The sequence below is a fragment of the Pisolithus orientalis genome, assembly GCF_024613125.1.
Source record: "Pisolithus orientalis strain OTSU chromosome Unknown F5J12scaffold_9, whole genome shotgun sequence".
Lineage (NCBI taxonomy): Eukaryota > Fungi > Basidiomycota > Agaricomycetes > Boletales > Pisolithaceae > Pisolithus > Pisolithus orientalis.
Window position 1 is genome coordinate 680,626 of NW_026260790.1, and position 121,896 is coordinate 802,521.

General features: G+C 48.5%; 28 protein-coding genes across 28 annotated transcripts in view; 13 read left to right on the forward strand and 15 right to left on the reverse strand.

Annotated features, from left to right (window-relative positions):
* Window positions 1-952, forward strand: part of F5J12DRAFT_781790 (uncharacterized protein) — a gene marked incomplete at both ends in the record, with an annotated part of 2,619 nt that extends 1,667 nt beyond the window's left edge. Inside the window, 4 exons of the mRNA XM_051742618.1 lie at window positions 34-199; window positions 254-334; window positions 563-691; window positions 885-952. Of these exons, the coding sequence (XP_051601405.1) occupies window positions 34-199; window positions 254-334; window positions 563-691; window positions 885-952 (444 nt within the window). The remainder of the gene's footprint in view (window positions 1-33; window positions 200-253; window positions 335-562; window positions 692-884) is intronic.
* Window positions 953-29,316: 28,364 nt separating this feature from the next.
* F5J12DRAFT_781791 (uncharacterized protein) lies at window positions 29,317-29,953 on the forward strand (the record flags this gene model as incomplete). The annotated part of the gene is made up of 3 exons (XM_051742619.1): window positions 29,317-29,476; window positions 29,525-29,716; window positions 29,769-29,953. 3 exons carry the CDS (start codon window positions 29,317-29,319, stop codon window positions 29,951-29,953), a joined length of 537 nt encoding a protein of 178 aa, XP_051601406.1.
* A 6,459-nt stretch (window positions 29,954-36,412) lies between these two features.
* On the reverse strand, window positions 36,413-37,511 carry F5J12DRAFT_781792 (uncharacterized protein; the record flags this gene model as incomplete). The annotated part of the gene is made up of 4 exons (XM_051742620.1): window positions 36,413-36,736; window positions 36,792-37,229; window positions 37,285-37,417; window positions 37,462-37,511. The coding sequence occupies 4 exons, from the start codon at window positions 37,509-37,511 to the stop codon at window positions 36,413-36,415; spliced, it is 945 nt and encodes a 314-aa protein (XP_051601407.1).
* A 3,173-nt stretch (window positions 37,512-40,684) lies between these two features.
* On the forward strand, window positions 40,685-42,700 carry F5J12DRAFT_781793 (uncharacterized protein; the record flags this gene model as incomplete). Its single annotated transcript, XM_051742621.1, has 10 exons — window positions 40,685-40,803; window positions 40,859-40,910; window positions 40,950-41,061; window positions 41,125-41,165; window positions 41,232-41,292; window positions 41,337-41,478; window positions 41,615-41,795; window positions 42,111-42,315; window positions 42,433-42,445; window positions 42,505-42,700. The coding sequence occupies 10 exons, from the start codon at window positions 40,685-40,687 to the stop codon at window positions 42,698-42,700; spliced, it is 1,122 nt and encodes a 373-aa protein (XP_051601408.1).
* A 2,545-nt stretch (window positions 42,701-45,245) lies between these two features.
* Window positions 45,246-47,789, reverse strand: F5J12DRAFT_821757 (uncharacterized protein; the record flags this gene model as incomplete). The annotated part of the gene is made up of 8 exons (XM_051745325.1): window positions 45,246-46,113; window positions 46,146-46,348; window positions 46,399-46,488; window positions 46,566-46,638; window positions 46,808-46,945; window positions 47,024-47,307; window positions 47,530-47,626; window positions 47,712-47,789. Coding segments are annotated over 8 exons (1,707 nt in total), but the record flags the coding sequence as incomplete, so codon positions are not given.
* A 232-nt stretch (window positions 47,790-48,021) lies between these two features.
* F5J12DRAFT_566288 (uncharacterized protein) lies at window positions 48,022-52,142 on the forward strand. The gene is made up of 2 exons (XM_051740082.1): window positions 48,022-48,089; window positions 48,138-52,142. The coding sequence occupies exon 2, from the start codon at window positions 48,294-48,296 to the stop codon at window positions 52,125-52,127; it is 3,834 nt and encodes a 1,277-aa protein (XP_051601410.1). The 5' UTR covers window positions 48,022-48,089; window positions 48,138-48,293; the 3' UTR covers window positions 52,128-52,142.
* A 148-nt stretch (window positions 52,143-52,290) lies between these two features.
* On the forward strand, window positions 52,291-54,200 carry F5J12DRAFT_566298 (heterokaryon incompatibility protein-domain-containing protein). Its single transcript, XM_051740083.1, has 5 exons — window positions 52,291-52,393; window positions 52,442-53,742; window positions 53,794-53,849; window positions 53,908-53,941; window positions 53,996-54,200. Exon 2 carries the CDS (start codon window positions 52,447-52,449, stop codon window positions 53,698-53,700), a length of 1,254 nt encoding a protein of 417 aa, XP_051601411.1. The 5' UTR covers window positions 52,291-52,393; window positions 52,442-52,446; the 3' UTR covers window positions 53,701-53,742; window positions 53,794-53,849; window positions 53,908-53,941; window positions 53,996-54,200.
* Window positions 54,201-60,520: 6,320 nt separating this feature from the next.
* On the forward strand, window positions 60,521-63,736 carry F5J12DRAFT_821775 (uncharacterized protein; the record flags this gene model as incomplete). The annotated part of the gene is made up of 16 exons (XM_051745326.1): window positions 60,521-61,267; window positions 61,301-62,068; window positions 62,096-62,267; window positions 62,289-62,319; window positions 62,377-62,412; window positions 62,449-62,481; window positions 62,515-62,540; window positions 62,562-62,631; window positions 62,659-62,995; window positions 63,026-63,177; window positions 63,202-63,214; window positions 63,236-63,276; window positions 63,298-63,412; window positions 63,446-63,541; window positions 63,572-63,624; window positions 63,658-63,736. 16 exons carry the CDS (start codon window positions 60,521-60,523, stop codon window positions 63,734-63,736), a joined length of 2,769 nt encoding a protein of 922 aa, XP_051601412.1.
* Window positions 63,737-64,007: 271 nt separating this feature from the next.
* On the reverse strand, window positions 64,008-64,397 carry F5J12DRAFT_821776 (uncharacterized protein; the record flags this gene model as incomplete). The annotated part of the gene is made up of 1 exon (XM_051745327.1): window positions 64,008-64,397. A coding segment is annotated over one exon (270 nt), but the record flags the coding sequence as incomplete, so codon positions are not given.
* A 5,114-nt stretch (window positions 64,398-69,511) lies between these two features.
* F5J12DRAFT_766926 (uncharacterized protein) lies at window positions 69,512-70,883 on the reverse strand. Its single transcript, XM_051742200.1, has 2 exons — window positions 70,621-70,883; window positions 69,512-70,571 (listed from the first exon to the last, which is right to left on the reverse strand). The coding sequence occupies exon 2, from the start codon at window positions 70,536-70,538 to the stop codon at window positions 69,963-69,965; it is 576 nt and encodes a 191-aa protein (XP_051601414.1). The 5' UTR covers window positions 70,539-70,571; window positions 70,621-70,883; the 3' UTR covers window positions 69,512-69,962.
* A 1,041-nt stretch (window positions 70,884-71,924) lies between these two features.
* F5J12DRAFT_821784 (uncharacterized protein) lies at window positions 71,925-74,946 on the reverse strand. The gene is made up of 9 exons (XM_051745328.1): window positions 74,832-74,946; window positions 74,684-74,771; window positions 74,454-74,628; window positions 74,272-74,392; window positions 73,744-74,207; window positions 73,520-73,675; window positions 73,318-73,390; window positions 73,151-73,240; window positions 71,925-73,100 (listed from the first exon to the last, which is right to left on the reverse strand). Exons 1-9 carry the CDS (start codon window positions 74,872-74,874, stop codon window positions 72,121-72,123), a joined length of 2,190 nt encoding a protein of 729 aa, XP_051601415.1. The 5' UTR covers window positions 74,875-74,946; the 3' UTR covers window positions 71,925-72,120.
* Window positions 74,947-75,082: 136 nt separating this feature from the next.
* Window positions 75,083-75,675, forward strand: F5J12DRAFT_891321 (UBC-like protein; the record flags this gene model as incomplete). The annotated part of the gene is made up of 4 exons (XM_051747475.1): window positions 75,083-75,092; window positions 75,146-75,285; window positions 75,353-75,558; window positions 75,615-75,675. 4 exons carry the CDS (start codon window positions 75,083-75,085, stop codon window positions 75,673-75,675), a joined length of 417 nt encoding a protein of 138 aa, XP_051601416.1.
* Window positions 75,676-76,058: 383 nt separating this feature from the next.
* Window positions 76,059-77,130, reverse strand: F5J12DRAFT_891322 (uncharacterized protein; the record flags this gene model as incomplete). The annotated part of the gene is made up of 5 exons (XM_051747476.1): window positions 76,059-76,565; window positions 76,632-76,743; window positions 76,784-76,953; window positions 77,019-77,050; window positions 77,109-77,130. The coding sequence occupies 5 exons, from the start codon at window positions 77,128-77,130 to the stop codon at window positions 76,059-76,061; spliced, it is 843 nt and encodes a 280-aa protein (XP_051601417.1).
* A 376-nt stretch (window positions 77,131-77,506) lies between these two features.
* Window positions 77,507-78,695, reverse strand: F5J12DRAFT_566429 (uncharacterized protein). The gene is made up of 7 exons (XM_051740085.1): window positions 78,484-78,695; window positions 78,407-78,423; window positions 78,320-78,357; window positions 78,249-78,264; window positions 78,170-78,195; window positions 77,798-78,113; window positions 77,507-77,743 (listed from the first exon to the last, which is right to left on the reverse strand). Exons 1-6 carry the CDS (start codon window positions 78,572-78,574, stop codon window positions 77,834-77,836), a joined length of 468 nt encoding a protein of 155 aa, XP_051601418.1. The 5' UTR covers window positions 78,575-78,695; the 3' UTR covers window positions 77,507-77,743; window positions 77,798-77,833.
* Window positions 78,696-79,820, reverse strand: F5J12DRAFT_566428 (uncharacterized protein). Its single transcript, XM_051740084.1, has 6 exons — window positions 79,685-79,820; window positions 79,434-79,632; window positions 79,312-79,375; window positions 79,128-79,256; window positions 79,011-79,074; window positions 78,696-78,962 (listed from the first exon to the last, which is right to left on the reverse strand). Exons 2-6 carry the CDS (start codon window positions 79,487-79,489, stop codon window positions 78,817-78,819), a joined length of 459 nt encoding a protein of 152 aa, XP_051601419.1. The 5' UTR covers window positions 79,490-79,632; window positions 79,685-79,820; the 3' UTR covers window positions 78,696-78,816.
* Window positions 79,821-82,407: 2,587 nt separating this feature from the next.
* Window positions 82,408-83,588, reverse strand: F5J12DRAFT_821812 (uncharacterized protein). Its single transcript, XM_051745329.1, has 7 exons — window positions 83,301-83,588; window positions 83,180-83,243; window positions 82,996-83,124; window positions 82,702-82,946; window positions 82,603-82,644; window positions 82,529-82,536; window positions 82,408-82,475 (listed from the first exon to the last, which is right to left on the reverse strand). The coding sequence occupies exons 1-4, from the start codon at window positions 83,354-83,356 to the stop codon at window positions 82,863-82,865; spliced, it is 333 nt and encodes a 110-aa protein (XP_051601420.1). The 5' UTR covers window positions 83,357-83,588; the 3' UTR covers window positions 82,408-82,475; window positions 82,529-82,536; window positions 82,603-82,644; window positions 82,702-82,862.
* Window positions 83,589-84,063: 475 nt separating this feature from the next.
* Window positions 84,064-85,481, reverse strand: F5J12DRAFT_821815 (uncharacterized protein; the record flags this gene model as incomplete). Its single annotated transcript, XM_051745330.1, has 2 exons — window positions 84,064-84,999; window positions 85,040-85,481. The coding sequence occupies 2 exons, from the start codon at window positions 85,476-85,478 to the stop codon at window positions 84,305-84,307; spliced, it is 1,134 nt and encodes a 377-aa protein (XP_051601421.1). The 3' UTR covers window positions 84,064-84,304.
* Window positions 85,482-86,419: 938 nt separating this feature from the next.
* F5J12DRAFT_566590 (uncharacterized protein) lies at window positions 86,420-88,618 on the reverse strand. The gene is made up of 14 exons (XM_051740089.1): window positions 88,568-88,618; window positions 88,296-88,516; window positions 88,175-88,238; window positions 87,996-88,124; window positions 87,881-87,944; window positions 87,701-87,832; window positions 87,604-87,645; window positions 87,537-87,544; window positions 87,354-87,483; window positions 87,279-87,295; window positions 87,193-87,230; window positions 87,120-87,135; window positions 87,041-87,066; window positions 86,420-86,989 (listed from the first exon to the last, which is right to left on the reverse strand). Exons 2-14 carry the CDS (start codon window positions 88,349-88,351, stop codon window positions 86,680-86,682), a joined length of 1,032 nt encoding a protein of 343 aa, XP_051601422.1. The 5' UTR covers window positions 88,352-88,516; window positions 88,568-88,618; the 3' UTR covers window positions 86,420-86,679.
* Window positions 88,619-89,035: 417 nt separating this feature from the next.
* Window positions 89,036-91,249, reverse strand: F5J12DRAFT_821827 (uncharacterized protein). The gene is made up of 6 exons (XM_051745331.1): window positions 90,880-91,249; window positions 90,770-90,825; window positions 90,588-90,704; window positions 90,311-90,459; window positions 90,107-90,258; window positions 89,036-90,060 (listed from the first exon to the last, which is right to left on the reverse strand). Exons 1-6 carry the CDS (start codon window positions 90,999-91,001, stop codon window positions 89,298-89,300), a joined length of 1,359 nt encoding a protein of 452 aa, XP_051601423.1. The 5' UTR covers window positions 91,002-91,249; the 3' UTR covers window positions 89,036-89,297.
* Window positions 91,250-92,184: 935 nt separating this feature from the next.
* Window positions 92,185-95,148, forward strand: F5J12DRAFT_566582 (uncharacterized protein). Its single transcript, XM_051740088.1, has one exon. It carries the CDS (start codon window positions 92,231-92,233, stop codon window positions 94,847-94,849), a length of 2,619 nt encoding a protein of 872 aa, XP_051601424.1. The 5' UTR covers window positions 92,185-92,230; the 3' UTR covers window positions 94,850-95,148.
* A 32-nt stretch (window positions 95,149-95,180) lies between these two features.
* F5J12DRAFT_821833 (uncharacterized protein) lies at window positions 95,181-97,203 on the forward strand. Its single transcript, XM_051745332.1, has 3 exons — window positions 95,181-96,251; window positions 96,334-97,107; window positions 97,164-97,203. The coding sequence occupies exons 1-2, from the start codon at window positions 95,323-95,325 to the stop codon at window positions 96,857-96,859; spliced, it is 1,455 nt and encodes a 484-aa protein (XP_051601425.1). The 5' UTR covers window positions 95,181-95,322; the 3' UTR covers window positions 96,860-97,107; window positions 97,164-97,203.
* A 159-nt stretch (window positions 97,204-97,362) lies between these two features.
* On the reverse strand, window positions 97,363-99,373 carry F5J12DRAFT_566614 (uncharacterized protein). Its single transcript, XM_051740090.1, has 5 exons — window positions 99,306-99,373; window positions 98,547-99,252; window positions 98,394-98,424; window positions 98,269-98,340; window positions 97,363-98,219 (listed from the first exon to the last, which is right to left on the reverse strand). Exons 2-5 carry the CDS (start codon window positions 98,938-98,940, stop codon window positions 97,424-97,426), a joined length of 1,293 nt encoding a protein of 430 aa, XP_051601426.1. The 5' UTR covers window positions 98,941-99,252; window positions 99,306-99,373; the 3' UTR covers window positions 97,363-97,423.
* A 4,771-nt stretch (window positions 99,374-104,144) lies between these two features.
* Window positions 104,145-106,589, reverse strand: F5J12DRAFT_781807 (uncharacterized protein; the record flags this gene model as incomplete). The annotated part of the gene is made up of 9 exons (XM_051742622.1): window positions 104,145-104,204; window positions 104,353-104,537; window positions 104,800-105,099; window positions 105,137-105,226; window positions 105,275-105,481; window positions 105,713-105,911; window positions 106,004-106,107; window positions 106,338-106,431; window positions 106,518-106,589. 9 exons carry the CDS (start codon window positions 106,587-106,589, stop codon window positions 104,145-104,147), a joined length of 1,311 nt encoding a protein of 436 aa, XP_051601427.1.
* A 747-nt stretch (window positions 106,590-107,336) lies between these two features.
* Window positions 107,337-108,106, forward strand: F5J12DRAFT_718630 (S-adenosyl-L-methionine-dependent methyltransferase; the record flags this gene model as incomplete). Its single annotated transcript, XM_051741121.1, has 3 exons — window positions 107,337-107,511; window positions 107,576-107,769; window positions 107,822-108,106. 3 exons carry the CDS (start codon window positions 107,337-107,339, stop codon window positions 108,104-108,106), a joined length of 654 nt encoding a protein of 217 aa, XP_051601428.1.
* Window positions 108,107-108,289: 183 nt separating this feature from the next.
* Window positions 108,290-108,784, forward strand: F5J12DRAFT_821873 (uncharacterized protein). The gene is made up of 2 exons (XM_051745333.1): window positions 108,290-108,655; window positions 108,711-108,784. Exon 1 carries the CDS (start codon window positions 108,365-108,367, stop codon window positions 108,653-108,655), a length of 291 nt encoding a protein of 96 aa, XP_051601429.1. The 5' UTR covers window positions 108,290-108,364; the 3' UTR covers window positions 108,711-108,784.
* Window positions 108,785-109,450: 666 nt separating this feature from the next.
* On the forward strand, window positions 109,451-110,461 carry F5J12DRAFT_821886 (uncharacterized protein). The gene is made up of 5 exons (XM_051745334.1): window positions 109,451-109,632; window positions 109,697-109,854; window positions 109,883-109,987; window positions 110,050-110,139; window positions 110,320-110,461. The coding sequence occupies exons 2-4, from the start codon at window positions 109,775-109,777 to the stop codon at window positions 110,075-110,077; spliced, it is 213 nt and encodes a 70-aa protein (XP_051601430.1). The 5' UTR covers window positions 109,451-109,632; window positions 109,697-109,774; the 3' UTR covers window positions 110,078-110,139; window positions 110,320-110,461.
* A 1,701-nt stretch (window positions 110,462-112,162) lies between these two features.
* Window positions 112,163-114,120, forward strand: F5J12DRAFT_566961 (uncharacterized protein). The gene is made up of 9 exons (XM_051740092.1): window positions 112,163-112,473; window positions 112,526-112,601; window positions 112,653-112,713; window positions 112,773-112,954; window positions 113,016-113,086; window positions 113,143-113,151; window positions 113,209-113,425; window positions 113,481-113,504; window positions 113,560-114,120. The coding sequence occupies exons 1-9, from the start codon at window positions 112,270-112,272 to the stop codon at window positions 113,757-113,759; spliced, it is 1,044 nt and encodes a 347-aa protein (XP_051601431.1). The 5' UTR covers window positions 112,163-112,269; the 3' UTR covers window positions 113,760-114,120.
* A 5,892-nt stretch (window positions 114,121-120,012) lies between these two features.
* On the reverse strand, window positions 120,013-121,151 carry F5J12DRAFT_718797 (uncharacterized protein; the record flags this gene model as incomplete). The annotated part of the gene is made up of 2 exons (XM_051741128.1): window positions 120,013-120,468; window positions 120,528-121,151. The coding sequence occupies 2 exons, from the start codon at window positions 121,149-121,151 to the stop codon at window positions 120,013-120,015; spliced, it is 1,080 nt and encodes a 359-aa protein (XP_051601432.1).
* Window positions 121,152-121,896: the final 745 nt, after the last annotated feature.

Below are 121,896 nucleotides of genomic sequence, written 5' to 3' on the forward strand. Positions count from 1 at the left end.
ATAAAGAATTTGGGCATTATATATATTGTACAGAATACCTTGCTGCAGCAGGGCACAAAAAACCCCTCCATCTACTACAGGGACAGCATTGAGGGCACCCATGCTGTCATCAACATGGCTATTGCAGCCAGTGTCCACAGGCACATCCACATGAGTTCTGCAAGCATTGCATTTGATGGCATTGACATCATGGACATCAGTGAGTGAGTTCCTTTTCTGGAGAAGTCATTCAATGTGTATAATGATGCCCAAGGGATGTTTGGACCTGGAGACAGCCAAGTGATTGGTGACAACAATATTCTGTTCAATTATACCTACATTGGAAACATTGCATGTGTGTGCCTACTTGCAGGGGATGGGCTCGTCCCCTGTCCCTCTTACTCTTCCACCATGTCAAGCAAACCTCTACACCATACTCTCTCTCCCATATGTGCCACAACCAAATATCACTGTGGGTTATGCAGCCCCATGCAGCCACTCAGTCCCTATGTCACACCCACACCCAATGTTGAATCCATCCTATCTGCATTCAGCACCCCATTCAACCCATGTGAACCTACAGGCTTCATTGTCCATTTTCAAGTCAATGAGCAGGTGTTCTTCATCACAAATGGAGAGCCATTATATATCTTAGAAGTTACAGGACTATTTGACGAGTGTGAGCAATGGCTGTTGAGCCCAAAGATACAAGGTACATATGCATGACTGTGGAAGGTGATAGGAGTATGAATGATGGTATCATGGGTTGTGGTTGAGCAATGGTCATTTGAAGCAACAGCAGATATTTGATGGAGGAGAACCATAGGAGATTCATGCACTGAGCTCAATAGCTCCTTTGTTCTCTTTTATTTTGTGCTGTTTCACTTACTACTGTGTTATTGTAGGACAACTCGGTATATACAAAGGAGTACAAGAACTGTCCAAGCAGCTAGGGTTCAAGAATGGGAAGTGACATACAGGAAGGGACAACAGACTATTGATGTGAAGCGACACAATGTGGCACAATGATGCTACTATGAATGGGGGGAATGGGTACAGTATGTGAGAGAAAGAATGCCAACATTACAGTGCAGTATCAAAGAAAAAGAGATGTTCAACAATGAAGGCCAGGAGGTGGCACAGTGGATATTAGCAATGATGACAGGACTGGATGTGGATTGACAGCCATGTGAAATAGGAAGAGTCATTTGATGGAGACAAGGCACAACAAGTGTGGGTACTGAGCTCGATGGCTCAAGGATTTACTTTGGTTTTAGGAAGTGTTACTTACATTTTCACCACTCTAGGGAAGGTAGATGTTTTTGACAATCTGTGAATGTGATACACATGACTATGATGACCTATGAAGGGAAGCAGCAGACTGTAAAGGATCATTTGGGACAACTACAATGGTCCCTGTTAGAACTATGACACTGACTGTCAAGGATATGAGAGATCATGCAACCTGTGAGAGACATTGGAGTTACACTAGACAAGCTGGATAGCTTGACATTTCATTTTTGTTCAAGAAATTCCTGTTATTTTGCATTGTTTTACTTACAACTACATTATTCTAGAGTATGCAAAGACTACAGTCAAGGATGGACATGCTCAAGAGCATGAAGGCAATGCTCAAGTTAATATGTCAGGAAGGGGAATTATGAGATCAAGGTGCCCCTTTCAGTTTTGATTTGAGTGCTATATACTGCAAAGTACAGGTACCTTAGCATGAAAGGAAAGATGGTTGATGGGGATGGATGGCTCAAAGCCATTCATCAGTACTTGGTATCAAGACTCCATCCACCTGACTGTGAGGTGGAAGGCCGAAGTTTGGGATCAAAAGAAGTTAGCACCTGTACCTGCCAGGGTTGAAGACCTATCTTTGGAGAGGGCTTGAGGATATACAGATCCAAGGTGACATGCTTTATTATGATTTGAACATATACCATGCCAGTATCCTTTGTGTTTAGGGTCAAAAGAGTAGCAAACAAAGGTGGGCAACTTGAGGTCATTCAGTGACACTTAGTGCAAGGGCCTTGGCCACCAGACAAGGTACTGATTGAAGTACGAGAAGTCAAGTGTGTGTGCATGCAGAGAGTTGATGGTATGAGAATGAGAAGGACAGTATAGAGAGGGACCCAGTGAGAGTATTGATATATAGTCTTCCTTACCAGGATGTTTTGCTTCATGCGATGTTGCTCAACCAAGTTGTACTAGCCTTTGGGGTGATTCTACTCACTCTGATGTGTAGTTTTAAGTTTTCTGCATTTTTCCTTGTGCTAAGTCATCTTAAGGATGAACAATGATCGAGAGCACATGCATATAAGGATAGTAAATACACAACTGATTGAGATTTGTTTTAGGTACACATATACATCTTTGAGCTGCCTTGTAGTGGGCCAATCTCTGCTGTACCAGCCACAGTGCTGCACTACACTGCATTACCATTTCGCACCAAGACTGTGCCTCAAAGAGCAGTCCTGCTCTACTCTGCACTTGATTTATCACTCACTTGTTCATTTGCCTGGAGTTCATCTCCATTGTGGTTTGGTTTGAAGTTTGGGTGGTGGGGGGAGTGCTCGAGGCCAGGTGGCAATTGTGGGCAAAGAAAGTCACATCCAAGGGCAAGAAGTGTTGAGGGCAGAGAGGGTTGTTCTGCGAGGCTGGGAGCAAGTCTCGGGAAAGAAGGGAGTCATGTTCAAGTAGTGAGAAGGTTAGTGGTGAAGAGTTGTGGTTGAAGGGGATGAGGATAGAGAGTGAGGGAGGCATGGTGAATTTGAGGGAGTTTGAGGTGAGGATGTGTGGTGAGGTCAAGGGGAGCAAGTGCAAAGACAAGGGTGTCTGTGCAAGGAGGAGGACAACTGAGGATGGTCAAATTTTAAACCACCTCTCAGATGTAGGGAATGAGTTTGAGTTCCCTAGGAGAATTCATCTTGGTCAGGAGTTTAGGGGTTGAGGGACTTGTTTTATCTCTTGCTTTTTTTTTCATGTTTGTACCACTGGACTTAGTGGCGAGCAGCCACATTGCTGACTAAGCACATGTGCTGTGTTCATGCAAGTTCAGTTTACCATAAAAGAAATCCATGTCAGAGGCCCTCAGCAGTAGGGTGATTTAGTCTCACATTTTGGTGAGTTTTTGAGGTCAGAATTATTACTTTGGGGAGTACCCAAAGTGCCAGGAGGACTGGCAGAAGGTATTGGACAGACAGAGCTAAGTATACTTTTTAGTTCGCATTTTTCACAGTTTTACTACACTTTTTCTCTCCAGCAAGAACCTCCCTCTTGGGTCAAGCACTATACTCACCCACCACTGACTAATTACTAATTCTAGGTACATCTGATTTCCTATTCCTACACTGGCCTTGACTCTAGTCAACCAGACTTAGCCCCTGACACCTGGTCTTGAAGCCCAGTCACCCAAGGGTAAACCTGTACTTCACATCACCCCTGCAGGGGACTTTGAATGCTGACTGTCCCCAGTCAGTGCAGAAGGTGGAATGAAGGTAGCAGGAGAAGCCATGGAAGGGGATAGGGGTATCATGGGAGAAGAGGTTATGGAGGCAAGTAGGAAGGAAAGAAGGGGAGGGCACAATGGACAGGCTGTGGGTGCTGGAAAGGGTGGATAGTCAGCTGTCCAAGGCAAAAGCCTTGACCTCATCATCAGTGGGATCATCCTCAGCTTCCTCAAGAAGGCAGTCTAGTGCTTCATTGTCCAACCCAGGAATGTGAGTCATGGTTGCATGGGTTTGCAACTGTGGGTGGTATGGGAGCAGGCAGAACAGTGAAGCAGGATCTCCATCTCAAGTTGGATTGTCTTGCCATCTTGGACTCCAGTATGACATCAAATTATCTTGTCCAACATGTACATGCTCTCCCTATTTAATTTGCATGTACATAAGTAGAATTGTTTGAGGGGTATTCCAAACATATAAAATACTTTTCTAAGTGGCAACTTCCTCTCTTCTGCACAATAATCCAATCATACATCATGTCTTACCATCTGCCAAGTATCCTCTAGCAGCCAATTTATGGCCAGAGAATGTTGCAACTACAGTGGCTCACAAAATTGTCCCAATGTTTGCATGTTTTTCATTAAATATGGTGTAGACAGTGAACTATCATCATCTAGTCCAAGGTGTTGGTGGATGGATCAAAGCAGCTGGTAATGCTCTCTCATAAGCATATTACATAATATTTGCATAACAACTGATAACAGAATACCCATATGAAAATGACAGCTCATTGGGACAATTTTGGGGCTTTATGGTATACTAGGGATGCAGTCCTTCAGGACACATATAAAATGATATAAGGTGAACACAGATGCTTACATAATGTATCACATAGTCTACTGAATGACCTGTCAACAAACAAATAATGCCAAACAGTGATTTTGCACCACTAGGCCTCCTTGTCATGACACAATAGAATATACTCTCATCACCATTGGTCTCCTCAGAAACCTTCTGGCAGTCATCCCCTGCACTGTTTCCCCATGAATACCCTGTGTGTCATGGAACTAATCAGTACTGTGAGAGCTGAAAATGATGTGGAGGTCCAATCTAGCATTGAGTCTATCATAAACAAACCAATCACCCATTAACTAGTGCATTTATGTGAAGGTTAAACTGGTATAGAGGTCAGGGTGAAGCAAAATCCTCATTAGACTCTAGGTACCATGGGAGGGATATGACATGAAGCTTCCAGGGTGTGAATTCCTGCCTTGTTATCTGGTGCTGGATATTTTCTTTGGTCTTATATGATGAAATAACCCTTTCCCAGTGATCCACAGTTCAGCTCAGAGTACAGTCTAGTCAGTCTCCTCATGATACTGGATTTGCACCCAAGAGTTGTGCTTCATCTGAGCCTTCAAACAAGCTTTTCTTTGGCTGTGATGCACTAGCAAATAGGTGACTGGTGTGTTCATGATAGGCTGAATGCCAGATTGTACCTCCATACCATTTTCAGCTTGCCCAGTACTGTTTAATTTCAGGACATGTAGGGCATTGGCCAGGAAACAATGCAGGGGAGGACTGCTAGCAGGTATCCAAAGGGACTTGTGTTTCTGAGAGAATATTCTATTCATTATACTAGAGAGTACACCAGTATTTGCTGAGATTGCCTTGCAAGAACTTCCCTGATGAGCCAGAATGATGATTTCTTGAGTTGTGTCACAGAAAAGAGGCTTAGTGGTGCAAAATCATAGTTTGGCTTTGTTTGATTGCTGACAAATCATTTAGTAGACCATATGATACATTATGTAAGCATTGATGAGCATCTTATATCATTTTATATGTGTCCCCAAGGACTGCATCCCTAGTATACCATAAAGTTCCAAAATTATCCCAATGAGCTGTCATTTTCATATGGGTATTCTGTCACCAGTTGTTATCCAAATAATATGTAATATGGCCCATGAAAGAGCCATCACCAGCTGTTTTGATCCATCCACTAACCCCTTGGACTGGATGATGATAGTTTACTGACTACACCATGATTAATGAAAAGCATGCAATCATTTCAGAGGCTAAGGCAGAGATGATGTTGGAGTGCAAGCACTCAACATCAAAGACCATGGTGGTGTGGAACACAGGTGCCATGAGGGTAGTGGTACAGAGGGATGACATGAGTTGCTCCTGTGTAAACATAGGGTGGAGAATGTGAGGATTTACCTGTGCATAGTCCCTATCCCCCCTGGGTAGATGTCCCAATGTCACATAAGTGTGTCAGGTTTGGCTCCTAGGCAGCCAGGTCAGAAGTGGATGGAAAGGTTGAACTGTGAAAGGTACTCTGATCAGCAGGCCTGTTGATGAGTGAGAACCTTAGAGGTGGAAAAGTACTCAAGGTTTTTGTGGTCTGTCACCACATCAACAGGTAGGGTGGAACCTTCTAGGTAATGCCACCAATGGCAGAAGGCCTTGAAGATAGCCAACAGCTCCTTGTCATGGGTATCATAGTTGAGTTCTGGCACAGTCATGGTGCAGGAGTAGAAAGTGACTGGGCAGAGTTCACCATCAGAGCAGGTGATCAACAAAATACTAGCAATGGCACAGTCAGAGGTGTTGGTTTCAACTGTAAGCAGAGTGTCAGGAACCCAGTGAGTGAAAACAGGGGAAGAGCTGAAGGCATCCTTCAGGCAGAGGAAAGCAGAGCAGCACTCCTTGGAAAAGTTCCAAGGAGCAACCTTTTGTGTGAGGTGAGTGAGTGGAATGACAATGTTGGAGTAGTTATTAATGAATTGTCTGTAGAAATTTATGATGCCAAGGAAGGACTGGATGTCTCACACCTTCTGCAGCTCAGGCCAGTTGCAGACTGCCTGAACCTTCTCAGTGGACATGGTGAGACCAGAGGGAGAAAGAACATAACTGAGGTACTCAACAGAGTCAGAGTGGAACTCACACTTCTCTGGCTTGGCATAAAGACCATGCTTTCAAAGGTGGCAGAGTACCCCTTTTACATGTTTGCAGTGTGACTCCATGTCCTGCCAATAGATTAGGATGTCATTGAGGTATACCATGATGCAGACATCAAGCATGTCTGCAAAGATGCTATTAACAAATTGCTGGAAAGCTGCAGGCATGTTAGTCAGACTGAATGGCATTACCCACCACTCATAAGAACCATAATGAGTTTGGAAAGCCATTTTCCACTCATCTCTGTCTGCAATGCAGACCAGATGAGAGGCATGGTGGAGGTTGATCTTGGTGTAGACTTTAGCACAGCTTGGAGAGTTGAGTAGGTCAGAGATGAGTGGCAGCAGATAGCAATCTTTTTTTGTGATTTTGTTGAGTCCTTGATAGTCTACACCTCAAGGTCAATCTTGAGATTGAATGAGTGGTGTGGCAGAAGTTCAGTAGCCTTGTCTTTACTAAAGACATTGGCAAACTCATGATACTCAGGAGGGACTGAGGAGAGGTCAGGAGGTGGAGAAGAAGTGGAGGATGCATGAAGCTTCACATCATCAGCAGAGAGCTGCAAGCAGAACTGTCTAGAGCCAGGGAGAGCACAGGCTCTGACATATGCAGCAGCATTGATGAGTGAGACAAGTGCAGTGCAGCGCAGTGAGTCTGTTGGAGCTGCAGTTGGAGCTGCAGATGGAGTGGAGGGTGTCAGATCTGGAGCAGAGGTCACAGTGGAAGGTGATGAAGGTGCCTGGAGCATTGGCATTCCCTGTAATGGTGGTTTGAATGATATACTGCCCAGTACCCAGTCAATTGACAGATTGAAGCAGGTGAGCCAGTTGTGTCCTAATACCAGCAAACATGAAGAATCCAATGGATTAACATAAAATGAAATGGAGTTGACATCGCCAGAAGGAAAGCAGAGGGAAAGATATACTTCTTGGGAAATGACAGCATTTGTGCTACCATCAAACAAGTGGAGCAGAACTGGTGGAGAAACAGAGGAAACAGGAATAGCATATTTTTTGATTATAGATGGGTCTACAAAACAATGAGAAGAGCCAGAATTGATCAACACAGAAACTGTATCAACAGCATACTCAAGGAGAGTTACAGACAGAAGTAAAGAGTTCAGACTAGAGAGAGCAGATGCATTGAGTCAGATGTCCTGTTGCACACAGCTGGGATCAATGCTTCCTCCAGGCTGTGTGAGCTCCCTGGAGGAGCATACTGATTTTTTGGCTCTGCCTTCTCTGCAGGTGGAGGAGGCAGAGTTCCAGCTGTAGCTGCATGGGCTTTGGCTGCACAAGAGGTAGACTTGGGGCAGTCCTTGGCAGAGTGGCCAGCCTTGCCACAGAAGAGGCAGAGGTTGTTCTTCATCCTGTGCTGGCATTCAGTGGAGGTGAGTTTGCCATCCTTACCCAGGAGGTGGGCAATATCAGACTTGAATGCATTGGACTTGGGTGGATCTTTCTGTTTGCCCTTGCCCTTGGTGTTGGACTTTGCAGTGAAGGCAGAGGATGATGATTTAGCTTTGCTGTCAGAGTTGGAAGACTGTGACTTGTCAGTGGTGGACTTGGTAGTGCATGAAATTTCTGCTTTATGTTCCCAGTAGCATGCATTGATAGTCTGGGCAAGTTTGTGGAGTTGCACCAGAGTAGAAGGCTTTCCAACTCGAGTGATCTTGTCTTTGATGCAGTCTGGAAGTCCACTATAGGAGCAGTGGCAGAGTGCACCAACACCATAGTCCTTGACTTGTGAAGCCCAGCAATTGAACTCCACAATGTATTTGGTAATTTGAGAGCCATCCTTCATAGTAAGGTTCTCAAGTTGTTGGACAGCATCTGCTATGGCATCATGTGGACCACAATTGGTTGTGAGCTTGTGTAAGAACTTGTGATAGTTGTCCATCCAGAGCAGGTGGTCATAATTTTCAGGATTTAGTAGGTCTGGCTCAGACCAAGCCAGAGCCATACCCTTCAAGTAGGACTGAGTGAAGGTTACCTTGGCTCTGTCAGAGCAGAATGTGTGGGGGCAATCTTGGAAGTTCAACTCACACTGCACAAGGAACTTGCAGAGCCTCTTAGGGTTGGAGCCATTGAAGGTGTCAGGCTCATGGACTTTGGTTTTTGGAGTGGAGTCCCCAGTGTGCAAACTAGACCATGCAAGCACATGGACAGCTCTAGCAAGAGCTACATGGGGATCCTCTGGCAGCTCAGCTGGGTCTTTGGGGATATCCCCATCACTGCTGCCCCCACCATCATGATCACCATCAGGATAATCAGGGTCAGGATCAGGTTCATCATCTTGGTTATGAGGAGAAAGAGTATGGAAGGCTGTTGGGTGGAGGTCAGAGTGACCAGCTTGTGAAGTGCTTTCACCTTCAGTGTGAGAGCAGCATCGAGCAGAGAAGGATTGGAACTGTTTGATGACAGAAGGGAGTCAATGTGGATTAGCTAGTGCTGCAGTGAGGTTCTCAGCAACCTCTTTCTGGGATTGAGCTCAAGTTCTCATAATGGTGTAAGTTTTTTGAAGGACAGAAAATGAGATCATACAAGTGTGAGTATAAATATACTGTCAAGTCTGGGCCTACTCCAACCAACTCTGACACTAGACAAGGTCTGGAGAGGGGTCCAGAAGCAATTCCAACACAAAGGAACAGAACTCTGACTGGTGGAGTGTTGGCAGGAACAAAGTCCACTGAGACAAAGGCAGTGTGGAGTGAGGGTGTTGGGTTTAGCTTGTGCACTACCCCCTTGCATGATCTCAGCCCTTGTATTTCAGAGGGAGAGTACAGACAGAAAGTTGGAGGTAACTTTGACAGGCAGAGGACAGAGGCATAGGGAGTAGGAACTAAGTTGATATTTGTACTGAAGAACAGTGGAGTATGATACATGCCTTTATACTGCTACAGAGGTACAGTAACCAGAATTGGAACTGACATATGGAGACTTGTAAAATTTCAAGTAAAACTTCCTAGACAATGAATGAAGGGAAGGTGGAGGACATACAAGCAGGTAACATAGAACATCCCAAAAAAGGAAACAGTCCAGGCACTGGACCATGTGGTGCATGAGCTGTGGAGTACCTGACTGTGTGCTGCCAGGGAGAAGTCTGAAGGGTAATCACATGACTCCTCAGAGAATGGCCTGTGCAGTCTGGTAGGGGAGCAACATAAGTCCAACAGCAGTCAGAGCAGAGATGGTTCATAAATGACAGAGGATGGGTGGAGTTGGTGCAGAGTGAGCACTTCAGGTAACCATTTTTCATAAGCATTTAGGCTGAATAGTTTCTCCAAACCATCCAGCCTAATAGCCTCCCAGACCAGGGTCTGCCCAGGGGCATCTGGTCATGTCCCAGGGCTATGCAGATTTTCAGGCCCTGGGACAGAAGGGATTTCCCACATAGCCATCCATTCTTGACCAGAAATACTTGGCTTTTACATAGACATTGTTGACCACTTTGAAGTCTGGGGCTGGCATGCACTTAGCATCTGCCAGTCCTTGGTAGCATTGCTGGGTGAGAGCCATCTCTTCACAAAGGTATTGGTGCAGTGAGTCTAAGTCAACTGCATAATCATGAGCCCAGTTGGATGTGAGGTTGCACTCAGGGAAGACTGAGATATTAGGGTGGTAACCCTTGTCAGTGAAGAAGGATGATACCCCAGTCATAGCACTGGGTGCATTGTTGTAAGCAAATTCAGCTAATGGTAGTAGCTTGGCCCAGTTATCCTGTTGGTAGTTACAGTAGACCTGGAGATATTGTTTGAGGGTCTGATTGGTGCACTCTGTCTGACCATCCCCCTCTGGGTGATACCTGGAGGTGAAGTGTAGACACATGCCTAGAGCCTTACCAAGAGACCAGAAGAAGTGGGATACGAATTCTGATCCCCAGTCTGAGGTTACATGGGCTGGTACACTGTGCTTGGAGAATGCATGCATCAAGAAGAGCTTGGCAAGCTCAGGGGCTGTGATGGTGTCATGAGTAGGTATGAAAATGGCTTGCTTTGAAAGCCAGTCAACCACAATGAGGATGGTGGTAAAGCCAGTTGAGGCTGGGAGTTGCTCTATGAAATCCATCAAAATGGAGTTCCATGGCCTCTCTGGTACAGGGAGCTGCTTGAGTAGGCTGTAAGGCCAGTGGCTGGGTACCTTGGCCTGGGCACAGGTAGTACAAGACTGGACATAGTCTTTGACAAATGTCCTTAGGCCAGGCCATGTGTTCTAAGGTTCTATTTTGGCCAAAGTGGCCAGACAAGGGATGATCATGTTTGAACCTCAAGACATGAAGGCAAAGGTCATTAGAGTCCAGTACATAGATTCTTCCATCTAGGCAGAGGAAGCCAGTGTCATCAACTGACCACTGGGAATCTGGTGTATCTGAGAACTGGACTTGGGCAACTGGGTTGGAGGGTAGAGCTGAGAGGATATCATTGTGTAACTTCTACACATCCATCAGTGCAACAGCATGTAGGACCAGGTACTGGAGGTAAGTGGTGTGCAGGGAGGTGGCTAGTTGTTCCTGTGTGAAGACCAGTCTGATGTTCTGTGGGTTGACCCAGGCATAGTTGCTATCCCCCTCTTTGGGGTAGACTTCCCATCATCTAGTCAGGGCATTGGGCTTAGCACTGAGTTTACCGGGTCTGAACTGGATAATCATATTGAACTGTGATAGAAACTCAGACTAGTGTGCCTGGTGCCAGGTCAATACCTTCAAAGTGGAGAAGTACTCCAGGTTCTTATGATCAGTGACAACATCAACCAGTACTGCAGAGCCTTCCAAATAATGCCACCATGTCTGGAATGCCTTGAAGATTGCAAGTAATTGCTTATCATGGGTGACATAATTTAACTCTGGGGCTGTTAGGGTGTGAGAGTAGAATGCAACTGGCCAGATTTGACCACCACCACCAGTGATGGACAATATACTGGCAATTGCATAGTCCAAAGCATCAGTCTTGACAGTAATAGGAGTGTCCAGGGAAAAATGAGTTAGGACTGGGGCAGAGGTGAAGCCCTGCTTGAGTTTATTGAAAGACTGGCAGCACTCCTCAGAGAAATTCCAGGGAGCACCTTTGCATGTCAACCAGGTTAAAAGTACCACTATGTCTGAATAGTTGAAAATGAACCAGTGATAGAAGTTGGCAAAGCCCAGGAAGGACTGAATATCCTTTACCTTCCAGGGCTCAGGCCAGTCACAGATAGCTTTGACTTTCTTTGAAGACATGGTAAGGCTGGTCAGGGACAAGTGGTAGCCCAAATATTCTACAGAGTCCAAGTGAAATTTGCACTTCTCCAGTTTAGCATATAGGCCATGCAACCAGAGCTGGTGAAGAACCTCCCAGACATGCTGCTTGTGAGAAGACTCATCTCTGGAGTAGATCAGGATGTCGTTGAGGTAGACAACAACACAGACATCTAGCATATTTGCAAAGATTGAATTGATGAACTGCTGGAAGGTGGCTGGGGCATTGGTAAGACTGAAAGGCATCACCAACCACTCATAAGACCCATAGCATGTTCTGAAGGCCGTTTTCCACTCATCTGTCATAACCATGTCTCAACCCCAACCAGACTCAGCCTCACACTCATCCAGTCCAGCCTTGGTCTTGTCAAACACCTACCCCCAAATGGTCTAGCATGGTTAACACTGCTTTGCAGTGTGTGTCACTTCAGTTAAGCTCTGCCCAGTCTTGTCCCCAGTCTACCCTGTTCCTGGTCTCTGCTACCTTAGTCATACCTTACTAATACTAATCTTACCAATCATCTTAGCAATCTTTGTGACACTGGCATTACTGGTCTCTGTACTATAGCTACATCTAGTATATAAACTCTTAGATACTCAGCCTGTACTCTCCAGTCTGAAATCAAATAAGTTCTATCTGTAACTCTCAGCCTTGGACTTGGACTGCAACCCATGCAAGGGAATAGTGCTGCACCATCAGTCACTAAGTCCAATCAGTCCACTCCCTGTATCTCTGCCCCTTCCCTCTGATCCTGACCCCTCGGCCTCACACCCATTTTGGTCTCTGGTCCAGCCTCAACCTGCACAACATGAACTTGACAGTATTTCAGACTTGCCACTTGTGTGGGTCTAATAGATCATGGCTACTAAAACTTGTGTCCAACCTCCCTGTGGCTGCTCCACCACCAACCCTGAATCAGCTTCAGCCAGTGGGACTCACCACAAGGCAGCACTAGCTGCCTTGGGTACCACTAGGTGCTCTCCCAACCTTGTTAGTCCTTTCAGGGGCTTTTCAGCCTGAACCTCCAATACCCCCACCCCAAGTTGTCCCATTGCCCCCATTCCTGATGATGATCCCAGGGATGATGGGCCATGACAATGACAACAACAATCCTGACAATGATGACCCCAGAAATGGTCCTATTGATGATGGGCCCAGTAATGATTATCTGGATGAGAATGATCCAGAGGATGAACTGGACTTCCCAGACCCGGACACTGAACCTGTGATTGCAGTCTTTGACAGTCTTGCAAAGGCCATCAAGCTACTGGCCTGCAACACCCACACTAGCCCTGAGTCCTCAAGCAGGACCAAGTTGTGTGAGCCTGATACCTTTGATGGTACCAACCCCAAGAAGCTTTGCACCTTCTTCATCCAGTGCAAGCTTAATTTTCAAGACTGACCCCAGGCTTTTAGGACTGACTGTGCAAAGGTCATCTTTGCACAGTCCTACCTCAAAGGCATGGCATTAGAATGATTTGAGTTGGACTTGCTCGGAGTTGAGGACCCCAATGACTGGCCTCTCTGGATGGACTCCTGGAGGGAGTTCGTCCTAGAATGAAAAACCACCTTCAGCCCCCATGACCCAGTTGCTGACACTGAGCCAACTTGACCATCTACACATGAAAGATAGCCAGTGCATCAATAAATACATAGTGGACTTCAATTGGCTTGCTTCACAAGTCCAGGGCTATGGAGATGGTGTGCTGCACCATCACTTCTACTCTGGCCTCCCAGACCAGATCAAAGATGAGGTCTGTCAGGTTGGCAAGCCCCAGACTCTTCATGAGCTCTGCCACCTTGCCCAGGAAATGGATGCACACTATTGGGAGCACAAGGAGGAAATCCAACAGGCAAGTAAGTATCAAGGCTCATCTGCCTCCAACAACAATAAGTCTGGAGGCTCCAGTAACAATGATCAGCCCAAGACTGGTCAAGAGAAAGCCAAGACTGGCAGTAACAACAATACCAGTTCTACCCAGCCCAAGCCAGCTTCATCAAAGCCAGGGAATAATGACAGCAACTCATCTAAGCCCAAGCCTAGCAAGCTCAGTAAGGATGGGAAGCTCACCCCAGAAGAATGCAAGCATTGCATAGACAGAAACCTCTGCATATTCTGTGTAAGGTCCAGTCATTTTGCTGACAAATGCCTGAAGAAAGCCAGAAAGGCCAAGGCTCATGCTGTGGTCACCACTGAGACTGCACCAGCCTCAGGCTCAGGTTCTACCCCCAAGACAAAAAAATAGGTAGCAGCTCCTGGGACTCTGCACAAACTGGGAGCTGTGTTGACTCCAGTTGTGCAAACTTGGAGGCTCATCTCAATGCATCTGCTCTTTCCAGCCCAAATTCATTAACTCAATACATCACTATAGAAAATCATGATTTACCTCAGCTTCATACTTCGGTGGACTCCAGTTCCACTCATTGTTTTATAGATAACCAATTTGTTAATCAACACTCATTTACCCCATACTTGGTCTCCCCAATCTGACTCTGACTCTTTGATGGAACATCCACCTTTACCATAACTCAAGCAGTAGATGTCAATATTCACTTTGCATCCAGTGATGTTACCCTGGTAACCCTGTACCTTGCCCCATTGGATTCCAAGTGTAAAGTAGCTCTCAGGCATAACTGGCTCACCCAATACAATCCATTGATTGACTGAGTATTGAGCAGTATTACTTCCAGACTCATACACAAGGAATGCCAACCCTGTTGACACCCCCTGTAAGCCCAGTATCCACCAGTCTTCCTGACCCCAGTCCTAGTGACCAACCTGGCCTTGTGCCATCTGTACTGGTCTCTGACTCCCCATTTCACACCCCCCTGAAGGCCCCTCTTGTTTCCCTAATCAATGCAGCTGCCTTCATGCACACCTGCAGACTTGAAGGGTCTGTCCGATTCTAACTTCAGCTCCACCCCTCAGACTCAGTTCAAGCCCAATTGGCCTCAGCCTCCCCTCCTCTGGCCTTACCCAATGTCCCAGAAGAGTACCATGAGTTTGCTGATGTATTCAGCAAGGCCAAGGCCTCAGCACTCCTGCCACACTGGGAGTATGACCTGAAAATAGAGCTTGAAGAAGGAACAACCCCACCATTAGGCACCATCTACTTGCTGTCCCTGGTTGAGCTGCAAGCTCTCTGGACTTTCATCGATGAGAATCTCACTACCAGTTTCATTTGCACAACCTCTTCCCACTATGCTGCACCAGTCCTCTTCATCAAAAAGAAGGACAGCTCCCTTTGGCTTTGTGTAGACTTTTGCAGCATGAACAAAATCACTAAGAAAGACCAATACCCACTACTGCTCATCTCTGACCTCTTAGACTCACTAAGCCAAGCCAAGATCTATACAAAGATTGATCTTTGGCATGGCTACCATCTCATCCAGATTGCTCCAGGTGATGAATAGAAGACCACATTTCAGACTTGGTATGGGTCTTACAAGTGGTTAGTAATGCCTTTTGGCCTCACCAATGCCCTGGCCACCTTCCAATGCTTTGTGAATACCATCTTCATGGACATGTTGGATGTTTGCATAGTTGTCTACCTAGATGACATTCTAATCTACTCCAGAGACAAGGAGTCTCATAAACAGCATGTCCAACAGGTACTCTGCCAGCTTTGGCTTCACAGCCTGTATGCAAAGCTGGAGAAATGTGAGTTCCACTCAGACTTGGTTGAATACCTCAGTTTCCATCTTTCCCCTACTGGCCTCACTATGTTGAAGGAAAAAGTCCAGACCATCTGTGACTGGCCTGAGCCTCACAAGGTCAAAGACATACAATCTTTCCTTGGCTTCACTAATTTCTACTGCTGGTTTATTTTCAACTACTTGGACATTGTCATACCACTGACCTGGCTCACCCACAAGGGTGCTCCCTGGAACTTCTCCAAGGAATACTGCCAGTCATTCAATAACTTCAAGGCCACCTTCACTACCACACCAGTCTTAACTCATTTCATCCCCAGGGTTCCTATTACCATTTAGACCAATGTCACACACCAAAGGTGTTTGGTGAGGTGGACATGGATACAGCTGATGAATGGAGATGAAGACCATAGCCCTCATGTGAAGGAGGACAGCCAGAAATGTCAGCAGTCATCCCTCACACAAGAATGAGTCATCAGTGCCAAAGAAAAAGAAAGGGAGCAAGTTAAGCACTGGTTAAAATTCTTAAGCACCCATGTATGGCATTCCGGTTTTCGACATATCTCCACTGTTTCTGCAGATACAGAGACCATTCCCACACTTGCTTGTAGTGCTCAGCCACACAATCCTACCTTCCAAAATTGGAAAGGATTCACACACTCCACACATTTCTACAGCACTCCCTCCAAAAGATGCTCATTTCACTAATTCTTCTGATATGGCCGCCTCCACATCAATCATTTCACTTGTCCCCATTGCTAGGGACCATGGCTACATATATCTACCAGGAGTTCCTACCAGCTTCCATCCTGAAGCATCCTGGTACATCCCACCCTTGTCTGTGCCCTCTCAGCCCATCCAGCTTGGACAGTGTGTTCTTTTTGTCAGTATGACCTCTAGGAGGACATTCTTTGGTTGCCTCAGGTCTGTCATTTGCTTGGAAAGGTCTTATGTGGTTGTTTCAGTCTCTCCAGTCCAAGAAGCATATGGATCCTTCCTCCCTGCTCCCTGCAATGTCTTCATACCAGTCTCATCTGTCATTCTTCCAAGATTGCAACAGCTACAGTATAATCTACTGTTCTGCACTCTCCCTGATCACATCCATGACAAGTATGATGCACATCTTGCCTCCTTGTTGCAAGATACAGCAGAAGACACTCCCCATTCATCCTCTCTTCCAACAGAGCCTCATTCTTGAAGTTTTTATTTGCTTCACTGAGAGGATGGTTAGGGGGGGGAAAGTTGCAATGCCCTATGCTCCTGTCACCCCACAGACCCCCAAAGCTTGACCCCTGTTGACATCTGACTCACCCTGTCCACTTTTGGATGTACTATATCAGCATCAGATCAGTGCTGCCTCTCTGTCATCCCACTATGGCCTAGAAGCAATCTCTTCAAGATGTGACATGCACAGCCTCCCCCTAATGTGATTCCAGTGTGCTTTCCCAGTTCCTGGCATTACTTGACTCATACTTTGATGTTTTGACTGTCTTTGACTCACCTATTGCAAATACTTACCAATGCTTACCAATGCTTTCCAAGATGATTACCCATCACTTACATTCCTTACTCATCAGTTACCAATCACTTACCAAGTGTTTGCACCTTGTTTTCCAAGGGCAACACCCCTGTACTGTATATAAATCACTGTACTTAGATAGCAAAAAGGGAGAAGATGTCAGAGAGCCCCTCTTGCTCACATTTTATCATCACTCAGTAATTCATTCAGCAGCTTTGATAGTTGAGACTTTATTAAGGGTCTAACTATCGTCTACTTTGCTCATCCTTGTCTATCATCAATATACTTTGCTCTAAGCCCTCCCTGAGCTCAGTGCAGCTTAGGACATTGAATTAAGTTGCCATCCATCCTTCTGTAGGCTGACAGCAGTCTACCCTATCGCTTTCTCTTGCATTCCTGCTTCTTCTTTGTCAGGAGCACCCCCATCCCTCAGCACTCATCTTTGAGTGTTGTAGCTCACAAAAACCCACCCAAATCAAAGGTTCTACCATCTAGGTACCACATAGGCACACCACCACTTGCTCTTTTTGTCTTATGTGTTGGTTTTGGTTGGTTTTCACCACTGAACCACACTTTGACTCACACCAATGCATCAGACTATGCCATTGCTGGCATTCTATCTATCACCTGCAGCAATGGCCAGATACATCCAGTTGCCTTCTACTCCCAGACTCTGATTGCCTCAGAGATGAATTATGATACCCACAATAAGGAATTGCTTGCTATTTTTGAAGCATTCCAGACCTGGCACCACTACCTCAAGGGTTGGCCTCATCAGTCAACATTGTTACCAACCATAAGAACCTCAAGTACTTCTCTACCTCTAATGTACTCACCCACCACCAAGCTCACTGGTCAGAATTCCTGTCTCAATTCAATATGGTCATTAGATTCAGACCTGGCAAGCTTGGGGCTAAGCCTGATGCCCTAACTAGATGATGGGACATCTACCCCAAAGAGGGAGATAGCAGCTATGCCTGAGTGAACCCACAAAACCTGAGACTGGTTTTCACCCAGGAGCAGCTAGCAGTCTCCCTTTGTGCTACATACCTTGAGTACCTGGTCTTATGAGCGGTCACACTAATGGATATAGAAAAACTCCATAATGATATCCTGACCACACTGCCAGATGACCTGGTCTCACAAATCTGCCTGTCTGACATGTCTGATCCCTGTTGGTCAGTAGATGACACCAGTTTCCTTCAGCTTGATGGAAGGATCCATGTGCCAGACTCAAATGACCTTCACCTTAGAGTCTTGTGCCTCAAGCATGACCACCCCCTGTCCAGCCACTTCAGCCAAAACTGAACCCTAGAATTCATATGGCATGAGTACACCTGGCCTGGCCTCAGGACATTCATCAAGGACTATGTCCAGTCCTGCACAGCCTGTGCTTGTGCTAAGGTTCCCTGCCACCAGCCTTACAGCCTTCTCAAACAACTCCTGGTGCTGGAGAAGCCATGGAATTCCATATCTATGGATTTCATCAAGCAACTTCCAGCCTCATCCAGCTTCATGGCCATCCTCATAGTAGTTGACTGGCTTTCCAAGCAGGCCATCTTCACCCCCACCCATGACACCATCACAGCCCCAGAACTTGCCAAACTCTTCCTACTCCATGTCTTTTCAAAGCATGGAGTACCAGCCCATGTAACCTCAGACTGAGGCTCAGAGTTTGTGTCTCACTTCTTCTGGTCACTCAGTAAGGCCTTGGATATGTGCTTACACTTCACCTCAGGCTACCACCCCAAGGGCAATGGCCAGACTGAGAGGACTAACCAGACACTGGAACAGTACCTCCAAGTCTACTGTAACTATCAACAGGACAACTGGGCCAACCTACTACCTCTGGCCTAGTTTGCTTACAACAATGCCCCTAGTGCTACTACCAGTGTTTCACCCTTCTTTGCTAATAAGGGCTACCACCCTAACATCTTGGTACACCCAGAATGTGACCTCACCTCCACTTGGGCTTGTGATTATGCAGTTGACCTGGACTCACTGCACCAGTACCTATGTGAGGAGATGACCCTTGCCCAACAACGATACCAAGGCCCAGCCGATGCTAAATGCATGCTGGCTCTGGACTTCAAGGTTGGTGACCAGGTGTATGTTAAAGCCAAATACTTCTGGTCAACCTGGCCTTCCAAGAAGCTCTTGGAGAAGAACCTCAGACCATATCCAGTCATAGCTCAGGCCAGTACCCACTTGTTCACACTGCACCTGCTGGACTCAATGTGCACAGTACACCCAGTCTTTCACATTTCCCAGCTTGAGCCAGCCATCCCTAATACCATCCTGAACCAGACTCAACCACCACCCCCACCAGTCAAAGTCAACAGTGAACTAGAGTTTGAGGTAGCAGAAATCCTTGACTCCAAGGTTGACTGACATTGCCAGTGTTGGCTTCAGTACCTAGTCCAGTGGACTGGCTATGAAGAGACCAACAAAGAAACCACTTGGGTACTCACTACAGAGCTGAACAACACATCTGAACTCATACAAGAATTTCATTCCAGCTATCCTAGTAAACCTGGCCCATTCCAATGAGGACTGGCTTCAACCAACCTCAGTTCTCTTTTCAGTTCTCTCCCAGTATCTAGTTTCCTTTGTCCTCTTACTTACCTTGTTTTTTCTTCTTCATTTCCCTTACAGTACTGTATGTGACCAGACACTGGACATGACATTTGCAGAAGAAGGGAAAAAAAGGGTCTACACTAAGGCCTACTTGGCCTCAGCCATGGGCTCATCTTCCCCCTCAGCTTCCTCTCCTTCACCCTCAGCCTGCAGCCACTCTGCTTCCTTGCACAGCTCCTCAGCATCAAGTTTGGATGAGCCTGAGTCCAAAGGGGTGACTGCCACCCTGAAGCTGTAGGACTTGTCAAGCATAGCCTTGAGCACATTGGTGATCTGGCCCAAGTTCTTGACCATGGCCTCTTGAAGCTTAAAGAGGCCTGCCAGGTTGTTGGCAATAAGCCCCACAACATCAATGAGTCACTTGAGCTTATCTTCTAAACCTGAGAACCCCCCTGCACTGGTCTTCCTCACTCCACTCCCACTGGCTTCAGGCTCATTGACCTCCAGAACCTTGACTGATTTGGACTTCACCCACTTATTCTTGCTGGGCCCAGCATTGGGCATCCCTTCATCAGCCTTCCTCTTCTTTCCCTTGTCAACCCTCCTGACAGTTTTGGACCTGGCCTTGGTGTCCTTCCCATCCCCAGGCCACCAGCATTTCCCCTTGGACAGGTTGCAGCAGATGCAGGCAACCCATTTCTTGTTGCCATCTACAAGGAACTTGCAGATGACCTTTGCCCACATGCAATGAGTACAGCTAGAGGTCTTCAGATGAAAGAGGTGAAGGGAGTAAGAAAAAACTCACCCAGGGTCCATCACTACCTTCCTAACTTCACCCCTGGCCATGCTACTAGTGGCCCCAGTGCTGGCCTTGTCACCCTTCCTGGCCTCAGCCTTGCATTTACACTTGGCCTCTCACCTCTCCTCCTCTTTGTGCACCCTCTCCTCTTCAGCCTCCCACACTGCCTTCTTGGCTTTGGCTCTCTCCCTCTCCACTCTCTCAGCCTCAAGCTGAGCCTGCTCCTCCTGCTGGGCTTGTTCAGCCACCTTTTGTCTCTTCCTTTCCTTCACCTTCACCCTCATCACCTCCTCTTCATTGTCAGTGTCATATCTAATGTCATCATCAGGGACTTGGGCCCAGTGGATGATGACTTGGCCTTCATTGTTGTTATCAGCTGTGGTGGTCAGTCTTGAGTCAGACATGATGGATAAGATGTGAAAGAAAGATGCAAAGGGCTTAGTGAGCCACAAGTACCAGTTTTTGAAACTCAGCCTATCACTCTCACAGGGGTCTCATGGGTTTGACCCCTAAGAGGGGGATACTGTCATAACTGTGTCTTGACCCTGGCTGGACTCAGCCTTGCACTCATCCAGTCCGTCCTTGGTCTCATCAAACACCTACCCCCAAATGGTCTAGCATGGTTAACACTGATTTGCAGTGCATGTCACTTTGGTTAAGCTCTGCCTGGTCTTGTCCCCAGTCCACCCTGTTCCCAGTCTCCACTACCTTAGTCATACCTTACTAATACTAATCTTACCAATCATCTTAGCAATCTTTGTGACACTGGCATTACTGGTCTCCATACTATAGCTACTTCTAGTATATAAACTCTTAGATACTCAGCCTGTACTCTCCAGTCTGAAATCAAATAAGTTCTATCTGTAACTCTCAGCCTTGGACTTGGACTGCAACCCATGCAAGGGAATAGTGCTGCACCATCAGTCACTAAGTCCAATCAGTCCACTCCCTGTATCTCTGCCCCTTCCCTCTGATCCTGACCCCTCAGCCTCATGCCCACTTCAGTCTCTGGTCTGGCCTCAACCCAGACAACATGAACTTGACATCATCATTGGGTGCAATCTGGACAAGGTGGTACATGTGCCTCAAGTCAATTTTAGTGTAGATTTTGGCATGACTAGAGGAGTTGAGTAGATCAGATATTAGTGGTAGGGGGTACCAATCTTTCTTGGTGAGCTTGTTAAGGCCCTGGAAGTCAACACATAACCAGAGTGAGCCATTCTTCTTCTTTATGAAGAGGACCAGTGCAGTGTAGGGGGAAGAGGTGGGTCAGATGAAACCAGTAGTCAGGTTTTTGTCAATGAAGGCCCAGAGAACTTGCAGCTCAACCAGGGATAGTGAGTAGATAGTTCCAACAGGTGGTGTAGTACCCTCTTCCAGTTCGATCTTAAGATTGTACTCCTGCTGTGGGGGGAGGGTACATGCCTTGGCTTTGCTGAAGATGTCAGCAAAGTCATGGTAGTCCTTTGGTACACTGGCCAAGTCCAGTGTAGGGCTGGTAGAGGCAGACCAGGCCAGGACTGGGTCCAGTGGGTGTAGATAAAGCTGGAATTGGGTGGATCCCTCTAGCTTGCAAGCACATATGTATGCAGCTGCATTGATCAGGGCAACAGGGGGAGCCTTCAGAGGGGTGCAAACCAGTGAGTTGACAGACAGTACAGATGGTGCAGGGCCAGGGTTGGGTTGGTCAGGTAGACCAGGATTGGCAAGACTGGTTAAGACTGGTGTGGCAGGGGTTGTCAACAGGGTTGGCATTCCTCCTGTAGATGTCCAGAAAGTTAGACTGCTCAGTACCCAATCAATTGACAGATTGTAGCAGGTGAGCCAGTCATGTCCAAGGACTATCTTACATTCAGAATCCAATGGGGCTAAAAACAGGGTTACTGGGGTGACATTGCCAGTTGCAAATTGAACTGAAAGATCTACTGCTTGAGTGATAATGAAACTTGACAACCCATCAAAGAGCTGGAGTTGGATAGGGGACATGGAGTAAGGATTAAATGAGTGTTGATTAGCAAATTCTTTATGTATAAAACTATGTGTGGAACCAGAGTCCACTACAGTATGAAACTGGGGCAAACTGTGACTGACAATAGAAACATGGGGAGTGAATGAATTTGGATTGGAAAAAGTGGACACATTGAGATGAGCCTCTGTGAGTGCACAGCTGGAGTCAATGCAGCTCTCAGTCTGTGTGGAGTCCTGAGAGCTGCTACCTATTTTTTTGCCTTGGGGGCAGAGCCTGAGGTTGAGGCTGGTGCTGCCTCAGAGGTTGCCACAGCATGAGCCTTGGCTCTCCTGGCTTTCTTTGGACACTTATCTGTGAAATGTCTGGTTCCCCCACAGAACATACAGAGGTTGTTATCTTTATGGCATTTGCACTCCTCCGGTGTCAGCTTGCCATCTTTGCCCAACTTGCTTGAGTCCAGCTTGGGTGTGTTAGAGCCAGTCTGACCAGTTGAGGTGGATTTAGCTGAAGACTAGTTACTGGAGTTGCCATTTCCAGAGCTATTGCCAGTCTTGGATTTCTCTTGACCAGGCTTAGACTGGTTGTTGTGACCAGGGTTGGGAGTTGACTTGCTACCAGAGGATGACCCCTGGTGCTTACTGGACCACTGAATCTCCTCTTTGTGTTCCCAGTAGCACATGTCAATCTCCTGAGCCAAGTGGCAAAGTTCATGCAAGGTTCTTGGTTTGCCAACCTGGCAGACCTCATCTTTGATACAGTCAGGGAGGCCAGTGTAGAAGAAGTGGTGCAGAGCACCATCACTGTATCCCCTAACTTGTGAGGCAAGCTGGTTGAACTCGAACATGTACTTGTTGACCCAGTGATTGTCTTTCATCTGAAGGTGGTCTAGTTGGCTTTAAGCATCAACCACCAGGTCATGGGGTCCAAAAGTGGTCTGGAGCTCTATGACAAATTCCTTCCAAGAGTCCATCCAGTAGGGCCAGTCTTCTGGGTCTTTAGTCCCAAGTAGGTCTGGTTTGAACCACTCAAGAGCCATCCCTTTCAGGAATGACTGCACAAAAGTGACCTTGACTTGGTCACTTTGAAAGGCCTGGGGCTGGTCCCAGAAGTTGAGTTTGCATTGGATAAGAAAAGCATCCAACTTCTTTGGGTCTGTTCCATTGAAGGTGTCCAGTTTGCACAACTTGGTTCTAGAAGAGGACTCAGAGCTGGTGTGAGCATTGCATGTGAGAAGCTTGATGGCTGTGGTGAGGTTGTCAAGCATGGTTACACCAGGCTTGACATCATCTTCTGGGAGGGGATCTTTGTTGTCATTATCTGGGTCATCTCCCAGCCCATCATTGCCAGGACCATCATCACCAGGGTCATCACCACTGGGGTTGAAGTCATCTGGTTCATCATCCAGACCATTAGTGGGTGCAGGAGGTTGATCAGGGATGGGTGTAGTGGATTTGTGGGCTGAAAAGCCCCTGAAGTTGTGGGCTTTAGTGAGGTTATCAAGCATGGTTGCCCTGGGCTTGACATCATCTTCTGGGAGGGGATCTTCTTTGTCATTATCTGGGTCATCTCCCAGCCCATTGTCACCAGGACCATCATCACCAGGGTCATTACCACTGGGATTGAAGTCATCTGGTTCATGCAGGTCTGGTTCATCATCTGGATCATTAGTGGGTGCAGGTGGTTGATTAGAAGTGGGTGTAGTGGATTTGTGAGCTGAAAAGCCCCTGAAGTTGTTGACTTCACCAGGTGACCTTCTGGCTGTCCCTAAGGACACCAGGGCAGCAGCATGGTGCAAGTTGACAGCTGAGGCAGATTCAGGATTGGTGGTAGCACATACCTATGCTGCTTGGGTTCTAGTTTGGGTAGGCATGCTGAGAAAGTATTGCTGAGGCTTGGACAAAAGGGTAGTGACCCACACAAGTGTGAGTCTGAAATACTGTTAAGTCTGGTTCATCACCAGTCCAAAGCCAGTCTGGAGTCTGGTCGGGGGTCAGAGGATAATACAAGATACTAGGTTGTTAGGACTATTGGACTTAGCAACTGAAGGTGCAGTGCTATTCCCTTGTGTGGGCCATACATAGTCCAGTTGAAAGACAGAAGACAGAGAACAGAGGGGACTGGGTTAAGACAAGACTAAGTTGATTTCAGACTGAGGCTAAACAGATTATCCTATGGCTTAAATACTAGAGGTAACCTAAGTGTAACATAGCACCAGAGACCAGTCTGTGCCAGTACAGTGATGGTTGGTAAACTGATTGGTAGAACACTTCTTGACTCCACTCCATGTGGCACCCTGACAAGGACCCCAAAAGAAATTTTTCTTTGACCTTCTTGCCCCAGCCAGGATCAGCTGAGCCCATTGCAGGTTATAGTGATGTATAGCAGCATTCTTACAGAGTTATACTCACAAGAACAGATGCAAAAACAATACCCACACCCCCATCCCCCTGTTTTATGACCTTGACAGGACAAATGTCTGTGAGGTCACATTCCCATGCCATGCCAGGCCCCCTGCCAGGACCCTGAATGTCACACCCCACCCAACTTGGTAAAACTACTAGAAGCAGTGGTTTATCACTTGATGAAATTATCAATGACCTGGAAGCTGAAATCAAAGATGTGGTAACAGCCAGGACCTTCCTGGATCAGCTCTACACAATACAGGGAGAACCAACCATGCTGGAACACATCTTGCATGCTCTCTTTTACATCTTGCAGACCAAGGGGGTGAACAACACCCTGCATTCAGCAATTTGCACCATGGCATATTTGGTCAGAGATCTCGCCACATCAGAACTTACTGAATCCATCATTGCAGCAGTCTCAAGCAAGATAGAGAACTCAGTCATAGCTGCCATCTCCCCACAAGTTGACAACATCCTCTCAGCTGCCAAAAACCTAGAGAAAACCAACAAAAACATGAGGACTGCCAGTGGCAACACCATCAGGATGATCAAATCGATCACAAACTCCTCTGGCCATGCAGACACCACCCAACTGGAGACCCATGTTAAAAATCTGATCAGGGAAATGGAAGTGATGAAATGGCACTAGCAGACATGAAGAACCATCTCAAGACCCAACCCCCCACTCTCCCCACTCCATACAGGGACACACTAGCATCAGCACCACCAAACCCAAACCATATCCCACTAGGAAATGATTTGCACCAGAATACACTAAGGCCCATGCAGCTATTAAGGATTGGCAGCTACTGATTGACCCCAATAGCAACCACCCCCTTCTGAACAATGCTGCAACAAGGGAGGCCATGACCTCGTCAAACAAGCCCTAGAAACTATAGACTGGGTTGATGGCCCTGATTTGCAACTAAGATCAATCACACAACTATGCAACAATGGAATTCTTCTCAAATTCAACAACCAAGAAGCAGTAGATTGGATGAAAGAACAGGCCAACAAGACAGCTTTCCTTGAGAGACTGGGTGGAGAAGTTGTGATCAAGGACAGACACTTTAACATAGTAATCCCCTTCCTTCCAATAATGACTGAGACTGACAAACCAGAAACCCTACACAAAATGGAAAACAAGAATAACATCCCACAAGGCTCAATCACCAAGATCAAATGGATCAAAGACCCAGCTAAATGCACTCCTAACCAGCACATAGCACATGCCCTTGCCTCCATCACATCCCCTGAGATCACTAACCAGCTCCTCAGAGATGGCCTATACTGGGGCCTGGACAGACTCTGCCTGCACAAAGACAAGAGAGAACTGGTCAGGTGCCTCAGATGCCAATGCATTGGTCATCTTGCAAGGGACTGCAAACAAACATCAGACACATGTGGCATATGTGCTCAATCACACTGCACACAAGACTGCAATGCCCCCTCCCCCATCCCCTTCTGCATCAACTGCCAACACAACACCCACACCAGCAAAGACAGAAATTGTCCTGACCTTATTGGAAGATGCAACACTATGGATGACTGTACCCCCAAAAAATCAATGGCCCACTCAGACAAATAACACTAGGAGAAGCAATGAACCTATGATCCAGCCTGCCAAGATGCAGACAACCCAACAGAATCCAAGGCAGAAGAGGTGGCCTGCCCATACAACACAACATTCTTCACAATGCCTCACCTGCCCCCACACCCACTTCCCTCCCAACACCCCACCCCCCACCAATGACAGAAAATCAATCAGAGGACCCAAACCCAACCCCTTCACCAACTAATGCCTGAAGACCCACTGCAAGCCAATGCACTAACCAAACTCTGTATGTGGCAACAAAATCTCAATACATCTCACATAGCTCTACATTTACTAATAAACAGTCAACTAGTGCATGAATGGGACATCATCATGCTACAAGAACCTCCAATAGATCAAATTGGTAACACACAAGCTAATGCACACTGGAGAGTAGTCTACCCCATGAAGAGAATGACACAGAACAAGCCATGAGCAGTAACTCTTGTAAACTGCAGAATCAGCACTAACACTTGGGAATAGGTCAAGTTCCCCTCCACAGACATAGTTGTAACCCAACTAAGGACCACTAAGGGCACATACACCCTGTTCAACATATACAATGATTGTACACATGATCACACAATGGAAGACCTGAGCACTTTTCTAGCCACCAACATAAGGGACATATGGTGATTGATGAGTGACCAGATGCTATGGCTGGGCAACTTCAACAGACATCACCCCTTGTGGGACAAAACACACAATCACCACCTCTTCACCACAACAGCACTCACATTGGCACAAAAGTTACTCAAGCTGGTAGCTGACTACGGAATGACCCAAATGCTGCCCAAAGGGATACCCACCCTACAGTTGTTGTCCACAGGTAACTGGACATGACCAGATAATGCCTTCTGCATGGAATCCATGCTTGAAGACCTGATCAGCTGTGACACAAGCCCTGAAAACCATGGACCTAATACTGACCATGTACCAATCCTTACATGTTTAGAGACCTCCCTTATGCTGTCTCCTTGCATCTCCTACTTGGAAGGTTTCCTTGAGCTTGGTGACAAACTCATCCCAGCCATTGAAGATCCTGAGGTCCCCAAGAGCAGTCATGTTTTCATTGACATAGGCTTCTGCAAAGGCACAAGCTGAGCCACTCCCCATGTAAGAGAGGGCAAACATGATCTTGGATTGGTCCTCATAGTAGATGTGTTTGTTTGTGGTGAGGTAAAGCTTGATGCTGCTTAGCCAGGTGGGAAAGTCCTGGTGAGCTCCAGTATATGAGAAAGGTTTGTTCAGGCCAATTTCTTTCAGTCCCCCTCCCTTAGAGTCATGTTCCTTTCCTTTCCCCTCAGAACCTCAGGAGGGGCCTTTAGGCCTTACCACATCTCTGCTGAAGATGGATTTGTAGAATTCAGCAGCAATTTTGGGGGTTACCCTAGTCTGGCTGGCAAAGGGGTCTTGGGTGTTAAGACCAGGTGTTGCCTGAGTGAGTTCTTCTGCCATCAGGTTGGTAGAAGTTGGAAGGTATATATTTGTCAAAGTTGATGATGAGGGGTCTGCTGGTTTGGCTGTTCCTTGTGGTTGGGTTTCAATGTCCGAGCTGATAGGCTTTGGGTTGCAATAAGTAATAAAGTCGATTGGTGAGGTTGATTCTGCTGCTTGCCCAAGTTGGGGCCTTACAGGCAGGTCTTCAAGATTTATATGAGGGTGTGGAGTTTGCACTGAAGGGTGATGAATAAGTGGCCTTGCTTGGAGGACTTCTTTTCCTTTACAAGAAGGCATGGGGGGTTTGAATGAAGAGGCTGCTGATGGAGGCCTCTTACTTCCTTCTTCTTGGTGCAAAGACATGTTGACAAAGAGGAAGGTTAATGCTGAAAGTTAGGGGCTAGCTCACTGGTGATTAACACTAGTGGTTCCTGTAGTGGTGGTGGGAGGTGCTTGTTTTGCAGGCTATTTTGCCTAGCAAGGATTCCAGAGCACAGGTATCCAAAGAGTAGTCTGGTCTTTGATGTGGCTGGGTGATTCAAAATCTTCTGTTATGCTGATGACTTGTATCACATCAAAAATTGAGTACAATGAGGTACAAGCATGTGACTACATGAGAAGTGATGTGTAATTTAACTTCACTAGTGGCAGGACACTAGTCTTTGCCAACCAAAGTCATACTGTCAAGTCCTCTCAGGTACAATGAGCAGAGCTAAGGGTGGTTGCAAAGTAGATTTTGAATGAGTGAGCAGTATGATACATGTGAGTTTATATACATATTGTAAAGTACTGCAATCCAAACACTTTGAAACATTTGAACATACACCCAAGTCCTGAACAGGTATCATCTAGTCACCTTTACATGGGTGCAAGGGTGAGTGAGTCTGTGCAGCAGAAGGGACTGGGAGTGAACATGCAGTGAGGCAAGGGTAATTGTGTATATGACATATGGGCATAAATGAGTACTGGGGGTACATGTGTCACGTGACTGCATGGATCAGGGCCACCAGCAGATCACAGAAGGGAGGGTGGACAGACGTAGTAGTCTGGCTATAGTACAACACAGGGTAAACAGGGGTAGGATATAAAAGGAAACATACAGAATGCGAGTTCACCATGTAGGCAGTGGCTCGCAGGTGGCAGAACATCATTGCTCGAAAGCACAATGAGTGCAAACATATCATGGAGTGTCTATAAAAGGAAATAATGTGAGTGCAGCATAACAGTTTATATACATCTATGGAGTACTGCATAACAAACATTTGAAAATGTTTAAACATACACCTGAGTTCCTACTAAGGCATCACCGAGTCATAGTGAGTCACCATGCAGCAGGACCACATGTATAACTGAGTCTGCACAGCAGAAGGAACCAGGGGTAAATGTATGACGAAGGAAGGGTAACTGCTTACATGACATACAGGGGTACACATGTCATGTGACTGCATGGATCAGGGCCACCAGCAGATCACAGAGGGAAGGGTAAACAGACATGGTCCAGCTATGGTACAACACAGGGTAGACAGGGGTAAGGCACAAAAGGAAACATACAGAGAATGCTGGCCTGACTGCATAGGCAGTGGCCTGTGGGTGAGAACATTGTCACTCGAGAGCATGACAAGCCCAAATGATATGGTACAAAGTCTAAAAAGGAAACACATGTGAGCACAGCATAACATGTGGCATGTACATGGTCACAAACATGAATGCTATGCCTGACATGCACCCTTATTCATGCAAGGTGCTGGGTGGGTAGATGGAGAAATCATCAAGACCTTGTGGTCACTACTCAACATTGCATCCACTTCAGCCTGGGGCATGAGTTCCCCACACCACCAGGAGCTGTTGGATTTTCAGATCAGCGATTGCAACTTCATGAAGATGATTTGCATGGGTATGAGCTTCTATTCATGTGCTAACCTTCCTGACTGTTTGTGTTTAGTCAATAGTCTGATATGGAAACTGACAACTGTGAGGGTAGTGGTGGAGATGGCAAAATGGGCATTCAAGACATTGGATGAAGCAGTGTCTGCAATGCAATGTGATATGTGGACCTACCAAGAGCAAGTGGCCTTCAGAGACCAAATGGTTGACCCCTCCACCATGGATATCTTTGAAGTGCAAATGAAGAAGGGTAAGGTTCACACCTGCTCCTCCTTTTGCAATACATCTGAAATGTTCATTAGCCCCAACAGTGCATACCATTGAACTGGAGTTTTTGAACAATATGACATCAAGCAGAGCACAGCATGGGATGGGAAGTTGGCTTGCTCGCAGTCTCAGGTTGGAAGAAGTGGCAATCACATTGCACATCAATCATCACAATGTTGGTGTACATGCACCAGAGCTGAAAAGATTGGTAATTGCATGACACAAGGAGTGCTTATTATCATAGCAGTCAGGGTTTATTGCAGATGCTGCCATATACATCTGTCTACAGCAAGATGTGAATGTGGGAGGTGATTGGAATCCAATCAATGAGGAAGGAAATGAACTTTGGGATGGCTGGTGCATGTCCAATGGATATCTATTGGATGCTGAAGACCCAAATGGAAGCTCTGATGAAACACTCACAGCTGATACGACTGACCTTGGAGGGATAGCTATGTGTCTGCTTCCATTGAATGTTGGAATGGCTGCTTTCCATTCCTGCAATTCAGACTGTCTCCATGATATGGAGCTGAGGCTCTGGATCGGTGTCACACACCAAAGGTGTTTGGTGAGGTGGACATGGATGTAGCTGATGAATGGAGGGGAAGACCATAGCCCTCATGCGAAGAAGGACAGCCAGAAATGTCGGCAGTCATCCCTTGCACAAGAACAAGTTGTCAGTGCCAAAGAAAAAGGAGGAGGTGAGTTAAGTGCCAATAAAATTCTTAAGCGCCCATGTACGGCATTCCGGTTTTCGACATATCTCCACCAATTCTGCAGACACTGAAACCATTCCCACACTCGCTTGTAGTGCTCAGCCATGTGATCCTACCTTCCAAGATTGGAAAGGATTTGCGCACTCCACACATTTCTACAGCACTCCCTCCAAAAGACACTCATTTCACTAATTCTTCTGATATGGCTGCCTCCACATCAGTCATTTCGCTTGTCCCCTTTGCTAGGGACCGTGGCTACATATATCTACCAGGAGTTCCTACCAGCTTCCATCCTGAAGCGTCCTGGTACATCCCACCCTCATCTGCCCCCTCTCAGCCCATCCAGCTTGGACAGTGTGTTCTTTTTGTCAGTATGACCTCCAGGAGGATGTTCTTTGGTCGCCTCAGGTCTGTCATTCACTTGGAAAGGTCTTATGTGGTTGTTTCAGTCTCTCTGGTCCAAGAAGCATATGGATCCTTCCTCCCTGCCCCCTGCAACATCTTCATACCAGTCTCATCCATCATTCTTCCAAAATTGCAACAGCTACAGTATAATCTACTGTTCTCCACTCTCCCTGATCACATCCATGATGAGTATGATGCACATCTTGCCTCCTTGTTGCAAGATACAGCAGAAGACGCTCCCCCTTCATCCTCTCTTCCAACAGAGCCTCATTCATGAAGTTTTTATTTGCTTCACTGAGAGGATGGTTTGGGGGGGAAAGTTGCAATCCCCTATGCTCCTGTCACCCCACAGACCCCCAAAGCTTGACACCTGTTGACATCTGACTCACCCTGTCCACTTTTGGGTGTACTATATCAGCATCAGATCAGTGCTGCCTCTCTGTCATCCCACTTTGGCCTAGAAGCAATCTCTTCAACATGTGACATGCACAGCCTCCCCCTAATGCGATTCCAGTGCACTTTCCCAGTTCCTGACATTGCTTGACTCATACTTTGACATTCTGACTGTCTTTGACTCACCTGTTGCCAATACTTACCAATCTTTTGACTTTGCTTACTGATTCTTTGCTTTTTGGCTTACTTATCCTTACCAATGCTTACCAATGCTTTCCAAGACGATTACCCATCGCTTACATTCCTTACTCATCAGTTACCAATCACTTACCAGGTGTTTGCACCTTGTTTTCCATAGGCAATGCCCCTGTACTGTATATAAGTCACTGTACTTAGGTAGCAAAAAAATAAAAAGACATCAGAGAGCCCCTCTTGCTCGCAATTTATCATCTCTCAGTAAATCATTCATCAGCTTCAATAGTTGAGACTTTATTAAGGGTCTAGCTATCATCTACTTCACTTATCATCATCTATCATCCATATACTTTGCTCCAAGCCCTCCCTGAGCTCAGTACAGCTTAGGACATCGAATTAAGTCACCATCCATCCTTCTGTAGGCTGACAGCAGTCTACTCTATTGCTTTCTATCACAGTCTTGCTCCCTCTTTGTCAGGAGCACCCCCAACCCTCAGCACTCATCTTTGAGTGTTGTAGCTCGCAGAAACCCTCCAAAAAAAACAGGTTCTACCATCTAGGTACCACATAGGCACACCACCACTCGCTTTTGTTGTCTTTTGTGTTAGTTTTGGTTGGTTTTCACCACTGAACCACCCTTTGACTCACATTGGTCAAGCAAATGATGCACTAAACAGGCTTTGGCTTGCCTTGGTAGACAAGGCTGTGGTCTTCTGGAATGTGGTGCGACATGCCAAAAGCTATAGTATGAAAACACACACATGGGATGCAATCCATACAATTAACAGAGCAGTTTGGAAGCAAGCTGCAATATACAAGCAATGCCAAAAGGCAATGGTCACTCTGGGTGCAAGTGCCAAGACCCTTACCTGTTACCAGCAATTGCAGACATTGGGTCTCACCATGACCACAGCCACCATAACTCAGAATGCACATGTGCACTGGGTCAGCAATTTGCCTTGGTTTTGGCCTGTTGATGTTCTGATGGATATGGAATCCATCACTTGGATGTCAGAATGTATGCCTTTCATCTATGTATGTATAGATCAATGTTGACTTTACACATAGTTTACTGCACTCGTTGGCTTTGAGCCAAAGCAGTGTGGGACTATTGGTTGGAAGAGGAACAGTTGCTGACAGCTGAATTTCAATGGACAATCAATTACTTCAATTATCGAGCTGTCCAATGGTGCACCTGCCACTCGGAATGCGATGCACTCAGTGCCAGCTGTTATGCTGCGAGGCAGATAGCAGTGTATGAGAGGCTTTTGGAGCATGCTAAGTTGAAACAACAGAGCATGAGCTTGAAGTATATCCCAGCTTTGATGGATATTGATGCTAGCAATGTGTAGCCATAGTCGGACGAGTGTCTATCATGCAATGTAACCATTCAGGTCAAGTTCATTGATAGAAATTAAATTGCAGTTGCAGAAGTCCATATCAGCCTTAAGCAATCTTCCATTTTCTGCAATCTGAGCGTATCTTCTGAACAGTACTCAAATAGAAGCAGTATGGTATTGTCAGGATATGACAATACAGAAGGTGGGTATCATAACAGCAAACCTATCTCTCTACTGTGAGGGGGGGAACTCTGTATTGCTGAATACACCTTGGACATATCTACCCATTGCACCTACATCCTTGCTCTGGCACTCCCACTCCAACCCCACTGGGTGATCTGCCAGGTCAGCCCTTCCATGATATGAGTATACCATGCCCTCACCTGGCTGAAGTCCTCTGTCAGTCTGGCCAGCAACATTCAACTTGGATTGGCACTCCTCAGGTGGAGGATTGCAGCAAATATTTGGCATTGTTGAGGCTGCTGTTGTGACTCACATTGCACCTGGTCACAGTTCCCCATCTCCAGGGTGCCCTCAATTGAATTGGCCCTCTTGCATCAACATGGACTCAATGGCTGGGTCACCTTCCAATCCACTCATCTCAGCATCGACAGGATGTCCTGAACCCACCACCACATCATTCCCATCATCACTGGGGGGAGGTGGTGTGACAAGTCCAGAGGTTGGATCATCAGGAGGAGGTAGTCAACCCACAGCCAATGCAACAACTTCCAACTGCTGTCACACACCAAAGGTGTTTGGTGAGGTGGACATGGATACAGCTGATGAATGGAGATGAAGACCATAGCCCTCATGTGAAGAAGGACAGCCAGAAATGTCAGCAGTCATCCCTCACACAAGAACAAGTCGTCAATGCCAAAGAAAAATGAAGGAAGCAAGTTAAGCACTGATGAAAATTCTTAAGTGCCTGTGTATGGCATTCTGGTTTTCAACATATCTCCACCAATTCTGCAGGTACTGACACCATTGCCACACTCGCTTATAGTGCTCAGCCATGCGATCCTACCTTCCAAAATCGGAAAGGATTTGTGCACTCCACATGTTTCTACAGCACTCCCTCCAAAAGATGCTCATTTCACTAATTCTTCTGATATGGCCACCTCCATGTCAATCATTTTACTTGTCCCCATTGCTAGGGACCATGGCTATGTATATCTACCAGGAGTTCCTACCAGCTTCTGTCCTGAAGCATCCTGGTACATCCCATCCTCATCTGCCCCCTCTCAGCCTGTCCAGCTTGGACAACACATTCTTTTTGTCAGTATGACCTTTAGGAGGATGTTCTTTGGTCGCCTCAGGTCTGTCATTTGCTTGGAAAGGTCTTATGTGGTCATTTCAGTCTCTCCAGTCCAAGAAGCATATGGATCCTTCCTCCCTGCTCCCTGCAATGTCTTCATACCAGTCTCATCCATCATTCTTCCAGAATTGCAACAGCTACAGTATAATCTACTGTTCTCCACTCTCCCTGATCACATCCATGATGAGTATGATGCACATCTTGCCTCCTTGTTGCAAGATACAGCAGAAGACGCTCCCCCTTCATCCTCTCTTCCAACAGAGCCTCATTCATGAAGTTTTTATTTGCTTCACTGAGAGGATGGTTTGGGGGGGAAAGTTGCAATCCCCTATGCTCCTGTCACCCCACAGACCCCCAAAGCTTGACATCTGACTCATCCTGTCTGCTTTTGGATGTACTATATTGGCATCAGATCAGCACTGCCTCTCTGTCATCCCACTTTGGCCCAGAAGTGATCTCTTCAACATGTGACATGCACAGCCTCCCCCTAATGTGATTCCAGTGTGCTTTCCCAGTTTCTGACATTACTTGACTCATACTTTGACATTCTGGCTGTCTTTGACTCACCTATTGCCAATACTTACCAATCTTTGACTTTGCTTACTGATTCTTTGCTTTTTGGCTTACTTATCCTTACCAATGCTCACCAATGCTTTCTAAGACAATTACCCATCACTTACATTCCTTACTCATCAGTTACCAATCACTTACCAAGTGTTTGCACCTTGTTTTCCATAGGCAACACCCCTGTACTGTATATAAATCACTGTACTTAGATAGCTGAATAAGAAGATGTCAGAGAGCCCCTCTTGCTTGCAGTTTATCATCTCTCAGTAAATCATTCATCAGCTTTGGTAGTTGAGACTTTATTAAGGGTCTAACTATTGTCTACTTCACTTATTATCATCTATCACCAATCTACTTCACTCCAAGTCCTCCCTGAGCTCAGTGCAGCTCAGAGCATCAAATCAAGTCATCATCCATCCTTCTGTAGGCTGACAGTAGTTTACCCTATCGCATTCTTTCACATTCCTGCTCCTTCTTCATCAGGAGCACCCCCAACCCTCAACACTCATCTTTGAGTGTTGCAGCTTGCAAAAACCCTCCAAAATCAAAGGTTCTACCATCTAGGCACTGCATAGGCACACCACCACTCACTTTCATTGTCTTTTGTGTTGGTTTTGGTTGGCTTTCACCACTGAACCACACTTTGACTCACAGTGGGCTGGACAGTGAATATGTCAAAAGCAGGTGACATTGGGGAATATGTTGGTAATGTAACCCCTTTACTGCTGTCACATTGAATGGTGAGTTTGCACCACTATACAGCTGTAAGGCAGGTGGCTGAGTATGCATTGGGAGAACTCAATGCCAAGTAGTGGTAGTTTGCACATGAACTGTTGAAACAGCATCACATATAATATGTTTGGGGCCATCATTGAGGTGGACTGAAACAGTTCTAATATTGGCAAAATGAATGTGAGAGCCAAAAGTTGTTTACCAATGTAATGTGAACATCTTCCTCTTTGACAATAGGTGAGTGTATGTGCTCCATTGCAGGGTGCCCCAGCTAATACAATGTAAGCATGGTTTTGGCTGACATTGAAAGCTGAAATTGATTTACCAAATGGCAAATGATGCAAGTGCAAACAACAATAGGGTATGGATGTGTTCCACCAAGGAGTACCCCAGCTAAGACAATGTGGGCATGATTCTTGGTTGTAAAGAGTTGAAAATTAGTGACCAAATGGTGGGTGACACAAATACAAACAAAACTTCATCTTTGATGATAAAGGATGTAGGTACTCCATCAAGGAGTACCCTGGCTAAGATGGTGTGGACACAGTTTTTGGCTGGTCTTCAATGATAGGGCATATACATGCTCCATTGGGAGCTAAGACAATGTGGACATAGTTTTGGCCAGCATGGAGAGCTGAAAGTTGTTTACCAAGTGGCAGGTGATGTGAACACAAACATCTTTGTCTTCGACAATATGGGATACAATGTTCCACTGAGGAGTATCCTGGCTAAGACAGTACAGATATCATGAGACAAGGAAGCTGAATGGTCTCACAGTGTATGCATTCCTTCTACACTCTGCTGCCTGAAAAATTGAACACTCATCCATAGGATGTTGTCTTCCTCCAAGCACTCTTGCATACATCATATGTTAACCATATCAACCAGATTGTAGTCACAAGCAAGGTTGAAGCCATCTCTACCCATGGGTTGTAAGGGATGGATTGAAAAGTGCACATAATGTGCCACTCATGAGCTGATATGATGCTACAAAAAGTGTGTAGTAAGCCTGACTAGCCCTCATTCATGGGATCATCAATTCCAGCCTTGAGACACAATGTATCCTTGACCTCCACATTCTCATCTGCCAACTCCACACAAGACAATGGGGAAGATGGACAGACAGAGCCTGACACCAAGTCAGGCCTCAAGTATTCCAACATGACTGCCACAATCTCCATGTCATAGAATGGATCACCATCACTCCTCTTGCCTGATGTTGCAAGGGGTTGGATTGGAACAAAGAGCTTGTGTGTGGATGAGGACAGTGACTTGTTGAAATAGCCTGTGACTTGAAGATCACATTGCAGTCTCTCACCATCAAGATTGCCTGGCAGCTGGGTATGGTGGATGATGGGGCAGGGTGGATGTGTTTATAATCACAGAACTTACCTGTATAAGTGCATGTGCAGCCACACCAGCATGAGCATCTGCCAATCTGGACTGAATGACATCTGGTGGCCAGTTAAGGTGCTGCAAACAAAATTCTGCCAAGGATGTGAGATCAGCCTGGTGAGATGTCACAATGGCAATGGGAGGATGTCCATTGTCCAACCACGAGGTAAGAGGTAACAGATACATCACCAGGATGGCAGGGTCAGGGAACTCAATATGCTCCTCCACAATGATGCAGGCAAGTTTGTAGTGTCTACATCCAAGGAGATGTCGAGGATCTGTTCTTAGCACCTCACAGACACTGTCACACCACTTGGAAATGAAGTTCATGAAATCAACAAACTGGAGTGTGGCAGTGGCTTGCAAGAGACTCCTTCCAAAGCCATAATTTGCCAGCCAACAGGCAACGTCCATGCTGCACCACCAATTACCTGTCTATGAACTGAATGAGACTGGGTGGCACCTTCAGCATGCTGGGGATGGCACATACCTCATTGTCCACACTGCTCATCAAAAAAATCAGAATGAGGTCCCCCAATTTGAGATCAGTGCAGTTTGCTATGTCTTTGGAGGAGTAAACTAGAATGTCTTCATACCAGGTAGAGTAAGGGGTGTCACTATTTCTAGAGTTGGTTGGTTGCACCAGATATTTGAATGAATGACTCACCTGCATATAATGTAGGTCATGCCAAACAGTAGCATGTCATTGTACCACATGGTGTAGTCATGCTTAGTCACAACATATGGGTAGCCCACATGCCAAATTAACATTACTCATATAAAGCCCAGTGTGGGCCCATCAAATTAATTAAGCTGTGACACATAAACAGGCCTGAGGACCCAGAGTGACAGCAACATAAGAGTGGGCCCATGACAGAGCTGTCATAACTATGTGCAGGCCCTTCTGACATTTGGGGGATGCAGTGTCACAACAAATTGATGGGCCCATCACAAATGATGCAGGAACAAATAGATGGGCCCATTGATGGTTTGATTAGCCAGATCACAACATATATACTGGCCTGTCCAGCATATTGCAGATGGTGTTACATCAAATGGATGGGCCTGTGCATGATATCACTGATGATGCTGCATCAGACGGATGGCCTGTCAGACATATTATGGATTATGGTGCATGATATGGATGGGCCTGTCACCATGATGTAGATAATGCAGAATCAAAGAACAAATCATATGTTGTGCTCCCTCTATTCATGACAAGCTTGAAATATCTGACATGTAATCAACATATGGCAACTGATTCCACTCCCATCCCATCAGTCCCCAACCCACCATCTGCTCCAACACCTCAGCAACAACCATCATCACTATTTGAAGTTGACATCTGTGACAAGCTCAACCAGCTCTCTCAATTCCATGACATGATATCAGCACAAATGCTGGAAGTGAAAACAAGGCTGAATGTCTTTGATGGTCGTTGACAAGCTGCTACACCTGGCCTGTTTGAAGAACAGATGTGAACCATGGCTGATGATGTTGCAGAGGTGATGTCCCATCAGAAGTCATCTGAGAAGAAGGTACACACAGTGGTGAGGCAGATCACTGATGAATATGCAGCATTGTCATTGCATCAGATGGTGTTGGACCAAAGGTTGGATAGTGCAATTTGGGCCATCAAGGCTTTGTGGTGTGAGTCAAAGTGTGGTTCAGTGGTGAAAACCAACCAAAACCAACACAAAAGACAAAAAGAGCGAGTGGTGGTGTGCCTATGCAGTACCTAGATGGTAGAACCTGTTCTTTGGGAGGGTTTTTGAAAGTATAACACTCAAAGATGAGTGCTGAGGGTTGGGGGTGCTCCTGATGAAGAAGGAGCAGGAATGCAAAAGAATGCAATAGGGTAGACTACTGTCAGCCTACAGAAGGATGGATGACAACTTAATTTGATGCTCTGAGCTGCACTGAGCTCAGGGAGGGCTTGGAGTGATGTATATTGATGATAGACAAGGATAAGCAAAGTAGACAATAGTTAGACCCTTAATAAAGTCTCAACTATCAAAGCTGCTGAATGAATTACTGAGTGATGATAAAATGTGAGCAAGTGGGGCTCTCTGATGTCTTCTTCCTTTTTCAGCTATCTAAGTACAGTGATTTATATACAGTACAGGGGTGTTGCCTATGGAAAACAAGGTGCAAACACTTGGTAAGTGATTGTTAACTGATGAGTAAGGAATGTAAGCAATGGGTAATCATCTTGGAAAGCATTGGTAAGCATTGCTAAGGATTAGCAAGCCAAAAAGTGAAGAATCAGTAAGCAAAGTCAAGAGATTGGTAAGTATTTGCAATAGGTGAGTCAAAGACAGTCAGAATGTCAAAGTATGAGTCAAGTAATGTCAGGAACTGGGAAAGCACACTGGAATTGCATTAGGGGGAGGCTGTGCATGTCACATATCAATGAGATCACTTCTAGGCCAAGGTGGGATGACAGAGAGGCAGTGCTGATCTGATGCTGATATAGTACATCCAAAAGCAGACAGGATGAGTCAGATGTCAACAGGGGTCAAGCTTTGGGGGTCTGTGGGGTGACAGGAGCATAGGGGATCACAACTTTCCCCCCCAAACCATCCTCTCAGTGAAGCAAATAAAAACTTCATGAATGAGGCTCTGTTGGAAGAGAGGATGAAGGGGGAGTGTCTTCTGCTGTATCTTACAACGAAGCAAGATGTGCATCATACTTGTCATGGATGTGATCAGGGAGAGTGGAGAACAGTAGATTATACTGTAGCTGTCACAATATTGGAAGAATGATGGACAAGACTGGTATGAAGACATTGCAGGGAGCAGGGAGGAAGGATCCATATGCTTCTTGGACTGGAGAGACTGAAACAACCACATAAGACCTTTCCAAGCAAATGACAGACCTGAGGCAACCAAAGAACATCCTCCTAGAGGTCATACTGACAAAAAGAACATGCTGTCCAAGCTGGATGGGCTGAGAGGGCACAGACAAGGGTGGGATGTACCAGGATGCTTCAGGACAGAAACTGGTAGGAACTCCTGGTAGATATATGTAGCCATGGTCCCTAGAAAAGGGGACAAGTGAAATGATTGATGTGGAGGCAGCCATATCAGAAGAATTAGTGAAATGAGTTTCTTTTGGAGGGAGTGCTGTAGAAATGTGTGGAGTGTGCAAATCCTTTCCAATTTTGGAAGGTAGGATCATGTGGCTGAGCACTACAAGGGAGTGTGGGAATGGTCTCAGTATCTGCAGAAACAGCAGAGATATGTCGAAAACTGGAATGCCATACATGGGTGCTTAAGAATTTTAACCAGTGCTTAACTCACTCCCTTTCTTTTTCTTTGGCACTGATGACTCATTCTTGTGTGAGGGATGACTGCTAACATTTCTGGCTGTCCTTCTTCACATGAGGGCTATGGTCTTCATCTCCATTCATCAGCTGTATCCATGTCCACCTCACCAAACACCTTTGGTGTGTGACAGCATGTGCCAAATAGGTCCTCAGATAAAGCATTAGCTCTTTACCTTTCTTGGAGAGGCTTCCAGGAGAATAGCAGCCAAAGTACTATTGATGGGGTTCTCAAGCAGGATTCAAGATGTTGTGGGATGAAGCATGCATGGCATGATTGCTCAGTTTTCCTTGATGCTCATAGACTAATACCTTTGGAATAGTGACAGTGTGACATTCCATTGGAAATGGCATCACAATGATGCCCATCATTGATGGGAGGGCAACCCAGTTTTGTCAGCAGAAGTTGATGATGTCATGGCATCTATCAGACACAAGGTTAGTTCCAAAGGCACTGAACAGAGGCACTCGGGTGCCATGAAGAAGAAATACATGGATAAGATACTTGCCTGGTTGGAATCACTTTGTCCACTTGACACCCTGCTCCAATACATTCATCTCACAATGATAGGCTACAAAGCGCTGCCATTGGGCAAGTCCTTGAACAGGAAAGTGAAGCTAACAGTCACACAGCACTTCAAACACCTTGCTTTTAGCACAATTGCATTTACACTTTGGACAAGGTAAGTACTGGCAGGTGGTTTGACCAACAATGTTTTCAATTGTGGATTATGACAGGAACTATGAGCTCCTGAAGTTGAAATGCAGGGATGTCAAGCTTGACATGACTGTCATAGATGGCATGTTCATGAAATATCTCTGAGGCAAGGAACTCTCTCTCACCATTAATGAGCACAACACTTACTTCAAGATCCACCTGAAAAACCATAAGGGATGGCAGAGAAAGTTGGATAAGGGGATGAGGGAAGCTGACCTACAAAGTCTGTCTTTATATCCATCTTTGCATATCATTCTATCTGATCTCTTGCATTGGTACTTACTAGGCAATCACTACAAGATTTATCCATGCCCAGATATGGGCAAGGTATGTGATGCCCTCCTGCACCTCATGTCCTGGATGAAATGGGTCAAACTCATCCATCTTGGCCAGCCAATGACTGAAGAGGATTTCCTTTTCCACACAATTGGAACAAATGACATGCTGCAGCCAGGTGAGCCACTTTCCCATGACACAATCCAAAAATGGATCGACAAGGCAGTGGTGGGGTCCAGAATTCCCAGAATGTTCACAATGCATTGCTACCATTGTGGTGGAGTGCAGTACCGCTTCATGTTCACACCAGTGGGGCAGCAATGGACCCTTGCACAGGTCTGGTGGTGAGGCAGGTGGTCAGAAGGTGAGCATGTGAGTCTTCCTATCTGGGTGTGTAGCAAACAACTGACTCCTTGCCTTTTGCTTCACACCACTACACAGCATGACACACTTATGTGTTACCTTCTTGATGAGCTGAATTGTTATGAAAATGGCCACAGCAACACACTGCAACCAGTCCCTCATGAAGGTGATCATTCACTTGCAGGCAAAGCTGTGCTCATCCAACCAGCATCCACCAAGGTGCTCAGCATGGCTCATGCATCAATAACAGCTGATGTGGCATCACTGCACATGACTGTGAGGGAAGTGAAAGAAGCCTCGTGCTCACTATCAACAGATGTAAGGGAGATCTGCCAACAGCTCAATGACATGAGCAACCTAGTTGCAAGGCTCTCCTTACCTCAACCTCCACACATCCAGTCCCAGTGTCATGCCAGGGAACCACTGGTGTTGACACTTGAGCAATGCCAGCAATAGGTGAGCCTTGCTCATTCAGTCACTTCCACCATGCCAACTGACCAGCTGCATGTATCAGCCCACCAATGATCACCTGTGCAGACCATGACTTTGTTCCCCCCAGTGATCCAGCCCACTTCCACCTCAGCAGCCCAACCATACCTATCCACTTCTGATCTACAACCAACTCAAACACAGTTCAGGATGCCACAGGCTGTCCAGCCATCAGATGTCTTGTTCTTGATGTCCCTCCCTTCATGTATCAGACCCCAGAGGATCAAGACCCACATGTCTACTTCCCTTCTGGGAGTTGTCATCCTGGACATGCCGGTCTTGCATCCCAATGGGACACAGACCCCAAAATCAGACTCTCGGAGGGACATAGTGCACCACTGGACAGAGGGTGAGCCACAGCTTGGCCTGCACATTTTGCTCAAGGATTGGCCTTATCACTACTACAATGGGAAGAGTGGCTGTCAATTCAACACAAAGTACTCTCAGTGACACGTCATTGCAACAGAATTCCTCAATGAGTAAGTTGACTTGTCACACTTCCTACCACTTGCCCAAGTCTCTCTGACATGGTCCCCAGATTCCATGGGGATGATGAGACCTCCCTCAAGATTTATGGAAGTGCTGTCAGTCAAGGACACATGAAGCTCCTCAAAGTGATCTTGGCTGCCTGCAAATGGTATTGTGGAGCTGGGGATCGTTGTCATCGCCTCACAAGTGAAGAAGTCTGCAATGATTCTTCTTCAGTGCTCCAAGGCATCAGCAAGCAGCAATGATGAGGCATATCACACTTGCCATCCTGTTCTTTTTCTTTTTTTCTTTTTTGGTTTTTTTCTCTTAATACATCTATCACCCACTTGTCAATACTATCACCCCAGCATCACCCCAGCTTGTGATGTACTACACCACTAGTCGCCATACTCGTACATGTGCAGCAGCCTACTTGTCATACATACACAATGCACAACACAAATGTCATGAATCACAAGCATCATTCATCCACCCATCATCACAGATCCTGAGTGTGTGCATGTGCATGCAATACCATCATGTATTGTTCTACCTAACACAGTCCTACCATAGTACATAACTGCTTCAATCCTGCAGAAGCTTCAGGAGTCCTCAATCACAAGATGTGATCACTGTGACATTTACATACACTGGACCTAAATGTGGGGCAAGGTGCCCAAACAACAGCATGCAAGGCCATGCTGACCCTGGCTGGCAATGGTGCTGAGGTGGCTGAGGCCCATGACATCATGGATTCCCAGCCTCTCAGGTCACATGTGTGCACCTACTGCAGTTGGCAAGGCTGCTTCACTGCCACTGCCAATTTTTCAAACTAAGTATTGGCAATAAATGAGTCAAGGACAGTCAAAATATCACAGTATGAGTCAAAGAATGTCAGAACCTGAGTAAGTGCACTGATATCACATTAGGGGGTGGCAATGCATATCAGATCTTGGCAGTGACATCACTGGACCAACAGATTGGATGACAGATGGATGGTGTTTCCAGATGGGGAAGTATTAACTACAGAAAAGGATGGCATGAGTCAGGTGTCAAAGGGCTAGGGCATTGGGGGTCTGTAGGGTAATGGGAGCATAGGCAATCACATCTCCCACCCATTCATCCTCTCAGTGAAGTCAATAAATGCTTCATGAATGGGACTCTGATGGAGGAGAGGGAGAAGGGGGGACATCTTCTGCTGGGTCTTGCAGTAAAAAGGCAAGATGCACATCATACTCATCATGGATGTGATTAGGGAGGCTGGAGAACAGTAGATTATACTGCAGCTGTTGCAATGTGGGGAGAGTGATGGATGAGATTGGAATAAAGACAGTGCAGGGAGCAGGAAGGATCCATACACTTCATCAAGTGGAGAGACCAAAACAACCACATAAAACCTTTGTAACTGAGTGACAGACCTGAGGCAACCAAAGAACATCCTTCTGGAAGTCATGCTGACAAGGAGAACATGCTGACCAAGCTGCATGTGATGGGATGGGGCTGACAATGATGAGATGAACCAGGGGGCTTCAGGATGGAAGTTGGTGGGAACACCTGGTAGATATACATAGCCACTGTCTCTGGCAAACAGGACAAGTGAGATGATCAATGAAGAGGCAGCCATATCTGATGGACTTAGTGAAATGAGTGTCTGATGGATGGAGTGCTGTAGAAATGCATAGGGTGCAAGGATCCTTTCCAAAATCAGAAGGCAGGATGGTGTGGCTGAGCACTTTAGGCAAGTGTGTGAACAAATTCAATATCTTTGGAAATGATGGAGATACAACAAAAACCAGAATGCCATACATGGGCACTAAAAACTTTTGATGTGCACTTAACTCACTTCCTCTTTTCTCTTCAGCACTGATGACTCATTCTTGTGTGAAGGATGACTGCTCATGTCCAGCAGTCTTTCTACACATGAGGGCTTTAGTCTTCATATGCATGGCATGGCACACAACTTGTTGACAAGTTATGCAAAGTCAGCTGTAACCATGTCCACAACACCTTTGGTGTGTGACAATGTTATCAGTGATGGGCCTTTCAATTGGGGTGGAGTATTGACTTCCTATTGGAGTCAGTTTTGGGAGCAGAGACTTGTCAATGATATCAGTACCAGGCTGAGTCATTGATGGGCTAGGAGGTAATGATGATGCTCAAGCCTTTGTAGCTCAGTGGGCAGTTGCATGGGTATTAACCATTTCTTTTTATCAAGTATATGATACTTACTCTTGTCTTCACAGCAGATCAGTTCTGTGAATGGTCAAGAAGGTATCTGGTGTGTTCATTATTGAATTTGAGGTAAGACCTTGTTTTTCAGGAAAAAAATATGTAACACTGATAAGAAGTGTAGTACTTTTAATGGTGGCACAATGAGAAGGATTCTTCACTCTACTCAGGCTTCCAGACAATAGTGTCTTATTTCAAGGTAGGAAAGAAGTCCCCATACAGTACATTACATGGCCTATTTTATAGGATAGAGGTTAGGCATGAAATATGTCAGAGTATCAGTATTGGTTAAGTAGGATCAAACAAATAATTGAGAGACCAATAGATCTGTCATAAGGAAAACAACATCTAACCATATGGTCAACAGTGTTGGACCAAATCCTTACACATCAATCAGTCATATCCCATATCAGTTGCCAGTGCCTTATCGACCATCACTTGATTTAGCTGGTTATCCAGTTCCCTAATTGCATGGCAAGTCACACTCAAAGGCTCTTTCTATTTTTCCCGCAATGAGCTTATTGGCCACCAAGTGAGTCACTGATCAGGTATGTGTTGAATAAATCACCAACCTGGACAAAAGTAGGATCTTGTTTCTCCTGAGTAGGCCAAAGAAAGATATATTTAATGAAGTAACAGTGAAGTAAACTAGAGTCTGTACACCTTTTATTCAGGTCACCTACTACACAACATACGTCGACCTAGCTCATCCTTCAGTAGACGCCGCATGTGTCTGATGTGCTACCCTACTAACACCCATATCAGCAAACTGATGCTGCAGCGCCCCTACTCCATAATCATATCCACCCCCATAGCCGCCACCCGGCAGAGGCGACTGATGGCCACCTGTACCATTCATAGGTGGCGCATGCCCACTTGCACTACTGGGCGAGGAACCATAACCGCTTATCCTTGCAGGTGGTGCATACTGTTGCGAAGACTGCGGTTGCGTCTGTGGAGGAACGTAGCCATAGGGTGACTGCTGTGGCGGTTGCCAGCCGTGGTGGGCGCTCTGCGGCGACAACGGACCGCCTGTAGAACCAGTAGGCTGTTGAGATCCCAACGTCATTGAGACCCCGGCCGTTGGTCCATACTGCTCTGGAGCACTCCATTGTTCCTGTCCTTGCACGGCTTGTACTTGCTCTGTTGCTGGCGCCGGTCCTTCTGCGGTGTCTGTCACCCCGGGCACAGAGACGAAGTATACAGCACCGGCGGGGTCTTTACCACCCTGTGCATAGTACTGTGCCCACGCCTGGACATTGGGATCGGCGTATGTGGCATTCGGATTGTAGACGTATGGAGGGCCATCCTGAGATTGCGGAGAACTTCCAGTCTGCGTCTGAGACTCCGCCCCTGATTGGGACTGCGCTTGCGTTGGCTGGGGCTGAGCCTGCGCTTGTGGCAGTGTCTCATGCGATTGTAAAGGTTCTTGGGCGGGGAGCTGCTGAGTCTGCACTTGCCTTGGTTATATAGAGTCTGCACCGGGGTGTAGGGCATCTGCTGTTGTGGGTACGGCGACTGCGCAGGAGCGGGGTAGCCGCTGTAGGGTTGGGCGAAGGCCGATAGCTCATGCGGAGTAGAAAATGGCACCTCAGGATGGCTAAGTCCGTACCCGTGTCCGTATAGCTGCGGCCCGTACTCATGCCGCACGGGGGCAGGATAACCATACCCAGGACTTTCGTATGCTACAATGAAAGATTGGTGAGCTTGGTTAGTGGGACGTCGGGGTACTCGCCTGCTGCATGTCGAGCCAAACTTTCCTCCATCATCCGATCAAACACGGTCCTGGCCTTAACGAAGGCTTCGTTCATTGCAACTAAATCAGCTGCAGAACGCCCAACATCGTTGTTAGCATTATGTCCACTGAAATCACGTCTAGTATAAAGAAACAAAAGTATTTACCCCGCTTTTGGCTGTACTTGTCGATCAACTTCACAATCTTAGGTCGTAACGACATACATGACTGGTACAATCCCTATCAAGAAATATTCCATTCACCACGGACATCGCCACCCATTATCGTCAACCGTCGACGGCATGAACGAAAAGTAACGCAATTACCATGCCGACATGCACCGTTGCGGTAAAATCAGATGATAAAACTGGTCAGCACACGAAAGAATGGAAGACATACTAAATAGTACCTGGATCTCCTTGTCTGCCAGTCGCTCACCTGAGGAATCGAGATCGCGCAACAACATGAGTAGCCGATCGACATTTGCAGCTTGTGCAAATATCGCGGCTTCTTGTTCGGCTTCTCGAGCTAGTTCGGCCGCAGTAAGCTCGGGGAGAGGTCCTATACGGTAATTGAATGTCAGAAACCATGCAGCAAGTAGAGGCATAAAGGGAAATCTACATACCACATAATTCACCGGGAAGATACCGGTTCGTCCGCGCAGCTGTCCACGCCACCAGTCTTTGTAAGCGCGGTCAGCCACACGGATGACGTCGCCCCGTTCGAAATCAAGTTCCCCAGGTTCTGTTGCCTCGAAAGTATGTGGTGCGCGGACGCGTGTCACAACCGGTGTTGAGGCAGCAGGAGCTGCAGATGGTGCAAGTGAAGTCTGTGCAGGGAGAGAAGAATTGGAAGACACTGCTGCGGGAGGTGACTTTGCTGGGACGTATCCTGACGGGTACGTCCGGCCTGCACTAGACACAACACCAGAACCAGTGTAACCATTGCGACCACCCCGATCATTCAATTACATTTCCAGAGCACGTTGGAGTTCCTCTTCCTCTCGCAGACGAACCTCATCGTCAACAGCGGGGGGAGAGGTTCATTCGGTGTTTCAAATTTGTAGTCTGAACAACGAAAAGGAGCGCGATTAGGGTAGAACGTATGCATGCCGACAAACAATAAACGCACTGTTAGCTTCTAATCTGGCATAGCACTTCTCCATAATACCTAATGAAGGATCATTCTCAAACTCTGCAGTCCACATGGCGAGAGGGCCAAGTGCACGCTTGTGCACTTTGTCATGCGCGGTCATGGGTAAGAAACATCGGTGTCAGATCGCCGCAGTGCGCCAAGACAATCGCATTACTCACCCAGTCAGTAACGATTCGTTCGAGTCCCTGTGTGAACACGCGCAATGCGAGCTCGCGGTGCAGGACTATGCTGCAGTTCTCGGAAAGCACCGCAGCAAGCGGAAGTGCGTAAAAAGCGGTGTGCAAGACGTTTCAGTAAGGCTGCGATCGTATTTTGTGCACTGTGGGAGTAAACTGTCAGGACGAGGGACCGAACAGGACGAGAATTCAGTGTTACAACCCTTGTTCGCCGTCATCCTGCACTTGGGTCGCACAAGTTTGGAGCTCTGAGTCTTGAGCATGAGTAACAGCCGTGGGAATGTGTCCATCGCCTGCCCAAAGCTTGGGATATCATACGAGGCTGACATCTATATGCATTTTGCCACTGTCATTCCATATGTGAGTTGAGGTTTTTATTGCAAGCTTCTGGTGGTAACTTGGACCCAGTTTTCCATTCCGTGCGATTTCGACACTTATCGGTCCGTCGACTGCCAAGAGAGATCCCCAAGGATTGCGACTTTCGAGTGAACTACGGGTCTTGGTGAGTAGTTCAAACTTTCGTGAATTGATTAAGTGGAAAATATTCGTCGTTAGGTACAGGGAATGGAAGCATTCGACGACGAGATCGCCCGACTGCGGGCTGCAGTGAATCTTCATCCTCCAGGAGATCCTAACCGGTCAACGTTCCTCCATGACCTCTCCAGTATCCGACGGAATAAGTTCGCTGAATACGGTGCAGAGGTGGACTTGGATGAATCTATCACCCTTAGCCGAGCAGCGTTGGAGCTCCGTCCACCAGGGCACCCCCAACGGCCCAACTCACTCATCCTTCTTGCGGGTTGCCTTAATGACCGGTTCAAAAAAGGAGGTGTACTTCATGATTCTGAAGAGGCCATCTCACTTAGCAGAGCTGCACTGGCACTCCGACCATCAGGAGACGCCGGTCGGGATTTCGCCCTTCATAATCTCGCTGAGCTGCTCATGACACGATACTCACGAGAGGGTCAGACGATACTTTTGGACGAAGCGATCACACTTGGACAAGCAGGGTTGGATCTGCGCTCACCTGGGCATCCTCATCGGGCCTCTTCACTTCTCAACCAGTCGAGGTACCTTCAGGCACGGTTTAGGTTAGAGGGTAGAATGTCGGATTTGGAGGATGCGATTGCGTTCTGTAAAGCTGCCTTGAAACTTTATCCGCCCGGCCATCCAGACTGTCCCCACACACACTCTGGTATCGCATCGATTCTTGACGATCGGTTCGAGAAGGAAGGTAACATATCAGATTTGGAAGAAGCCGTTACCGTTTCACGGACTGGATTGGAGGTTACTTCCCCGTACCATCCGTCGCGGGCCTTCCATCTCTACACTCTTGCAGTCTGCCTTTATGACAGGTTTACAAAGCTGGGTGAAGTGGCTGACTTGCATGAAGCCATCTGCCTAGCACGAGCTGCTTTGGCTTTGACTTTGCAGCAGAGTGCTATCTATCCCCATTGCCTTAGCGTGCTTTCTCGCTGTCTTAGTGCAGTGTCCAGGATACCCGGAGAGGCAACCGCTTCGGACGGAGTGGAAGCTATTTCTCTCAGTAATATGGCTTTGGAGCTGAGCCAGCCGGGGCATCCTGATCGTCCCCTATTCCTCTGCACTGCCGCAGAAGCGCTTGCCCACAACTCTCAAGAGCAAGGTTCCATGGCTGATTCCGCGAAAGCCACGGAGCTTTCTCGAACTGCGCTGCAGCTCAGTTCACCGAAACGCCCCCTCCACCCCGTGTATCTTGGCGTTCTGGCACAATGTCTCCACAAAAGGTTTAGAGAGCAAGGTGCTGTCGCTGACTTAAGCGAGGCCTCGGCACTTGCACGGACCGCGTTGGAACTCAGCTCTCCAGGTCATCCCTATCGGCCATCCTATCTCGACATCCTTGCCAGTTGCTGTTGGCACAATTTTCAGCTACACTCTGCTTTTGCAGACTTGGAGGAAGCAATCACACATGGTCAAGAAGTTGTGAAACTCCGCCCAGCTGGGCACCCAGCCTCTGTTATCTCGCGGAATAACCTCGCAACATACGTCCAGGATTGGTTTCGGAAGCAGGATACGAGCACCGAGCTGGACAAGGCGGTCACACTTGGACGCATTTTGCTGGGCCTGTCTCCACCGGGACATCCAGATCGCATTGCAGCTGTCATGAATCTATCACCCTGTCTTAGGAAGAGGTTCCGCAAACAAGGCTCAAGCAGTGACCTTGACGAAGGCATTGTATTGTGTCAAGAACTTGAGCATCTCTGCCCTTCAGACCATCCTGAACGCTCCTCGCTACTTCATGAATTGGCGCTTTGTTTGACTGAAAGGTCCCAAAAATCCCTAGCAAACGCTGATCTGGAGGAGGCAATTGCTGCGGAGAAAGTTGCACTGGAGCTCCGTCCGCCTGGGCACCCTGGCCGTGGCGAATCTCTTCAACTGCTCGCGCTTTGCTTCAAGAATAAGTCAAAGAACGAGTGCGAAGATGCGGCTGGAGTTTTAGGCGAGGCAATCGCGCTTGGGCGTCATGCATTGGAGCTTTGTCCACCGGGACATCCTACTCGGTCTTCGTGCCTCCATACCCTTGCGCTTTGCTTGTGCGATAGGTACGAGAGGCAGAATATGGTCGATGACATCGAAGAGGCTATCATCTTGTTTCGAGAAGGTTTGAAGATTCGTCCCTCAGGGCACCCAGATCGACCTTCTACGCTTCATGGACTCGCGCTTTGCCTTAGCTATAGGTTTCAAAAGCAAGGCTTGATGGCCGACTTAGACGAGGCCATCTCTCTTGAACAATCTGCACTGGAACTCATAAACCCAGGAAGTGCCGAGCACGCTGCGTCTCGCTCCAGCCTCACAAACTTTCTCCAAGCAAAAATTAAGAAAACAAATCCCACTACGCATGCAGAAGCGCCACCGCTTTCGCGTTCTTCCCACTTATGGCAATTAATCAGGAAAGCTGTTCTTGAATTTCTTGAAACTATTCCCTTCCGACTCCTGAACGTGCGCACTGGTGTCCTCTGTGACCGAGACCAGCAGTTATCACTTTTCGAAAGCAGTCTTCAGTATAAAGAATTGTTGTCGTCCCTGGAGGGGTATGACACCCCTGAGCAGATTTCCCAAATCTATTCCGTGATCTCCTCCTACTTCCAGTACGTCACCCTATCACACAAGTGGGGTCCAGGAGAGCCGTTATTGCGCGACATCGAAGGTCGTCTGATCTATAATTTGACCGGAGGAGGCGGTCTTGCGAAGCTTCAGGCATTTTGTGTCACCGCCCTTGAACACGGTTACCTGTGGGCATGGAGCGACACGTGTTGTATTGACAAGGCAATCAGTACGGAAATGCAGGCGACAATTGGGTCGGTGTTTTTATGGTACCGAAAATCAGCTTTGACGATCGTGTATCTTTCCGATGTTGCCAAATCTGGTTCACTCTCTTACAGCATTTGGCCGACGAGAGGTTGGACTCTTGTAGAGTTATTGGCGGCCCGCACTATATTGTTCTACACGGAAGACTGGTCGCCTTACATGGGTCGCACGTCGTCTAATCATAAAACCGATCCAGCTATCCTCGATGAACTAGAGAAGGCGACGGGGATAGCATCGCAATATCTCACCGATTTCTCTCCTGGTATGGCTGTCGCCCGACTACAGCTGCAGTGGGCATCAGGGCGTCGCACGACCCGACCGGAGGACGTTGCGTATTCATTATTCGGAGTTTTTGGGGTCCATTTACCTGTACTCTATGGCGAATCTGAGGAGAACGCCCTTGGGCGTCTCCTAGCAGAGATAATTTCGCAGTCAGGAGACATTTCTATCCTAGATTGGGTTGGAGAGGCATCATCATTCCACAGCTGTTTCCCTGCAAGTATCACTTCGTATGCCATGTTGCCGCCCGCCCACCCACCTCCGAGCCAAGTGGAGTCACAAACTCTGGTGCCGAGGATGTGGTCGCGCGTGACCCATGCGCGTAGTCGCTCGATGTATCGTGCTCTTTCCAACTTACCTCTCCCGCGGTTCTTCACTCGCAGGCTTATCTTACCGTGCCTCATTCACCGTGTGAAGCTGGTCCAACTGAAGCAGGTGGATCCTGTTACTGCGTACTACCTGTACCAAATTCAGGCGGTCGGACTCACACCGCTGGAAATTACATCGTCAGCGAAACTCCAGGAGGGGTCGGAGCGATTGGAGACAAAACTGCCGTATATTCTGATCCGCCCTTGGTGTTCAAGCTTGCTTGGGTCTGGAACCAGTAATGAATGGCTCTCTCAGTTACAACGGCCATTCAATGCGCTATTGCTGGCAGAACGATCCCACAACGAGTATACGAGAATCGCATCATCTTGTCACATCATTGCTTGCCCCATGGGGTCCACGGCCGTTTTGAAAAGCGAGGTTAGAGTATTGGCTGTAGTGTAGCTAGTAGTGACTGTCGTGTTTGCTATGTGGTTACAGGGTGTAAACGTCTTTCGATTTCTGTATTTCGTATTGCGAAAACTGCCTCTCAGGCAACCCAAAGTACATACCCCTGCCAGCATCTACGTGATAGATATCAAAATATCTATATCAGGCCTTCAGGCCTCAGGTTTCTAGCGTCACACCGTCCTCCATCTGTCACCGCGAGTGGCTCTGATTACACTTTTTACTGGATAGACCGTCCAATCTCTCGTCTATTTTCTTGCCTCGTACGTTGATCAGTTCGTTGTGCGACATATTTATTCATGTGCCGTTAGATACTATGCGTCTCATCGACGTCAATTCTTTCATCAACTTTGACGCAAGGAAAGCTGGCCCGGAGACAAAGCTTCTCGTGGACATAAGTGGCACCAGGCTTGAAGAGACAGAGTATGCCATATTATCCCATTGCTGGGAAGAACCTGCGGAAGAGGTACAATATACGGAGATGGCGGGACTCACGAGCATGCCTGCTGCCGCCCTAGACGAAATACGGGAGCGCCTCGGGTACAAGAAAATATTAGAGAGTTCCCGGCAGGCCCTTCATGATGACCTGGAATGGCTTTGGGTGGACACCTGCTGCATTGACAAGCAAAGTAGTGCTGAATTGTCGGAGGCCCTCAATTCTATGTACGCGTGGCATGCAAATGCAGATCGCTGCTATGCACTTCTCCACGACATAGATGCTCCTTCACTTCCTGCTCAACCCGATGACAAAAAATTTTCCGAGTCCAATGGTTGGCCCAAGTGGTTCTCGCGTGGGTGGACGCTCCAGGAACTGATAGCTCCGGAAAACGTCCATTTTTTCAACCGGAACTGGGTGTTCATTGCCGACAAACAAAGTTGTGCAGCTGCTCTGAATACCATCACGCGAATTTCGGTTGATGTCTTGGAGAAAGGTTTGGGCGGGACCAGTCCCAGTGTAGCGCAAGTTATGTCGTGGGCTGCGGACCGGAAGACGACCCGAGAGGAGGATCGGGCATATTCATTAATGGGGTTGTTTGGCGTGCATATGCCAATGTTGTATGGGGAGGGAAAAAATGCATTTCTCCGTCTGCAGTTAGAAGTTATTCGGCTGACCAATGACCAAAGCATATTTGCCTGGGGCTGGACAAGGGATACTGGGTGGGCCAGCAGTTTCCTGGCAGACGACCCTACCTGCTTTCGGGATTGCTCGAATATAATCCAGATGGTTCACAGTGACTTCATAGGTGCTCTTAAAAAATGCTTACCAAAGAAGGAGCTACGCAAGTTGATGTCTGCAGAAGGGCATTTCCAGACATTCACTGTCACTAACCATGGCATTCAAATATGGTTACCCAGGCAAGCCCTGAAACATGATTCCAGCTCCAGTGCTTCAGAGCTCTTCTCTGTGATGCTGGCATGCTGTGAAGTTGGGAAAGCCTCAGGCCCTATAACCGTTACCATGGAGCGGTTTGGTCCCAACTATTCCAGATTCTTTTACTGCTGCCCAGCAGTAAGCTGGAACCAGAAGTCACCGGCAGTCGAGTTTCAACAAATCTTTCTGCCTTGCTGAGATAAGATTAACCTTAACATCAGGGGCCCATTGTCCAGACAGGTGTGTTCTGATTAATTGTGAAATGCTACATATCTACTAATGCTTACATAGAGCAGACTGTCACAGATATCAGTCAATGATCTCATGGCCAATGATGCAGTAATTGTGTATGTACCATCTTCTGGTCTTTTATACATCCACTATACTAATATTACTTTTCATCAGTGTCCTGGGTGCCTCAGGTTCAGGAAAGAGCAATGTGAGTTGATAACAAAGTGCTGACATTAGACAATCACTCATGAATCAAGTTCAGATCATCAACAAACTTATTGGAATACCACCACAATCAAGTGTAGATGCAGTTGCCTGCAAGGGAACTGTCAGTGCCTTTGCTTGCATCCAAAAGGGAAAGCACTCTGTCTTTATAGACACACCAGGGTTTGAACCCCTCAGGTATAAAGACATATTAATTCAGTTAGGTTTCATGTGAGTCAGCTCATCTATAGCAACCTGAGGCTGAACTTGTGCCTGAACAGATATCAGAAGTCTGTGAGGCTTACAGGTGTGATCTACACCCCTTATATAATGGCCAGGAGGACTGCCACTGAAGAAGGCAACCTCAGAGTGTTAGCCAATATGTGTGGGAGGGAGGCAATTGATCAAGTGCAGCTTGTCATGGTCATGCATTCATCCTAAGTCCTCACTCACTCCACACCCCTTTCTGCTGGTCATTCACTCACTAACACACCAACTCCACCCAACTTCTGTCAGTTGCAAGCCATTGTCACATGCCAAAGGTGTTTGGTGAGGTGGACATGGATACAGCTGATGAATGGAGATGAAGACCATAGCCCTCATGCAAAGAAGGACAGCCAGGAGTGTTGGCAGTCATCCCTCACACAAGAACAAGTCATCAGTGCCAGAGAAAAAGAAAGGGAGTGAGTTAAGCACTGGCTAAAATTCTTAAGCACCCATGTACAGCATTCCAGTTTTTGACATATCTCCACCATTTCTGCAGATACTAAGACCATTCCCACACTTGCTTGTAGTGCTCAGCCACACAATCTTACCTTCCAAAATTGGAAAGGATTTGCACACTCCACATGTTTCTAGCACTCCCTCCAAAAGATGCTCATTTCACTAAAATTCTTCTGATATGGCTGCCTCTACATCAATCATTTCACTTGTCCCCTTTGCTAGGGACCATGGCTACATATATCTACCAGGAGTTCCTACCAGCTTCTGTCCTGAAGCATCCTGGTACATCCCACCCTCATCTGTGCCCTCTCAGCCCATCCAGCTTGGACAGTGTGTTCTTTTTGTCAGTATGACCTCTAGGAGGACATTCTTTGGTCACCTCAGGTCTGTCATTCACTTGGAAAGGTCTTATGTGGTTGTTTCAGTCTCTCCAGTCCAAGAAGCATATGGATCCTTCCTCCCTGCTCCCTGCAATGTCTTCATACCAGTCTCATCCATCATTCTTCCAAGATTGTGACAGCTACAGTATAATCTACTGTTCCCCACTCTCCCTGATCACATCCATGACAAGTATGATGCACATCTTGCCTCCTTGTTGCAAGATACAGCAGAAGACACTCCCCCTTCATCCTCTCTTCCAACAGAGCCTCATTCATGAAGTTTTTATTTGCTTCACTGAGAGGATGGTTTGGGGGGGAAAGTTGTGATCCCCTATGCTCCTGTCACCCCACAGACCCCCAAAGCTTGACCCCTGTTGACATCTGACTCATCCTGTCCACTTTTGGATGTACTATATTGGCATCAGATCAGCACTGCCTCTCTGTCATCCCACCTTGGCCTAGAAGTGATCTCTTCAAGATGTGACATGCACAGCCTCCCCCTAATGCAATTCCAGTGCACTTTCCCAGTTCCTGACATTACTTGACTCATACTTTGATGTTCTGACTGTCTTTGACTCACCTATTGCCAATACTTACCAATCTTTTGACTTTGCTTACTGATTCTTTGCTTTTTGGCTTGCTAATCCTTACCAATGCTTACCAATGCTTTCCAAGACGATTACCCATCGCTTACATTCCTTACTCATCAGTTACCAATCGCTTACCAAGTGTTTGCACCTTGTTTTCCATAGGCAACACCCCTGTACTGTATATAAATCACTGTACTTAGATAGCAAAAAAAAAAAAAAGACATCAGAGAGCCCCTCTTGCTCACATTTTATCATCACTCAGTAATTCATTCAGCAGCTTTGATAGTTGAGACTTTATTAAGGGTCTCACTATCATCTACTTTGCTTATCCTTGTCTATCATCAATATACTTTGCTCCAAGCCCTCCCTGAGCTCAGTGCAGCTTAGGACATTGAATTAAGTTGTCATCCATCCTTCTGTAGGCTGACAGCAGTCTACCCTATTGCATTCTCTCACATTCCTGCTCCTTCTTCATCAGGAGCACCCCCAACCCTCAGCACTTGTCTTTGAGTGTTGTAGCTTGCAAAAACCCTCCCAAAGAACAGGTTCTACCATCTAGGTACTGCATAGGCACACCACCACTTGCTCTTTTTGTCTTTTGTGTTGGTTTTGGTTGGTTTTCTCCACTGAACCACCCTTTGACTCACACTGTCTCTGCTCCAGCTGCTGTCAGAATTGCACTGCTCCCCTACTGGACTGAATGGACCATTCTCTGAGGAGTCATGTGACTACCTTCAGACTCCTCCCTGACAGCTCACAGTCAGGTACTCCACAGCATGTGCACCACATGGTCCAGTGCCTGGACTGTTTCCTTTTCTGGATGTTCTATGTTACCCATTCATATGCCCTCCATCTACCCTTCATTTGTTGTCTAGGAAGTTTTACTTGAAAATTGCTGGGTCTCCATATGTCAGTTCCGATTCCAGTTACTGTACCTCCATGGTAGTATAAAAGCATGTATCATACTCCATTGTTCCTCAGTACAAATATCAACATAGTTCCTACTCCCTCTGTCTCCATCTTCTGCCTGTTGGAGTTACCTCTGACTGTCTGTCTGTACTCCCCCTCTGAAATGCAAGGGCTGAGATCATGCAAGGGGGCAGCACACAAGCTAAACCCAACACCCTCACTTCACTCTGCCCTTACCTCAGTGGATTTCATTCCTGCCAACACTCCACCAGTCAGAGTTCTACTCTTTCCATCAGACTTGCTCCTGAACCTCTTCCCAGACCTCAACAAGTGTCGGAGTTGGTCAGAGTAGGCCTGGACTTGACAGTATATTCATACTCACACTTGTATGATCTCATTTTCTGTCTTCCGAAAAACTTACACCATTATGAGAACTTGAGCTCAGTCCCAAAGAGAGGTTGCTGAGAACCTTGCTGTTGCTCTAGCTAATCCACATCAATTCCCTTCTGTCATTGAACAGTTCCAGTCATTCTCCGCTTGACACTGTTCTCGTGCCAAAGGTGAAAGCACTTTGCAGGCTGGTCACTCTGACCTCCATCCAACCACTTTCCATACTCCATCTCCTCAAAACCAAGATGATGGACCTGACCCTGATGACCCTGATGGTGATCCTGACAGTGGGGGCAGTGGTGACAGGGATATCCCTGAAGACCTGGCTGAGCCGCTGGAGGATCCCCTTGTGGCTCTTGCTAGAGCTGTCCATGCGCTTGTGAGGTCTAGTTCATGCACTGGGGACTCTGCTCTGAAAACCCAAGTCCATGAGCCTGACACTTTCAACAGCTCTGACCCTAAGAAACTCTGCAAGTTCCTCATACAATGTGAGCTGAGCTTCCAGGACTGCCCCTGCACATTCTGCTCTGACAGAGCGAAGGTTACCTTCACTCAGTCTTATCTTAAGGGTATGGCCCTGGCTTGGTTCAAGCCAGACCTACTAAACCCCAACAATTATGACCACCTGCTCTGGATGGATGACTATCACAAGTTCTTACAAGAGCTCACAACTAATTTCAGTCCACATGATGCCATAGTGGATGCAGTCCAACAACTCAAGATCCTTACTATGAAGGATGGCTCTTGAATTACCAAATATGTCATGGAATTCAATCACTGGGCTTCACAGGTCAAGGACTACAGTGTCAGTGCACTCTGCCACCACTTTTATAGCAGACTTCCAGACTGCATCAAGGATGAAATCACTTGTGTAGGAAAACCTTCTACCCTCGCACAACTCTGCAAACTTGCTCAGACCATCAATGCGCACTACTGGGAGTGTAAAGCAGAGATCTCATGCACCACCAAGTCCACCACCAACAGGTTGCAGCCTTCCAGCTCCAACAACAAGTCTAAATCGTTGTTCTCTGCCTCTGCTCCAAAGTCCAATGCCAAGGGCAAGGGCAAGCAAAAGGATCTGCCCAAGTCTGACACATCCAAGTCTGATAATGCCCATCTTCTGGGCAAGGATGGCAAACTCACCTCTGCTGAATGCCAGTGTAGGATGAAGAACAACCTCTGCCTCTTCTGTGGAGAGGCTGGCCACTCCACTAAGGACTGTCCCAGGTCTACCTCTGACACAGCCAAAGCCCATGCAGCTACAGCTGGGACTCCACCTCCTCCACCTGTGGAGAAGGCAGAGCCAAAAAATTAGTCTGCTCCTCCAGGGAGCTCACACAGCCTGGAGGAAGCATTGATCCCAACTGTGTGCAACCAGACATCCAACTCAATGCATCCACTCTCTCTAGTCCCGGTTCCTTACTTCCATCTGTAACTCTTCTTGGTTACTCTGTTGATGCTGTTTCTGCATTGATTGACTCTGGCTCTTCTCATTGTTTTGTAGACCTGTCCATAATCAAAAAATATGCTATCCCTGTTTCCTCCATTTCCCCACCAGTTCTGCTCCACTTGTTTGATGGTAGTACAAATGCTGTCATTTCCCAAAAGGTAGATCTATCCCTCCACTGTCACACACCAAAGGTGTTTGGTGAGGTGGACATGGATGTAGCTGATGAATGGAGGTGAAGACCATAGCCCTCATGCAAAGAAGGACAGCCAGCAATGTCGGCAGTCATCCCTCGCACAAGAACAAGTTGTCGATGCCAAAGAAAAAGGAGGAGGCAGGTTAAGTGCCAATAAAATTCTTAAGCGCCCATGTACGGCATTCCGGTTTTTGACATATCTCCACCAGTTCTGCAGACACCGAAACCATTCCCACACTCGCTTGTAGTGCTCAGCCACGCAATCCTACCTTCCAAGATTGGAAAGGATTTGCACACTCCACACATTTCTACAGCACTCCCTCCAAAAGATGCTCATTTCACTAATTCTTCTGATATGGCTGCCTCCACATCAGTCATTTCGCTTGTCCCCTTTGCTAGGGACCATGGCTACATATATCTACCAGGAGTTCCTACCAGCTTCTGTCCTGAAGCATCCTGGTACATCCCACCCTCATCTGTGCCCTCTCAGCCCATCCAGCTTGGACAGTGTGTTCTTTTTGTCAGTATGACCTCCAGGAGGATGTTCTTTGGTCACCTCAGGTCTGTCATTCGCTTGGAAAGGTCTTATGTGGTTGTTTCAGTCTCTCCGGTCCAAGAAGCATATGGATCCTTCCTCCCTGCCCCCTGCAATGTCTTCATACCAGTCTTGTCCGTCATTCTTCCAAAATTGTGACAGCTACAGTATGATCTACTGTTCTCCACTCTCCCTGATCGCATCCATGATGAGTATGATGCACATCTTGCCTCCTTGTTGCAAGATACAGCAGAAGACACTCCCCCTTCATCCTCTCTTCCAACAGAGCCTCATTCATGAAGTTTTTATTTGCTTCACTGAGAGGATGGTTTGGGGGGGAAAGTTGTGATCCCCTATGCTCCTGTCACCCCACAGACCCCCAAAGCTTGACCCCTGTTGACATCTGACTCACCCTGTCCACTTTTGGATGTACTATATTGGCATCAGATCAGCACTGCCTCTCTGTCATCCCACTTTGGCCTAGAAGCGATCTCTTCGAGATGTGACATGCACAGCCTCCCCCTGATGTGATTCCAGTGCACTTTCCCAGTACCTGACATTGCTTGACTCATACTGTGACATTCTGACTGTCTTTGACTCACCTATTGCAAATACTTACCAATCTTTTGACTTTGCTTACTGATTCTTTGCTTTTTGGCTTACTTATCCTTACCAATGCTTACCAATGCTTTCCAAGATGATTACCCATCGCTTACATTCCTTACTCATCAGTTACCAATCACTTACCAGGTGTTTGCACCTTGTTTTCCATAGGCAATGCCCCTGTACTGTATATAAGTCACTGTACTTAGGTAGCAAAAAAAAAAGACATCAGAGAGCCCCTCTTGCTCGCAATTTATCATCTCTCAGTAAATCATTCATCAGCTTCAATAGTTGAGACCTTATTAAGGGTCTAGCTATCATCTACTTCGCTTATCATCATCTATCATCCATATACTTTGCTCCAAGCCCTCCCTGAGCTCAGTACAGCTTAGGACATTGAATTAAGTCACCATCCATCCTTCTGTAGGCTGACAGCAGTCTACCCTATCACTTTCTATCACATTCTTGCTCCCTCTTCATCAGGAGCACCCCCAACCCTCAGCACTCATCTTTGAGTGTTGTAGCTTGCAAAAACCCTCCCAAAGAACAGGTTCTACCATCTAGGTACCACATAGGCACACCACCACTCGCTTTCATTGTCTTTTGTGTTGGTTTTGGTTGGTTTTCACCACTGAACCACACTTTGACTCACACTGCTTTCCTTCCGGCGATGTCAACTCTGTTTCATTTTATGTCACTCTGTTGGATTCTTCTTGTTTGCTGGTATTAGGACACAACTGGCTCACCTGCTTCAATCTGTCGATTGACTGGGTACTGGGCAGTATATCATTCAAACCATTGTTACAGGGAATGCCGACACCCCAGGCACCTTTGTCACCTGGCCATTTCTGCCACCCTTCCACTCTCTGCAATTTCACATTGATCCTTGATGGTCAGTTTATGAGTTTGGGCAAAATATCAGACTCAGATGCAGCTATTACCCTCTCATGCACTGGATTGGAAATGACTCTGCTACAGCATTGGTTGCATGCATTTAACCTTCATATCCTTGCAAGCTGTCTTTATAGCAGGTTTAAGAAGCTGGGTGAAATCACTGATCTGCATAATGCTAGCAGCAAAGCCCGAGCAGCGTTGGCCTTGACCTTGGAGCAAAGCCCTGACCAGCTGCATGTTCTCTGTATGCTGTCACACTGTCTCAGCGAATCATACAGGGTCCAGGGAGAAGTGGCTGATGCAGAAGGAGAGGAAGCTGTTGCTCTTGGGGAAGCTGCTCTGCAACTCACTCTACTGGACTGTCCAGAGAGACCACTAGTTCTTTGCACCCTTGCAAAAGTGGTTTGGTATAGATCCAAACAGCGAAGTTCAATGGTTGATTTGGAAAGGGCCATAAAGCTTGTACAAGATGCACTGGAGCTCAGTTCACCGAAGTGTCCTCTGCACCCAGTATACCTTGGTCTGCTCGCAAATTGCTTCTATGACAAATTCCGACAAGAAGGCATTCTAGCCAAATTAGATGAGGCCATGACGCTTTCAAGAACTGCGCCAGAGCTCACCTTGCCAGGTCATCTCTATCGGCCATTCTGTCTCAACACTCTTGTGAGCTGTCATTGGCAGAGTTTCCAATGACAGTCAGTTCTCTCCGACTTGAAGGAGGCAGTTATGCTGCGACAAGCAGTAGTGGAACTCTGCCCAGTGGGACACCCTGACTCTGTTGCACTGTGGAACAGCCTCACATTGAGCATCCAAGATTGGTTTCAGAAACATGACACAAGCACTGAATTGGATAATGTGATCACACATGGACACCTCATCCTGGATCTGTGCCCATGGGGATATCCAGATCATACTGTAGCTGTTGAGAGTCTGTCGACTTGTCTTAGGAAGAGGTTCCGCAAGCAAGGCACAATCAGTGATCTTGATGAGGGCATTGCACTGTGTAAGGAGGCTGCAGAACTGTGCCCATCAGATTGCCCCACACGTTCCTCCTTACTCCATGAATTGGCGCTCTGCCTCAGTGAAAGGTCCAAAAGACCAAATGCTGTGTTGGAGGAAGCAATCGCTGTTGAGAAGGCTGCACTTGTACTTCATCCACCCAGGCACCTCAGACGTGCTGAGTCACTCCAGACTCTGACACTTTTTCTGAGGAACTGGTGCAGGGATACAAACGGTGATTTAGAAGAGGCAACACTGCATGGCCGAGTGGCATTGGGACTCTGTTCACCAGACCATCCTACTCGGCCTTCCTGCCTTCATACCCTTGCACTTTGCCTTTGTGACAGGTACCAGAAGCAGAATATGAGTGCCAATATCAATGAGGCTGTTACATTGCTTCGAGTGGCTTTGGAGTTACGTCCCCAAGGACATCCAGATCAACCTTCTATGTTGCATGGACTTGCGGTGTGTCTTAACTGCAGGTTCACAAAGCAGGGTACTGTGGCCAACTTAGACGATGCCATTGCACTTGAACAATCAGCACTGGATCTTTGCCTTCCAGGATCTCCTGACTATGTGATTTCTCTCTCTTGCCTGGCACGCTTCATCCAAGCAAAGACGAGGAAGCAATGGGTGGGGATGTGTCCATATTTAGGTCCTCAGGGTGGGTGAACAATCATGGAAGTCACATTTGAATGTCTCAAAATGATTCTGAAGTGACTCCTGAATGTATGCACTGGCATGCTCTGTGACTGGGATGCACAACTATCAAGCTTCAAGAGCAGCTGTCAATATGAAGAACTATTGTTGTCTGCTGCAAGATATGGTTCTTATCAGCAAATTAGCTGCATTCGTTCAGCGATCCATGCCCACTTCCAGTGTGTTATGCTTTCACACATATGGGGTAAAAGCAAGTCATCATTGCATGACATCGAAGGTCACTCTGTTTACAACCTAGCTGGGGGAGATGGTCTGTCAAAGCTCCAAGCATTTTGCACTGTCATTTTGCAGCAAGGCTACTTGTGGGTGTGGAGCGACACATGTTGTATTGACAGGGACAACATCATGGAACTACAGGAGATGATCAAGTTGATGTTTTCATGGTACTGGTGGTCTGCTTTGACATTGGTCTATCTATCAGATGTTGCTGAACCTGGTTCACTCTGTCACAGTACTTGGCTAAGGAGAAGTTGGACACTCTTAGAGTTACTGGCACCCTGCACCATACTGTTCTACATGAAAGATTGGTCGCCTTATGTGGGCCACAAGTCATCTAACCATAAAACGGATTTGACTTTCCTCTATGAACTGGAGAAGGCGACAGGGATAGCATTGTGCTACCTCACTGATTTTCATCCAGGCATCGACGAGGCCCAATTATGGCTGCAGTGGGTGTTGGCATGTTGCACAACCCTACCTGAGGACATGGCATACACACTGTTTGGAATTTTTGGGCTCCATTTGCCTATACATTATGGAGAATCTGCTGAGATAGCCCTTGGATGTCTCCTGGCAGAAATAATCTTGCAGTCCTGGGACATCTCCATCTTGGATTGGGTTGGAAAGCCTTCATCGTTCCATAGCTGTCTCCCAGCAAGCATCACCTCATATGTGGCGTCCTTCCTGCCACAGCCATTTCTGGAAAAGCCTACATCATGGCCATTGTTGAAGGTGTGGAAATGCATGACCAAAAGAGCTGCATGCAAGAAGTATCGTTCTCTGTCCAACTTGACCTTGCCACAATTCTACAATCAGACACTCAAATTACCGTGTGTTGTTCGTCGCATAAAACTGGTGAAATTGATGCAAGTGGATTCTCACACTGCACATTATTCCTACCAGATTCAATTGGCCAGGTTGAAGCCTCTGGAACTTACATTATTGGAAATGCTCAAGGATGGATCTGAGTGGTTGAGGGTAAAGCTCCCATATATTTTAGTTCATCCTTGGCATTCAAGCTTGTTGGAGGAAAACGATGCAGGCTATGAGCAGTGGCTGGAACAGCCATTCATTGCACTGCTGTTGATGGAACTACCACATAATCAATACAAGAGGATTGCATCTTTTTGCCACATTGTTGCTTACCTGGTAGATTTCTTGGCAGGCGAGGTCACTACTTTGACTGTAGTGTAAGTAGCAGCAGTGGTGAGATAATTGTGCCATTGAGCTGCAGACAAACAGGCTTAACAAGTCTAGCAGTTTTTCCCAGCTTACATGACTGTCAGATAGTCTTCTAAATTCTGTACTTATGATAGGCTGAATACACTCAGAATTAGGCATCTGCTTGAGCCATTAATTCTCCATAGAAGTTGATTCAGTCCTCTCCATGCCCAACTCTATTCATTTGTGCCCTCAAAAATTAGCTGGGTGTTATCAGCCACATAATAGGGCCCCTCATGCAGCAGTCCAAACAATTTTTTCAGCTCTTGAGCACTCATGTAAAACTTCTGTAAAATCAAGAATTCTTGGCAAAAGTGCAGATGTCTAGGTGGTGTGTAGCAATAGTCTCTTTGCAAGTACTGTGTTACATTTTGGGCAGATGAGCAACTTCTTTGAATGCAGATGTTTTCAATAGGTCAATTCCCATGTCCACCATTTCCCTTTGGAACAATAGCCCCTTTTTTTGAACCCCTAGACTCTCCACAATTGCCCATGCTGATTCTGGGGTGTTGTCAAACCTTCCACAACAAGCTCCAGCCTCAAGAAGTGACTTCCAGAATCCTTCTTTTAGTTCATTTTCTGGCCAGAGGGCACTTGAGAAATAGGCTTTATCCCACATAGTTGTCACCAGCTGTGTCAAGTCTGGGCCTACTCCAACCAACTCCAATGCTTGCTGAGGTCTGGGGAGAGGTTTGGGAGCAAGTCCAATGGAAAGAGTAGAACTCCGACTGGTGGAGTGTTGGCAGGAACAAAATCTGCTGAGGTAAGGGCAGAGCAAAGTGAGGGCATCAGGTTTAGCTCGTGCACTACCCCCTTGCATGATCTCAGCCCTTGTATTTCAGAGGGGGAGTACAGACAGACAGTCAGAGGTAACTCCAACAGGCAGAAGATGGAGACAGAGGGAGTAGGAACTATGTTGATATTTGTACTGAGGAACAATGGAGTATGATACATGCTTTTATACTACCACAGAGGTACAGTAACTGGAATCAGAACTGACATACAGAGACCCAGCAGTTTTCAAGTAAAACTTCCTAGATGACAAATGAAGGGTAGATGGAGGGCATATGAACAGGTAACATAGAACATCCAGAAAAGGAAACAGTCCAGGTGCTGGACCATGCAGTGCGTGTGCTGTGGAGTACCTGACTGTGAGCTGTCAGGGAGGAGTCTGAAGGTAGTCACATGACTCCTCAGAGAATGGTCTGTTCAGTCCAGTAGGGGAGCAGTGCAATTCTGACAGCAGCTGGAGTGGAGACAGCTCACAACTGACAGAAGTTGGGCAGAGTTGGTGTGTTAGTGAGTGAATGACCAGTGGAAAGGGGTGTGGAGTGAGTGAGGACTTAGGATGAATGCATGACCATGACAGTGCCCCCCTCCTAGGGCCTGAACCCCTGAAGGCTGCATGTATGAGACAAGATCAACACAAGTTGATCATTTGAAACCACCTTGACACCTTGAGGATAATGGCTTTAGCCACAGTGGAGCTCTGTCAGAGTCTGAAGAACTGCTTAAAAACATGTGTTAGGGTACTGAACCTTCGTCCTTTCTCCACATCATCATGTCCTCCCAGCACCAGAGCAAAACCCCCCAGCCAACCCCCAGTCATGTCTGTGACTACTCCCAAGTCACAGACAATGGACTGGTCATCCTTACCAATGACTCCACTGACACTGAACAGGAGAAGTCCATGGAGAAGGTGTGCTGATGAGAGGAGACCGAGCAGAGGGAGAGAGAGCATGAGGCAGAGTGCAAGGCCAAGTGTGAGGAGGCCAAAAGGTGGAAGGCAGAGGAGGAGAGGTTGGAGGTGGAGTGGAGGAAGAGAGCAGAGGAGGAAGAGGAGGCCCAAAGGAAGAAGGAGGCAGAGAAGGAGGCAGAAAAGCAGAGGCAGAGGGCCTCTGAGGAGAGGGCCCAGGCCAGATGGGACAAGGCCACACAAAGGTGAGTGGTGGAGCACTATGAGTCAGGCAGAGCTGACTTGCAGTTCTACCTTCATTAGACTATGCAGTGCAGTGTATGATGTCAACACCACCCAGAGGGTCCCTGGGACCTCTGTGGTGGTCACCATGACCAGTCAGCCCCCCTGTTCTTGCTGTGTAGCAAGTCTGACAGCAGGGCAGTGTGAGCTGGGACAAGGCAAGACCAGGGCCTGTGTACCCTGCCAAAACAAGAAAAAGGTGTGTAGTTGGATGAAAGAGGACATGGTGGCAGGGCCCTCGTGGAAGAGGGTGGGGACAGGAAGTTCCTGAGGGGAGAAGAAGAAAAGGTTGTGAGGGAAGGGGAAGGAGAGAGCGACAGAGACAGAGACAGAGGAAGCAGACAACGAGCAGGAGGTAGGTGGTGTGGACAAGGAGGAGCCAGAGACACTGCACGAGGGACCCTCAGGAGCAGGGGCCCCTTCCTGGTGGGTGGAGTGGGAGTGGGAGCAGGAGCTGCAGGCTGCAGAGAGGTATGTGGAGGTGCACAAGAAGGCCACAACAGCCTTCGAGAGGATGGCAAGAGCAGCAGAGCAGATGGCAGAGGCTGTGGAGCAGACAGCCAATGAGTGGGGGCTGTACTGCAAGTGGGTGGAATGGGTGGAGATGAGGAGGAGGGAGGACACATGTGAGGCCAGGATGGCTGAGCTTGAGTGTGCAGGAGGAGGATGGAAGTGGCCTCAGTCAGAGGTGCTGGAGGACAGGGACAAAGGTGCAGAGGGGGACAATGAGGAAGAGGAAGAAGTTGGAAGAGAGCTGGAAGGTGGAGAATGACAGGAGGGTGGTGGAGAGCAAGTGATGGAAGAGTAGAGTAGACTTTTTTTTTTTCTTTTTTGTTTGTATACTTTGTACTACTATGAAATAGACCTGTGACCTTGTTTGTGACTCTGAGAAGTGAAACAGATAAGCAGAGAAAATTCTAAAGTACTTAAGGTAGTCCGATAAGGGGCAGAGCTGACCCACAGAGGAGGGTTATGTGGGCAGAGTACTATGGTGGAGGTTGACACAGGCCAGGTTTGTGCAGATAGCATTCATGGAAAGCAGAGACTATGTCAGAAGTGTGGTCCAGCTCAGTTGCAAGCAACCAAGAGGTTTCCCCATCAGTGTTCTTGTAACCAGCCCAGCAGACTAGATACAAGAGTTGACAGTGGCAGTGATGGTGGTCCACCTTGGAGTCAAGTATCTCTGACACCTCGTACTCAAGGTCACCATCGATGTCTACCAGCAGAGGTGGAGGTTGTTGTCAGTTTGGGAAAGGGTTAACCACTGTGGCTTCCAGTTGTGAGACATGGAAGACTGGATGTACCAAGTGCATAGAATCAGGGAGCATAAGGGTGATGGAGTGCATACCCAGCCTGGCCAAGATGGTGAATGGACCTAAGTACTTTTCAGAGAGTTTTTCTGAAGGACGAGTGGAGCAGAAGTACTTGGCTTTGATGTAGGCCTGTTCTCCAACCTTAAACCCAGGCAGAGGTATGCATCTGGCATCTGCTGGACCCTGGTAGTGCTGCTGAGTGGCGGACATTTCAAAGTGGAGGAAGTCATGAAGGGTGGAGAGCTCAACAACATAGTCATGAGCCCTTGGAGAGGTGAAGTCTTGGTCAGGGACCACAGACAGGTTTGGGTGGTATCCCTTGTTAGCGAAGAAGGGAGAGACTCCAGTAGTCACACTTGGTGTGTTGTTGAAAGCAAACTCCACTAGAGGTAACAGCTCAGCCCAGTTTTCTTGTTGGTAGTTGCAGTAGACACAAAGGTACTGCTCAAGGGTCTGGTTTGTTTGCTTGGTCTGGCCATCACCTTCTGGGTGGTAACCCAAAGTGAAGTGAAGACGCATATCAAGGGCCTTTCCTAGAGAGTGGAAGAAGTGTGAGACAAACTCAGGACCTCTGTCAGAGGTGACATTAGCTGGCACTCCATGCTTGGAGAAGACATGGGTAAGGAAGAGCTTAGCAAGTTTGGCAGAGGTGATGGAGTTGTGGGTGGGGACAAACACTGCTTGCTTTGAGAGGCAGTCCACTACCATGAGTATGGCAGAGTAGCCATCGGAGTTGGGGAGGTGTTTGATGAAGTCCATGGAGATGGAGTTCCAAGGTCTCTCTGGGACAGGGAGTTGCTTTAGTAGGCCATAAGGGCAGTGACATGGAGTTTTACTCCATCCACAGGTGGTGCAGGACCTGACAAATTCTTTCATGTTGGAGCAGAGGTTAGGCCACATGTAGTCCCTGCAGATGAGTGCCAGGGTGTGGTTTTGCCTGAAATGGCCTGCTAGAGGATGGTCATGCTTGAACCGAAGCACTTGAAGGCAGAGGTCATCAATGTCAGGGAAAAAGATGTGACCATCAAGGCAGAGTAGACCATCAGAGTCCAGGGACCACTGAGGCTTAGTCAGGGTTGGAAGATGGCTGGCAGAGACAGGGTTGGATGGTAGGGCAAAGATGATGTCAGAGTGCAAGCACTCAACATCAAAGACCATGGCAGTGTGGAGCACAGGTGCCATGAGGGTAGTGGTACAGAGGGACAACATGAGTTGCTCCTGTGTAAACACAGGGCAGAGATTGTGAGGATTTACCTGCATGTAGTCCCTATCCCCCCCTTTTGGGTAGACATCCCAATGTTGTGTAAGTGCATCAGGTTTGGCTCCCAGGCAGTGAAGTTGGAAGTGGATGGAAAGGTTAAACTGTGAAAGGTACTCTGACCAGTGGGCCTGTCAATGAGTGAGGACCTTAGAGGTGGAGAAATACTCAAGGTTTTTGTGGTCTGTCACCATGTCAACAGGTAAGGCAGAACCTTCCAGGTAATGCCACCAATGGCAGAAAGCCTCGAAGATAGCCAACAGCTCCTTGTCATGGGTATTGTAGTTGAGTTCTGGTGTGGCCATGGTGTGGGAGTAGAAAGTGACTGGGTGGAGTTCACCATCAGAGCAGGTGATCAACAAAATGCTGGCAATGGCATAGTTGGAGGTGTTGGTTTCAACTGTGAGTGGAGCATCAGGAACCCAGTGTGTGAGGACAGGAGTGGAGCTGAAGCCATCCTTCAGGCAGAGGAAGGCAGAGTGACACTCCTTGGAAAAGTTCCAAGGAACCCCCTTTTGCATGAGGCAAGTGAGCAGAACAATGATGTTGGAGTAGTTGTTAATGAATCATCTGTAGAAGTTTGCAAAGCCAAGGAAAGACTGGATGTCTCGCACCTTCCGCAGCTCAGGCCAGTTGCAGACTGCCTGAACCTTCTCAGTGGACATGGTGAGACTGGAGGGAGAAAGAACATAACCAAGGTACTTGATGGAGTCAGAGTGAAACTTGCACTTCTCCAGCTTGACATAAAGACCATGCTTTCGAAGGCAGCAGAGTACCTCTTTTACATGTTTGTGGTGCAACTCCACATCCTGTGAATAAACTAGGATGTCATTGAGGTATACCATGACACAGACATCAAGCATGTCTGCAAAGATGCTATTAATGAATCACTGGAAAGCCACAGGTGCATTAGTCAGACCGAATGGCATTACCCACCACTCATAAGAACCATAGCAAGTGCAGAAAGCCATTTTCCATTCATCTCTGTCTGTGATGCAGACCAGATGATAGGCATGGCAGAGATCGATCTTGGTATAGACTTTAGCATGGCTTGGGGAGTTGAGTAGGTCAGAGATGAGCAGCAGCAGATAGCAATCTTTTTTCATGATTTTATTGAGTCCTCAATAGTCTATGCAGAGGTGGAGTGAACCATCCTTCTTCTTTACAAAGAGGACAGGGGCACCATGAGCAGAGGTGGACTGCTTGATGAAACCATAGCCAAGGTGCTCATCAATGAAGGTGCAGAGAGCTTCAAGCTCTGGTGGAGACAGAGAGTAGATCATGCCAATGGGTGGAGAAGCTCCTTCCTCAAGGTCAATCTTGAGATTGAACAAACAGTGTGGTGGCCTCGTCTTTACTAAAGACATCAGCAAACTCATGATACTCAGGAGGGACCAAGGAGAGGTCAGGAGGCAGAGAGGAAGCAGAGGACACATGAAGCTTCACATCATCAGTGGAGAGCTGTAAGCAGAACTGTCTAGAGCTAGGGAGAGCACAGGCTCTGACATATGCAGCAGCATTGATGAGTGAGACAAGCAGAGCAGAGAATGGTGAGTCTGTCAGAGGTGCAGACAGAACTGCAGACAGAGTTGGTGGCATCAGATCTGGAGCAGAGGTTGCAGCAGAAGGTGGGCAAAGATCCAAAGCAGCTCAACTGAGTGCAACCGCTTCCTCTAAGTCTGACATCCTGCCCTCTACCCTAAACCATGTATGAAGGTAAGTCAACTGACTTAGAAGAGAGAAGGCCCGGAAAGGATGCCCAGGTGGGTGCAGCTCTAGTCCCGAGCATCCGAGCGTGATTGCCTCCTCCAAATAATCCATTCCACCCCCTCTCGAATACCGTGTCGAAAGAAACGTAGCAAGGTTGTGAAGAGAAAAGGGTCGGTCACTATTCCCTGGCGGTCGAAGTTCCAAGGCAGCTCGTCCAGATGAAATGGCTTCTTCTAAATCACCAACGATACCTTCTCTCTGGAACCGGTTATGGAGGCGAACTGCGAGATTATCCAGTGAGTTGGACCGCTCTGGATGTCCCAACGGTTGCAATTCCAGCGCCACACGGCCGAGGACAATTGACTCCTCTAAGTCTGCCGCTGCACCGTATTGAGCATATCTGTCCCCCAAGACACCAGAAAGGTTTCGAATAACCGTAGACCGATGATGATCTCCCGGACGACGAAGATTCAATGCTGCCCGCAACCGAGTGACCTCCCTGTCATATTCTGACATTGCTTGGTTGCAACCGCTGGAGGAGATGCACGGCTATTTCTACATAATGAGTTCGCCAGGCGGTGCACACGTAAACACTCACCGGGACCCGTAGCAAATTCCAAGCACGAAACCGCTGAGTGAGATCTTCGCCTGCGAAGAAATAACGTAGAAATGGTACAGAAAGGGAGGCTGCAACCAGGTTTCCGCAAGAATTTAGCAGTAAAGCTCAGGCTCAGTGGTAGCGCAAGGGAAGCAACCTCACTTCAATGAGCGCCCACCCACGCATTCCAAGTCGACTACTCAAAACAGGCAACTGCACTATAGACAAAAATAAAATCGTACCTCCACATCTGCATGATTTAGATGTAAGGCAGAGCCGGCTTATCTCAGCGGACTAGCTTTTCCCTGTCTCAAATGCGTAAATATCCAAAAGTGACTGATGCGTTCACATTGAATTTCCTATGCCAGGCAACAACCCTGTCCTTGAACAATTAGTCCTCAAATATTTTCGCCACGGCACTCACGCTCCAGGGGAGATGGATCACTGGCAACTCGAACCACAGTCCATTCACTTAGCATTGCTGAGATCGCTCACATTCGACGTCAGCAATCCAAACATGCTGTTGAATGCAATCCTAGTTCTTACTTTGATTTTGATTTCAGTTTCAGTTCCAATTTTCGCAAATCGACCCTAGCCTTCGGTGAGATTCCTTTCCGGCATTCAACAAGATTCATTGTCTCCACTCTTCGACTGAGGACGCCGTCGTCACGGTGTGCGGAGTGTTCCCCAACGTACAACAATTTGAAATCGAGGTATCTTTAACTGGGCTTTCCATGATCCACAGGTGAAGAGTGGCCTCTGGGGTGACCTTGAACGTGTAACTTTTCGTTCTCACCCTGTAAATGTACCTTCGAGGTGGATCAGTTCCCGCTCACAGAGCGAACGAGGGTGACTTTTTTTTGGTTCAAGCACCTCCATACATGGTACGCAAATTCATTCCTTTAGTCACCACTCTGATGTTCTTATCTCCCAAACTTCACGATGCAGGATCTCCTGGATGCTCTATCCTGCGTTATCAATATGCATTTGGAGCATGATATTGCTTGGTGCAAATCAGCAGATGATGAAGAATCTAGTGAAAGCGAAGTCAACTACAGTAAAGATTCTAATGTCGATTATGATGGTTTTTGAAAAGCAGATTCATTTGGCTTACTGCCAAATGCAGAACAAATGTTGTAGCAATGCTCTTAACACCGAGTGAAGTGGTCACATCGATCGGTCGTATCTCGTATCAGCTGCCAGCGCCTCATCGACCATCATTTAAACCCTTAATTTAGCTGGTTATCCAGTTCCCTGATTGCATGGCAAGTCACACGCAAAGGCTCTTTCTATTATTCCCGGCAATGGGTTTGTCGGCCGCCAAGTGAGTCGCTGATAAGGTATTTGTTGAATAAATTGCCTGCCTGGAAAAAATAGTAGCATCCTGTTTCTCCTGAGTAGGCCAAAGAGAGATACATTTAGTGAAGTAACAGTGAAGTAAACTAGAGTCTGTACACCTTTTATTCAGGTCACCTACTACACAACATACGTTGACCTAGCTCATCCTTCAGTAGACGCCGCATGTGTCTGATGTGCTACCCTACTAACACCCATATCAGCAAACTGATGCTGAAGCGCTCCTACTCCATAGTCATATCCACCCCCATAGCCGCCACCCGGCAGAGGCGACTGATGGCCACCTGTACCATTCATAGGTGGCGCATGCCCACTTGCACTACTGGGCGAGGAACCATAACCGCTTATACCTGCAGATGGTGCATACTGTTGCGGAGACTGCGGTTGCGTCTGTGGAGGAACGTAGCCATAGGGTGACTGCTGTGGCGGTTGCCAGCCGTGGTGGGCGCTCTGCGGCGACAACGGACCGCCTGTGGGACCAGTAGGCTGTTGAGACCCCAACGTCATTGAGACCCCAGCCGTTGGTCCATATTGCTCTGGAGCACCCCATTGTTCCTGTCCTTGCACGGCTTGTACTTGCTCTGTTGCTGGCGCCGGTCCTTCCGTGGTGTCCGTCACCCCGGGCACAGAGACGAAGTATACAGCACCAGCGAGGTCTTTACCACCTTGTGCATAGTACTGTGCCCACGCCTGGACATTGGGATCGGCGTATGTGGCATTCGGATTGTAGACATATGGAGGGCCATCCTGAGATTGCGGAGAACTTCCAGTCTGCGTCTGAGACTCCGCCCCTGATTGGGACTGCGCTTGCGTTGGCTGGGGCTGAGCCTGCGCTTGTGGCAGTGTCTCATGCGATTGTAAAGGTTCTTGGGCGGGGAGCTGCTGAGTCGGCACTTGACCTTGGTTATATAGAGTCTGTACCGGGGTGTAGGGCATCTGCTGTTGTGGGTATGGCGACTGCGCAGGAGCGGGGTAGCCACTGTAGGGTTGGGCGAAGGCCGATAGCTCATGCGGAGTAGAAAATGGCACCTCAGGATGGCTAGGTCCGTACCCGTGTCCGTATGGCTGCGGCCCGTACTCGTGCCGCACGGGGGCAGGATAACCATACCCAGGACTTTCGTATGCTACAATAAAAGATTGGTGAGCTTGGTTAGTGGGACGTCGGGGTACTCGCCTGCTGCATGTCGAGCCAAACTTTCCTCCATCATCCGATCAAACACGGTCCTGGCCTTGACGAAGGCTTCGTTCATTGCAACTAGATCAGCTGTGGAACGTCCATCATCGTTGTTAGCACTATGTCCACTGAAATCACGTCTACTATAAAGAAACAAAAGTACTTACCCCGCTTTTGGCTGTACTTGTCGATCAACTTCACAATCTTGGGTCGCAACGACATACATGACCGATACAATTCCTATCAAGAAGCATTCCATTCACATCAACCGTTGTAACGCAATTACCATGCCGACATGCACCGTTACAGTCAAATCACATGATAAAACTGGTCAGCACACGAAAGGATGGAAGAAATAGTAGATAGTACCTGTATCTCCTCGTTGTCTGCCAGTCGCTCACCTGAAGAATCGAGATCGCGCAACAACATGAGTAGCCGATCGACATTTGCAGCTTGTGCAAATATCGCGGCTTCTTGTTCGGCTTCTCGAGCTAGTTCGGCCGCAGTAGGCTCGGGGAGAGGTTCCTATACGGTAATTGAATGTCAGCAATCATGCAGCAGCAGGTAGAGGGCGTAAAGGGAAATCTACATACCACATAATTCACTGGGAAGATACCGGTTCGTCCGCGCAGCTGCCCACGCCACCAGTCCCTGTAAGCGCGGTCAACCACACGGATGACGTCGCCCCGTTCGAAAGCAAGCTCCCCAGGTTCCGTTGCCTCAAAAGTATGTAGTGCGCGGACGCGCGTCACAACCGGTGTTGATGCAGCAGGAGCTGCAGATGGTGCAGGTGAAGTCTGTGCAGGGAGAGAAGAATTGGACGATGCTGCTGCGGGAGGTGACTTTGCTGGGACATAACCTGACGGGTGCGTCCGGCCTGTACTAGTGCTTGGCCCGGCTACACTAGATACGACACCAGAACCAGTGTAACCACTGCGACCACCCCGATCATTCAATGACATTTCCAGAGCACGTTGGAGTTCTTCTTCCTCTCGCCGACGAACCTCATCGTCAACAGCGGGGGGAGGGGGTTCATTCGGTGTTTCAAATTTGTAATCTGGACAACGGAAAGGAGCGCGATTAGGGTAGAACACATGCATGACGACAAACAATAAACGCACTCTTAGCTTCTAAACTGGCATAGCACTCCTCCATAATACCCAATGACGGATCATTCTCGAACTCTGCAGTCCACATAGCGATAAGGCCAAGTGCACGCTGGCGCACTTTGTCATGTGTGGTCTTGGGTATGAAACATCGGTGTCAGATCGTCGCAGTGCGCCCAGACAACCGCACTACTCACCCGGTCAGTAACGAGTCGTTCGAGTCCCTGTGTGAATACACGCGAGGCGAGCTCGCGGTGCAGGACTACGCCACAGTTCTTGGAAAGCGCCTCGGCAAGCGAAAGTGCATAAAGTTGCACGTTGGGAGAGCGGTGTGCGAGACGTTTCAGCAAGGCTGCGATTGCATTTTGTGCACTGTGGGAGTGGACTGTCAGGACGAGGGACCGAACAGGACGAGAACTCAGTGTACCCTTGTTCGCCATCATCTTGCACTTTGTCGCACAAGTTGAGAATGGTTTCCCAGTCCTCTCCCGTGAGGTTTTCGTCCGTAGCTTTAGCTGTGCAAGCCACAGTTTGAGATGCCAACCGACGCAGTTGGATCAAGAGTAGATACTTACTGACGAGATCGTCAAGTGGATTTGGCTGGCCACCTCTGAACATTATGCAGGGGTGTCACTAGGCGTCGTCGTGCTAGTGTCGATGCCGACGATGTGATCGACGACAAGATGGACTGCGGAGGCGGTGTCGTCGATATATCTGGGCATGTCAGCCTGAGCACCCAATTGGGTTTGCCACAGCGGCTGTCGTTGCAAGCACTTGGGGTACCCTTTCATTTCATTTTGCCCTTTCTTTCCCTTCCATTCATACCATGGCCAAGAGTACGATTCGCTCCTTTCTTCGCTGCGGCCTTGCTGACAGCGTCAACGTCTAGTTCCACGCAATTTCAGACTCCTTGAGGAGCTTGAGAAGGGCGAAAAGGGTATCGGCGATGGATCATGTTCTTACGGCTTAGAAGATGGAGACGACATCATGATGAGCAACTGGAACGGCACTATCATCGGTCCTGGACATGTGAGCGATTGTCCTCTTCCATCTTATTGGACCCCCACGACACGATTGCATGTTGATCCTACGATAGACAGTGCACGAGAACCGCATCTACAGTCTCAAGATCCACTGTGGCATATCTTATCCAGACGAGCCTCCCACTGTGCAGTTCATCTCACGAGTGAACCTTCCGTTCGTCAGTCAAGCAGACGGCAAAGTAGAACAGTCGAAATTAACCGTCCTCGCCAAATGGAACCGAGACAACAGCATCGAGACCGTTCTGGTCAGCATTCGACGGTGCGTACAACACATACCCTCGTTATGATCTTGGCCTTTGATGGGCACACCTGCAGAGAAATGGCTTCGTTCAACAATCGAAAGCTTCCCCAACCGCCAGAGGGTAGCGTGTTTTAGATGCCTGTTACTCGTTCTCATGTGGGCTAGCCGCATACAACATTTTTGGGAGAGGAATATCATGATTATAATACTCCGCTTCCCTCATCAGCAAATATCCAATGTCCAGTGTGTTTCTAGCATCCCTCGTGTGTTTGTAGTAACCCATTTAGCACAAGTGTTCGAACGCCGTCCATTGATGTAAAAGCGCTTGTGGTCATCACCGCTTCCTAATTATAACAGGAGTAATCAAGGTAGGTGGATAGCCACTTGGATTCGAACAGATACGCGAAAAAGGCCGAGTGCAAACTCTCGTGAGTACTGTGAGACGCAACATACGACAAGCAATATCAACCGATCCTGGCAACCTTTTTACCCAGACTATACACCACCCGCATCTGCTTTTACACCCGCAGGAATTTGCGCAAACGACGTCCAAGCGTGGGCCGACGTCGCAATGACCGGCCGTCCGTCTCAATTCCTGATGGCCCAACAGTGGGAGTGTAGGCAGTTACACTTGGTGAAGCACCTTGGGGTTCTGTGGGCACAGTAGTCCCGCGTTCCATGGATCCATACTCGAGCTCAGTCACTGAGGGATGACCGGTCGTGGTGGCGGGGATCCCCGCTAGCGCAGTATCGCGCGGAACAGCGGGTTCACCCGGCTCTGTGGTCGATGAGGGCGCTACCACGTAGACTGGTACTCCTTCTGCCTCTTTTCTTCTTGGAGCAGCAGGGCGTGTGACAGGTGGACAGGCCGGTCGACATGCCCTCGCCGGTTCCCGATCTCCGAGTCTAATCCTCGTTTCCCTACATCTTCGGGTCATAGATTCTTCCCTGAACGTGGCACGAAGTACGACTCTCCATCTTCTGCAACGTTGCTTGTACAACCTCAGTGCTTCGTAGTCCATGGCCTGATGGCACACGCCTCATCTCAAACGTTTGTCTCTCAGAAGTGAAGAAAGAATGCGCTACCTCACCCTTCTTCGTCTCTCTTCGGCTGCTGTATCCGCAAGTGCAAGCTCAAACTTGAACGGCGTATGCGGCCAACATATTCTGCGCGTGCGTGTCGGAGGAACACGTGCCACTAAACTGGAGAACACGAGGACCGTGAGGAAACATCTGCACTCACTCGTAGCAAGGGTCGACTTCTTCCTGAACGTATACCCGCCTGAAATACCACGCAACGGGGAAATGAGTAGCAAAGATAGGTGCGGCGTTTTCGATTGCCACGACAGACAAATAGGTGCCAGTCCCGACGTTGCGAATGGTATAACCATGCCCCAATGGTTCAATCTCCCACTGTACGGTGCCACAATGGTGGGTCAAACAAAACTCGATAACATGTAGTGGTGCAAAGAGCTGACTTCTTGGGTACGCGATCCAGTAGGCCAATTCGCTGAATCGTTAGTCAGTCGACGAGCAGACAGCATACAGTCTATGGTACCCAAACTCACCTACAGGGTTGATACCGGACATGTCCATTACCATTCCATTTTCTAAATTGATAAACATGTAGATTCCGTGCCTCATCCGTCGCCACACAGGATGCTATGGGTGGGTTACTGGTCAGTCGTAGGAGGGGAGTACGAGGGACTAGCGGGCGGCCGTTATGGCCGTTTTTGCGCAGTAATTGCCGTGTGAACAGACACACGATTGAGCATCGAATGAGAACCAGTTATATATCAAGAACGACCCCAAATTTGCGAGTGCGTCCTCGTGTGAACGTCCGCATTCTTGTGACGTCACCGACGAATAGGGGTGTCGGTCACCGCCAGCCCGAATACCTGTTGTTCAATCGAACTTTTTAGATTGCATTCACAACTACAATAACTAAAGAATACATAGACAGTTACTCCATGACAGTGCCCATAGTAACATCGAATTTCAACAGATTCCTTCCCGCATACATGAGGGTGAGTGACGTTCGATGCGAAGCGCATGACGATCTGCATGTAACGTTGGCTCATCCCAAGAATGACGGAGGTACACTTGCGCCATAACGAAATCACCTAGAGTTTTATCACGGGAAACACCGATATATCGATAAGCTGTTGAGCAGCCGTTTGAACCGACGCTAATACGCCCAAATCTGTTGCATGAGCTGGCTAACTAGGGTGTTGCACAGTCGTCACAAAGGACTTACCGGTTCCTATCCAGCGAAATTCAAGGCAAAGTGCCTTCACGAGAACCATGCACCATCGTCTGGCCGGGGTTCACCACTATCTTCTATTGCGATGCCAATTTCATCGACACGCGAACCTCTTTTTCTTTCCACCTCTGAACTGCCTTCCAGAATCATGGATACTCCCCCAACAGAAACCTTATACCGGGATGGGAACGCCCCGAGTTGCTGGTTGATCACCTGGCTCAGATCTCGAGTAGAGCACGACATTGGTGGCGTCCGACGTAAATCATGCACCACTCTTTGGCCGCAGATCGCTAGAAGCGGCATCAAAATTCTGTCATATGGATTAACACTAAAAGCAAAGCAAGTGTATAAAAAAGCACGCCATACGCTGAGAAGGCAGATGCTACCGGGCTCTAAAATATGTGGTGAGATCCTAAAAGACCCTTTCGATCAGATGGCCACATACATTCTGGTATTTCGTCCTTCATATCCAGATTTACTCAGGTGAGTATCCTTATATATAGCACGCAGACTTACCAACTGACTATACCCAGGACGTCATAGAGAACGTTAACCTGCTATCCAATGAGAAAAATCCGTGTTTCAAGTTCCAGTTTGGCTCACAACATAGAATGCAGTCGCTGACAGGATGTTTTAGTTCACAGCAAGGAACATTGTTTGAATAAGGTTGAAAAACTTACCGCCTCTCACAAGTACTTGGATTAACTCGGCAGAACTATCGTTTAATGCTTTGTAGTACGACCACAGACCCGACATGGTCATGCAGAACATTACCGAGTCCACTACCAAGTTGGCAAAATAGAAAAGCCACTGGCGAACCACATCAGTCTCACGGTAGGTGCAGCAGACATGGTACAGCTCACAGCACGGTCTGCAATAACAGACAAGAGTAAGCACAATCACAGACGTCCTATATGATGTTTACCTGGTACGGGTTGGTAACACACAGTCGTGACAGAGGGGTCAACTGTGCAACAGCGTGCCTCGGTTGCCGATCTACAAACAACGGCCGATTACTTACAGTTTGAGAAATCGAAATGTTCCTTTTGGGCAACCGCTGCGACGATGGATGCGAGAGCCACAATATATGCCATTACGACGGACTGCAAGACACGCCGATCCCCTTCCCAGATAGCCCTCGCGCGTAAAACAACTAGGACTGCAGGCCATCAACAGAAACCTTTCCTGGCAACTGCAGCGGACATACCGTGCACAGTCTCGAGAGCGAGCATATTATATATCGTAAGGAATATTGCGTAACCATCGCAGCCCTGCGAAGAAAACTTAGAGAAGCCAGACGCATTGCGTCGGAATTGGGACGTACGCCAGCGACAGCTGCCATGATGCCAGTTGCCTGGATGCAAATAACGGTTTGCCCCAAGAGTACAATATAGCGGTTCGCCAAATAAACGAACTTGACTGGTGTCCAGGGTGCATGCCATATGCATTCAACCTACGCCAATAGGAGACTGTAGCACAGTACTCGTCCGGTCTAGCGCTAGGCTTACCTCGTCACTAAGGGTCAGGAAGTAGTCATACACCAGCAGCGTATACCCGGCTGCTGTGGCTGCCCTGGTGGATAATACCGTCCGTTTTCTGCGGTTGGAGGCAGGGATTGTCAACTACTCACCGTTGCAAAGATACATCATAAATGAACTCGGGGGTAATCTCGAAAACACCAGACATATCATGGATGGATGTACTCGAGGTTTTCAATAAATACCAACGTTCTGTGACGTACGAAGCCCCGCCAAGGGGTCCAACCTTAACGGTATTACAAATAGTCTGGTACGGGTAGGCTCAGTGTTCTTGGCAATGGCAACAAAGTTCTGTAGTAGTTGTCAAGATTTTTATAGATCTCGAACTGAAAGGAATCCTCACAGGGTGCAACGCTTGCTCACCTAGGCTCTCAGTATTTACTACACCACTGGCGAGATTTTTGCCGCAGGTCACTTGAGATATGTGGATATGGCTTCCCGTGTGTATCATTCCAACTCCAAGGTCACTAACTGTAAAGGAATAGTGGCGGCATAACCTCCGCCGTGTCTCGACTTGTGACACGGCAGCAGCCTCTAGTACAATCGACCCTTAGGCACCTCGACATCCGAACTTCGCGTCATTCGCGGTACAGCTATGTACATGTGAACCAATGGGGCACGGGATCAAGACATGACATAGTATTGAAAAATGAGGGGTGTTCGACTGGCAGCGTACGTTGGACACGAGTTGGGAAATAAGGGGCAGATATGTATGATAATAGACTTGGTATTTCCAGATCATTGCCCCTCAACTTTACATTCGTATCAATCAAGGGGTTCCGTCAGGTTCCAACTCAATGGTCCATTATCTGACAATTCTATCCCCAGTGTTCAAACTCGACAAAGATACATTTTGATGGGAATGAGAATAGAACAAACACCGATACTTGGCGAGTTGAGATCTGCCACGTAACGTGGGCGACTTGCGAGAAATCGAATTTCCGAGACGTGTTCATATGGGTCATGCGGTCCAGTCCTCTATCTGCAGTGCTGACTCGTTGGGTGGTCCCTGACGATCCTTCGACGGGGACCATAGCGTCATCATCGCGTTTGTCTTCATTTTCTTCATGACATCAAACAAATCAGGAAAACCGAACCCGCAGCGCACCTGGATTTACATGTTGAAATGCCAGCGGAGATTCCGGTTTCCAGAATGAAAACGATAGTGTACCAGCAGTGTCGTAACGGTTCGTGAAATAAACTCTCTCAGGGAGCGTCGACGGCCGCCGATCTGAGAAACAACTAGGCGATACGATTGTCAATACTGTAGCTCCCCGCACCTGAGCGAGCCCTCTCACTGGCCAACAATTGTCTTCGCGAGCGTGAATAGAACCTTACGACAAGTCGCTTCCAAACGGAGGTTGCTGCGGACTGGTAGTTTTGCAGATTGTGATGGTACCTTCAACAAATATACACCCGATGTATAGTATAATCAAACCTTGCTAGAATTAAACACAGGCCAACTCACCCGGTCACTGAAAGTTCAAAAGAATAGCAGGGCATCTCCGGTCGCGCGGGCTACCCTTCTGCTTCCCTGATCAGAAACAAAGTTCACGGAGACTTACCGTTTGAGCAATAGATCGTACCTGAAGGCAGGTGTAATTCCGAGTGCGTCTACATGACTCAGTCGAGCTCTGTCCCGGTAACCTATCACACCATTGTAAAACTGATCATTCAAATGCCAATTGCATTGTGACCGCACTCCGGTGACAGACAGGATTCCTCTACCGTCCAGGAGGGCATGCACGTTTGATGTTGAGCTCTGCATCTCATATTCAGCTGTAAGTCACAAGGTTGAACACGCATTCATGCCAGGAACAACCTTGGGTTCTTCAAGCAATTATGCACCGGCGCGGAACGCGCACCTAGTACGCGCCTTTTGTGTGTGATTGACTTGAGAACTCGAGTGAGAATACTTCGGGAATCGCTTGTCTATGTGGGCTGCATTATGTAAACGGCTATTATTATTCATTTAATGATTACTGGTAGTACAAATACATAACTTTATACGGTACTCATTGTGACACAAATATTGCAATCTGTTTCAAGGGCGAGTCACACTCTGTGAAGCGCAGGTGAATGATCCATCACAGTGCAGGCGACGAATTCACTCCAAGAGCAATAAAGGCCCGCTTGCAATATCAGTGTAGCCACTTGGTGCTTCATCAGAAGAAACGGGTGAGCCGATAAGCTGGCCAGCGACGTAGTGCACGAAGTAAATACGGCTTAGTCATCCATTTGAACTGGCACTGATTTGCCTACACTCATTGGTGGAGCTGGTTAATTATGACCCCACGAAGTCATCGCAAGGAACTCACCAATTTCCAGCCTGTGAATATGACCTAGATTCCAAGGAAGGTATCTTCGCCGCGAGCCTGGCATCTTCTAAACGGAGCTCATTATCATTATCTGTTCTGAGGGCGGCGTCGGTATTTGAATTGACTTCTCCTTCCTGGTCAGAACTACCTGCCGGAATCACAGACGCTCTCCCATCGGCACCTCTCAGAATGTAATGCGAACGCCTTGACCTGTCGACTGACCACCTGGCTTAGATCTTGAGTGGAGCACGACGCCCTGTGACATCTGACGTAAGTCATGCACCACTCTTTGGCTACAGATGGCTAGGATCGGGATCATAATCCTGTCAAATTCATCAGCATTGGAAGGAACGCGGGTGTGTAACAAAGAACACCATACGCTGGGGCGACAAGTGCTACGGGACTCTAAAATATGCGGTGAGGTCTTAGACTCTTTTGATCGGCCGGCCACATACATTCTGGTATCTAGTCCTTCATATCCAAATTTTCTTAGGTGATTATTATATACAGTTTGCGCACACTTACCAGCTGACTATACCCAAGACATCATAACAAACGTTGACCTATGTTGCAATGAGGATAATTTATGTTTCAATTGCAACCCTGTCTCACAACATAGAATGCAGTTGCTAACAGATGTTTTGATTCTTAGCAAGGAGTATTGTTTGAGTGATTTGGAAGCTCACCACATCGTATGAGCGCTTGGATTAACCCGAGAGAACCATTTTTGAACGTTCTGCGGTATGACCACAGACGCGACATGGTCATGCAGTAGATTAACGAGTCCACTACCAAACTGGCGAAATAGAAAAGCCACTGGCAAACTACATCAGGGTCGCGATAAAAATAACAGAAATAGCATAGCTCACAGCACGATCTGTAAGAAGAGATATACACAAGAGTGAGCACTGTCGCGGACATTGATACCCTCTACGACGTTTACCTGGTACCGGTCTCTGACACACAGAGGCCACAGTGGGCTCAACTGTGTAGCAGCGCGTGTCTCAGTTTTCGATCCACAAACTGCGGCTGAGTGACTTACAATTTGAGAAATCTTCGCCTTGTGAAACCGTTGCAACGATGGATACGAGACCTAGAACATACACCGCAACCACAGACCGCAAGATGCGCTGATTGCCTCCCCAGATAGCCCACGCACGCAAGACAACCAGGACTGCGATCTATCAATGGGAACCCTTTCCATCAACTGCGGCTGACATTACCGTGTGCAGTTTCCAGGGAAATCAATATATATACGCCAAGGAATACTGAATAAAACTCGCAACCCTAAGAAAAGAGCTCAGACCACCGAGAGTGCGCTGAGAATGGGACGTACACCAGTGACAGCTGCAACGATACCAGTTATCTGGATGCAAAGAATGGTTTGTCCCAAGAGTACAATATAGCGGTTTGCCAAATAAATGAACTTGACCAGTGTTCGGGGCGTATGCCAAATGTATTCGACCTATGTTAGTAGGAGACTCTAGCACGATACTTGTCCGATCTAACGCTGGGCTTACCTCGTCACTGAGGGTTAGAAAGTAGTCATACAACAGTAGCGAATACCCAGCTACTACGGCTGCCCTGGTGGATAATACCGTCCATTTTCTGTGGTTGATGGCAGGGTCCTCGGCTACTCACCGCTGCAGTGCTACATCATAAATGAATGCGAGAGCACTCTCGAAAGCGCCAGACATGATATGGAAGCCAGGAGATGCCCTCAAGGAAGGGGAGCGCCGTCGATTGGGTTGGTACCCGGGCTTTTCAACAAATCTGGCGGTTCTGTGACGTAAGCCCTCGTAAGCCCGGTCGTCGCTGTGTCGAGAAACTTCCCCCTCATGGAGAGTATGTCGTTGTCGGAGGTTTTACATATCCCTATCTGAGAGATTTCAAAGAACCCTCAAGGGGTTGCTCACCTAGATTCTTGCTATTTCCTGAGTCAGCTGCAAATGTATTGCATAGTGTTCATGATGCATTCCATTGCTGGCGAGACTTTCGCCACCGCCACCCGAGACCGACAAGTAGTGATGAACGTCGCTTCAAACTGCCTCCGATTATCGGTGCGGTATAGCGCCTGCCACCCAAGCATTAAGTTTATCGTAGAGTACTGCCTCGTCTAGTGACAGACTTGGGGAACGACCCTTCGACATCAATTCGACATTGCAAATTCTGAGCTTCGCATCATTCACGGTCAAACTAAACCGATGGGCCATAAGATCAATTTGTCAGGACGTGTTCGACCGGCGGCGCATCACGCGCCGTACAGACCGGGGAAAAAGAGGAAGATACCCACGGCCCACGTAAGCTGCCGCGGGATACGTCGGACAATGCACCTCCCTCGGCATCTTCCGCAACCGTGGGTAAGATCGGTCGCACTGCAATTTGTGTAGATCTTGGCTGATGGGTTAGCGTCCTCAAGCCCTCGCGTGCGGGTGAAACTCGAAGTAAGTACATGTTTTCGGACTTAGCACTCGCTGTAAATTTTCCGAGATAAGTACATGTTTTTTCTGGTAAATACATTCCAAATAAATTCTGATCATGCTACAGTAAGGAGAGATTCAAGAATCATATTATATTATTAATGGTCATAAGCAAGAGAACACACACTGCTCGTCACGCGGCCTGTGGAAGATATTTAGTATCCCCTAACTCCACATGGGGGTAGATCTCACCTCTTCACCAAGCACGGCGATCCTCTTTGATTGAGACCCCAATCTCGCACAGTTTTCCCTCTCACGAAATTCTTCTGCGATGGCCTTCTTTGCTTCGTACGCCTCCTGCACTCTGAGCATCGCGTTAACGTACTCTAGGTCTGCACGGAGCAGGGCCAAAGAGCAGACTTCGTCAGAAGATGTGGCGTAGGTATCGTTACCATCTCCTGGAGAAGCGGGTCTAGAAGGAATACTTCTCGGCTGGAACGAACCCAACTGAGCACCGCCTCCCACCGCGCCCAGCGAGAGACGGGCTACGAGGGTCTCAACTTCGCTGGCAGAGACGCTCTCGGTCTCATAATCCAACGGAGAGGGTGAAGGAGGCGGAGGTGGAGGTGGAGACAGTTTTGCGAACCGCAACTGCTCCCAAAACTTGTTGGCATTATTCATGTGGGGAGCAATATTGTCGCCGAAATTCATCCTAGCGCTGTGCGCCATGGCAAAAGTGCAAGGGGGATCAGTCGTAGGCGCACTGAATGGATCTGGGAAGTCCCATTGAAACTCTTCAGCTTGGGGGATGAAATACTCCGATCCGGGAAAAGGGCAGGCCAGGCTGGCTTCAGAAGCCACCGACCTGCGGAACGAAGGTATGAAGCTGAATCGCGTCGGTGAGGGATTGAAGGATTGCCCTGTGACCGAAATGACGTGAAAATGAGACGGATGTATCACCCGGGACTGGTGGCGCAATGGGGAAATGCGCCCGATTACCAGCTAATGTGTCGTTCTCGATTGCATAACTGACGGGGGGGAGGGGGAGTGGTGCAGGGGCCGTAGGGACATCCGTACTGGTTCGTCCCCGCTCGGTTAGATCTTGTTCGTCTATGTCTGAGTCGTCCTCGTAATCATAACCATAGTGTTCCTCACTAGTTGCAGTGGAGGGATACTGGTGCTCCAGACTACCTATGGAACCGGCGCCCGAGCAGAGAACGGCGGGTTGATGGTATGAGTGTATGTCGTCGGTGCATCCTTGTTTCTTCCCTCCATAACCATAGGTTGCCATTATCCTGTCGAGTCCCATCATAGTGACACCAACGTCTTTGAGTGTGCGAACAGGTATGTCGTTGCTTGGTTGGTGGCTCCGCGTGCGCTTGACGCCGATTGCCGCCATGAGGCAGTCCAAAGGTCGTCTAGGTCGGCAAGGGTCTGAGACACTGTGTTGATTAAGGGTTATGTACGGTGTGCGAAAAGGGGTCTTACCAAAAGCACTCACATCCATGTTCGGCCCGTTAGATTTGCGTGTGATTGTGCATTACGCTAAGGTCAGAAAGTTAGAAGTGAACTAGCGTTCGTGTCGTGTCTACCGGTGCTGGAGTAAACGGCATACATGTAAAATTTTAGATTAATAAGTGATGAGGCTAGCTCGAGGAGGAAATTGTTTTTGAGTTTCATGTCGATGCTGTGCGCCATCGGCTGGACCGGAGGAGAAAACGTGGCTTCGTCAAGAAGTTGCTGTCGTATTGCCCAGGAGTCAAAGACCTAACCGTGGACGGACTATTGGGGCCGCTGCATCAGTAAAGCTAAGCGTTCAAAAACCTGGGTTTGATCTCGTGTTCCACAGGCTCGACCAGCGGCGGCCAGGTACAAGAGGGCTTGCACGTCTGGGTTAATTATTCAATGACATGTTCTGCATCTCATATTCAGCCGGAGGTGACAATGCCGGACACACATCCATCCACACGCTTGCGAGTCGCGGGAAACGTTCACGTATTGGTGTGCACAAGGTAATTCTTGTGACGCCACCGATAAGTAGGAGCGTTCGTCCCCGCATGAAATTCTCCATCTCTTTCATCGTACTGTACTACTAGTATGCAGTAGAACCTGTGCAGCCAAATGATTGCAACCTCCCGCCATATTAACAGTTACAGTAATTATTGAATATACAGATAGCTATACGCTAGTACTAGTACTTATAATCGCATCATAGTATTCTGGTCCAACGGTGAGTGACATTGGATGTGAAGCACACGTCAGTGCAGGCAACGACACATTCCGAGGAAGACGGAAGAACACTTGCGCCACCGTGCAGGGACTTGGCGTCTCGTCATGGGTGACATCCAATAAGCCACCACGTCCACTAGGATACGTGGATATGGCTTTAAAGCCGAACCCGGGCAAAGTCGGTGGAAAATTAAGGAATATCAAGCTACCCCACTAGTAGTGATGGCTGCACAGCGACGTGGGGAAAGAAACAAAGATGATTCAGTCACCCAGCTGAACCGAGTTTGTGTGCCAGGACTCACTTGATGCAAGCTGATTGATTGCAGTGTCGTGCAGTCGTCCCGACGAACGCACTGACCAGCGAATTTGACCTAGATCGGAGGGGACAATTTCTTCACAAAAAGCCCAGCATCGTCACCTATCCGGATCTCACCATTATCATCTATTTCGATGTCGAATTCGTCGATACTTGAACTTGTTTCACTTGCTAGCTCAGAATTGCCCTCCAGAACCATGGATCCTGGCACCGCTTCATCGGCACACTTAGGCCAGGATTGGAACTCCCCGAGTTGCTGGTTGATCACTTGGCTCAACTCTTGAGGAGACCACGACCTCGGTGCTAACTGACGGAAGTCATGCACCACTCTTTGGCTGGAAATGGCTAGGACCGGAGTCATAATTCTGTTAAATTGATCAATGTTAAAGGGAAAGCGATAACAGGGAACGCCATACGCTGGGATGGCAGATGCTGTGGGACTCTAAAAATGTATGGTGAGATTCTGAAGACCTTTTCAATCGGGTGACCACATACATTCTGGTATCTAGTCCTTCATATCCAAATTTACTCGGATGAGTATTCTTAGGTACGGACCGCGCAGACTCACCAGCTGACTATGCCTAGGATATCGAAACAAACGTTGACCTACGTTCCAATGAGGATAATTCACTTTTCAATTGCAACCTATCTCACAGCATAGAATGCGGTTGCTAACGGAATATTTTAGTCCTTAGCAAGGAGCATTGTTTCAGCAATCGGGAAGCTCACCACCTCGCATGAGCGCTTGGATTAACTTGAGGGAGCCATTGTTTAAAGTTCTACGGTACGACCACAGACCCGACATAGTCAAACAGAACATCAGCGAGTCCACCACCAAACTGGCAAAATAGAAAAGCCACTGGTAAACCATATCAGGGTCATGGTAAGCATAGTAGATATGTTATAACTCACAGCACGATCTGTAAGAGACACGAGAATTAGCACTGTGGCGGACATCGACATCCTTTACGACGTTTACCTGGTACGGGTCTATAACACATTAAGGTCACAGTAGGTTCGACTGTGCAACGGACTGTCTCAGTTTCCGATCCGCAAACTACGATCGAGTAACTTACAGTTTGAGAAATCTTCGCCTTTTGAAACCGCTGCGACGATGGATGCGAGACTTGCAACATATGCTGCCACCACAGACCGTAAGATGCGCCGATCACCACCCCAGATAGCCCATGCACGCAAGACAACTAAGACTGTAGACGATCGATAGAAACCCTTCCCATCAACTGCAGTGGACATACCATGTGAAGTTTCGAGAGAAATCACAATATATACCCCGAGGAATATGGCATAAAACTCGCAGCCCTGTGGAAAGAGTTCAGACCACCCAGGTTGCGTGGGTGCACTTGGACGTACGCCAGTGATGGCCGCCACGAAACCTGTTGCCTGGATGCAAATGAGAGTGTATCCGAAAAGTACAACATAGCGGTTCGCCAAATGAACAAGCTTGACCGGTGTCCACGGCGTATTCCATATGTATTCCACCTACGTCGAGACTATAGCACAACATTCGTCCGGTCCAAGGCCATGCTCACCTCATCACCGAGGGTAAGGAAATAGTCATACACCAGCAGCGTATATCCAGCTACTACGGCAGCCCTGATGGAAAATACCGTCTATCTTTCTGTGGTTGGAGGCAGGGCTCTCGGTACTCACCTCTGCACCCATACCTCATACATGAACTCAGGAGTGATCTCGAAAGGGCTAGACATGAAGGTGGAGGCCCAAACTCCTCAACGAAAGGGAGCGCCATCGGTCGATGCACTCTCGTTTTTCAATAAATACTTAACGCCTATCGAGACCGGGTAACTGTGCGTCGCAAAACAAAGTTCGGTCATTCTGCCTCTCATGGAAGGTGCCGGAGGTTTTATCCCGGTCTGAATGGATCCGTCAGATTTAGCAGCATTTAGTACGTCGCCACTACGTACCTTGTACAGTCGACCCTTAGACTCCACATCCGGGGTTTCGCGTCATTCAAAGTGCCACGACATCGAAAGGAGAGATGCATATTCACGGTAAAAATCAGTACATATATCCATGGATGGCCTTTTCCCTACGAGGTTAGACATATTAGGAGCGACACCCGCCGGGTCTCTGCCTTCACTATGTGTCTTTTTCGACAGTTACTCTGATCGAGATGACGGCGACCGCGGGGGTCGGCTACATCAGAGAAACGGGGAATGACAGAGTCGCGGTCACGACCAGTCAGTGACAGGTTTAAACAGGTTTAAACCATTTTTTCGCTTCCTGATGTATTCCTGCTGTGACATACCTTCTGAACTTGAACCTTCAGAGACAAGCTGGGGCTGTGTACATGATTCATCTGGCAACTCGAGTGTATTTGTCAAATTTGGCACCATGTGCTCCTGCGGGCCTATATAGGATAGTTTACCTACGGAACTATGTATATACTGAGTACTAGGTAACGTTTTATCTTACATCAGTCGTTAGTAAGGCTGGTGTCGCAGACCCTGACATTTCCGCCGAACCCTGAGGTGGAAACAGTAATGCGAATTCGTGTATTTACTACATAGTCGGAAGAAGAGTACGCTATGTACAACTGAAACAACGCTCCCGTAGATCGGAAGAATGATATGATATGGCTGATCGTACAACACCTCGTCCTATAGCAGCGCGTTAATGTTAACCATTCAAGCTTCACTTCCCGATTCCATTGCTCTCCTGGATCGCTTTGATCATCGCCGTCCCAAGCTTGTTCGCCTCCTCAAATCTAGACTCGAAGAATGCGGCTGTCGATTCGAAGCGTTCACGGTACAAATCGAAGTTGCCGAAAGCGACACACTGACTCCAACCACGAGCTGCGACAACAAACTCCAAATCGTCGGACCGATATGTCACGTCGTGTACAGCGACGTCAAGTGCCGCGTCTAAGCGTGCAGTAGAGCGGAAGAGATATTCGGCGACGCCAATCCACATACGGAACACTGGCGTCGCTGCGAGTTGCAAGTGGTCAAAAGGCTGGATGGACAGACGCGCCCAGCAGTCCACCATGGCAAGTAGCGACAGATGGGAGTTCAATGTGTTTTTCCCTGTTGGAGAGGGCGACGATGGCTTTTGGATAGAGAATTGGTCCAGTATATCCTCCGTCAGAAAGATAGGGGTTGAACAGCCATCTTCATCAGGCCGTACGCCAAAGACTTTTTGGCGTGCGGCGTAGATGCGCTTGCGCAATCCCTCGGCATCTCCCGCAATCATGAGTTTGTAAAGATCGGTTGCACTAGAAGCATACGTGTCAATCTGGATCTTGGCCGATGGATTCAGGATTGCAAGGCCAGCATAGACATGCCACTTGTTAGCATAGATGCGGAGCACGATATTGACTTTGACTGTTTCGATACCGCCAACGTATTGGCCGTGTTCCCAAGGGTAGTAACGTTGGGATGCCCATGCACTGCCCATCCTGGAGATCACGTGAGTAAAGACCAATGAGGATACGAGAGTCATACGTGAGGAAAGCAGCATGTGTTACAGCTTGAACATTGGCCGTGATGAGGTCGTGCTCTTCGTATGTAAGATAAACATATCTGGAGCGGAAACCACGGAATAGGTTTTCCACAAATTTCATGCAGTCGTCGGACGCACGAACTTTGATGAGAACCTGTATACGTCATTTGCAAGAAGTCTACCAGAGAAAAGAGATCGCGACGCACGAGGGGCTGGCCAACGGGCGAGACTGTGGGCCCATGCAACGAGTGCATCGAGACGATATTGATGTCAGGTGGGAGATACTTTTCGAAGGCATCTTTTTCAGGGGTCTTTACGGATGTCTGGCCGGACACGGTAGCGCCCACTTTGGTTGCTAGGTGCGGGGTTCCAATGATACACCATTCCCAAGGGAAGAACGGGCGAACACATCACGAGCAGTGTCCAATACGGGTCATGGGATGAGTCTCTGGCGACTCTCGATAGAGGTTGACTTTGACTCACAAGGTCCATACTGGGCGACGACTTTATGGATGATGTCGGCTTCCACAAGATACATGATAAAATCTGAAATTCTGGACACGCCGTGACCATCACGATGGACAGCGATGCTTGGTTCATCTAGCAAGACACGTCTTCGTGTGAATAAACGTGGTGATCGGATAAGTTTACACTCGCAGGGCTACCTTTGTAAGTAAGCTTGAGTGACTCATATTTCTCTGGAATATCGCAGACATTTATTCTGCCATGAGGTCGTGATCAGTGAATATGAATTGGGAGAAAGCCGCGGATCTACTTTTTCCAACCAGCTTCTGCGAGGTGTTTGGCGTACATGGTACCCATGGCACCCATGCCGATCAGGCCTATCGACGGCTGCTCATCGATGGGATCGCTTGGCTTAACGTCGGCGCGAAGCATGGCTACAGTGAGAATGATGATAGTGACAGTGATACGGGGACAAGCCAACACAAGGATGAAGCGGTAATAAATACAGCTACAGCTGAAACGGATAGCGGAGGTTGTTCGGTATCGTGTTCATGGATCCATCCCTCAAAGACCGCGACAAGCCACCAGAACCGGACCCACTAACGCCGGGCGAGTTCTAGGCAACCTTGAGGCGGTAGTTGATTATCGATTAGTAATCAACACGATGCATTGCACGGTGATCGACAACAACTTGCCAGCAGTAGTGTAATTTGCTCGTTCTTTAACAACCGAAACACACTCCTTACCGTTTCAACTCCGTGGAGCGTCAGAGCGCCCATCTTTCCAAACTGATCTAATCTAGCTGATCTAGCTAACTGAGGAACCGCGGTTTGACAGGTGTGACGTGCTCAGTTGCTGACTAGCCAGGCTGCTATCTCCGTAAGTCGCTTGTCACATGCTTTTTCATATCTTGATTCCTGGGTAATAGAGTCATTCTCGTCGTCGTCTCCCCCTCCATAGCCTCCCGGTTGCCTTCACTTGTACTAACTTGACAGTTTCACCCACGCCGTCAGAGGCCGGCCAGGCTGCCGAACCGCCTTTTCTCTTTCTCCGACATCACTTCATTCCACTCTCTACTAAAGGCATATGCGGAGGTGAGGCCTCGGTCTGCTCTTGTGTAACGTGGAATACCAAACTTCATGTTTTTCGTCTAGCATACTCTGAACTCAAAGAGATCGCCTTTCTCACACTCTTTCTCGCAAGACACTCATTTTTGACCACTTTCCTTCAAGCAAAGCACTCTCCCTGTGATCTCGTTCAGCGGCAGCGCATTGGCCTTGCTCGCTTCGTCGTTGATTCTATAAACAACGCCACTTCGTGGGTTGCCAGGTCATCGGCACCCTTCCGGAATCCTTTTTTGGACCCCCTTGGCTGCACACCCATTTGTCAGTTTATTCATATCCCAGCGCTCCATAGATACTCAAAAGTGTCCGGGAGCTGGTTGTTGCTCTGCCCTCCCAACCTCGGCTCGAAGAACATGTGAGTTCCCATCGTATATAGGGTCTTCGCCGATCTTCTGATAACCTCAGTCGTAATAGGCTATTGCTACCAAACTATATCTAAAAGACTGTTCATCTCAGATCCTTGTTTGGCCTAACAAACTCGTCCGTGCTATCTCCACTGCCGCCCCGTTAAACTCTCACCATATTCCCCAGGTTACCATGTTTTCAACGCGTTATACAGGCAGGCGGAAGCGCAGCCCGACACGTTCCGCACATGATCCTTCTCTGGTGGAGGGTCGTGCCCGCAATTCCACATCGTCACCTTCCACACAACCTTATATTCGGCGAGAGCACAATGTATCTTTTCTTTCCTTGCACATGACGGTCTCGAATCTCGGCAGCATCCCTTATACGACTCATGTCCCACAAGCACCGACCTGTTCCACACCGTCGGGCCCACTGGCGTCCATTTCTTCAAGCATTGGTAACAGATTTTCTCCCCACCCATCTTCTGCCCCGGTGTCACCTTTGGTAGACGGGCGGTGTCAGGTTGAGAACCTAACTTCCGGCTTCGGCTCAGGTGGTTCAAACCCGCTCAGATCTTCACAGACCTCTCCCACAACCCCACGCTTTCGGTCAACGACGGAGTCTGATATCCAATTCCCTCAATACACGCCTCGTAAGAACAAGCAGAGTCACTTGCGACCGTCTACCGCTCCACATCTGTCCCCTCATCCGTTTAGTACTGGAACCATCCCAGATGTGCAGATGCAAGGGAAGGGCTTTGATATTCCTCACAGGCTCACGATGGGCATCAAAAATCTCTTGTCTAAGCCTGCACAACCTTCGCCATCTCGCCATTCACTCTTTTCGTCGCCTTCGGATTCGGATGTACCATTACCACTGCAAGGTGTGCCGCGAAAGTCGCGCCCACCAGATCTAGATGTCGCTGCGTGTCCCTCCAGCTCTCCTCAGGCAAGCACTTTATCAGAGGCCTATTACCGACACACTGGGGACGCTGGGAAAGGATCGGGCTCTTTGTCGTCGCCCTCGCCTCTCACGGACCATCACAGTTATGATTCTCCGGGACGCCAGGTATCTCTTCTTTCGCGAGGGCATGATGAAAAGCCTCGTAATGTTTTGAGACGCCGGCCAAGCTCAGCCAAGTCTCTGAAGGAAAGGCGCGACAAGGCAACCCTGCAAGTGGATAAGAGCTCCCCTGTGCTTGACATATCAGATGCCCCGCCTCTCCCATTATCCAAATTGGAAAGCAGGCACGGTGTCAGCAATGGAGTACAGACGCCTACCAGGCTGATTTCCAGGACTCACACGTTGGACGAAGTTTTCATAGGCAACGGGGGCACGCACAGGCCTTCGCTTGATACTCGGAGCGGACCACAGGTTCACGCCGATGGACAGCGTGTTGACGGCGGCTCGACTTTTTCAACCATACGGGGCGACGCCCCTCCACCTTCTCCAATACCATATTACACTGTCTTTGGCACTTCTTCTGAACGCCGTGTTGCCGCAGGCGGACCTGAGGATCGCTGGATAGGTCTTGAAGGTCAAATACCCGCAGGGCAACGTACACGCACCACACAGACCGGTGGACATGCCCGTAGTTTGAGCCGGAAAGTGTCTGCGCAGTGGAAGAAGGTGACTGGAGGCATCATTACCTCGGATCAGTCTCCATCAAATGCTAGCCTTAAAGCGGGACATTTGAAAGGCAGTCCCAGTTTGCAGGAATGGTCCCCGGAACGGTCAAGGGAGCGCAGTCGATGTACCGGGAGGTCGATGGACGGCATGGTCATGCTTAGCGGTCGAAACGACATATTGACTGGTCCTACCACCGGACGCGGGCGGTCCCAAACCGATCCAAGCGCTGAAAATACAGATACTAAAGTTTCTGGTGAAAGTGGGAGACTATGGGGGCTGATGAAACGTATAAGCACTGGTGGTTTGCGTGAGCGGTTTCAAGCTGATAAGGATACGGCGGTACCGCCTGTTCCCACAATTCCCAAGAATCTCGTAGGACGCATCAACCATTACGGACGGCCTAACCCGGACACCGACGCGGATGCGGACAATGCTAGTACCCCACCACAGCCACGTCGGCGCAGGTGTACTTCTCCCGAGAAACGGCCACAAGCTTATCCTAGCGGCACCACTGTGTCTTCGTCACCCAACTCTGACGTCGCATCTAACCAGTTCTTCCAAAGACCGCAGTCTGCACAGTCTTCCGCTTCTTCTTTTAGCGAGCTCAAAACTCCAGCTATTCCCGAACTCGATCGACATATCATACCTCCGTTAGAGCAGCTCCGGTTAGGTGAGGACTACCCGAGGCCCGATACTACATCACCGCGGTCGACTCACTGTTGCTCATCATCCATCTCTCCTTGCCCTTTGAGCGACATTGACACCGATAAACCATTGCAATCGGCTTCCCCTGGAGGCAGTCATGGTGATGCGTCGAATCAAGCCCTCCTAGCTGACGGAGGGGTAGCTCTCTCACCCCCACCACTGCGTTCTCGGGGTAGACTTCGTACATCTACCAGTCCGAGATCCTCGCAGCCTGGCAGGGAGGGAGATGCCGTGGTTTCGAGTTCTGCGCGAGTTTCAAGTGTGGGACGTCCATCGCTTGATCAACCTCTTGTCCGTGCTCAGTTGACCTTCCGTGAACTCGGCGCGCCTCGAAAACCCCCTCTTACCGAGGAAGAGAAAGCCGATATTTGGGATAATCTGCTTGCCCGTAGCGAGCAGGCGGGCGGTACACTTCACATCGGTGTCGGTGAGCTCATGTCCGACAACCTACGGCATTCTTCGTGTTCAGAGTCATGAAATTTTTGGCCGTGTGGGAGAAAACCCAACACGCACACGACATACACGAATCCCATACCTTGTAATTCCCGACCTTCCACGATTGCCGGTCTACGACTCGAACAACCTGCCGAATGCCATGCATCATAGTAATTCACCGACTATACATTAGTGTTGGGTCTAATGTGGATTTTTTTTTTTCTTTTTCATTTTTACTTCAATTTCCCAAGTTGTTTATGCCTTTGTCGTGTTGAAACGCACTTGCTACTGTAAAAAATGTAAACTCGCTCAATCGAATACAATGCTTTGTTAGTGCTTCACTTTGAGTCCGAATGTATTGTTTGAGGTTGTTGACGCGCCTGTCGCCGTGGTACTTCTATGGCTAAGTACTTGGGGCTGAAGTTGCCCTGAACTTGCTCACATCATTTCACTCAGTGCAGTATCAGCGGGACGGTCTCGGCTGATTGCATTGGTTGTACCTGGTACTCAGCATTATGGGTTCTGTCCTGAGCCACGCCACCATCGACACTGCTGTCGTGGTCATTGTCACTGTGGCATGTACTACGCTAGCGTACACATTCGCCTTGCGTTTCACCCCAGCCGGTTCTGGTACGCAGCTCGCCGACGCCAACTCTTCACAGCAACCATCGATAGCGGGGACCAATTCCAAGAGGAAGAAACGAGGTACCAAGAGTCAGACGGATGCTGGCGCTGCGGAGGACATACAGTCGGACCCAAAGTCATCCCGTGCAGGGGAACGGCGGGTCGTCTCCAAGGCACAGCCCTCTAAGCCAGATCCGGCCGCTACTCCGTCTCCGAAGGTCGTTCCCGGTGATTTTGAGACACAAATTGAGACTAGTGCGAGTGCTGGCAATGCAGCAGCACACAGCTCTCAGGAACCAGATGTCGCAAAGGCCAAAAGGGGGAAAAAGAAGAAGCTCAAGGCGAATCTTGTACATCCTGACTCGGGAGCCCCTATAGAGGATCACTCTACCAAAGGCATTTCTCGTGAGCAACTGATGTTGCGGGAGTCTGATGGACGGTCGAGCTCGGCAGTTTCTACGGTCAAATCTGAGGACACCGAGCCCAATCACCAACAACAGCGAGAACGATTACTAAACCCGGAGACCTCGCTGAAACGCGAGCCGCAGCTGCAGTCGTCGTCCTCCTTTGACACGGATGGTTCATGGACCCGTGTGGGATCACATAGCCCCAAGGAATCTGATGGCAAAGCGGGCGTGAGCGTGGCTGTATCGACTGACTTCACGAGTAGTGATGTTGGGGCCTCCGCTGCTGGCGAGTCATTTGTAGCGGAAATTATGGATGAAGATATTGGTGACCCCACTGATGGGAATGTGGCAGAAACTCGTCGCACGCTCGCCGAAAAACTTATTCCCAAACCTCGCCGAACAGGTGTAGAAGAGTGAGTCAAAAACCACCGCGCTGTCCGCATGTCTGGCAACCCATTATTTGTACGATGGATGTGCTAACACGCCTCCGTATAGCATGTTGCAGAAACCTGATGTGCCTGCTCTAGCTAGAGTTATGCGCGTGGTGCCTCGGGCCGATGGACTACAGGTGCAAGGATCTACCTGGGAAAACTTTGAGGACGATGCAACACCACGTACCACTGTTAACGATACTGACGGAGAAGACGACGGTGGATGGGACATCGTTAAGGGAAAGAGTTCTAGTAATTTTTTTTTCTGCCACACCTTCACTGTTCCTCACGCCTCGGAATCAGGAAACCTGGGGACAACGTTGATTCCGCAGCAAACCACACCCCTTTTACCTCAACTGAGCCCAGATCGTGCTATGACCAAGAAGCAGAGACAGAATGCAAAGAAGAGGGAAGTTGTTAGAGCCGCGAAGGCAGAGGCGGAGGCAACTCGACTAGAGGGTTTGGCCAAGCACAAACGCCAATTGGAGCGTCAACGGATCATCGAGCAATCCAGATCGGGTGGTGGTAAACGTCCAAGCGGAGGAATGCAAGCCATCGTAGACGATAAAGGTAAATTAGTATGGGAATGAGGTCACTCTTCTCTGTAGTGCATGGTATCCACTTTCTTGGGCTATCGATGTTACAGTAATAAGTATCATGCAACCACTCAATTCATTTAATCTGTCACGAAGTATCTGTATACGCAATGGCGACGGAAACGTTGCAGAAACGTGGAAAGAAGAATTCGCATCGGTATGCGGTAGCAAAGGTATTAACATCCACCGCATGGTGTGGAGAGTCCGGGTCGGATAATAGTACTTCGGGTGACATCTTGGGACTTGGGATGTCGTCATTAGTGACAGAATGCCCTCGGAGAATGTGTCCAGTGCGTACTCTTGTTCTAATGCCCGGTGCTCTGGGTTCTAGAATTTCTATTTTTTCCAGTATTCTGGGTTATAATGGAACTCTTCATCGAGACTTGGCGGCCATCGACACAATTCCTCCGGTCATACGAGGTATTATTCCCACATAGGTATTATACCGCGCGGTTGGGTACATATACGGCTACATTGCTAGAGGACTGTAAACGAGACACGAAGAAAGAAAGAAAAATGCAATCATCCATAGCGACCAAGCCTAGTGTGAGCACCTGTCTATCGGTCCGAGGGAGGGCCTTGCCTCCGGTCTCTGCCTTCCCCTGCTTCTCGGCTTGAAGTTACTCCCATGTGTGTACCGGGGGGATCTCCGTACCTCCCTCGAGACGAAGAACCGAGCATGTGAAGTCCCGTGGGAGGCGCCGACATACTTTCCATGGCAACATCCGAGGAAGTCGACGTTGTCGGGCGTTGTTCCGTCGCTGACGTGTGTCGCAAAGAAGAACCACTGGGCCTTTCCAACCTCCTCGTGCTAGGGCGCAGACGCCCGCCCAGTAATCTGAGCGTCTGCGCGCGCCAGTTTTTTGACTGGGACTCTGGGCTGTAGGGCGAAGTAATTGAAGCAAGTGAAAGGGGCGATTGCTTCGTTTGCGTCGGAGACTTGGCGTCAGAGGGCCGTCGGATATGACCTGGGCCACTGCTTCCTGAAGCCGTTTGTGTGGCTGACGCGGGTGGATGTGGAGCACTGTCAGGGACAAGATGCGGCGAAGTTGTGGGGTAGTAATGAGGTTGAGGCGTAGCTTCAGCGTGGTACGAGGACGACGATGGGCCGCTTGGTGGGTAGAGGACTTGACTGGAGGGGCCAGGTTGGTAAGAGACGAGATTTTCCGCAGGTGGTCCCGGTACGCCTGATGGCATCGAGTACAGCGGTGCGCTGAGGGCGCCGGCTGGTGAAGCAGGTAAAAATCGGAGAACCGCAGCTTCTAAACTTTCCAATTTCCTCTTAAGTTGATCATATTCTGCTCTACTCTGTTCCTTCAGCGCGTCATACTCCTGACGTGTGACATATTTATCCCTGAACAGACGTTAGGGTAATAGAAACGAGGAGCCGTCTGAAAACATACACTGGCTCCAAGGTACGCCATTGACACTTTGACTGTTCACCGCGCCGCACGCAAGGGCCACAGGGTTGCGCTCTGCAGCATGGTATGAGACAACACATTGTGCGATAATGCTACAGACGCCGAACCTATCACATTTGATTTTTCTACGCTTGCACTCTTTCATACGGACATGTTATTAACCAGGATTAGCAATGAAACACGGGACAGTGAAGTAGAACAAGTTATCGTCGTGTGTTGTCAGGAGTGGCTTGGAATTTATATAAAATCTGAGAACGTACCATTGCAACTGAGTGCTTGTCTCCGTCTCTTTTTCTTGACGGGTCCCTGGGATTCCGCCTCACCCTCCGCCTCAGATTCCGGGGGCTCAGAGCGAGGGTGTACACTTCGAGAAGGAATTGGAGGACCAAAGTGGGCTTCCGTTGGGGGAGGACCAGAGTAAGAAGACGATGGTGGATAAGCATACGCCGGATGTCCCCGTGTTGGCAGGGGAGGTTGCATCCCGGAGGGCGGGAGATAGGGGTGAAGCTGGCGGATAGGTGGTAGAGATGGCTGTTGGTACTGGGACGGCGGCGCTGGAATGGTTCGTGCACGGGGATCGGGAGAGGGCATCAACTGTGGCTGAATACGAGGAGGGTTCCGAGGAAGATTTGGCAGGTTCCTATCCGCATCCATTAGGGAGGATGAATCGTCGGCACGGACAGGACGAAGCCAGGGCGGAACAAAACGGTAGGGCGATGTGAGTGCGGACTCCGATGGCAATCGTTGATTTAAAGGTATCGAAAGATGAGATTTGGAGACTGTAGCGTGGCTGTCCAGCTATAAATGGGAGCGGGTATGTAGACCTGCGAGGAGCTTAATAAAACTCGGGATGATACAGTCATCCTTGACCCGTTCGGCTCTTCTACATCCACCCGGCGTTACCACCACAAATTAAAATGATGCCAGGACGCCCTCACGCTCGCGATCAGTAGAGGGCTTGGCGCACTACTGGCGATTGTTTAGTGTTGGTGAATTTGGGATCGAGATAGATACCCCACACATGAAAGAATGGGTGAATGTTCCCCCTTAAGATTGTACCTGTATGAGCCATTCCTTGTCAGCAACATACTGGTTCTGGAATTTCAACACACGGAAAAAATAAAAGCAGAAGCTGCTTTTTTGGAGCGCAGTTGCTGTGCGAGTAATGACGAATTTTAGTTCCGTAATTTGAGAAAATGGTAGTGGTTTGGCTTTTGAATTTGGTTCATTCAATCGTCCGTCTATCTCCGGTTTTGTGACGCCGCCCTTCAATCGGTTTCAACATTTTTACTACCGGTTTCAAATCGCTGGCGCCGTCTTCATAAAAGCATCACTGCAATCTCACAGGTACGCCGTAACAATTTTTTTCTCCTCCCAGAGTCCACGATAGCGACTATAATATCCGTACGTCCGCTATAGCCGGATGCGGTACGACATCCCGCGTGCTGTTGGATCTCTGGAACCTACTTACTGCACTTGTACTGCCCGCCACAGGGCACGACATAGCTCTTTGCTGTGCCCTCGTGTCTTATCAGTTTTCCACATCTGGGTCGCTTGTTTGCCTTGCGGTTCGCCACCCTTTCCTAGTGCTGACACATGACACGTCCTTGCCCAGCGAAGTGCGTTGAACATGAGGTGATCACCTCCTTGATCAGATTCCAACATGGAACCACAATTTCCTAACTTGAATCTTTTTCCAGTGGCTTTCCACTCATTTGTGTCTCTATCTGGCAGTTGCTGAAAGTTTCTTCGAGTAATGTCCGACTAGTATTCGTGCTGGTTTTCCCTTTTCTGCGATCGTGCAGGCCATCGTACTCGCGGAATTAGTTTATTCTATCCGCTGCAGTGCTGGTAATCAACTGCCTCTGTCTAGCCCTGACTCTCTGCCTTCACCCGACGGATGCTCGCATGGACCTCATTTTCACCAGCCAGTTGCCCGGCTGTTCCCCTGGTTGCTATCTCTCCCGAACACCAGAGGAACGAAAATGTCCTATGAAAAGAGAATACCCGAGCAAACGTGGATACCCATGTGAAATCTGATGGTTGCGAGGGTGAGAACTGCTCAGTTTCTGCTTGGGGCGGCCGGTAGGATGCATCATAATCAGATGTCTCAACCGCACGTCCGCAAAAGCCTATCACGTTAGACGAAGCACCGACGACGACGACCGCTAACTCCTGCTCTCCTCGATCCGTAATCTCCGTCACTCATGCACCCGGCGCGAGATCAAAGGCAGCAGATCGTACCGTGCGTTGGCTCCCCGCATGTCAGTGCCCCTGGAGCTGCTCTCAAGTTTTTCTCCATATATCCAGGTCTTACTTTGGTACGAAAACGAAAGAAGTGGAACGTGCGACGTTTTTCGCACCGGCCCATCCGGGATCACATCTGCTGTGTTGTATGAACCTACTCTGCCGTATCTTCTTTCAATGAGCACTGATGTAGCTTCGCGATTGGGGCCTCTGGATTACGAATTGTTCCGCGTCATGGTCGACCCTGCATCGGAGGAACTTCCGTGGTTCTATCACCGCGAGTAGGAGATCCGATGTGGCGCTCCAAGTTGACGCGACCTCTCGGATTTTTCCCTCTGCCCCTGAATCATATTACTCCGACGAGGTACATCCATTTTGGTATGTCCGAATATACTATACGTGAAACGTGATGGGCGCAACGGCTTGTCATACAATACTAGGATGACGGTCCAGCATGCACCAACAGGTTCGAGCGCCGGACACTGTATCCTACTTCATGCGTGATTGCAGTTCCAGCAGAGCACTACCCGATGCTATACACCAAAGCCTATACCTCAACATACTAGTTGATTCAATTCACACGCGCTTCAGGGTGATACGGCTGATCTACCATATCTGCTGCTATCTTCATATATCGTGGTTGCCTTGCGTTTCGACTCAATCAACCTTAACAGGCGTGTATAGGTGCGTGATGAACCTTAAATCAACTTCAGTCACGGACCGGTATATCCCAAAGTTCACGTCATTATTCATCAAAACGTCGCGCGAAATTTCAGCCCGCACAACTTCGTTTCGACCAGTAGGTCATCGCATGAGGGAATGTGTTAGTGCAACAATCCATTACATGGCTTCTCGGAGCATGAACGCATGGGCTATAGATTCTTCAACGCAGTTCCTTTGCTTAGTAGGAGCAAATCTTTTGGCCTATCCTTAAAACGTGGGACGGGTCAATATCAGTATGCGGAGCATTCGACTTTGCGGGTGACCATGGTGTACTTGGATGAACCTTTTCCATGACGACCCTGCGTTCGGGATCGGGAATGGTGTTCACAGTGACGCCATCTACAATAAAAAAACATCCGCAGGACCGAACTACATACCGAAGAGAGGCGTACGTAGTCACTTCGGAACAAGGATAGCCGTTCCGAAATAGCTTGATCCACCCCACGGCCTTCCGGCTCTACGAAAAGTCAGCAGGGAGCATGAAGCAACTCCACTCATACTTCGTAATACAGGTGGCTTGGTTACCATTTGTTGCTCGCCCATATTCGCCGCTGTATTGACCTTTTACAGTCTTTATCTGATCCACGAGGCAGTTTAGCACTGCCGTGTTGATGGCGACTCCTCGGGAATTAGATAATGAAGCCTCGCAGCACGACGATGTGCTAGACGGCAGAATGAAAGTGAGTACATACCTGCAACCACTCTTGCATTCGGCACAACAGGTGGAGATTTGACCTTGGCCTTATCCCCGTTCGATCCTACGGCGTGCGTTCCGTGTAAATCGACGCTATGGAAGAATAGTGATCGGTAAATTAATCGCTACCCTCTTCCATATCGTGCTCACGCGTCTCGAGGGTCGGCAGTTGGTTTTTTTGAAATTGAGGCGACTAGCGACCTGCATTTTCATGACGCAATACGAGTCACTAGCATCGGAACATGCATCAGGGAATGGACTGTAAGAATTTTTGCTACTTTTCATTGGAATAACACCAGCCAATGTGTGAATATATGTGGGTGGGGCTGGTGGGTAGATAATTTATCCGTTTGCGAATACCTGACAAACACTTTAAGATACCTCTGCCACACGGCAACCTCGAATGAGGGTACATCAGCCGCCAACGCAGTCCCTCCTACTTATCGCTCGAGCCACCAGTGATTGGAGAGGTTCGAGGTACTGTGATCCAGGCAAAGATGGGGCCAACGTGGTTCTGCCATCTTCCACGCAATTTCCACAGCTACGTGTCGGTCGTAGATCCCCCAGAAGAGGTGGGCGGACTTGAGACAAGTGGTAGTGGAGAATTGCGCGTGTCGATAACGGCGCTTTCATCCACAAGGTTAATGCCGGGTTTATTACTCTTGATCGATCCAGACTGTCGAAGACATTTTTCTCAAAATGAATGCTGAGTAAACGATTGAATGGTGGGCTAATGAGGTGTGGTGAAACTGCGCGTTGCTTGCGCTCTCCGGAAATGGCATCCAATGGGCGATAGTAACGGGTCATTTCAAGTGAGAAGCAAACCTTGGATACATGATTGTACCTGGTCCCTCGACCCTCATACCTCCCCGTGCCAAGGAGATTAGGCATCCAGTACCCGGTGAATGGGATCACAGTACCACGAGAGGTTTCCCAAACTACTGTATTGCGATACACTGCTCCTGTGTCTAGAAAGAGGAACAGAGTCGCATGTTTTCGGATCTCACGCCAATAAACCCCCAGAGAATGTTATTGAATTCGGCATTCTAGCAACACCGGTGGGATTGCGGCAAGGTCACACTTCTCCGCCATTGTCCACACATTCATATCCTGTGAACTCGATTGGCCGAATATACACGCCGGGCGGCTTATAATAATGAATACAGCCGGTCGGCTAGGTTTCGCAAAGAGGAAGAAAAAAAAAAAAACAAAGAACAGGATGTCGGGAATAGGCTATGTCGCAGACGCTAAGCCTTCCGAGAACTGTTGGGGCGATGAAGGCGGAAGCGGTTACACAAAAAAAAAAAGAACGGTGTCTCCCGGGCCAGGGGTGACCAGTGCGTGTGTGTTTCTCGTGAATCATCGGACCGTGCCCCTCTGTGATCATGCTATTCGCGCGCGAGGAAATGGTAAGAGCACAACACCTGGAAATAGTTCAGGGCCCCAGTGGAGCGGCTGGGCTGTACACCAGGGTGTGGGTGTTGCTGTATTACACCCAAACAACTGACTTCCGCATAGGCCGGGGGAAACCTAAAACACGTCAGACTCGCACAACACACGGTCCGCGGAATGGCACACGCATGTGCCGCGTGATTCATGAAGGCTTTTTGTCTTTGACCAAGATCTCTGCTCCAGACAATTGAATCTTTCATGCTTTGGGCGAACATCCAGCAACGCCCATTGAAAGTTTGCGTGACGTAAACATAGAAACCTGTACTTCATCAAAGCCTGAACAAGCCAAGTACTGAATCTTGAATTGACAGTTCATAGAAGGATGGCCTACTCCGATGGTGACAAGATATGCGCAGCAAGGACTGCAGGCACATTAGGGACTTTTTATCTCTCTTTTTTTTAAAAGGAAGTTTCAGGCCAACAGGAAACGCAAAAACCACTGTTCCAAAAGCTGATTAACCGCTCATCAGTGGGGTAGTATACGTTGAGTAAACGGCATGCCCAGCTCCTGTGTTCCCTCTACTCGATCAAACGGTGAAACGTGTGGAGTTCAGACGTCCGCCCGAAAAATTGCGGGACGTCTGCTACCTACGACCGAGATCGACTGTGAAGAAAAATAGTAAACCGAACACGTAGAGCTTTTATACTACGACCACGTGACCTGTCACACGACCAAACAAACAAACTCAGACCATATATAAACGGCGCCTACCCAGAACTTTTTTTTCTCATCGAAAGTTAATCACCTGGCGGGTTGATATTTGGGTTTCTCCTCGTTTCTATCTCCGGGAGAATCTTGAACCTATGCAGCTCAGGGAGAGTAACATCTTTCACCAAGATCGCCCCGGCAAGTGTATAGGTCGGTAGCGACCCGTTTGGAAGAGAAACTTCGTTAACATTAGTTTCACTATTGTACTTCTAGTCCAGGCTACACGATTTACTGCACTGACATTCATCGATGTGTATAGATATTCACAGTGAAAGTGTGCCCGTTGCGCCTGAATTTCCGGTGTGATGTACATCATAAGGTATTGTGGCACTTCGCTGAAGTTTTTGCCCAGGCCATAGTTGTCGGACGACAACTGGGAATGGACTTGATGTTGACCAGTTTCTTCATGCGTCGTGTCGGAATGTACTGCCCAGTTGGTCAGGCATACGTATAACATACTACAGGGCAAGTTGGAAACCAGATATGCATGTTTGTCTCAACTAAAGGCGGACCTGGTGAGTGGTGTGGACCGGCCTCATCTCTTTAGATTGCAAGCTGGTGAACGATCACTACCCCCAGACTCGAAGATGTCATACACGCAAGGTAATACATCAATGCTTGTTAACGAAAAGAGCTGCTATACACATCCCGGATCCAATGCACATGCTAGTAACAAACACCCTCTCACTCCTCTGTCTGGCAATGTTGAGATCTGGCGATTTGATGTGCCCTGACTGCGAAGTTGGTAAGGTGGATTTCACCATCCGCGGTAGGGGAATGTACGTGCTGCATCCAAGTGGGTGCACCATAGCTATCATGCTGCCGTTGACGTTCACGTTGTCAAACGGGATGCCAATCTTCTCTATAGAGTAAATGGCTTGTGACGCAAATTCCTCGTCGACCTCGTAAAAATCGATGTCATCCTTGGAGCGACCAGCTTTTTTTGAGAACTTTTGGGAATTGCATATATGGGACCCATGCCCATGATCTGATGTGGAACACCAGCTACGCTAGCCGCGACGCACTTGCCAAGGGTCGGAAGTCCGAGCGGTTTGGCAGCAGATCTACGAGTTGATATGACAGCTGCTGCACCATCTGATACCTGCGAGGCATACCTAATGGGGATAAACACAACACGCGTTGGGGCCGTATCTTTGGCTTACTAGCATGTGTTGAACCATCTTCTTTGAATGAAGGTTTCACCTTCGCAAGACTCGCAGAAGTAACGCCGTCACGTATCCCGTCATCTGCCTCCACCACAATCTCTACCTGTTTTTCAGTCTTTGGGTCGAACATTTGAACCTGTAGACGGACGATCTTGTCCTTGGCTTTCCCAAACGTTTCCCGAGCTGTCATGGCTTCTGGAAGGACTGGGGGGCAAACTCGTCTTGCCTCTCTCACGAGACGTTGAAATCTGTGGCGACATTCTCCGAGGTGATACCCATGGGAATGAGACAGTCGTCAGCTTCCTTGTCGGTGAGAACAGCCTCTGACTAACTATCGTGTAGGGATCCACTGCACTATCCGAATGTCATGGACTCCACAACAGCCCCTGTAAGGGATGGGTTGCCGTGAGAGACAAATGTGTGCATGTTACTTACTAATTCCGATAGAAGTTTGGCCGATGATTTGGTCAGTGGCCTGGTTCGCATCGGCAAGGCCAGAGGAACGCTGCAGTTTTGAGCGGTGTAGCGTGGGGTACGCCCGAGTGCAACACCGCCAGCCTCCACCCGGGGGAAGGACGTTACCATCGGCGATTTCATCGATGAGAGCTGGACTCAGGTGAGTTCTGGTGTAGAGCTGCTTGCAGTACATTAGACAAGATCTCCTCAGGATACATGTCCTTGAAGCCACCCTTCCTGCTCTGCAATGGGATATATTAGCTAGTGCACATGCTTGGTTTCCAGTGCACGGGGCACTTTGGTTGGAGCGGAACGGACGGCAGCAACGATAACCACCTCGTTGTCGCCCTTGACGAGGATTCTTGCCTTTGCACCTGACGAGAGAGATACCATTGGTGAGTTGGTAACTTATATGGGGACATCCCACTAGCGGCTTGACTGGTCGTTCCAAAACATATGACTCTGAAAATGACCAGTGTTTACTACTCGAGTTGGTTGCAACAAGACATTGAATTCAGACCTGGAAAGATGACAAGAATGCAACCCGTTATTGCAAACGCCCATGGCAAAAGGGATAGTGGTTATGCTCCCGACGATTACATACCAAAAGCCCTCCGGGCGCTCCTGGACACTGCAAGTACAAACACGAGTAGAGAAGTAGTTTCACGAGAGATAACCCCGCGGCATGTTACAGGAGGCTATGTATATGGCTTAGGTAGTGTAAAGTTCAACGCTATGGAGAGGTGTTGTAGGTGACCGGGCGTGAACCGCCATCATCACTGACATCAACCACCAAATAACGTGCGCCGCTGTCCATGTCCATTTCGACCTGAGATCGCTGCAAGTCGCTCGTCATGATTCAAGTAGAGGCGTGAAATGAACCCCAATACACGGCCACCTAAGAGCAATGATTCCCAATCTAGTTGGCCCGGCTCTTTCGGTCCGGCAAAAACTCGGGGAACAAAACAACTTTCAGACCTGGACCAGGATGCGTCCAGGAATAAACAACACCCGAGTGTAACTTGCCTAAGGAATGAAATGGCCAAGCACATTCCGGTCGTTTTAACGAGACCAACCATGGTAGGTGTCGGCGCTCTTATGTGAGCTGCTTTGCAAGCAGAGAGCGTCCACAGATTGGGGCGCATGCTGTGCGGAACAGACACTTGCCAGACAAATGCTGGCACATGACCCTCATGCTCCAATTCTTCTGAGACCGCACAGTGTAACTCACCGGTGAGTACTTTCCCGGTCTCAGACAATAATTATACTAGGAAGCTGTGTGGTTTAGTGCCAGTTTCATGTACTCGTACTGCAATTGATGCAGCTGAGTAAGTCGTACCGCAGGTATCACCCCGGATTTGGGTTAGCGTTACCCCTTCGAGATGCATACTGGTCCGGCAGCCAACAACGGTTTCCATTGAACGGTCCTCACTGTGAGGGTATTGCCGCAGTCGCTTCTTCGATCTAACTGGGGTGGTTTAAAACAGACCCATGCGAGGGAAACCTCAGACCCGAAATCCAAGGCTCTTCCACACTTCTACTCATGACAAGTTCACAGAGTGTTCAGCCTCACATGCACCCGGCTCATAATGCTGATGCCAATATGCATCCCGAAGTCGAAAGGGCGAACGAAGATTTCTTCAATGATCCCACTACTGAACACTTGTTCTACACCTCTGAGGCTCAAGAGACGGCCAGGCTTGCAACTGCCGCGATGCTCAAAGCGGTTCCGTTTGACAAACTGAAGACAGTGGTCATGGATTTTGCATGTGGTGTTGGTGCGCTATCTCTGACAGCGAACCCGTCGGCTCCCATCTGACATCCGTCCCACCATCCGTACAGGTCTCATATCTCAGGGCTTGGCATCCAATGCAAAGTCCATCATTGGCGTGGATATCAGTCAGCGTATGGTAGATATTTATAACAACGATGCAAAGGAACAGAATTTGTTTCCCAACGAGAGGAAAGCCGTGCGGGTGGATAGGTTGGTTGAGAATGAAATACAATTAGAGGGAATGTCATTTGATGTGATTGTGGTGAGTCGATTTCAATTTCTCTAGCCCTGGTTACACACTATTTGGCATCCAGTGCGCTTCATCCTACCACCATTTCCCGTCAATCGTAGATGTGACGAAGGTGCTTGCATCCTATCTCAAGTCAGGAGGTTCTCTACTCGTTGTGGACATGGTCAAGGGCGAATACCCTGTGCTACAAACCTATCACCAGGTTGCACACAAAGGTGGTTTTGACGCAGAGGACATGCGTATGGCGTTTGAAGCTGCAGGGCTTCATAATTTCTCTTTCGCGGAAGCGGCGACGATTGAATTCGCTGGCCATCCAGTAACCATGTTTCTTGCCAGTGGAGAGAGGTGAAATGAAAAGTGATAGAAACATATACTATCATGCTTCCTTCCCACCTAACTATGTACCTCGTTGTGCAGCCTTCCACAGAAACATGGTTGTTACACTGAGTACCATCCTCGTGAGAGGTTACCACAACTGTGGTGATGAAACTCCTTGAGGGCATGTCTACATACGTATTGTTGTATTCGGCATGCATCACCTCATCACTGCAGATTATGCGACCCAGGTATTGCTGGTGGTGCATCAACAGTGCATGTTTTCATTTCTATGTGGCAGCGAAAGGTAACCATTCATATGTGGCACACTTCTCATCTTCTTGCCACTGCATCGTGCATATCATCTCGGCTCATTCAATCAAAGTGGACAGCCACAGAAATCCATCCACATCATTGCCCGTTACGTGACACAATGCAGACAACTGATACGCATGGCGACTGCGGTACTAACTGTCTGGTTCTGATCCAGGCTGTTGCCTTGATGGGGCTCGACCGAAAGAATGCGTGGAAGGACTTGACCACTGGAGTTAATGCGGACTCGCGCTGCTCTGAAGGTTTTTGAGTGCGTAATTTTACAATCAGCCATTACGTCGCTGTGGGGTTATTAACTTTGCGAGATAATGGTCCGCTCTATCGATATCATTTGCGGAGGCAGAGCGAGGTTAGAATCTGATAACACAACAGTCAACCTTCCCAGATACCAGCCGTTCTTCTGCGTGTAGACACGGCATCTACCCCCGCAGTGTCCAACAAATCCTATGATTCGGTACTATCAGGAATCGTGACGATGGATAACTCCCAACACCGTGCAGTCCAACTTTGACGGACGTCCCTCTCAACACACAACAAGATATTCTTCTTAACGTTGGACGACATTCTCATTTCTTGGTGAATTTGTTGAAGATGGACACTTGGTACTGTGGCAAGCGCAAGGGCGTACCAAACGTTACTTGCATAGTACGCGAAACCTTCCTTTTATTCCAACATTTAAGAGACCTCAGCTAGCGATTCATAGGTATCGGGCGACCCGTACAATCACGACTCAGGCGACGAAGCGCGGGAGTTAACAGGCCAATCGCAAGCACATTCCCAGACTGGTGAGTAGCGATGAAGATAAATATCACAACGTGACCCCCCAGCATGCCAGCATGGCCTTGATTACCCCTCCCTGATACAAACGTGTACGTTCATCACAGAGACCCTTCACGTTTTGAGATTGATGTCGAATCTTCGTCTACGTTCATGGCCTCTTCTCCCGAGGTGTTTCAGGATGTTCTGAGATGATTCGCATCAGGCTTACACTGGAAAGTGAAATCAATCCCTTGTTAAAAGAGGACTTATCCTTATCAGCGGATAGGCATTGAACTCCAGAATCTCCTGTTTACTCCTTGCAGGCTACTTCAAGTCGGGTAGGAACAGTCATCTGATTCTCTGACAATGATGCAGAGAAGCATCTTGGAAGTCGTGGATGCGCATAGTACCCTAACAGCATGCACCTGCCGTGTCAAGAAATACACAGATGTACTGGCAGTCAATAAGGTTAGTGTTCATTTGTCTGTTTGCATGATCCTTTTTAATCTTCTTATCCGAGGGTTTTATTCAGTTTTCAGAGAGGTCGTGAAAAGGCAAAAGGGTGAAATCAATTGGGATCTGACAGCACTTACCCTGACTCCTGTGGCTCATGGGGCGCCCCGTTTTCCGGTGGCTAATAACTATCCTTTTCCTCAGGTGTTTTCTGGTCCAGGCCTCTACCGTTGCGGCGTCATAATGTCCTTCCCGTGGACACAAGACTCAGTGGGTCGGATGCAATTGACCCGAATGTTGATGAACTCTCAGTGACACCTAAGCTGTGTGCGATTGGGAGCTGTGAACGAAATTGCAGATCCCGTGGTGTGTAAGTTGAGTCCTCATGCTCAAGCGAACCTTCACATCATTGATATACGAAATTACTGGTAGAAGTTATTCTTTCCGCCATGAGGTGTGAAGAAGTGTTTTGCGGGTTATGGTGTCAAACTTGAAATTGTCGCTGCCAAGGACGTAGCCAAGGTCAGTTCTATTATGATAGCATGTAACCCTCAGGATCTGGCTTGAAAGCATGCAGGAAAGAGCTTTTGATGAAATCGTCAAGGGCGTCCATGCTATCGCACAATTTCGTCTGCTGTGTATATGCCGGGGGTCAGCCTTGAAATACAACCCTTTTGTCTGGTTGCTGAATCCCATCGTCAGATATGGTAGGGCCCGCCGTGAAAGGAACCACAGGAATTCTGTGGCCCATGCTTCAGTTCGGGTAGATTGTGGAGTCGCCGTATCGAACAGCGGGTACTAAACGTTGAACCATACTCGCAGTGAATCTATCAAGCGCATTGTGTATACATCTTCGGCGATAGCCATGCGGGGCGAAGTGAACAGATCAACCATTTTCACTGAGGAAGACCGGAATTTTTAGGCAGTCAATCTGTTAGAGGAGCAAGGCGAGGATACGCTTGACGTTACAAAATACCGTGCGTCCAAGACACTGGTGGAGCAAGGTTCGGAACTCATACACCCCTGTTTCATCGCTCTTGATCTCAGGTGCCTGGTCATTCGTCAAAGAACACTAGCATGGGATTAGCTGGGATTTGACAGCATTGAACCCAACCTATGTACGGTTTGTTTGGCGTGAGTCGTTGTGAGTTGCTAATTGCCACCCGTGGCTTAGGTGTTTGGAGTATTGTATCCTGATTGCTCGAGAAATAATGCGGTCTGACTTCTAGAGCGTAACAGCCAGCTATCCACGAGGTCACGGATCCTACCTCACTCAATTTCTCTGCGCGATTGTTCTAGGACCGCGTTGTGGATTCTACGAAGTCCGACGAGGTGGCGAAGCAGCCTATTATCAACACGCGTCTCACTTGGGTTGATCTTCGAGATTTAGTCGAAGGTCACCGACGAGCCCTCGAGATACAAGAAGCAGGAGCTGAACGGATTATCAACAGTGCAAGGTCTGTTTCTTTCTGTGGTTATTTTGAAGCGGTCCTTGGAGATGGCAAGACTTCGGTACGTACTGCCACGTCCACCTTTGTAGAAAACACTCGCACTAACATATCCAAAGTCGATGCAGCGAATTTACTTGATCCACCCTCGCGATTGTCAAAACCATCCAGGCGCAGTTCCACAGCACCCATCCACGTATGATCCCGACAATGCAAAATCCCAAGATGCCCTTCATCAGAGAGACAGGGAATGACGGAATCGCGGTCACGACCAGTCAGTGACGGGTTTAAACAGGTTTAAACCATTTTTTTGCTTCCTGATGTTGGCATGAAATATCGTTCAATGGCGAGAATGATCAGAGACACGTTTACAGATCACGAAGCTCGTGATTGGTAAAATACTAGTTAGTAGCCACTGAACTCCAGAATTTCTTGTCTACTGCCTGCGGGTCACTCCAGGTCAGGTTGGAAGGACCATCCGGAGAAGTACCTTGAAACCCGTAATGTGCAGAATGGCCCCTAAGTAGCAGACTGCACCTGTCGTGTAAGGAGATACACAGACGCCCTGGCAGAACCGTTTGCATGGTCCTTTTTAACCTTCTGGACTAAGGGTTTCGTTCAATTGCGTCGGAGGTCGTGAAGGGCCACGAAAGCGGGGCCAATTGGGGCCCGACAGCGCTTACCGCGACTTCCGTGACTCCTTGGGCGCCGCGTTGTCCGGTGGCTAGTGGCTACGTACTCTTCTCCTCAGGTGTTATCCAGTCCCACCCTTGTGCAATGTGGATGTAAGACTCAGCGGATCGGATGCAGTTGACCTGCATGCTGCTCCTAACGTGGATGATTGGGGAGAGTCATGAGCGAGATTACAGTCGCTTCCCGTAACGTGGAACTTAAGCCCTCAAGTTCAAGCGGACCTTCCACATCGTTCGTATGCGAATTCAATGGCACAAGTTGCAGTCTTTTCATCATGAGATGATCAACAATAATGGAATTTTCAATAAAACTGGAGGAGTGTCACGTGGATCAACGCACGTGAACAGAACTCCTGATGCGTGAATTTCCGCACAGCCTGTCTATCAACCCGAAGCTGGCGGCAGCGATAGTGCGCTAAAAAGGCTATACCGGAAGCTGATAGATTGGCCAGGTATAAAGACATGCCCCAGCTACACAGTAGCTACATCCCAAACTTGACCTGCCTTGAGTTATGCCTGCTATCCAACCTCCGAGCAAGGTGCTTGTGTCGGGCGCGAATGGGTACATAGCAATGTGGGTCATTCGTGACCTTCTAGAGCACGGTTATTCCATCAGAGGGACTGTTCGATCCACAAAGAAAGGTGAATATGTAAAGAAGTATTTTGCGGGTTATGGCGTCAAACTCGAAATTGTCGTTGTCGAGGACATAACCAAGGTCAGTTTCGTCACAACAGCATGTGACCCTTATCAGATTTGAAAGCATGCAGGAAGGAGCATTTGACGAAGCCGTCAAAGGCGTCGATGCTATCGCACACATTGCTTCTCCCGTGTATATGCCTGGAGGTCAGCCTTGAGATACAACCCTTTTTCCCGGTTGCTGAATCCCTTCGTCAGATATGGTAGAACCCGCCTTGAAAGGAACCACAGGAATTCTGCGGAGTGCGCTTCAGTTCGGGTAGGTCGTTGAGTCGCCATAGCAAACAGTGAATGCTAAACGTTGAGCCACACTCACAGTCAATCTATCAAGCGCATAGTGTATACATCTTCGGCGGCAGCCATACCAGGCGAAATGAACCGGCCAACCGTATTTACCGAGGAAGACTGGAATTTTCAGGTAGTTGATCTGTTAAAGGAGCAAGGTGAAAATGCGTCCGACGTTACAAAATACCGTGCGTCCAAAACGCTGGCGGAACAAGGTTAGAACTCGTACACTCCGATATGTTAGTCTTGTTTACGTCTCGTCGCTCTCGCATTCAGGTGCCTGGTCATTCGTCAAAGAACACCAGCACGAGATCAGCTGGGATATGACAGCATTGAACCCAACTTATGTGCGGTTTATTTGGCATGAGTCATTCTGAGTTGCTAATGACCACTCGTGATTTAGGTGTTTGGGGTATTGTATCTTGACTTCCCGAGAAATAACGCAACCTGACTGTCTAAAACGTAACAGCCGTCTATCCACGAGGTGACGGACCCTACCTCACTCAATTTCTCCGCGAAGTTGTTCTACGACCGCGTTGCGGATTCCACAAAGTCCGACGAGGTGGAGGAGCAGCTCCTTATCAACACCTTTTTCACTTGGGTCGACGTTCGAGATTTGGCCGTGGCACACCGACGAGCCCTTGAGGTACAAGAAGCAGGAGCTGAACGGATTATCATCAGTGCAGGTCTGTTTCTCTCTGTGGTCATTCTAAAGCTAGAGCCTACTGACAACACGTCAAGGTCCTTGGAGGTGGCAAGACTTCAGTACGTTCCGCCACGTCTACTTTGGTAGAAAACCTTTGCGTTGACGTATCCAAAGTGGACACGGCAAATCTACTTGACCCACCCCCGCACTTGTCAAAGCCGTTACCGAAGGGCCACCCAGGCACCGTTTCGCAGCATGCATGCATGTATGATTTCGACAATACGAAGTCCCAACGTATCCTCGGCATGAAATATCGTTCGATGGTGGAAATGACCACGGACACGTTTGCGGATTACGAAGCTCGCGGTTGGTAGAAACTTCAGTTTGCAGTATATGATACACACCCACAAAGTCAGCTCAATCCTCTCTCAACCCATAGCATGCAGCGGGTGATTATGGAATTTCCACAAGCGGGCCACGACCACTTCTTGTTTGTGCGTTGCGTTACAGTCTGGGCGGTGAGAAGTAGATAACCACCTGGTGACCTTCCTGTTACATAGCAGCGATTGCTTGGCGCGAAAGATTCTTGGAAGAAGACGAAGTTAGCCATGGGGCAACACAAGAGTCGGTGGGCAGTCGCCGAGCCGGCTAATTTTGTAGACTATAGAGCCGTTGGCAATTTGAACTCCAAAGTTTTGCGACGTAGCAGGACCCTGCGAATCTTCAGGCTACGCAGGTTCTAAGAACCGGCAATATGCTACTATATGCGCTCTTTATGCCAAAATGTTCAAGATCGAGCGTTCTGAAGGGGCTATTGATGGGAATGAGTAAAGAGATGGAATATCCTATTATGATGCCGACTCACCAACAAATCCCCCTGCACCGACAGTCGTCGATTCATCTCTGGGAGTTGGAGGTAGTAAAAGCGTCGCTCACTGTCAGGTGGCAAGTGGGTCTTCGGTAACAGTTGAGCGCTTGGGCTTAGAAGTAAAGTTGTATTAACGGTCGTCAAGGCCAAAGTGAACCACATGCACACGAATCTTTCATTCCCGCCATGGATGTCAAAGAAGCTTGGAGGTGCGAAGTTAGTAGCGCTCATAGTATCTTCGAAAAATTTCCCAGAGGGCGTCGCAGGAAGCAAACGCGAATCACCGACATACGGTAATCGCCGGGATTGAATACTAAGTGTTCTCCCGCCGCCACAACGACGGCTGTAGGTCCTTACTGTAAACAACGGAAGAAAATTCTGAGGACCTGGTAGGTCAGAACGATAACCACCAGTGTTTATTCCGTTCCCCGTATTTCTGGGTGAGTGATGCACCGAATGAAAACCCTATGGAACGTCGGACAAGACCTGGAGGAAATATTTATCCCGCACGGACAAGTACTTGGGCAAAAATTGCCTAAACACCTTTGCACCACATGGATTGAAACTTGGGCGGTCGTAAGATTGAACGCGCCGATCCTTCGACGGAGTACGAGTAAAGTGGACAAGAACCGTCCAAGTAATGCGAACACATCATCTTTTAGGTTCGTCGCAATGGTCACGCATGAAGACTCGGAAGCGCACTCTGTTCTCGGAGGGTTGAGTTGTGTCGGCGAACAGGGCAAAACTTATGTCGTAACAAACCCGCGATACTTCTCCGGACCTCCTGGCGAGGAACTGAAAGATAATACCCATTGCCAAGCACTAACGCTGCCGGGCCAGAAGACGTGTCTCCAGGTTCGAAGGCGAGCAGACGGATGTCGATAAGCTCCCCTGGAATGCACCGTAGAGATAATATCCAGCTCATCGGCTCTATGACGACGATTCGCAACTGGTCACCAATACCTTCTGTAAAACGGGGTGCTTTGAGAGTATACACTTGCCCGCGGGGTTCCTACGCTTCGGGGTGACTCGGCCCTGGCGACGATCGTCGCTGGGCAAAGCTTACCCAGCCTTCGAGGGGCGGCATCGGTTGTCAACCCTCGGTAGGGGTGTTGGTTATGCTGCTGCTAACTCGCCGACACGCGACACGCGACACGCGTTACCCCTGGCGTTTTTGCCTCAACGTCGAGCCGTCCGCGGGGCGTTTTGCATCTCCGTCTGTCGCGTCATTAATTTGCCACACCTTTGGGTCTTTGTCCATGTGCAACGAGAGGGTTGTCATTGCGATCCCTGTTATCAATGCACGGTAATCTTTCCCACATACAGCGTTGCACGAGGGCAGCTAATCGGGGACAGGTAGTTCATATGCTGAAGCCAACGGTAACTCAACAGGTGGCACTGGAAGAGTATAGGGTCAGCACATGCCACAACGCTGCTCGCATGCTGTGACACGTTGTGGAACGCATCATTACCATATCATCGGCAGGAACGATCATCTGTTCGATGTATCAGGAAGTTGACGCAGAACAATTGACGACTCAGCCTAGTATCTGATTGATCCACCAGGCCGCGGCGATAGGTCAACTGCAATCGCTCAGGAAAGCGGATGGCCGCATGAATTGTAAATTTGCATTGCACACACTGGTTAGTCTCCTACCGTCTGAGCCAAGCCTATGGGACAAACACCCACGTCCCACGGAGTGTGGGATACCCGTACCCATACAGTGCAATACCTATTGGATGGTATGGAAACTCGGGTAATTAGCAAACTCGGATTAATGCATGTGGCAGCGTACCTTGCGAATCTAAAACTCTCATTCAGGAGTCCGCGTTACCGTTTTCCCTGAAGCCATTTTGCAATTCCGACCAATGGGTCGGCCTACACATGTATAGATAATAACACACGAACTCGGTATCATTGTGAGCATGATACATTTCAATCACACCAAGCGAATTCGGTCATGAAACACATAGAACCCCTTCGCATGCTGTTAGATTCGAAATTTCCAGGGAAGGAATACGACTGGACTACCTTGCTGTATTGGGGCGTTGAGGAATCGGGGGAGGGGGGGGGGGTCGGATACGGTGACTCCGGACAGTGCGATGGCCAATTACAGCAGATAGATTGAAGAGCGTGGTCGTTATCAGCGTGGGCGAGGATGGCAAGTAGGCGTGTGAGAGACAGTATTGCCTCGAACAGAATTAATCCAAGTGGCTAGAACCGTGGCTCGTTGCATGGTATAGGGATTCCGTACCCTATACCAGTTGTCCGTCTAACGGACACAGCATGGCATGGCCGGAACAGAAACAGGCCACGATGTTTCGCACGTATCATGTCAGGAATAGCATGGGGGCTTCAGGGTTGTACGCTCTTAGACACCTCCGCGCATTGTCAGTCGGATTACTCCGATTATTTGATGGTGGCTTGCAATGACAGGCTCCAGCAGCAGCGTTTATCTTGTCGAAAAAAAGGTCAGGGGTTCATCTAGTGGATGTCGTTTGACCAGGTCAGAGTGCCAAGACCATGTAATAGCGCGAAGGCAACCTTGCGGCGTGCTAACTCGCCAGGAGATGATGTCTTTGGCATGTAGAACTCCGTTCGTTGGCGCACTGGAAATAAAATAAAATAAACTGCTCGTTTTACCTGCCAGAACGGGTGAACTTCGCAGCTAAACAAGACTCATACTCATCTGGGAAAATGAAACTAGGAAGGCCCACACTAGAAGTCAGTCCAAACCCACAGCCGCCAGCGCTCATTTCTCTTCTACGCAGGTGTGTGTTCTGGTTGCAGGCAGGAAATGAAATCGATATGACCCCAGTTGGTCAGATATGATACGGATATGTCAACCAACGAGGACGGAAGTAAAAATTCGTGGACTGTCCGAAAAGCCCCCACGGATCAGGAGACATGATCGATCCAAAGTCTTCACATCTATATTAGGAAATCTCCCCAACCCTTGACTTACGGAACCAATTTTTTTCGAGACTCTCTGGATAGAATCGAACGCAGAAGGTCGACGTATCTAGGTATGGTCATGGAAGGCGACAAACGGCGATGTTGGCACGGCGGTAGAAAAGTGCTATAGACCCGGGTCCACGTTGACTGCGCAGCCCGCGAACGACAGTCTAACCCCAAAAGAACATTGGAAGCAGGACGGCGACCTTATCACCTGATTCATCATGGCATCACTACCATCCCAGGGAACCCGTTCCTTCAAACCCTGTCACTGTATCAGTGTATATCGGTTTGACTGGCGTTAACGTTGGACGTGCGGGCGGCCGATAATATCAGCATCTGCCTTTTTTTCTCTTATCTGATCCACAGATCTTTGGCATGCTGTAAGTCTGTCTATGTATAATCTGGTATGTTCCGTTGACACCATTGGGGGGGGGGGTGCGCAGAACTGAGCGCAGAGCAGCTGACAATCAGTATGGCAGGTTGGAGCTATGCTAGTAACAAAAACACCACGATGGGTCGCACAATTAGCAAGTATGTCATCCGTTCGGAGTAGCTCCGTTTCCACTCTTTCCGAACACATCGATCGGTGCATGTTGGTCAAAGCAACGCTATTATGCCTTCTCTCGCTCGGGCCGCATGCGTAGGCTGTGGGTACGGGAAATGAATTGCAACATAGGAGTGTGCGCCCGTCCGCTGAGTCACGCAGCTCGCCAATTGTCTCCGCTATACAAGTATGGCACTAGATTTCATCTGCTGGGATAGGAGTCTGCCAAACAGTTATCTTTGCAGATCCCCGCATGGCCGACCGCAACTATATTATCCCGTCGAGCTTCCATTGCAGAGGATGGAAGAAAAATAGGCAATTACCAATCCTTCGAGCGCATGCTTCTGAAGCGCACGAGTGTGTAAGCTTCGTTTCCCCAGCCGGTAAGTTTCACAAAGCCTATCTGACCTTTCCAATCTGACGGAATACCCCCACGGCTGGTACTTGTTCATGAACTGCTGCGACAGGTGCTGTAATCGCTCGTCTATTGCAGGATAATGCATAACAATCACAATGGAGAGAGGGGCGCAGTGTGTAGTACCCGCACCAGTGCCGCGCGACGTTCCACGCACAACAAGCATCAAGCTATCCTACATTAGTTCAGCCTAGGCCCCCGACCCCTATTGTTCGCTCCGCAAAATAAACCTGCATTCGACATGGAGCGGTAGACAAAGAACATCGTTACGTTGGAGATACACGATCCATATGATTGCGTGCTGACTCATCAACTGGATTCACGTCCAGCGAGCTGTACGTACACCACGGAGACTACGGAAGTACGGAAGCAGATATGTAAACGTCTCCCGAATCGATCAAGCTGTCGGTGGTGTACCTTGGCATGCCTACAAGGTTCACCGGAATGAAGAGCGGTGGAGAGGGAAGATTTTCCCGTGACGCCAGTACCACTTCTACGGGTTCTAGTGGGTAACGGAACAGGCACATCGGTCATTGTAAACCCGGCAGCCCCTGATATGGCTGGACCTGCGTGGACCGACAATGTGGACGCTAGACGTGATGTATGGTCTTATTTATTCCGCCCATGTTTCGCCGATTTGTCCATTACAGACCTGAAGAACGGAAAACGCACCGCTGTCCTCCATTGCCTTAGGATGTGTTGGTCCTGCCCAGCTGATGCTGTTGGCCAGCCCAAGTTGATCCCATCTCGGCGAATATGTGTTACGCCAAGGCTTCAGGGCGCACAACTCGGCACCGTCCAGGTGGACGAGTTCCACTGCGCCCACAAAAGAGAGCAATAGGTAAAACCGTTATCATGCCGCTATACGTACAGGACGTACCCCGCATCAGACCGTGGGTATGGATCCATCAAATTATCCCATCAATATCTACTTGCCTATCATAATCTACGTACTGCGCACTAGTACTTGCAAGGATATGTGGCACCGCAGCGGCGTAGAAACCTGGTGCGGTGCTACAGCACGTATCAGATTGAGCCATCTGCACGAGCCCCTGTTACCACCAACCTTTCATGGATATATCAAAGGAAGGGATGGAAACATTCTATACCTGTATCAATTCTCCGTTGAGAAAGGTTCAGTCTTCCCAAGAGAAAGACAGAATAAATACGTCACATTGTAAATAGTCTAGTCGCTATAGGTTCATCGAGAACAGCACGTCATAGCAATACAGTACTTGTTTACTCCTTTAAGCACAGTACTATCGATCAGCAACGGGACAGCAGAAACACGAAGATTGCAAGAGAAAACATTTCTGGCGCGTACATAGCGTTACATGATAGGAACACCTCTCTTTCTTTCGTACGTACGTCTTATAATAATAATTCGGGGAGCGAACAGGCGACTTTTAGAGTCCTCTGAGCAGACGAGTGCAAACCAAGATTTGCCGATTGAGGGGAGTGATTTTTAATAGGTATCTCCCCGCGAGAGTGACACGAGTGCAAGGACCAGCAAAGCACCCAGGGATCGATTCTTGGCGAGGAAACCGCGTAAACGAGTCGAGCACAAGAAAGAAGAAAGAAGAAAAAAAGAAGAAGACCAAGCCGTATCCAACCCACGTAAACACGGCGGGACAAACAAATGAAAAAGGCACCAGATGGAAAGCGCCAGGGGGAAAGCGTCGGTTCTCGGCCTCCGGCCATTTAGTAACCAAGGTTTCTCCCACGAAGCACCTGTCTACAGGGATATATTGATGGTATCATCGCTTTCGGAACCAAAGCGCATGATATGGGCCAGGTTAGCCAGCCCAGCCCCAACCAAACCGATGACGCGCACACGATGCTCACGCAACGGCCTCATGGACGCTAGAAGACCGCATATCCACGTGATGTTGCATGCGCGCGGGTGACCGTGGGCGCAACGGTAATAAGTGGTCGTGACCGTGACCATGAGCATGTCCGTTGCGGTGGTCTGAGGACGGCGGCGGGTACGACGACGACATCGAGACCGCCGACGTACGCGGAGTGGGTGCATCAATCCAAGACTGGATCTCCGGGAGCTGGTTGGAATGATGCGGCTTCCGTGAGTCGGGGATGGAAGTTAGGGGCGCAATCGATGGATGACTGTAATGGTAGGGTGGCAGGGTGACATGAGTCGAGATTGGCGGAAGCTGGGTGGATTGGGGGGGTGACTTTGGACGGGGCATCGTAGTTGTGGCAAGAGGTCCCCTGCGATGCGGGAATTGGTCGGGTCTGGGCCGGCCATGTGTGCGCTCGAAGAGACCACATTTATTGCAAAGCTGGGAGCATATATGCGTTAGAGTGGGGCTGCATATAGTCAGTGAAAAAGAGTACGAACCACTTTGCCAGGACTGAGATTCGACCGCCTCCATGTGGAGGTGTCGGTCGTGCAGCAGTTGAAGCAGCGCCTGCGGACTCTGTCGCTAAGCTTTGTGGCAGCATCGTCAGTATGGACGATGGAATAATTGTTTTGGCCCGGCAGAGGGTATGAAAGGGAGCCTGCGTCCCGTGTGCCCAGGCTGCCATGTGAGAGGGCGGAAGTATAGGGGGAGGGGGTATGGTATGCATGGGTATTATCATGGGAATACCTGTGGTCTGGGTGCGTGCGCGGGGCATAAGAATAACTGTGGGACGACCGTTCGGAGTCACGGACAGGATCGTGTGGGTAGGGTCTCGACTGGCGAGCGGAGTGGTCCTGGGAGTAGTACGGATCCGAGTAGCTGGAGTGGGAGTCGAGGGGCCGGATGGTCGGGGAGCGGCGGGGCACAGGGGAGGACACGGAGGAGCGGTCGACGGAAGAGACGGACAGGGAGGGGGAGTGGGTGAGGGTGGCAATAGGCGGGGGGGTCGGCCGGCGGTAGGAGTGGTCGTACGAGTAGTCGTACTCGCGCCTGTGGCTAAGGGTTGTTGTAGTGAGTGCTGGGGGGGCCCTTGACCGGTCAGCTGGGACATACGAGGACATGGTGGAGGGTGAGGAGGAGTCTATGCGGTGGGGCATATGCAGGCAGGCAGGGACGGGGAGACGCGAGTGATAATATATCAACGAGACTGGAGGCTGATAATGAATCAACAGATCAAAAGACGGCGCTACATCGAAGCAAACAAAGGACGAACAGTTTAGCTGATCAGAGAGGGATCAGGAAGCTCGTCTCAGATCCAGTGTCTATTTGGCTTTCCAGTCCTCGTATGGCACTCCGATACACCAAACCCACACTCACCACCACAATCAACGAGGCAGTGGCCAACACCGTTTGGGGCGATATCAAAGAGTTATGGACCGCAACTCTGGGAGGACAGGCTGACGAGACGGGACGAGGCTTAATATTGCATTATGACGCGGTATTTGAGCATTTGCCAGTAACCGGATTTGCCCTTTTTTGTGGTGCCTGCTAAATATGTGGTCCAGCGGGGGAGAAGGTCCGAGTGGGTGTCAATGGCACCGCAAGGCACACCCAACTAATCCACTTCCCCTCGGCGTAAACAGCGTCGCCGTCGTCGTCGTCGTCACTCGACCCCCCACCCATTTTCCTCTGTATCGTTTATATTATATTATAAAGTTTTTTTCTTTCTTTCTGCCTTTTGGGTTCCGCGAGCGGAGCTCCAATCCCAGCCTTCTCCGTGCCGCCACGGCACAGCCTGTCCTTCTCACAGCGCATAGCTTGCCTTATTTAAATCGGCGACATATCAAAAAAAAACCCCCAGCGATG

Bases quoted from the DNA above. Each gene is read 5' to 3' on its own strand.
- F5J12DRAFT_566298 (XM_051740083.1), top strand. From the start codon at position 52,447: ATGCGTCTCATCGACGTCAATTCTTTCATCAACTTTGACGCAAGGAAA.
- F5J12DRAFT_566429 (XM_051740085.1), bottom strand. From the start codon at position 78,574: ATGTTCTGCATGACCATGTCGGGTCTGTGGTCGTACTACAAAGCATTA. The intron at 78,114-78,169 runs GTATGGCGTGCT...TCCATATGACAG, and splicing joins GTAGCATCTGCCTTCTCAGC to AATTTTGATGCCGCTTCTAG.
- F5J12DRAFT_821827 (XM_051745331.1), bottom strand. From the start codon at position 91,001: ATGCTTCGCGCCGACGTTAAGCCAAGCGATCCCATCGATGAGCAGCCG. The intron at 90,705-90,769 runs GTAGCCCTGCGA...GTGTCTTGCTAG, and splicing joins ACTCAAGCTTACTTACAAAG to ATGAACCAAGCATCGCTGTC. The intron at 90,061-90,106 runs GTATGACTCTCG...CGTGATCTCCAG, and splicing joins ACACATGCTGCTTTCCTCAC to GATGGGCAGTGCATGGGCAT.
- F5J12DRAFT_821833 (XM_051745332.1), top strand. From the start codon at position 95,323: ATGGGTTCTGTCCTGAGCCACGCCACCATCGACACTGCTGTCGTGGTC. The intron at 96,252-96,333 runs GTGAGTCAAAAA...GCCTCCGTATAG, and splicing joins CGCCGAACAGGTGTAGAAGA to CATGTTGCAGAAACCTGATG.
- F5J12DRAFT_566582 (XM_051740088.1), top strand. From the start codon at position 92,231: ATGTTTTCAACGCGTTATACAGGCAGGCGGAAGCGCAGCCCGACACGT.
- F5J12DRAFT_821873 (XM_051745333.1), top strand. From the start codon at position 108,365: ATGTGGCAGCGAAAGGTAACCATTCATATGTGGCACACTTCTCATCTT.
- F5J12DRAFT_566428 (XM_051740084.1), bottom strand. From the start codon at position 79,489: ATGTCTGGTGTTTTCGAGATTACCCCCGAGTTCATTTATGATGTATCT. The intron at 79,376-79,433 runs GTGAGTAGTTGA...ATTATCCACCAG, and splicing joins TATGATGTATCTTTGCAACG to GGCAGCCACAGCAGCCGGGT. The intron at 78,963-79,010 runs GTATGTCCGCTG...GATGGCCTGCAG, and splicing joins CGCTCTCGAGACTGTGCACG to TCCTAGTTGTTTTACGCGCG.
- F5J12DRAFT_821812 (XM_051745329.1), bottom strand. From the start codon at position 83,356: ATGTCTGGCGCTTTCGAGAGTGCTCTCGCATTCATTTATGATGTAGCA. The intron at 83,125-83,179 runs GTAAGCCCAGCG...CTACTAACATAG, and splicing joins TTCTAACCCTCAGTGACGAG to GTCGAATACATTTGGCATAC. The intron at 82,947-82,995 runs GTACGTCCCATT...CTCTTTTCTTAG, and splicing joins TCGTTGCAGCTGTCACTGGT to GGTTGCGAGTTTTATTCAGT.
- F5J12DRAFT_566590 (XM_051740089.1), bottom strand. From the start codon at position 88,351: ATGTCTAGCCCTTTCGAGATCACTCCTGAGTTCATGTATGAGGTATGG. The intron at 88,239-88,295 runs GTGAGTACCGAG...ATTTTCCATCAG, and splicing joins TATGAGGTATGGGTGCAGAG to GGCTGCCGTAGTAGCTGGAT. The intron at 87,646-87,700 runs GTAAGTTACTCG...TCCGTTGCACAG, and splicing joins AGGCGAAGATTTCTCAAACT to TCGAACCTACTGTGACCTTA.
- F5J12DRAFT_766926 (XM_051742200.1), bottom strand. From the start codon at position 70,538: ATGTCAGAATATGACAGGGAGGTCACTCGGTTGCGGGCAGCATTGAAT.
- F5J12DRAFT_821886 (XM_051745334.1), top strand. From the start codon at position 109,775: ATGGGGCGCCCCGTTTTCCGGTGGCTAATAACTATCCTTTTCCTCAGG. The intron at 109,855-109,882 runs GTCATAATGTCC...CGTGGACACAAG, and splicing joins CAGGCCTCTACCGTTGCGGC to ACTCAGTGGGTCGGATGCAA. The intron at 109,988-110,049 runs GTAAGTTGAGTC...AATTACTGGTAG, and splicing joins AATTGCAGATCCCGTGGTGT to AAGTTATTCTTTCCGCCATG.
- F5J12DRAFT_821784 (XM_051745328.1), bottom strand. From the start codon at position 74,874: ATGTTCAGAGGTGGCCAGCCAAATCCACTTGACGATCTCGTCA. The intron at 74,772-74,831 runs GTAAGTATCTAC...TGGCTTGCACAG, and splicing joins TCCACTTGACGATCTCGTCA to CTAAAGCTACGGACGAAAAC. The intron at 74,629-74,683 runs GTACACTGAGTT...CCACTCCCACAG, and splicing joins CAAGATGATGGCGAACAAGG to TGCACAAAATGCAATCGCAG.
- F5J12DRAFT_566288 (XM_051740082.1), top strand. From the start codon at position 48,294: ATGGAAGCATTCGACGACGAGATCGCCCGACTGCGGGCTGCAGTGAAT.
- F5J12DRAFT_566614 (XM_051740090.1), bottom strand. From the start codon at position 98,940: ATGGATGCGGATAGGAACCTGCCAAATCTTCCTCGGAACCCTCCTCGT. The intron at 98,425-98,546 runs GTACGTTCTCAG...TCCGTATGAAAG, and splicing joins ACAAGCACTCAGTTGCAATG to AGTGCAAGCGTAGAAAAATC. The intron at 98,341-98,393 runs GTTCGGCGTCTG...ACCATGCTGCAG, and splicing joins AGAAAAATCAAATGTGATAG to AGCGCAACCCTGTGGCCCTT.
- F5J12DRAFT_566961 (XM_051740092.1), top strand. From the start codon at position 112,270: ATGCCTGCTATCCAACCTCCGAGCAAGGTGCTTGTGTCGGGCGCGAAT. The intron at 112,714-112,772 runs GTAGGTCGTTGA...CCACACTCACAG, and splicing joins CGGAGTGCGCTTCAGTTCGG to TCAATCTATCAAGCGCATAG. The intron at 112,955-113,015 runs GTTAGAACTCGT...TCTCGCATTCAG, and splicing joins CAAAACGCTGGCGGAACAAG to GTGCCTGGTCATTCGTCAAA.